The sequence below is a fragment of the Schistocerca cancellata genome, chromosome 2 (genome assembly GCF_023864275.1).
Source record: "Schistocerca cancellata isolate TAMUIC-IGC-003103 chromosome 2, iqSchCanc2.1, whole genome shotgun sequence".
NCBI lineage: Eukaryota > Metazoa > Arthropoda > Insecta > Orthoptera > Acrididae > Schistocerca > Schistocerca cancellata.
In genome coordinates this window covers 12,877,206-13,021,384 of record NC_064627.1, presented here as the reverse complement: position 1 = coordinate 13,021,384, position 144,179 = coordinate 12,877,206, and the positions used below count along the sequence as shown (strand labels likewise).

General features: G+C 42.8%; 1 protein-coding gene across 1 annotated transcript; it reads left to right on the top strand.

Annotated features, from left to right (window-relative positions):
* The first annotated feature begins 27,813 nt into the window (after positions 1-27,813).
* Positions 27,814-117,279, top strand: LOC126163200 (trypsin-7-like). Its single transcript, XM_049920154.1, has 3 exons — positions 27,814-27,942; positions 107,119-107,412; positions 115,428-117,279. Exons 1-3 carry the CDS (start codon positions 27,814-27,816, stop codon positions 115,791-115,793), a joined length of 789 nt encoding a protein of 262 aa, XP_049776111.1. The 3' UTR covers positions 115,794-117,279.
* Positions 117,280-144,179: the final 26,900 nt, after the last annotated feature.

The window sequence follows — 144,179 nt, the reverse complement described above, 5'->3', positions numbered from 1 at the left end:
TTAGTTAGATGTGAATGTGTTGAGGTGAACTTCTTTAGCCAGAAATTTGCTATTTTATCTTTTCCAGGGGCTTTCCAATTGTACGAAGAAATAATTGCTCGGGTGACTTCACGTTGCAAAAATTATCACTTCAGGCATTTGTGGTATCACCTTGTACGTGTCGGTTTCTGCTTGTATCCACCGTGCATGTCTGTTATGTTGTACTGGGTTTCACCATATGTTCCTCCAGAAGTGTTCCATGTCTGTTATGTTTCGTGGATTGTCTATTTTAATGTGTGTGTTGCTATATAGCTAGAGAAGGCCGATATGCACGCGTCAACTCACGCAGGCTGGATTTAGGTCTGAAACAGGATACGTAATGAATGCTATAAAGAAAAGTACATAGCTCCTGGAATGCTTAACTTTAATCCATCATTTGTATACAGCATTCTTGATGATACAAGTGAGACTCTCTCTTGAAATGGTTAATGGCGCCTTGCTAGGTCGTAGCCATGGACTTAGCTGAAGGCTATTCTAACTATCTCTTGGCTAATGAGAGAAAGGCTTCGTCAGTGTAGTCGCTAGCAAAGTCGTCATACAACTGGGGGGGGGGAGTCCTAGTCCGTCTCTCTAGACCTGCCGTGTGGTGGCGCTCGGTCTGCGATCACTGACAGTGGCGACACGCGGGTCCGACATGTACTAATGGACCGCGGCCGATTTAAAGCTACCACCTAGCAAGTGTGGTGTCTGGCGGCGACACCACAGTATTACCTATTGTCTGGTAAAATTTCCTTTGGTTTGTGTTGAATGTCTGGTTTTGTTTCCTTCTATTTTCACTTTTTTTGTATCTTCTAAGTCGTTTGGCCAATGCTTGTAATTTCTGCTTCTTTTCATCTAATTGGTCTATCGCTTCTTGTTGTGAGATTTTACCTAACCTTTTTCGTTTTTTGTCTGATAGTTCATTTCTTATAAATTGTGTTAGCTGTCCGATGTCTTTTCTCAGTTTTTCTATTCTGATCTATAGCCTGTGTTGCCATGCTGGTTTTGTGGGTTTCTTCTGTGTGTTGGTTTGTTCTGATCTCTGCCTAGTGTGTATATTTAGCGTAGTGAGTGCTCCTACATAAACCAGTAGTTGTAACTCTTCCATAGTTGTATTTTCATTTATTTTGTTGTGTATGATTGTGTTGATAGTTGTTATTGTTGTTTCGACTTGTGGGTTATTTGGTGGTCTATGCAAGAATGGTCTAATGTCTGTATTTGTGTCTTTGTATTCTATATATGTCAGCTGAAATTTTTCTTCTATATCTAACATGTGTGTCACTTTGTGTTCTATTTGTGCTTGTTCTGGTGGTTGTCTTAAGATTTCGTTTTCCTCTGATTGTTTAATTGATGCGTGTTGTTCTTTGTTTGTTTGCTCTGGGATGTTTGAATCCATTACTGTATTTTCTTCTTCTTCTTCTTCTGATTGCACATTATTTTGTTCCAGTATTTGTTGTACATATTGTTTGATGTTTTCTAATTCTGACTGGGGTATCCTGTTATTTTTGATTATTACACCGATCTGATCAGCTAGTCGTTGTTCTGTTAAAAATTTTAATTCTGGGTATCTGGTAATAATTGTTGTGTATACTTGTGCCCTGTATCCAGTTGTTTTGGTTCCTAAGTTTGTTGCTTGGTAATAACAGAATATGAGATGTCAGTTACCTTCATCTGACCATCTCATCCTCTGTCTTTGTTTTCCTTCTAGAGTGGTTGCAGGAAGCATATCCTGCCAAACACCTCTATTTGGACTTAAATCATTTTCCGTGTGGTTAGCAGTGTCGTTACCATTGTGGACAGGCATAGGGTTCAAGTGTCGTCCCCGACCGTGACAGCGCTTGTCCGAGGCTTCATTAGTTCTGTCCAGAACCAAGTAATCACACTAAAAGGGGGGTTAGCCCTATTAGTGGTTTGTTCTTTTCGTCGCCTTTTACGACTGGCAGAACATACCTGGGCCTCCACGGGGTTTATTATTATTATTATTATTATTATTATTATTATTCTCGTGTCAGAAACATACATAAAACAAATTTTATACAATTATTGACAGATCAACACATTTTATAATATCTTTGACCAAAATCTGGCCACTTCCAGTGCATTTTCCATTGCCTTCTTCTGTGCATGTGACTGGACACAGTCAACACAAAATCATTAGTTGAACAGTCTGTTCTTCCCTGCTGTCACACTGGGTTTTGTTTTCTTCAATGTATCCCCATTTGGCAGGTTAGCTCGTGATCTGCCCACTCCTGACCGCAGCCTATTCCAGGACTTGCACAGTGGCCAGTCCTCATCATGACTACGGGGTAAAGATTCTGAAGCTCTTTTCGAATCAGAAGGGTGCAATCTCTCAACCCTTGATAGTTGCAGCCTGGCTCCTTCATCAGTAGTTGTTAGAGTCTCTGATAATCTGACGAAACTTTTCTTTGACCTTAGTCACTGTGCGTTTTTTGTTGCTCCAGTTTCGTTCTTTCCTGTTTGCTGCTACTTCTCTCTGAACAGAAGGTGGTGGAATTCCTGCAAGGTAGTACAGCCATTCAACTGCAGTTAACTTCAAGCAGCCTGTTATAATTCCGCATGTGTCGTTTAGGACAATACCCACCTGTTTGGCATGTGTTGACTTATACCAAACAGGTCAGGGATACTCTGCAGCCGAGTAGCGTAAGGTTACTGCAGAAGTTGGGGTGGTTTGAACTTGGCTGCACCAATGTGATCCGGCCAGTACGTTGTTCCTGGTGGAGACCTTTGATTTGAAATTCGTGCAGTGTTTTTTGATGTTATAGATCTGTTGAGCGTTACTCCTACGTATTTTGGAGTGTCAAAGTGTCCTAGTTTAACCCCTGACTATTCTATCTTTAACTTACGAGTGGTTTCCTTATTTCTCAAATGCAAAGTACACGCTTGTGTTTTTGATGTCTCTCTAGACATGAGAAACACATACGATTATAAGTATTAAAGCCTTAGTTGACTCTGAAAAGTACAAGAATGATCTGGAATCTGGTACGTCATTGACATCGGTATTCGTTAAAAAATACGAGTGTAATACAGTTTCTTATGATTTCGAGGTTTTGCATGAAGATCATCACAGACGAGATAAGTTTCTAGGTACTCAGTGGTTTGCAGTGCATCCCACATAATGACGTCGTTAAAGTTTTGGGTTTCTAGCGATACAATTTCCACTCTTTACCTTCGGAGTTATACTTTGGAAGCTATCGGTAGCATACTGCTATATGGCTGATATCGAGAACAGTTGCATAAATGGTATGATATTTTTGCAAACCATGTGAAAATACATGAAATTCTGGAAGTTTTCATACGACATTCGATCATTTTAATATAAAAGGGTCATAAATACATCGATAAATTAATTTGTGATTGACGAAGCATTTCTGATCGACACCGCTCAGAAAGTAAATATTCTTGTAATCCCAGTGTTATTATTTTTATTTACACGTCAAGCTCCGTAGGACCAATTTGAGGAGCAAATCTCCAAGGTCAGGGAATGTGTCATTACATGATATTACAACATAAAAGTAATGACAAATGGTTCAAATGGCTCTGAGAACTATGGGACTTAGCATCTGAGGTCATCAGTCCCCTAGAACTGAGAGCTACTTAAACCTAACTAACCTAAGGACATCACACACATCCATGCCCGAGGCAGGATTCGAACCTGCGACCGTAGCAGTCGCGCGGTTCCGGACTGAAGCGCCTAGAACCGCTCGGCCAAAGCAGCCGGCAAGTAACAACAGATAAAAATAACACTATTATGAACCCGAAAAATGTCAAGGCATACGTTTAAGTAAACGTAATCAACAATACAACAAGAATCAGCTTAATTTTTCAATGAACATCTCGATAGAATAGAAGGAGTGACCCATGAGGAAACTCTTCAATTTCGATTTGAAAGTACGTAGATTACTGCTAAGATTTTTGAATTCTTGTGGTTGTTGTTGTTGTTGTGGTCTTCAGTCCTGAGACTGGTTTCATGCAGCTCTCCATGCTACTCCATCCTGTGCAAGCTTCTTCATCTCCCAGTACCTACTGCAACCTACATCCTTCTGAATCTGCTTAGTGTATTCATCCCTTGGTCTCCCCCTACGATTTTTACCCTCCACGCTGCCCTCCAATACTAAGTTGGTGATCCCTTGATGCCTCAGAACATGTCCTACCAGCCGATCCCTTCTTCTGGTCAAGTTGTGCCACAAACTTCTCTTATCCCCAATCCTATTCAATACTTCCTCATTAGTTATGTGATCTACCCATCTAATCTTCAGCATTCTTCTGTAGCACCACATTTCGAAAGCTTCTATTCTCTTCTTGTCCAAACTATTTACCGTCCATGTTTCACTTCCTTATATGGCTACACTCCATACAAATACTTTCAGAAACGACTTCCTGACTCTTAAATCAATACTCGATGTTAACAAATTTCTCTTCTTCAGAAACGCTTTCCTTGCCATTGCCAGTCTACATTTTATTTCCTCTCTACTTCGACCATCATAAGTTATTTTGCTCCCTAAATAGCAAAACTCCTTTACTACTCTAAGTGTCTCATTTCCTAATCTAATACCCTCAACATCACCCGACTTAATTCGACTACATTCCATTACCCTCGTTTTGCTTTTGTTGATGTTCATCTTATATCCTCCCTTCGAGACACCATCCATTCCGTTCAACTGCTCTTCCAAGTCCTTTGCTGTCTCTGACGGAATTACAATGTCATCGGCGAACCTCAACGTTTTTATTTCTTCTCCATGGATTTTAATACCTATTCCGAATATTTCTTTTGTTTCCTTTATTGCTTCCTCAATATACAGATTGAATAACATCGGGGAGAGGCTACAACCCTGTCTTACTCCCTTCCCAACCACTGCTTCCCTTTCATCTCCCTCGACCCTTACAACTGCCTTCTGGTTTCTGTACAAATTGTAAATAGCCTTTCGCTCCCTGTATTTTACCCCTGCCACCTTTAGAATTTGAAAGAGAGTATTCCAGTCAACATTGTCAAAAGCTTTCTCTAAGTCTACAAATGCTAGAAACGTAGGTTTGCCTTTCCTTAATCTTTCTTCTAAGATAAGTCGTAAGGTCAGTATTGCCTCACGTGTTCCAACCTTTCTACGGAATCCAAACTGATCTTCCCAGAGGTCGGCTTCTACTAGTTTTTCCATTCGTCTGTAAAGAATACGTGTTAGTATTTTGCAGCTGTGGTTTATTAAACTGATTGTTCGGTAATTTTCACATCTGTCAACACCTGCTTTGTTTGGGATTGGAATTATTATATTCTTCTTGAAGTCTGAGGGTATTTCGCCTGTTCATACATTTTGCTCACCAGATGGTAGAGTTTTGTCATGACTGGCTCTCCCGAGGCCATCAGTAGTTCAAATGGAATGTTGTCTACTCCCGGGGCCTTTTTTCGACTCAGGTCTTTCAGTGCTCTGTCAAACTCTTCACGCAGTATCGTATCTCCCATTTCATCTTCATCTACATCCTCTTCCAAAATGGTTCAAATGGCTCTGAGCACTATGGGACTCAACATCTTAGGTCATAAGTCCCCTAGAACTTAGAACTACTTAAACCTAACTAACCTAAGGACATCACACACACCCATGCCCGAGGCAGGATTCGAACCTGCGACCGTAGCAGTCCCGCGGTACATCCTCTTCCATTTCCATAATATTTTCCTCAAGTACATCGCCCTTGTATAGGCCCTCTATATACTCCTTCCACTTTTCTGCTTTCCCTTCTTTGCTTAGAACTGGGTTTCCATCTGAGCTCTTGATGTTCATACAAGTGGTTCTCTCATCTCCAAAGATCTCTTTAATTTTCCTGTAGGCAGTATCTATCTTACCCCTAGTGAGATAAGCCTCTACATCCGTACATTTGTCCTCTAACCATCCCTGCTTAGCCATTTTGCACTTCCTGTCGATATCATTTTTGAGACGTTTGTATTCCTTTTTGCCTGCTTCATTTACTGCATTTTTGTATTTTCTCCTTTCATCAATTAAATTCAATATTTCTTCTCTTACCCAAGGATTTCTACTAGCCCTCGTCTTTTTACCTACTTGATCCTCTGCTGCCTTCACTACTTCATCCCTCAAAGCTACACATTCTTGTGGTAGCTTATTGAAAATGGATGCGGCAGTATACTGCACACCTTTCTGCCCAAGAGTTAAGGAAGTCCGATCCAAATGCAGGTTTGATTTCTGCCGAGTAATAACTGAGTGAAGGCCGCTTATTCTTGGGAATAAGCTAATATCGTTAAAAAAGAGACGACAGTAAGGAATGTATACACTGAGAGACCAATGTCAAAATACCCAGACTCGTGAACAGGGGTCGACAAGAGGTTTGTGAACTTACAGCACTTATTGCCTGAACCGCCTGTTTCTGAGCCAAACATATCCTTTTAGAATGGGAATAGGTATCCCAGAATATAATAACATACGACATAAGCGAATGAAAATAAGCAATGTAGACTAATTTTCATGTCAAATGATCACTCACTTCAGATACCGTTCGAACAGTAAAAATGGCAGCATTAAGTCTTTGAACAAGATCCTGAATGTGGGCTTTCCATGACAGTTTACTATCAATATGATCACCTAGAAATATCAACTGTTCAGTTTCACTAATCATATGCCAATTCTGTGAAATTAAAATGTCAGGTTTTGTTGAATTGTGTGTTAGAAACCGTAAAAACTGAGTCCTACTGTGATTTAGCGTTAGTTCATTTTCTACAAGTCATGAAATTAGGTCATGAACTGCATTATTTGAAATCGAGCCAATGTTGCACATAACATCCTTTACTACCAAGCTAGTGTCATCAGCAAACAGAACTATTTTAGAGTTACCCATAATACTAGAAGGCATATCATTTATATAAATAAGGGACAGGAGTGGCCCCAACACTGATCCCTGGGGCACCCCCCACTTGACCATACCCCACTGAGACCCCACATCACAGCCATTCTCAACACTGTGAATAATGACCTTTTGCTGCCTGTTGTTAAAGTAAGAGGTAAACCAATTGTGTGCTACTCCCCATATTCTGTAATGGTCCAACTTCTGGACCAATATTCTGTGATCAACGCAATCTTACACCTTAGTTAAATCAAAAAATATGCCTAGCGTTCGAAACCTTTTATTTAACCCATCCAGTACCTCACAGAGAAAAGAGAAAATAGAATTTTCAGTTGTTAAACGACTTGTAAAGCCGAATTCTACATTTGATAGCAAATCGTGTGATATAAAATGATTAATTATCCTTATATACGCAGCCTTTTTAATAACTTTAGCAAACACTGATGGTATAGAAATAAGTCTGTCTACATTATCCCTTTCTCCCTTTTTAGAAAGTGGCTTTACTACTGAGTATTTTCATCATTCTGGAAACTGACCGTTCCTAAGGGAAAAATTACAAAAATGGCTAAATACAGGGCTAACATGTGCAGCACAGTACTTTAATATTCTGCTAGGCACCCCATTGTATTCATGAGGGTCCTTAGTCTTCAGTGATTTAATTGTTGACTCAATCTCCCCCTTGTCTGTATCACAGAGGAGTATTTCAGACATCAGTGTCAGAAAGGCATTTGCCAAGAAAGTTATATGATTTCCTGTAGAAACTAAATTTTTGTTTAATTCACCAGCAGTGCTCAGAAAATTATTGTTGAATGCTGTACATATATCTGATTTATTAGTAACAGAAATATTTTTACTATGAACTGACTTTATATAATCAACCTTGTGCTGCTGACCAGACACTTCCTTCACAACTGACCATATGGTTTTAATTTTATCTTGTGAATTAGCTGTTCTATTTGCGTACCACATACTCTTTGCCTTCCTACTAAAATTTTAAGCAACTTACAGTACTGTTTGTAATGGGCTACTGTAGCTTGATTAGGCTTTACATTTTTAAATTACATTATCGTTTTCCGTGGATCCCTTGGAGAGGAGTCTCTGGGATGGGAAAAGAGTCAAAGTTTTCTTAGATACTTTTTTACTCAGATACAGGGATATTGTACAATTCTAATGCAGACAGAGTTATGAGCTACAATCTTTGTGAAGATATTCATCGAAGGAGTGGAAGAAGTTGGCCAACAGGAAGTTCTTTAATTCACTCTGAAACCGATCTTTATCACTTACAAGATCTGTTTTATGTTCTGGTAAGTTATTGAATACGTGAGTATCCATGTCCTTGACTCATTTATGTACTAATATTAAGCTTTTAGAGTCCTTATACTGATTGTTTTTTGTTTCTGGTATTATAATCATGTTTTGCACTATTTTGTGTAAAAAAGAGACATGTTTGAAATGACAAAGGACATCAATGAGTATATGTACTGAGAAGTAGTAGTTAGAATACCAAGTTTCTTAAAGAGGTCTCTGCATGATGATATAGGACTGACACCAGATATTATTCTAATGACTCTTTCTGAATTTTGAAAATGTTCTCTTTGGGATAGGAGTTTCCCCAAAAGATGATTCCATAACTCATTAGTGAATGGAAGTAGGCCGAATAAACTAACTTCTTCACATTTAAATCACCTATTTCTGGTATCATGTGTACTGCAAATGTTGGTGAACTAAGGCATTTCATTAAGTCTAGAGAGTGAGTTTTCCAATTTAGGTTGTGGGCAATTTGTAGCCCTAAAAATTTGACACTGTCTACAGCTTTAATTTCATTGTTTGAATACATTATACTTATAGGGTCAGGTATTACTTGTGAGTTACTAAACTGTATGTACTGGATCTTGTCATAATTAAGTGACAATCGATTTGCTATGAACCACCCACTGATACTTACAAATATTTCATTAGTTGATTGCTCAGTGAGATCACGGTTACTGTTTTTTTATACCAATACTTGTATCATCTGCAAGTAAGACAAAATTTGCTTTTTGTGACACTGCATATGGAAGGTCATTAATATGTAATAGGAACAACAAGGGACGTAAAGTAGAGCCCTGAGGCACCCCTTGTCTGACGGTTTCCCATTTTGAATGACTATTATTATGTGGTAATTCTGATACAGATACACACGGTTTTCTATTAAAAAGATAGGATGAGAACCATGAGCCTGCTACTCCTGTTATCACAAAATATTTTAACGTTTGTATAAGGATATCATGCTTAACACAATGAAAAGTTTTAGCCAGATCACAGAATATTCCAAGTGGTAATAACTTTTGATTTATTGATTCTAATATAACATCTGTAAAAGTGAATATAGCTTGATCAGTTGACAATCCTTTCTGAAATCCACACTGATTGTGAATGAGTATATTTTTCTGCTCTAAGTGTTTATAAAGTCTATTGTTCAGAACCCTTTCAAACACTTTTGAAAATATTGCCAATAATGAAATGAGATGTAAGTTTTCCACTGATGATTTGTCTCCTTCTTTGTGGTAATGGTCTGACAATAGCATATTTAAGCCTATCTGGAAAAGTACCACTGTGGAGGGGTTCATTACGTAAGTAACTCAGTATGTCACAAAGTTCTGAGGAGCAACATTTAATTATGGTAGTGTTGATTTCACCATAACTATTGGAACATTTGTTTGTAAGAGAGCTAGTAATATTAGAAATCACTTTTGGTGGGGTTTGATATGGTTGAATTTTGTCAAACTACTGTAGAAATGCATTTTTTAAATGTGTAAAGCTGTCTTCTGAGGAACTCTGCAAACCTAAGTTGTCTGCTACTGAATGGAAAAGTTGTTGAACGTTTCTGCAATTTTGGAGGTATCTCTAGTCAACTCATTATTTACATTTAACATAATTTCCTCATTTGCCTGACTGGTTTTTCCTATTTCACGTTTTTACTATGTCCCATATAGTTTTTACCTTGTTATTAGAGGCATTTATTTTTTCTTGAAAATAAATACATTTTGAGGTTCTGATTACTTTGTTTAGAATTTTACAATGTAACTTGTAATGTGATTTTTCTCTGTAATCATCATTTTCCCTTGACATTAAGTACAGTCTTCTTTTTGTTTTGCAAGACACTTTTACTCCACTTGCAATCCAAGGTTTTGAAACATTAAATCTATTTGCTTTCATTACTTTCTTACAGCAGCAGTTTAGCAGTTTTCAATGTGTTCCACAACCGTATTAGAGAAACAGTAATATTTTTCATTTATCCCAGGTGAATTGTATACATATTTCGAGTCTGTATTCCTCAAATAGTTTTTTGTGCCTTCAATTCCTGTTTCATTTATTACACTCCTGGAAATGGAAAAAAGAACACATTGACACCGGTGTGTCAGACCCACCATACTTGCTCCGGACACTGCGAGAGGGCTGTACAAGCAATGATCACACGCACGGCACAGCGGACACACCAGGAACCGCGGTGTTGGCCGTCGAATGGCGCTAGCTGCGCAGCATTTGTGCACCGCCGCCGTCAGTGTCAGCCAGTTTGCCGTGGCATACGGAGCTCCATCGCAGTCTTTAACACTGGTAGCATGCCGCGACAGCGTGGACGTGAACCGAATGTGCAGTTGACGGACTTTGAGCGAGGGCGTATAGTGGGCATGCGGGAGGCCGGGTGGATGTACCGCCGAATTGCTCAACACGTGGGGCGTGAGGTCTCCACAGTACATCGATGTTGTCGCCAGTGGTCGGCGGAAGGTGCACGTGCCCGTCGACCTGGGACCGGACCGCAGCGACGCACGGATGCACGCCAAGACCGTAGGATCCTACGCAGTGCCGTAGGGGACCGCACCGCCACTTCCCAGCAAATTAGGGACACTGTTGCTCCTGGGGTATCGGCGAGGACCATTCGCAACCGTCTCCATGAAGCTGGGCTACGGTCCCGCACACCGTTAGGCCGTCTTCCGCTCACGCCCCAACATCGTGCAGCCCGCCTCCAGTGGTGTCGCGACAGGCGTGAATGGAGGGACGAATGGAGACGTGTCGTCTTCAGCGATGAGAGTCGCTTCTACCTTGGTGCCAATGATGGTCGTATGCGTGTTTGGCGCCGTGCAGGTGAGCGCCACAATCAGGACTGCATACGACCGAGGCACACAGGGCCAACACCCGGCATCATTGTGTGGGGAGCGATCTCCTACACTGGCCGTACACCACTGGTGATCGTCGAGGGGACACTGAATAGTGCACGGTACATCCAAACCGTCATCGAACCCATCGTTCTACCATTCCTAGACCGGCAAGGGAACTTGCTGTTCCAACAGGACAATGCACGTCCGCATGTATCCCGTGCCACCCAACGTGCTCTAGAAGGTGTAAGTCAACTACCCTGGCCAGCAAGATCTCCGGATCTGTCCCCCATTGAGCATGTTTGGGACTGGATGAAGCGTCGTCTCACGCGGTCTGCACGTCCAGCACGAACGCTGGTCCAACTGAGGCGCCAGGTGGAAATGGCATGGCAAGCCGTTCCACAGGACTACATCCAGCATCTCTACGATCGTCTCCATGGGAGAATAGCAGCCTGCATTGCTGCGAAAGGTGGATATACACTGTACTAGTGCCGACATTGTGCATGCTCTGTTGCCTGTGTCTATGTGCCTGTGGTTCTGTCAGTGTGATCATGTGATGTATCTGACCCCAGGAATGTGTCAATAAAGTTTCCCCTTCCTGGGACAATGAATTCACGGTGTTCTGATTTCAATTTCCAGGCGTGTATTTGTATAGTTTCCCACTTCCTCTTATTAGTTGAATAGACCCCACTATGTTGTATGTAAGCAACAGAGCATCATCATCTGAAAGGCCATTAAAAATTGGATTTGTACTATGATTTGCTAGTGTGGTAGTATCTATGAAAACGTTATCAATAGCAGTGCTGCTGGTACCCATAACCCTGGTTGGAAACTGTACCAAGGGAATGAGGTTGCAGGTAGTGGTAAGAGACTTAAGTACGGATCTTGAGTGACTATCCTCCAGAAAATTTAAATAAAAATCTTCACTTAGTATGATTTCATTATATTTAGAAGTTGAGAAATTTAATACTGCATCAAGCTGTTTAGTGAATAGCTGGAAATTACCAGTTGGAGCCCTGTATATTATGACTATAATTATTTTTCTTTTGTATGTTTCTACTTCTGTGGTACATGCTTCAAAATGCTGATGACTACAGTTTTTAAGAATGTCGATGTTTTTATGATTGTGGTCCTTTCTAATGTAAGTGGCAACTCTTCCTTTCTCCATCTCTTTTCTACAATATTTTGAAGCTAAGGTGTACCCGTCCATATTAAGCATTTCAATTTCACTACCTAAATGATGTTCAGAAATACAAATAATATCAACAGGATTTGTAGACCATAGATCATCTAAACAGATCTGAAATACATTAATTTTGTTTTTTAAACCTCTGATATTTTGATGTTGTAAATTTACTGTTACTTTTTTTGTCTTCACAAGTATTATGCTTAATATTTCCATATACATCTTGTTTCAATATTGAGATGTAGATAATAAGCTTTACTAAGAAAGAACTACTTCCAAGAGTTGCAGTGTCCCCCTTAAAGAATTTGCTATCAACCTAACCAGTATATCCTTCCCTATTCTATTAAGATGAAGACCATGAGAAGTAAAGCCCCACCTACCAATATTGTCAACAGGAACCAAAACAATCCCTGAGCCAGCACCAGCCCGAAGCAGTGTTCCAACTCCATACTGACCCTCTTCACAGAGCTGTTCATCTGGGGTCAGTCATATTGCTTGAAAACAGGCACAAACTCAACATTAGTATGGTTCGTTGCTGATGCTATTTTTACCAGGTCACTCTCAATAAGGTATCCCTGGTCCCTATCGATACTGTTCCCTGCTCCACCCACTATTACAACATGATCCTCCTTGGTGAAACCTTTACACAAATATCCTATGCCCTCTATCACTTGACAGAGATGCACTAGGCTTGAAAAAGTTTGTGACCTGGTAGCTGTCACCAAATTTTCCCTGAAGAAGTTGGCCCACACCTCTTCCATGACTGCTACCTAGCAGCAGAATTTTCTTCCTACTCCCTACTTTTTCTGAAGCAACAACCTTCATAACTTAATTTTGCTGTGCATGAGTTACATCTGCATCTACATGAGGCTCTTTATTATTAACTGTGGCAGCAGGGCAAATCTATTTTTTGTGTCAACAACGAAACTGTCAGATACTGTCCTCTTTCTGTGGCCCCTGTTCCCTGCTACCACTGCCCACTTCTCTTCACCCTTACCCTAATTAGTTCCTCCCTGGCTTTATCTAATTCAGCCTGAAGGGCTCTAATCTGCCCCTCCTGTTCTGCTATTTTCATATCCCGTGAACACACTCTACAGCACCTAGGAAGAGTCTCATTTTGTTTCCCAGTTTCCATGCCACTACACTCCCCCCTGTGAAACGATCTGTCACAACAGCTGCATAGCACCCCAGAACTAACTTTCCTACGGCAGCTAAAACACTTTACACTCATGATTGTTTACAATATAGGCCTACTTTTTAAGCTTTCGCTAAATGAAGATAATTTCCTGTTTACTATGTTCTATAGTGCCCTAATATAAATATAATATTAATGAACTTACTTAATTGCACTTCGATTCACTTAACCTCCCCACACAAAATTTAGGCATAAAAACGTCTCTTAAGCGCTAACGGCTTTACGCTATTTTCTTTAAAAATGCGACACAGAACATAAAATCTTCACTTCCCCGAACAGATATTACTCTAATGAACGCAATTGAACCTAATAAAATCTAAAGGGTGCACTTAATACTTAATAAAACTTTATAAGAAAGCACACATGGATTAGGCCTAAAAACGGTTGATTATTCTAACATTTTGATATAATTCCCACTTTGTTCTACATGCTATTCTTATCCCACTAGTCAGCCACCGAGGCTGCCTTTCATTGCTAGTACCCCGTTTAGAATGTTCTAATGGAAAGCAAATCTCGAGGAGCATAGGAAATGTGTGAAGGAAAGCATTATATTTGTCATTTATGTTATTGGAACTATAAACATCCTGCCAATCTTGTTCCTTGACAAGATTTTAAAAAAAACTCTGTATTGCTGTTGGATTAACTTTCCTACATAGTTTGTAATTATATGTGACAGTTGTTAGAGTACAAAAGCCTTTTAGTGTTAAAATTTCTGTATCATGGTCTGAAAGGCCATTCACCCTTTTACTAACAGAATGCCCATCTAGTAATGAAGAATGAATAAATATATTGTCTATGGCTGTGCTACTGTTCCCCTGTACCCCAGTTGGGAAAAACACACTCTGCATCAGATCATATGAGGTTAGGAGAGCTACCAACATCCTTTTTCTTGCACCATCATATACAAAATTTATATTGAAGTCACCACATACAACTAATTTCTGGTGCTTCCTACAAAGTGAATCAAGAACCCTCTGTAGCTCGAGCAAAAATGCTCTGAAGTCAGAGTTAGGGGACCTATAAACAACAACAATTAGAAGTTTAGTTTCACTAAATTCAACTGCCCCTGCACAACATTCAAATATCTGATCAATGCAGTGCTGTGATACGTCTATGGACTCAAATTGAATACTGTTTTTTACGTACATGGCCACTCCCACCTTGCAACACCTTGAAAAACAGCCAGCTAATCTGCATCCTGGTAAAGGAGGCCTCTGAATTGTCAAATTATTAAAGTGGTTCTCTGATATACCAATAATTTCAGAGTCAACATCTATAAGCAATTCACTAACTTTATCTCTAATGCCTCTTACATTCTGATGAAATAGCTAACTCCTTCTCTACTTGGAAACATGACGTTCTCTGAAGGTGAGCCCTTAGTTAGAGGGCCTTCCTTTAAGCAGGTATACTTATCGGCTGACTTCAATCTAAAAAAGGTGCAGCTCTAACCCTAACTCCTACAGGAAAATTTCCTTGAGTGATCCCACCAACACCCACTACACTGTCATCTATAAGCTTTGCCAACCTCCCCTTCCCATACCCATTGAGGTGTGAACCCTGGAGAAGGCTTCATAGTGCTGGTAACCTGTTAGTCACTCTCTCCTGTAACTGATGGCCTACACCTCTACCGAACGAACTATCTAGCAGCAGAACCTTCTTCCTTCTGTTAGACTCTGCAACTGACGTAGGCCTCCTAACTGCTGAGGACTGCTGCATGTTCCCTACACCTACACCTACAGCTACTAGAGGCTCCTCTCTGCTCAATTCTGACAGTTGGTCAACTCTATTGCACATATGCAAATTATAACTGTCTGAATACCTCCTCCTCCTAGCTGCCTTCTTGCTAACTGCCAGTTCCCACTCCCCAGCACCGTTCGCCCTCCTCAACCTATCTAGTTCCTCCTTTGCGTGTTGTAACTGCACCTGAAGGGCACAGATCTTACGCTCCTTCTCCTCTATGAACTTATTTCTACTACAGGTTCTGCATTCCCAGGAGAGAATCTCCCTAGAATGACCACTGGCTTCCCCACTGCTTCCCGCCAATGAAAATACTTTGAACAAGTCCCACACCGTAACCCACTACTCACAAACCTTCGACAGAGCCCACACTTCTCACTCACGGTCGTCTGGAGACGATCGCAACTCGCTACAGGCACCACGGCAGCGAGCAGACCAGGCCGTAGACCGTGCCGTCGACGGACGCCTTTGTGCTGGGGGAACCAGACCGGCCTTTGTACACCACTTTGGAGAGTGACCACTGATCGTGCATCAGGCCATAGTGGGGGAGGGGAGGGGGGCAGTTAGCTCGCGACTATTCACTGTGGTGGATGACTGACTGACCTTGCAGGAAACATCTAGCGCTGCAACTATGTATGGAGATACATTTTTTGGGATCTGTTTGTCTTCACTGTATTTGTATGGGTGTCTGGTGGTCGATAGCTACGTGCAGGATGTAGAAGTGATGATTTTGTTTGGTGAAGGATACGAATTGCGTTTACTACAGCCATTTGGTATGGTGGTACAATCCTTTGTCATGATATAGCCTGGTTGGAGATCGGTTTCAAACTGAGAAATACAAGATTTTCTCGACATTAGCAGAGCAGCGTAATTGAGGAAGTGTCTTGGGCGATACTTTCCGTATTTCATGATCTGTAGACCACTTTTTTGGGTTTAACTGTTATTACCACTGCTGCATGTTTTTAGATCGCTACAAAATAGTTTGCCGCTGAAATTCTCATAATTTGCCAATCTGCAGAAAGTGGCGGACAGTGCTCCCACACTGGCAGCAGTGATTTGGCGGGTGAATTCAGTGAGAATCAATCAGAATGCTCGATTCACAGGAAATTCCGTGGCGTCTGAGAGTCGTAAGACATTCTTCGTGTGGGGCATAGGAGGCTCTACATGCTGACTCGAAAAAGACTGGAGCAATATATCAACGGAAAGTTCCGTGACGTCTGAGGATTACGTGAAGCCTTCTTGGTTCGAGTGTTCGGTGACAAGCCCCTCTAGTTTGAACGGATGGGATGCTGTTCCATGTCCGCCACTGTGGCTTTAGAGCGTCTGCAGACAAGTAGTTGCAGACATCTAAAATTCACCGAAAACTCCAGCCGTTTTGCTCGTCTGTAGGCCAGTGCTTAAAATTCTAGGAGAATCTCTTAGACATTCAATCTGCCGTGTGTTTCGAAATATATCGTGACCTTTGCTATATTCAAGTGTTCTGACTTTTCCATCTATGCTTAGACACCAGTGCTCTTCGAAAACAGAAGGAAATAAAAAATAAGAGCCTTAACATCCCTGACTCCAGCAGACAACATAAACTAAACCCACTAAGTGTTTCCCTGCGTGATCGGAATAAGAAAGCTCTGCACTGTTTAAATATTCTGTACTGCCTCATCACCCACAAATTGTTCAAATAAACAGTACTATGTACAGTGCAGTCATTTTCCCTACAAATTCTTTAACTAACTAAGTAAACTATATTCCATACACTGCCTTGGATCCAATGAATTGTTTAAATGAACAACATCCACACACTGTCTTGTCTACCAGAAATTGTTTAACATGGCACAGGTTAGGTTCGGGATAGGATCAGGATAGAGCTCATAGGTGGATCTACCGCAGTGTAATTACGTAATTAGAACATGTAGTTGCTGGATGTGAGCTTTTCCCACCAAATAAAAGAGAGATCCAACCAATAAAATTTGAATTTTATAAATAAACAGTATATCCTCTGCTATGTGGTTGACATTGATTTGAATTTCACATAATGGGATCCTTCCTCTCCAGCACAGACTGAGTCCACCAGATGAAGGCGGGGGGGGGGGGGGGGGGAAGGGCAGAGGGATTTCCCAGGAAGGATAATTGATAATTAATTGATCAATTTAATTAATTAATTAATCTGATATGAAAAGTGTGCTTGCATCAGCGATGGGAGGGTTAGGGATTTCCCAGATGGGTGGGGGTAGGAGGAGGGGGAGGGGAGACGTGTCAAGTTCTTAGAAGAAGGACAGATTATTCACTTAGCAGAACAATGGATTAAGGACCTGATAATCAAAAGAGTACAATAGGTTACATGGCATTATAAATTTGGCAAATATGCAGAGCGGTGTAGAACATATATTGCCTTGCTACTCATATCTGGGTGATGCAACATATTTGCATTGAGTGGAGCTTGTTTTATTTTTTCAAAATCAGTTTGGCATTGATTGGTCCAAATCGATAGGCTTTTTTTCCTAACAAGTTTAACAGGGCATCGCTGTTCAGCAACTGATCAGGAATAAATTTTCTAAAGAAAGACATTAAGCCCATTTAAACTCTGCTTTGGTTTTTGTTCTGAGGTGGAGGAAAATGTCTGATTGCGTCAATTTCCCCGGATGTGGCAAAATATGTTGTGGTGATATAATATTTCCTAGGAATCTAACCTTTTCCTTCAGATATTCAGACTTCTTTAAATTTGCTGTAACATTGTATTCTGAGAATCAGTATAGTACTTGTTCCAAAAGTTGCAAATGTTTCTCCCAGGTTTGCGTTGCTGTTAGCAAGTCATCTACGAAGACAGTGACTATACTCAGTTGTTATGGATGTACAACTTTGTCTACTACTGCAGAATAAAGACCCCTGCACTCACATTTAAGTAGGAAGGCCAGACAAAAATGATATCTTCTACCACCACATACAAAGCCTGTGTACTTCCTACTGTCTTCATGGAGAGTAGGCAGGCAGGCGATACAGTCCGCTACTGCCCTTGAATTGGCTGGCTGCATGCGGGTATACTCCGTGTATGCCGGTGCAACTGAACTAACTGACATTGGCAGCGCCTGTTGAAATTTACATCTCCCCTTCCTCTCCGCCTGAAGGACTAGTGGTAAACGGCAATAATACCTTGCATCTCCTTTACACTTTTATTGGTTTCTGATTGAGTTCCCTGCATTTTAAACTGTGTGTCGCTCACATTTTTCAGCTAACTTGCCATTTCCTCCTGTGCCTTGTCAACATCCAATACCTTTTTACTTAGTTTATCTGTTTTCTGAGACAGTCCTGTCAATAACTCCAACTTTAATTCCTTTCCCACTTCAGATAACTTACATGTCAAATCGTTTGAAAGGTCAGTGCACAATGTTTTGTTAAGATCATCAAATTTTGCATTTCTTCATTTGAAAGTTCCTCATATCTTTGGGTCACATGATTACTACAATCATTAAATGTTTGTGTTCGTTGTTTTGAAGAACCTTTGACTTTTTGTGTTAAATTATTAAACTTTTGTGTTACATCATTAAATTTTTGGGTTTGTTATTTAAATTTTTGTGTTTGTTCAGTTCTAAAATCATTAAGAGTTTGCATCAACCATTGCATAAGTTGTATCAATGTAGGGGTACCATTTTGAACACCTACTGAGTCATATCTGATAACATTCCCGATGCGGGAATTTTGTATCTACTAGAATTTGGGCTACCGTGCCTTTCACTAGCCTCATGTGAAAAAATGCTTCCCAGTGATATTCATGAATTATTTCGTCTATTATACGTAAAGCCTTGTTAATAATCACAATATTACTATCCTCAATCATAGCTGAGCTTAAATAATTCTCATGAGTGTCGTCTGACTTGCCGACATGTTCACACACACTATCATGGGATGAGGAATTCCGCCTTATGCATGACACCTTTGGAGTTTTGTTTTACTCAGACATGTTTCAGCACTTTTTGTGCTACCTTCAGTGGGTTACTCTATTTCCTTTCTGTAAAATTGTTATTACATATTAACGTTTTGAGAAAACCTTTGGTACAAAATATTTACATGGTTTGCTGATAGTTCACAGTTGAGATATGTATTCCTGGGCTGATGCATTGTATGTTTTGGCTGTGCGGAGTAGCCACACAGTTAGAAGCACCATGTCACAGATTGCGCGGCGCCTCCCAATGGAGGCTTAATTCCTCCCTCGGGCATGGGTGTGTGTGTGTTGTTCTTAACATAAGCTAGTTTAGGCAGCTTGGTCCTTTAGGAGTTCACACACACATTGTATGTTTTTTATTGCAATATGTCTAAAGTTCTGGTTTCGTAGCTTATCTGGAAAATGGCGGATGTATGCATTAATTTACATACCTTACAGGAAGCTATTGAATGTTAATGTTGGTAGCAGTAAGTCCACTACACGATCTTCAACTTGCCCTCTGCAAACAGCAAAGTGTAATTTCTGTTTTTGTTTATTATGCATTTCCCAAAAAACTGAGTATGTATCGTGTTATTTTGCATGTTACTTGTGGCTTTGATGTTATGGTGTTAGTCGTCTTTGTTTGTGGTGTGGTAACACGTTGATTTCTACCACTATTGTCGTTTCACAGGCATTTTCTGCGATTTTTCGAACTTACACAGTGCTTTCGCCGCCATTGCGTGTTGTTGTGACTGTGTACTATTCATTTATTCGTGTGATGTTTGTTCGAGTACAAGCCATTAAGAATCTCAACGCCGACAAGAGTATATTGGTACTGCCTGCCGATAAGAGGAATGCGACCGTCGTAATGAAGACCGAAGATTATGAGCAAAAGATCCGAGACCTATTACATCCGACGACGCACCGAAAACTAAGCGCAGATCCGACGTAGCGTATCACTCGGAATACGAATCGATTAATCAAGGCGTCTTCTCTGCCGGCGGACATACAGAGAAACCTGCGCAACACAGAAGCCCTACCACCTCGGCTGTATGGATTACCCAAGATCCATAAGAACAACGTTCCACTGAGACCGATCGTTAGCGCTCCTGGCTCACCAACGTATAAACTGGCGAAACACTTGGCCTCTCTGCTCCAGCCACACGTGGGGAAGACCGACACATACATTAAGGACTCAGGACATTTCACTGAGAAGCTGAAGAAACTGAAACTTGCGCCAAACGACATCCTGGTCAGTTTTGATGTTGTTTCGTTAATTACGAAAGTGCCACTCAGTGACGCTCTGGAGCACATCGATTCCATGTTCCCGCAAGACATCAAAAAGCTCTTCCATGCATGTCTCGCCACGAGCTATTTCACGTGGAATGGTGATTTCTACGAACAGCTGGAAGGCGTCGCCATGGGTAGTCCTCTCAGTCCAGTGGTGGCCAACTTCTTCATGGAACAATTCGAAGCACAGGCAGTGAACTCGGCGACTTGCAAACCTACTGTGTGGTACAGGTACGTCGATGATACTTTCGTGGTGTGGAGCCATGGTGAAGAACAGCTCGGTGAATTCCTGAGACACTTGAACAGCCTCCATGCCAACATAACATTTACCATGGAAGTAGAAAAGGACAAGAAACTGCCATTTCTAGATGTGCTGGTCACAAGGGACGGCGAAAACCTGGGACATAGCGTGTATCGAAAGCCGACACACACGGACCGATACCTGCACAAACTGTCAAACCACCACCCGAGCCAGAAATGAGGCATGATTAGTACGCTCGTAACGAGAGCAGGACGAATATGTGAGCCTCAACACCTCAAACGAGAAATGCAACACCTGGAAACTGTTCTGAGGAGCAATGGGTACTCCACAAATTACATTAGAAGTATAACAGAGCCAAACACTCGGCGAAGTAAGGAACCAGAAAAAGAAATGTCGGGTACGGCCTTTCTGCCATACATTCCCAGAGTGACGGACAGAATCGGCCGTATATTGCGCAAACACAGCGTAAAGACGATTTTCAAACCGACAAGGAAGATCAAAGAGTCTCTTCGATCGGCGAAGGAGAAAAGAGACCCACTTGCAATGTCGGGAATATACCGTATACCATGCACATGCGGAAAAGTTTATGTCGGAATGACTGGACGATCAATTAACACCAGGATCAAAGAGCATAAGCGACATTGGAGGTTGGGGCAGGTGGAGAAATCGGCCGTGGCAGAGCACGCACTGAATGAGACCGACCACGTAATAAAATTCGCCGACACGGAAGTTCTGGCTGTAGAGAAGCACTATCACACGCGCTTGTTCAGAGAAGCTGTAGAAATCCAAAAACACGCGAACAGTTTCAACAAGAAAGAGGAAAGCCTTAAGGTAAACGGATCCTGGCTTCCCGTACTGCAGCGAACGACCGTCGCAGCTAGCAAGAGGAGAACCGCACCGGAAATGACCGCGGAGAAGCCCTCGGACGTTGGCGCGCCAGGTACATATAGTCTGCGGCCGCGAGCTCGCCTCCAGTTCACCACCGGCAATGGAGGGTGAAGCTTTGACAATGCCAGCCACTCGTGCTGGCGAAACGTCAGAAAAATCATTAGATGAACGTCGGCCGAAGAACCCGAGACAGAAGCCAATAGGCAGTTTGTCAACAATAGTTTTGACTGCTGTATCCGTTTCTGTCCTTATGATTTATTAATTGCAAAATTTTAATATGAATATCCCTTTCTTAATTACTCTGAGCAAAGTTTCTAAATTATCCTGTGACGTTTTGAGAACATATACTGCAACTCATTGTTGTTTTCGCACTTACATTTACTCAAAATTATGAGCCAAAAAAAATTTTCAATAAATACACTATTTTACTACAAATTCAAATTTTTAGGATGGGAGTGAGAGGTACTATTACTATTAGGTACGTGTGAGGTGTTACCAAGTACATCCGTGTAAGTTGTAAATTAGAATTTTCCTACCTTCTTAGTGGGTTTCACAATTATTTTTCTGGTAATTTGCATATAAATTTTATTGTCCATTTATGCATATCCTTCTTTCGATATCGTTCCTCTCTCTCTCTCTTGGCAATATTAATCGTTTCATGTAACAAGGAAAACAAAAGATAATTAATACAACGGAAAATTTTGACATGTTTTATATACTTTAATTACTTCTCTTTTCTGTACCAGGCACCATCCTTTTTCCGGTTGACAGTTATACTGGTATTTAAGTGTTGGCGCCCTTAGGAGGTGCGAATAATGTATATTATTTCGAGGTGTGTGGCTCGAGGATACTTTCACCAGCAGCAATTCACACGTCTAAGTTCGCACTTCCACAGTCTGTCGCAACGTTTACCACAGAAACACTCTAAATTGACTGATAAATTAACTCTTCTTTGAACAGAGTGACTGAAGAAAAGGCTGGGCCGTCCATCGCCGTGACAAGGAATGCAGTATAATACAATCATAAATAATGTCGTCTTTATATTGGAGATTGCAGGCCACGGTGTATGCAGGAATCATTTTCGGGATGACTAATTTAGAAATGGAAGAAACTGCCCTTCTTTCCAGAAGATGTACTGTAAAAAACTTGTACTGTCCAACATGCATGCACAGCGTCCATCCAGAATCACGGACGGGAAGAGACAGATAGCTGAAGGATGAAAAATTTGAAATCGGCTTAAGGAAACATTAGAATATGTTCATCTTTCCTTTTGTAGATGTCTCTTTTTCGTGTAGGCATGTTTATACTGCAGCTTTGCTCTGCAAAGAATTCTGATGCTTATTAAATGACACACACTTTATGGCTAAACCAAAATAAGATCTACGAGGTGCATTCAAGTTCTAAGGCTTCCGATATTTTTTCTCTGGACTGGAAAGAGATAGAAACAAGCGCATTGTTTTAAAATGAGGCCGCGTTCATTGTTAATACGTCCCAGAGATGGCAGCACCGTACGGCAGATGGAATTTTACCGCCAGCGGCGAGAATGAGAACTGTTTTAAATACTTAAAATGGCGACGTTTTCCTTACTTGAACAGCGTGCAATCATTCGTTTTCTGAATTTGCGTGATGCGAAACCAATTGAAATTCATCGACAGTTGAAGGAGACATGTGGTGATGGAGTTATGGATGTGTCAAAAGTGCATTCGTGGGTGCGACAGTTTAATGAAGGCAGAACATCGTGTGATAACAAACCGAAACAACCTCGGGCTCGCACAAGCCGGTCTGACGACATGATCGAGAAAGTGGAGAGAATTGTTTTGGGGGATCGCCGAATGACTGTTGAACAGATCGCCTCCAGTGTTGGCATTTCTGTGGGTTCTGTGCACACAATCCTGCATGACGACTTGAAAATGCGAAAAGTGTCATCCAGGTGGGTGCCACGAATGCTGACGGACGACCACACAGCTGCCCGTGTGACATGTTGCCAAGCAATGTTGACGCACAACGACAGCATGAATGGGACTTTCTTTTCGTCGGTTGTGACAATGGATGAGACGTGAATGCCATTTTTCAATCCAGAAACAGAGCGCCAGTCAGCTCAATGGAAGCACACAGATTCACCGCCACCAAAAAAATTTCGGGTAACCGCCAGTGCTGAAAAAATGATGGTGTCCATGTTCTGGGACAGCGAGGGCGTAATCCTTACCCATAGCGTTCCAAAGGGCACTACGGTAACAGGTGCATCCTACGAAAATGGTTTGAAGAACAAATTCCTTCCTGCACTGCAACAAAAACGTCCGGGAAGGGCTGCGCGTGTGCTGTTTCACCAAGACAACGCACCCGCACATCGAGCTAACGTTACGCAACAGTTTCTTCGTGATAACAACTTTGAAGTGATTCCTCATGCTCCCTACTCACCTGGCCTGGCTCCTAGTGACTTTTGGCTTTTTCCAACAATGAAAGACACTCCGTGGCCGCACATTCACCAGCCGTGCTGCTATTGCCTCAGCGATTTTCCAGTGGTCAAAACAGACTCCTAAAGAAGCCTTCGCCGCTGCCATGGAATCATGGCGTCAGCTTTGTGAAAAATGTGTACGTCTGTAGGGCGATTACGTCGAGAAGTAACGCCAGTTTCATCGATTTCGGGTGAGTAGTTAATTAGAAAAAAAAAATCTGAGACCTTAGAACTTGAATGCACCTCGTATTATACAATCATCATCCAGTCTGCAGTTTCAGATAGAGCCATCCGATCAAACACTTGATATTTATTAAAAGAAATAGGCCATTTCTCTGGGTAACCAAATGCTCTCCACGCTTTTTATGTTTTTTTTTCTCAAACAGAGCCAAATCTGACTGTAAAAACATGAAGTAAATTTCATTGATCAGACTACTGAAAAAATTTGATATTATTTTGGACTGCCTGTTTTCGGCTTCAAAAAATTGTGTCAATGGAGTCCAAAGCTTAAGAATTCTCTCAAATGGCATTAACGACAGCAATCTTGTTTTAGAGTTGTGATATTCGCTATTTTTGACTTCATTAAAACAGCAAATACGAGTATTTAATACTTTCAGCCAGAAGGCAAATACTTGTTTATAAATAATGATTAATGTATAATGAGACGTTGCATGGCGACGGTGGAATTTTCTAAATAATGTAATTCGTCGTCTTTGGGCGGCAATATAAACAGAAAAATACGGATAGATATGCGATCCTTCACTATTTTGTTCGCTAGAGAACAAATGAAGCCTTGAGCGCTAAAGACTTGTACTGTTTTTCTCGAGTAAGACGGACGCAGATTTGTGGTAGTCTGGTCTAATTTTTACTAAATGTATATAAACGTGTTACGTCTAAGTTTGAGTGAAGTGTAAGGAACTGTTATAACTTACCGTGACGACGCACGAGCGACTCAAAGAAGACAATGGCTATATAAAAGAGCGCTCAATGGACATGATACGGACATAAAAATCTACCGTCATTGTAGTATTAAGCTTAAGGTACGATATATGTTTTAGTTATAATAAATATTTGTTCTGGGAATACTGAATCATTTAGCAGTGCTCATTTCTATTATCTCCTCAGTATTATTTTCATTTTAATTATGCATTTTGCTAATATTACAGACTCCAAGATCAGCAGTCCAATGTGCGTGTTACATTGATAAAAAGGAAACTGTTTTATCGTCTTCTTGCATCAGCTTTAATATTGAATTTCCCTTTTGTGTGATGTTACAGTTGTTTTTGCACCCTTAAGAACTTTCTGGTCCCTTAGGAAATTGTTTTGTCATAACAATAACTTCACAACCGGGTATGATCGTATCTACGATCATGAAGTAATTAGAAAGACGATAACGCAATTTCTTAATCAATAGCACGCTAGTTGTGACTGCCTCAAGCCACGCGAAACTGCAAGTAAAAACTATTCACATCTCATAATGCAATATTTTATGACAATGGTCAATCCATGATTCTTACGCCAATTGTGATTGATAAAACAGTTAGTTAAATCTCAATTTCCAACTTTCCATTGAATAACAACATCACTTTTATTTTGTAACATCACAGAGTGAGCTAGAAGAGTCTGGTGATTGTCATCAGCGTATGAGCAGAGCTCTCTCAGCTTCTCTGTCCTTACCGCGTTTATTGAAAATAATTATTAATTATGTTGGTGACGTTTATTTAAAAGACTCCAACAGTGCTTGATATGAGATCATGGAGAATACGGGCAGGGCATCGAATTCCTTCTACATCGTTTCCTGGCTGTTCTTTAATATGGTGAAACACATTCAGCTGGCCGCGTCGACTGAGCCCGCTGAAATTGGTATTGATATTGTCTCCACAAAAAAAGATTAATTCATGCAGTGAAATTTACAGTTGTCTTAAAGTGTCTCGAGAAAACTTTGCGATTGTCCCCGATGTTCCGTTTTTCAGCGAATCAAACTTGAATAGCTTCTGTTGGATTCCGTCAGTTTCAGTAAAGTATTGAAAAACTAAGGGAAACATCTTTTGAACCTTGTGATTCGATGCGTCGGTGCCTTTGCCGTAAAATAAAACTTTTTGTAATTTTTTTAGGCATTCGGACACGGAGTGTGGTGCGAGAATAGTTTTAACAATGGCTGTTGCTTTGGTTCTCACTGTAGACTGCTTTGCGGCGACTTTGGAGCCACGATACAATGCGGCAATCAGTTTTACGGCACAGTCAAGAGAATCGAATGATCGATGACGCTTGACACCTTCGTAGGCTGTTGTCCGTTCTGCAAGAGCAACGAACAATTCTTCCTGGTTATATTCTTTAACCACGAATGTAGAGAAAGACTTTGATGTCGAAGCTACTACGAATCTATTTGTACGATTCTTCGTAGAAATGCGATGTCTCTCATCTGCCTTACCTCCGTGAATCTCACACAACGATTCTTGATCTGTACGCCCTCTCTTGACAAGAGACCACTCTTTTGTTTAAACATCCGAAAAGTGACACTTAGTCTTTACATCCGTACGGATTTTCGTAAGTTATGATAAGTTCATTAGACGGTAAACGGTCGACAATAACAGTTTAGTCATCGAAGTACACGTCGTTATATACTTCTCGCTCTGTATACTCGTAGTAAACACTTCAAACTTGCACTCGTTGTTCGTATTACGTTTTAGAAGGAATTGTCTTATCAGATCGCTATTCAATTGGGAACTGCCCGATTCTTCAGCGTGGCGCTGCTTAAATAGTTCCAGCCCTGTATTATTAGAGAAGTCTGGTGTTTTCAGGAACTATGGCGCTGGATCCAGAAGGTGCTTGCATCGTCGATATGAGATACGCAACATGCAACGCCATCTGTGAGGCGACCTTGTCAACAAAAATTATTGACATAAATGAAACTGAGGTTGCATTTATATGTTGCGCTAACAGATGGCGTTATTTCAGTACCTGAGCCAAGTTCGTCAACAGTATATTACAAAATCGGGACAAAACTGGGTCGTATCGGCGTAACAATGTCCACAACGGTGACGGTCCCGATGTGTCGGCACGGAAGCGAACGTCACGCATCGCCACAGCACACTGCGGGCTGCCGCCCACTGTGCAAACACTCCGTCCGTGTCACCCCGACCTTACTGTCTTTAATCGCCGATGTTTAGGTGGTTAACTGTGTGTAGTGGTTAATAAAAAAGGAAAAGAGAAGAAAAGATTGAAAATGTGGAAAGAAATGCTGAATAAAAAGGGGGTTTTAAAATCGTTAATGACCGTGAAAAAAGGGAAAGATTGAAATGCAAATCGGGCCTCGAATTACAGAAAAGCTAACGGACTTCGTGATTCGGAAAAGCTATTGTTGGGGTGGTCCTTGTGGCGTTTCTGAGCAAAAGTCAAACGAATTTCCACTACAAAAATTATTGAAAGAGAACAGAGAATAACAAAATGTGATTAACAGGGGGAAATGGCGTAGATGAGAGTTCATCCTTTACCATGTTAACAAGTCTTCTCGCGTGCGGCGTCCAGGTCTTGTTCTCCAAAAATCTCCTGCTTCATTTCTGCGTGAAAAGTAGTAGCTGCTCCGAAATTAATTTCCAGAATACGTCTGCAGATCAGTGAGTTTTTTCGTCTTAATCCGACCAAGACTAGCTAATAAGTAAGTTAAGCTTCCGCTCTCAAGAGACAAAAGACGGATAGAAAACAAAAAGAGTTACAATTTTAGTACCTTCCTTTTCTTACATGTTTTCTCTGCCGTCGAGCGCTCGTACCGCTGCGACGGTATAATTTATATCTGAGGGAACGAGTGTAGCGCGGCGAAATTCGAAGTCGCGCTGCATGTGTGTTTTGTCAGTGAGTATTGAGTGGCCGAGATGGCGCACGCGGAAGTACGGCGCGACGCGCGCCCGCCCACAGCTCGGGCAGCACAACACACTAGCCTCACACAGATGTTCAGCAAGAGCAGGGGCAAGACTGTACGAGGCTGTGTGCAGTGTGGCAAGGTATGCTGGCTGTTACAATCCTGGGATCCCGCTTTCCCAGAAGAATCGAGTAACACTAATTTGGGTGAGTGGTAGTCTCTCTAGAGCGCTGTACAAAGATATCCGGAGTTTACAACAACAAAGCGGTACAAGTGTCAGACCAGGAACAACCGACTAACGGTTCAGCTACATTGCAATTCGACCAAGTCTTTCTAGGGCGAGTACCTCAGTCGCTAAGAACGGAAGCCCTGTAGCGCCACTCTATGGCCTGACTGTTGAAAGAGCAGACATTTCTGTCACATACTAACCTCGACGTTGTGTAAAACGTTGAAGCTTCGATATCGATGCAGTGAAAAAATAGGGCATTTCTGTCACGTATTTTGATATTGGCAAACTCACTCACCGTACATATAAGGTACTGGCCTACAGTCATGATCTGTGACGAGAGGCAAGGTTTCACACTACAACTAAGGGAAAATTCCAAACACTATTAATTTGTAATTATACTGCAAGAAATAACATTTTTTTCTCATTTGTTGCCCGACTCTGTTGACTTGGATTTTTCAAATTTGGTAAGAAGTAAGATTTCACAGTACAAGAAAGGAAAAGTCAGGAAATCGTTAATTTGTAGTTATATCACAGGAAAAAGATATTTGTTTTATCATTCGTTATTCGGCTTCAAAAAGAAAATTAACACATTCTCGAAAGCCTTCGAATTCGCGGGACAGATATACTGTCAGTAGCGATGTCGATACCAGGAAAAAATCGCCGAGATTCTCGATTCGCAGGATGGAAGAACTGTCTGCGCGCGGAACTGAGTCCTACTCGCGTCTGGCCACTTTAAAATTACATTAATCAATACCCAGCAATTGAGTTCGTTAGAGAGTCGGAATAGTAATTTTAATTCGAAAGAAGGGTGCTAGATACTTGACTGCTTTTTGATATGTAAAATACACTTCCATTCTCCTCCGTGTGTGCGTGTCACATTATCATCAAGTTCCAGATATTATTTATCATGTATTAAAGCAAAAATTTGCGTCATAAATCGATCTGCATTCTTAGTGCATACTGACTGTAACGTGACTGCAAATTTATGATTGAGTTTATGATAGCATTCGGCTGCGCAGCAATGAAATTACTTTGTCACTCTTACTGCACTTGGTTGAGTTATGTAATTTTAATTGTTTAATTGGCTGAAGTAGCCTCTGTTACTCTAAACTAATTTGTAAACTCACATTGCGCTGAATTAACGACGAAACATAGAGGTCGAACGATATTGTGTTATCAAGGGAAGACTAAGCGTCCAGATAAGCGGCCACGGTTCTTCTGCATTACTTTATCTGTGCTGCTCGCCGTAGAACGCACCTGCATAGAATACACTTGGCAAGTAATTAGTTTCGGTCTTGAGCAACATCAGATTATGGTCAAAGTAAGTGTAAAAAGATACACTCGATGTAATCTTATTTGATGGGAAGTTCCCCGGTATCATCTGGAGTACACACAGGTGTCATAACCAGGTGCCACGTTTAAATTGCCGCGCACTTACTTGGGTGTACGAACAGTGTTTACGTCCTGTACGTACTCCGACATTCCCTTGTATAACATTATACTGTACAGTGCGTTTATTCGAAAGCGCTACGAATCCGTCTTCTCTTCAAGTTGTTGTCGTTTTTGTTGTGGTCTTAAATCCGAAGACTGGTTTGATGAACATCTCCACGCTACTCTGACCTCTGCAAGCCTCTTCATCTCCGAGTAAATACAGCAACCAGCTGAAGAGCTGCAGGAGAGGTCGATGGCCGAGAGTGAGCCGGAAGCAGCCCAGGAACGACTGGGGCTGCCTGTGTGGAGGAGGCGCGGCCCGCGGGGCGTCGCGGGGCCTCCCAGGGGGCAGGCCGGGCCCGGTGGGCTGCGAGGCCAACGAGAGCCTCACAGCCAGTCACACCTCGCAGGGTAACACTGATCTCGCGACATCATCAACTTCAGCTGCAACCACTTGACTTGCCGGTGAGCAGCACAGCAGTGGTGCCTGCTATTGACAAACACAGGGACCCCTGCAGTGGCCCTCTCTCCAGTCAGGTCATCATTGCTACAGAAAGCACAGCCCGTGGTGGAGCTGTATAAGACAGTTTAAAATTAATCTCCTGCAAACACGAGCACAGGCGGTGTTCCTATGCTACGAGTTTCAGTTGCTCCACACGTGTCCAGAACTTATTAACAATCCGCTGGAGGATTGGAACCATTCCGCAAAGGGGTTGTACTTTGACCCTGTTTTCCTACCTGGGAGGGGAGCCAACCACGTACCGAGGTTCGGCCTTGGGGCGGTACGACATTGAAGTCCGTAGATTCTGAAGTAGAACTGAAGCAGGCGTCAGACACGATGACTTCCACCTCGTCAGACAGTTGGCTTCCCAGCTCTGTCACTGGTTGACACTAAGTTTTGGACTTTTTGCCCCGGGCAGACTTGGGCTGTGGTAGTCGCAGCACAGGACAGTGCATCAGGCTGGCGCCGGTGGCGACACCTACAACGTGCTGACACCAGGAACGTTGCCAACCGATTTCTCATACACAAACAGCAGTTGACCGGCGTTGCCTGGTGAAACGTTGTTGTGATGCCTCGTGTAAGGAGGAGAAATGCGTACCATCACGTTTCCGACTTTGATAAAGGCCGGATTGTAGCCTATCGCGGTTGCGGGTTATCGTATCGCGACATTGCTACTCGCGTTGGTCGAGATCCAATGACTGTTAGCAGAATATGGAATCGGTGGGTTCAGGAGGGTAATACGGAACGCCGTGCTGGATCCCAATGGCCTCGTATCACTGGCAGTCGAGATACAGGCATCTTATCGGCACGGCTGTAACGGATCGTGCAGCCACGTCTCGATTCCCGAGTCAACAGATGGGGACGTTTGCAAGACAACAACCATCTCCACGAACAGTTCGACGTCGTTTGCAGCAGCACGGACTATCAGCTCGGAGACCGTGCCTGCGGTTACCCTTGACGCTGCATCACAGACAGGAGCGCCTGCGATGGTGTACTCGACGACGAACCTGTGTGCACGAATGGCAAAACGTCATTTTTTCGGATGAATCCAGGTTCTGTTTACAGCATCATGATGGTTACATCCGTGTTTGGCGACATCGCGGTGAACGTACATTGGAAGCGTGTATTCGTCATCGCCACACTGGCGTATCACCCGGCGTGATCGTATGGGGTGCCATTGGTTACACGTCTCGGTCACCTCTTGTTCGCATTGACGGCACTTTGAACAGTGGACGTTACATTTCAGATGTGTTACGACGGTGGCTCTACCCGTCATTCGATCCCTGCGAAACCCTACATTTCAGCAGGATAATGCACGACCGCATGTTGCAGGTCCTGTACGGGCCTTTCTGGATACAGAAAATGTTCGACTGCTGCCGCGGCCAGCACATTCTCCAGATCTCTCACCAACTGAGAACGTCTGGTCAATGGTGACCGAGCAACTGGGTCGTCACAATACGCCAGTCACTACTCTTGATGAACTGTGGTATCGTGTTGAAGCTGCATGGGCAGCTGTACCTGTACACGCCATCCAAGCTCTGTTTGACCCAATGCCCAGGCGTATCAAGGCCGTTATTGCGGTCAGAGGTGGTTGTTCTGGGTACTGATTTCTCAGGATCTATGCACCCAAATCGCTTGAAAATATGAAACTTACTGGCAGATTAAAACTGTGTGCCGGACCGAGACTCGAACTCGGGACCTTTCCCTTGAAAATATAATCACATGTCAGTTCTAGTATAATATATTTGTCCAATGAATACCCTTTATCATCTGCATTTCTTCTCGGTGTAGCAATTTTAATAGCCAGTAGTGTATAAAGAAGTCCGATTTTACTGCATTCATTGTTTTCCGCATCCACAATGCCTTCTTGGGTCCACTCAGTTTTCAGTTCGTCTTGGTGAATGTCAACCAGGTTACTGCAAATCACAGCACCTTAGCTGTAGTTCAAATGGCTCTGAGCACTATGGGACTCAACTTCTGAGGTCATCAGTCCCCTGGAACTTAGAACTACTTAAACCTAACTAACCTAAGGACATCACACACATCCATGACGGAGGCAGGATTCGAACCTGCGACCGTAGCGGACGCGCGGTTCCAGACTGTAGCGCCTAGAACCGCTCGGCCACACTGGCCGGCAGCTGTAGTTCAAGGTGTTGTCCAGTTCAGTCTCTATCGCATACTCCCTGTGGCATCTACATTTTTGGAGGTCAGATGTTTGCTGGGATTACGTACTTCCACTAACAGTGTCCCACTGTGCATGCACATGACTGATTTTAAAGACCTACAATTCCCTCCAAAGCCTTTCGGATGAATAAGGGTAAAACCTTCTCAAAAAAATTCGTTTTCCGTTTGACTATGAAAACACATTCTGGCCAGTGGCGTGTATCCCGTTATTCTAAATGGCAGCAGTCTGAATATGTCCTGAATCAGGAGGAGTGGCGACATGAGCCCTCCTGCTGGACTGACTGTTGCTACACTCCAGCTGCCCACGTCTTTCGTCCGGAGGAGAATGAGAAAATTTCGAAGGGTCTACCCCGGTCCCACGAGCAGTTAGGGAAATAAACATCCACGTAGACAGAGCCCCCGCATGCCTGAGTAAGCCTTATACAACTGGCTCCCCCGAGGACTGTTCAACCACAACAACCACACACCCCATCAGTACACAGTACTCCTTAAGTATGAGGGATTTTTATAGAGGTTTTTAGCATCTTCGCGATCTGGGCAGTCAGGCAAAAATCCCCGTTGCCTGTGACACACAACATGCCACCGTGGTGCCATACAGTGGTCGCTGAAGCGTGTCCAAAGCTGCTGGTTACGAGGGACTGGCAGCACAGGAACTCGGGGGAGCACGCAGTGCAAGCTCTTTTATGGGAAGAGCAAGAAATTGGTATATTTTTTGAAATAATATTTTTGTGTACTTTATGTAGGTGTTTCTGTGTGTGTGTGTGTGTGTGTGTGTGTGTGTGTGTGTCTGTGTGTGTATGTACGTGTTCATATTTTTTTCCCACGATCTGGAATGAGTTTTTGGATGAATAAATAAATAAGTAAATGATACCTTGATGTTTCGTGGTGTGTCCTATCAACCGATACCGTCTGCAGTGAATAATGCCACACATTTCTTTTCTCCCCAATTCTATACAGTAGTTTCTTGTAAGTTATGCGATCTGTCTACCTGATCTTAAGCATTCTCCTTTAAGACCACATTTCACTTTATTTATTTATTAATTCCGAGTTCCATAGATCCGTCTGTGAACAGCTGACAGGATACAGAATGAGTCATGTTTTACAAACTGTTGGTTCAAATGGCTCTGAGCACTATGGGGCTTAATATCTGAGGTCATCAGTCCCCTAGAACTTAGAACTACTTAAACCTAACTAACCTAAGGACGTGACACACAGCCATGCCCGAGGCAGGATTCGAACCTGCGGTCGCGCGGTTCCAGACTGAAGCGCCTAGAACCTCCGGCCACACCGGCCGGCTTACAAAGTATTGTTTAGTACCAAGTACATCGAATTTATGATAGGATTGATGTAAAGAATATATGGACAACAGGAACTCACGAGTAACTTAATGTATTAACTTAATGTATTAATGTAATGTATTAATGTATTAACTTAATGTATTAGCTACCATACATTCTTCACTAGGAAAATAAAGATATACATAAATGCAGTGCATAAACTAAGACAGATACTATACTAATAAATTCATTTACATTATAATAACGTCCATCCAGAAGTAACTCCCTTAGTTTATCTTTAAACTGGGGTATCTTCCCAATCAGATCTGTGTTGGGAGAGCATTAAAAATACTGTTGCCACTGTACAAGGCTCCTTTCTGCACTATACTGTTTTTTTACATGTTAGTAGATATCAAGTTTCCTGTGTGTGTGTGTGTGTGTGTGTGTGTGTGTGTGTTTGTGTTCTGACTTTGTGAGTGCTCAGGGTCGAAGTTATCAGCGTCATGACCCATTTTAGAAGGAACGAATGTGAATAAGATCGCTAAAATTGTTACACACAGTGAGGATTTAACCTAAAAAGGACACTCGTGCGCTCACTCCCAGCTCACTTGCATTCACCCCCGCACAGTCACTCTGCCTCGCACGCATTAAGACTACCGAGGGAGCGTGCAGCTGCTGTGCCCGCTGGCAAAACACGAGTGAAGCGACAGAGGAGCCAAAACAACGGCGAAGGCAAACGTCACTGGCTGACCATTTACAAAAAACACGGGTAAGAAAGATCACCGTGGAAACACATTAAGACCATCTCTCTAAAATCTTGGGAGAAATGTTGGAGAATTCTCAAAACTTTAAAACTCTAACCACATTCGTCGGAAAGTCACTAAAAATAGAAGCCAGGTCTGTCGGCAGATCTGCCGCTACCCTCAGGTCTGAAAATAAAACGCAGTCTGGTAAAATGCGGCGCACAGTGGTCCGTACGCCCCAAGGAGCACACACCGGAGGGTTCTCTAGCCGGAGCAAGAAACCGTGCGTACCGGGGCTGTGACGTACGCGAAGACGAGTGGCTGAGTGAGAAGCTGGGCCCGGCTGGGCTGCTGGAGGGAGGCAGGTGAGGCCGTGCTGGCCGGGGCTGGCGCCGCCTCACCGCCCGCCGCTCGGCTCCCCACCTCCGTCTCTGAACAGCGAGGCGATAGCGTGCAGGAGGCGGCGCACTCCACTAGCTGAGCCGCTTCCCCAGCCGCTGCACTACCAGGAGTGTGTCCTGCATATTGTGCACTACTTTAGCTGCTGGGTGAGGAAGTTGTAAAGAGTGATTGCGATTCAGAGAATCGGATAGACGAGCAATTTAGCACCCGAATCGCGCCTCATCTGCTCCAGTGACCACAAGATGGCGTTTAAGGACATCGAGGTATTTAGACGGAGCACAAGCTCGGTTCGTGTCAAGGATGGGGAAGGAAACCGGCCGCCCCGTTTCCCCTAGGAAACGACCTGTTGCCTGGAGCGATTTAGGGAAATCGTGGAATATCTCGACCTGGACGGCCGGAAGCGGGTTTGAAACGTCGTCCTCTCGAATGCGAGTGCAATGGGCTAACGATTGCGCCACGTCGCTCGGTAAGATGGCGTATCACTCTGTGTCGAAGGCAGTAAAATCGCGAGGCAGTCGGACCTCGAGGACACGATAAGGGAAAACAACAGAAAAACACACAAAGAGTTGTGCTGCTCACATGAAATGTTCTTAAATATTGTCTTAAGAAAATATGCAGGACTTCAGCCTCTCAGGTACTGCACTATATCTAAAATTACTCTGGGCTTCTGCAATAGCTAGAGTGCAGATGGTTAAATCCCTGGATTTGGGTTCGAACTGGCTCCACACGAATAGTAGAGCAACCTTCGTTTTGGCCAATTTTGTTAGTGCTGGTCGACTACATCGGGGGCAGGTACGATCTCGGGGGCAAACCTACTGTTCTCCTTTGATTGACAGGTACTCGACCTATTGTTCTGTAAAGTGCTTCTCCGTGTCCCCCATTTCCTTTTCATTGACAGGCACTTAACCTATTGGGTCTGTTTTCGTGTACACAGTTAGAATTCTCAGAGTGTTATAATGACGTCACAGAACACCGAGGCCCGCTCACGCTGGTCCCATACGCTGTGGTACGGTCCACTGCTGAGAGAGATGTTCCAATGCTTCCCAGAATAGCACGTGGTGCGTTGTTCCTAGTGATCCTTTCGCCATTGTTATCTGCAGACGAGACTTTCAGCGGTAAAATTATTTTGCACATAGGGTCAAACTGCACTGACAGTTAAACTCCGCAAAAGTTATCTACAGATCATCAAATACATACAGGACTCACAAGAATACCATTACCACTCTAACTACAATTAAATATTACGATTGCTGGCACAGACTGGTGTACAGGTAATGTCTCCTCTTGACGGCTGTGGTTCTGGAACGAATCTCAGTATCTATAGCAAACTCTTGGAAATTGCATAGTGTCCCAAAAATACGTAATGTGCGCATTTGCAGGAATCTTCGTGATGTTTCGGCTTGTATGCACGAAAATATTTCCCCTAACAGGACGTGTTTACGAAAATAGCGCAGAATAACGTCGAAAGCATTCTTCCTCGCGCTCCCAACGTGGCAGCCTGTCCATCACGTGTTACCCTTCCTGCTTTCAACATACGCAATTGTTCTCACCTCTAGAAGCCTGTACACGCTCACGAAAACACCGTTAATCATAAAAGCATTCTTGTTGTTTGGAAAGAGAGCACTCTCTACGCACAGACGGGGGGAAATCAGAACAGTTATGCAAACAGAATTCGAAGCACTGTCTTACAGAAGAGAAAAAAAAATGGCCGGAATTTTTGGTATCCTACAGCTACGGGTCTGGAGATGTCCTAATGCCACAGTGCCGGATGAGTCACGGCATCCCCACTAGAGATGGATGGTTTGCTTCAGCTTGTATTTGACCACTTGCTTTCTCAGAATGTTCCGTACATAGCTTGACTCCATCTTGTTCGAATCAGTTTGTAGACGCTCCTACGTCCTGGCACAATGGATATCTTGTGAATGAATAGAGCTTAATGATTGTGTTTTGTACAGATCACCATACTGTATCGACAATTAAACTCTGCAAAATGCCCTACATATCGTAAAATACAGAAAGACTCTTACGCAATTACACTGCTCTCCCACTGCGGAGAGGAGCTCGAATATTAGAGCGCGAAACAGATCTTCAACCCAGCAATATATCACCGCATACCGAGTCGATGTAGTAAACATTCATTTCCTATCCTGCGCCATACAAAATCATCCCTTTTACATCATTTGTACATATATTGCGAAGACAGACAGCACAGTATATACTCCTCGCAGCACTGGATATTTCCATGAGAGGTCGGCGGTCATCCAACCCCGACGGGTGACCACAGCACTCTCAGTGGACCGAAGTCACTCTCAGAACTGTTCTACAAATTCGAACTCGTTTCCCCTCGCCACAAAGGCGTTACTGTTTCTGGTCCGGACCTGCTTGCTTGCTTGGTTTTCTGCACCCATCTCCAAACTCAGGGTTACAAGAACACATGCACTTTCATTTGGTTTGCCATAATATTATAAAATTTTCACGGTACTTCTCGATATCAAGCACACAGCAGTATCCTACCGATCACTCGTGCAACATAATTCTGAAGATATAGGCTGGAAATTATTTCTCTACAAACCTGAAACTTTAGCTAGGTGGGGCGTGCTGTAAACCACTTACTAACTACAAACTTGTCATGTCTGCGAAGACATTTACGCGATAAACTCGAGAAAAATAGAGAAAACTGATATTTCCACTCTCAAATACCGATGCTGGTGATGTAGCAGATTCCAAATCATCGCTATAATTTACAAGGTCAACTAGGGTGTTTCTCATGTCTAGAGATCTGGAAAACGTGTCTTCCACATGCTAGATGCACACACCAAAATCGATTTTCCCTCAACTAAATAAAGGCGCAAAACATTTACAATAAAAAATGCCTATCTATAAATACAAAAATTAAACATTATAAGTCGGTAATTAAACCAATAATGCTATATGCCAGCGAAACCTTGACACTTAAAAGAAAAACAGATATGGAAAACCTGAAGAAAGAGGAAAGGAAAATCATTAGGAAAATTCTGGGACCAAGATGGACCAAAGAGGGGTATAGATTACAGAAAAATTCTAAAATTGAAAAATATTCTAACATAGAGATAGACATGAGGAAGAGGCGTCTAAAATTCTATGGCCACATAATGAGACTTCCCGATCACAGACTTACAAAAAGAATAGTAAGATACGTAGCATCCCTTGTTAATGGAGGAGAATGGATCAAAAATGTAAAGAAAGATCTGGAATTAGCCAACATTACTGCTGAAGACATGAACAAAAGAAACAATTCAAACTTAAAGTTGACAAATGGGAGGTCAAACCAGAGACAAAAGCGCCGAGAACTGGAACAAAATGGAGCGAAGAAAGAAAAGCTGAATTCTCGCAAAGAATGAAGACCTGGTGGGCAAACAAGAAGAATAAGAAGCCCCAGAAGTGAACCATCTTTACTTAGCGTCTTCCATGTTGGGAGCTTTACGACTAATAATAATAATAATAATAAAGGCGCAAAATGTGCAGAAGCAGTCAACCGAGCAATTTACATGGGAGGGAATGATGGTCCAACGCAAACACATGTCCATATTGAATCTTCTCAAATTTCCACGTGATCACAAATGCTATCAAACACATACTAAGCATTAGTTCGTTATTCAACTGTCTAGAGGACAACAGTTATGTCAGCCACATTCCTACACGCCAACAGGCTTCTCCATTCGGACGGCTCCTACAGTTAACAGGAAACATGAGTCGTTCCTGCCACAAGTCACCAGCGCTGCACGCCAAGCAAGCATAGACAGAATCGTCCTAGGAAAAAAAGCGGCCTCATATGTATTTGATCACTATACTTACAATTAAACGTTCGGTAACGGTTTCAGTTGAACGACATTCGACAATGACCGAAGTATCGGAAATACATCCTGCTGATGGCTGTGACTCTGAAAATAGAAATATCTGTACCATTCTTATGACTTGACATACTCCTCCCTTTGCATACTTTGGAACACAAACACATATTTTATAAGCCTGATGCTCAAGGTGAACCTGTCACGCAACCCCTACTACTACTAAGTATAATGCTTCATCAATAACTGATTGCCTACGATACAAAATAGTACTGAGAGAAAATCAGCGATGGCTGGACATGTCTCATAAATTTTTCTTGTGAGTGCTACTACTGCACGTTAGAAAGAGAGACGTAATCGGCCAGATGTTAAAAACCCGACCGTAACAACTACCACATGTTACTGTCACAAGTGGTCATGGTTCTACGTGTGCACACAAGTATCCATGTTAAAAGCTATACTGGCTTTATAAAACAAGGTACGACATTACCTCTGAATGAGAAGGTTTTTCTATCTGGACAAATACCGAGACAGCGATCGCTAGAATGTATATCATCAGACCAGCACTCCAGTTACACACAGCCCACGATGCAACCTCATGATAAAATCGCTGAATTTTGACAGTGATTCGGCTAAGGCACGTATGTAAGCGGTATTTGCGGCTTTCTCACACCACCCCAGCTAGATATTTCTATAGTACTTGTAACGTATTCTGACTGCACTGAGTTATAGGCGATGACAAACACTAGTGGAAGACGATGTGCTGATTAAGGTCGTAAGAAAATGTGCACTAGCTTTACAGATGTCTAGTGTTACACTATCTGCTAGAAATGATGTCCATTATTTGGAATCAAGTCTCGAAACGAGACACCTTTCTCGAACATGTCTGCTACAGTAAAATTCCAATGTGGTTTTAGTCAGCCCCTACACATGTTGCAACTGATCCCATTTCTATAGCTTAGCGCATGTGATCCTTCCAATTTAAGTCGGAACTGAGCAGAAGTTGGAAAAAGACATCCACCACCTTCTGCAACACATGTAGAAACAGAACGACCTGAGTTAGTGCAACAGGACCGTGTTTTGACCATTCGGTGGAAATGTGGGCAATGTGGTGTGTCTCCAAAGTAGATACAGATACTGCTGTCCAAAGCAGATCTGCGTCCATTCACATCTATCAGCCCAACATGCAATCAGCGTCATTCTGTACCATCCAACAGAGAAAAATTACGAACTATAAAAGCTACACTAACTTCATCCGATATAGAACTCATCTAGGCGCCGTTTACCTGTCAAACAGCTGCTGCTGCCCATGCGGGACAATCCTATTAAATATACAGCTTTTGATGCTTTGCAGAGGACAGTTTAAGGTTTCACCACCAATACTGTAGGATGATGACCATATCCCACAGACTACACTGTAACTCGCAAGAGACGCTCCCTGTGACCCAGTGTCATTGTTTGTTTCTAACACGCTTTGTACACTGCCATTCATTTTGTTTTTCTGCTACGACTTCGAGGTCTGTACCAGGCCCTAAACTGACATTAAGACGCTCTGATCCACGGCCTTTCACAGAAAACAAGACATCACACAGTGTAAATCATTTTGTTACTGCGGCTACCATAACATGCAACACACAGTGGATGATTGTAAATAAAAGAAGGAAACTGGAAGAGTTTTACAGCGTTGGCGTAGGCCTCCAAACTAATTTTAACTCATCTGTCATAGTCATGGAATAGCTGATGACTCTACATTCCGTTTCGACTGATTCATCATATTTCAGTCATGTACGCGATCACTGTTTTGGTGCTATCCACCCCAGGAGGTGCTGTCCATCCACCAAAACGCTTTCTCCAACTTAAAAAGGGATATCAGTCAATCATTATGTGGTAACCAACAGCGTGCCAGTGCACAGTTGGGATGGAAAAGGCACCATCAATATACTCTAATAACAAACATCACAACTGATAGTGTGAGCAATTTTAGCAATTTTACAGTAATACCAACACCGACCAATCATGTGACAACATGTTTCCCAGTTTCAGTGTCATAGCTAAACCACCCCTTCTCGACTATGCAAGTATCATTGTGAACGTGGATAAATCACTGCGCAGTACGCCCATTCATTGGTAATTCTCGAACAGATACACAATCAAAGTATATCAGAGCTCTATTCTAACACTTCGAGCATAGTGCTTAATTTACGATCTACCTCTCTGCTTATGGGAGTCACAGAGCATTCTTCCTGTCTTAGGGTAAAAGACCATCCTCACACAACCATTGACCACCCTGACCCGCAGCACCGCTAGAGAGTTAGTCTCCAACCGATCAGAAGAAGACCGCTACACTCGACATCACATCACGTGAGTGAACACAGCCTTCCCAGTCCCAAGCCACCCAAGTACACGAGATTTCTCGAGGTGCACTCATGTCGAGGAGGTTAGTACACCTGATCGATGTATATTAGTAACGGATTTCAAAGTGTTGTTTTGTAATAGCAGACAGTTAAGAAGAACAAGAATCGAATGATTTTAATGCGCAATGGAGCTCCAGATGGATGGAGTGCGACGCCTTTTTACGTAAATCAACCAAGCTATCAACTCTAAAGTATTGTTCTAGGATAAGTAGCTGGAAGGTATTGGTAAGAGAGAACATAAACACACGCACTCCTAAGGCTACAATGCTCTGCACTAAAAACTGGCTGTAATGCTAGATTGCTCGCGTTTCCGACAAATCAGTAGTATGGAATGTAGCACTGTTAATATACCAATGTATGAAATATATTTCAAGCTGATCACATACATCGTTCTTTCCGGTTTCTCTGCGATAAACTAAGTTATCGAACCATAAAACGAAAAAATTACTTCCTTAAAATATGGGCTCTGTGTGATACGAGTACAATATCGCTTTTCAGAGATGTATAGCGCCCACTGTTCACATCCGATCACGGTTCGGAATTTATACTATGCCTGCGCCAGCCCTATGTAAAATGATCGTTAGTAGCGGGGTATACCTCTTACAAGGAAACAGATAAATGCATAGCAGTAGTGACCGACATGTGAAAATTACAAGTCTTCCGTCACTAACTCTGTAAAAGCACATCTGTCATGGAAATGTATACGTGGGGATTGCAGCGCCTCACAAGCACCTATCGCTATCTTAGTTATCAAGTGAAGTCTTGATTTTAAACCCAAGATGCGACATGGGGATGGAGTACATCGCATAAATAATAGTTCGTTTAGAGGAATGTGCCACATTTCATCACATACGTGATGGAAGTCTTCTGATGACCGACAGGTTTACCATTAACGATCGCAAGTAGGCAGTGCTTTGAACCACATATAGAACATATGGCTGTATACGAGTCGGATGCAAGCTATGTCATGTGCCTGCCACAACAGTGGAAAAATTGACCTACAGCAACTTCCCCCTCCCTAGTATGCATCATCAGTCTACCATTAAATCATACTTCGTTACAGCTCCATGTCAATCGTTCACCCTGTCCACTCTCTGTTATCCTTTAACACAGATGCATGTAAGTTTAGAGGTGGATGGTTCTGTCTTCCTGAAAAGCATCAAATACAGTAGTCAACTGGCGTGTATCACTGATACATCAATACACATACAGTATAACGCTGCCTCGACGGAGAAAAAAAATCGACTGCTTCCCTGATTCCCTTCGCTTCCATGTAGACGTATTCTCAGGTTCCTCTTGATACCACATACTCGCCCCCATGTACAAACTGTTCTGCGCGAACCAGAAGATACGCAAGTACTTCCTCAATTTCCCCGCATTTCGGTGTACATTCGGTCAATTTATACCTACTCCCCTGTCATTTTTCGCAATTCTATCGATTTTTCTATGTCAGTTCTATCCATGCGATCATGACATAAGCTCTCGTATACACCAAAATGCGGGGAAATTGATCACGCTATAGAAATCTGTTCCAGAACAGCACAGGCTACTTTCTCCCTAGTGATCCTAACGGAACATACAAGCTGCATCCAGTAGTGCTTACCTGCCCCAGCGTGGCAGAGGGATCCCCGTGAAATGTCTTCGTGGCGACTCACCATCTAAAACGTTCTCAGTGTTATTACTGACGTCACATGGCTATGTAACATAAGAGCCAAGTATACTGTCCCAGAACTAGTTAACGGTCGCTTTTGTAGGAGCTTTTATGAGGTATCATCTTGTCCGCATGGAAATTCTTGTCCTACTGGAACCTGTTTACCAAAATAGCGCGGAATGACGCCGAGTGCATTCCCCCTGATGGTATTAACCTGGCACCCCGTCCATCACGTCTTACCCTTCCTGCTTGATCACGCTATACCAAAATAGCGCGGAATGACGCCGAGTGCATTCCCCCTGATGGTATTAACCTGGCACCCCGTCCATCACGTCTTACCCTTCCTGCTTTCAACATACACTAACTTTCTCACCACCTCGTAGAGGCTCTTATATCCCAGCACAGAGGATGTCTTTTGATTGAATGGGGGATTATGATTGGCTCTTATCGAATTTAACCGCTGAATTATTGATGCTGCTGGTGTGGCAGCACTGTCTGCCTTTTTTTTCCTTTCTGCACACGAGACTTTCAGCCAAAAAGGACTATTTCATACAGATAGCCATATTGCACCCATAATTAAACCTTGCAAAATGCCCTACATATCGTCAAATACGGAGAGACTCTTACTCAATTACACTGCTATCTGACCGAGGACAGGAGATTGAATATAAGAGCGTGAAACCAATCTCCAGCCCAGCAATATATCACCACGTATCCTTGATGTGTTCTTTATTAGTAATCTTTTGTTTAAACTATAATCCTTCGATTTCACCAACCAATGGAATGCTGCGAATTAAGAAAAACTACCTCATAAATGTGCAGAATACAGATTTAATTAATTTGCATAATTTTTTGATTTCAGTGTGGTGTTAGCAGCACAGTAGTTAATGGGAGGGAGTGCGTGAGTGGGTGACATGGAGCAGAACAACACATTATGTGCAGATCACTACATTAATTTGCATAATTTTTATGTAATACGCAGTATGATACTTTAAGGGGGTGGGTGACAAAGAAGAATGCGCCAGAAATGGCGTTCAAAGCATGTGAAATTCGAAAAGTGTACCAGAAAATGGTAGGAGGACATAACTGATTACTTAATTTGGTATCAAAGGCGGTACAATAGTTTAAAGAAATGGTGTGACATGGAAAACCAGTTACCAGTAGAATAGGTTAAGTGCCGACAAATGGCCAAAGATTAGGTTAAGACACCCAGAGTACAGCGCCGAACATTAGGTTATGCAACATGTCTGCTCCATATAATTACTTCTTACAAGACTTACATGTTACCAAACAGCACAGAAAGATGACCAAGAGAAATCCAACCACCACAAGCTGACTTTTTCATAAATAAGCAATATACTCTTGAGTTTCCTGTTATGAGAACCTTCCTCTCCACCACCAGACCGCCATCTTGGGTTACATCATGGAAGAGATGACTGCACCCTCTGGTGGCAGTACAGTGTACTAGGTCAGTTGGACTCTGGACATTGAGGTGAACAAACTGGATGGCTGTAATGCATCAAATTGTTCAAATAAATAGTGCACACTCACTGGACTCATGTCCAGCAAAGGTCGAGTCCTCTCCCAGCCAATTCCTAGGAAGAAGTGGCGGTCAGCTGACTTAGGTTAGTGGAGGTAGCCCAAGTGACTTATCTTTACGCCATTTTCTTAGGTTCTTAGATTAGTAGAGAGAGCCCAATTGACCTATCTTCCCACCAGGGGGTGTGGCACTTTCCTACCATCTTGGATAACGGTATTTTTGTAATCAGCTGACGTCAAGGCCGCCATCGTGGATGACATCAACTGACGTCACAGCCGCCATCTTGGATGGCGTCATCAGCTGATGTCAGTTGATGACGTCATCGCCGCCATCTTGGATAATGGTACTTTGCACTCCTCTCCGCCTTGTCCCAATACTCAGGAAGTCCTACGGAATAGCCTCATCGAGGCGGATTGGGTTGTCAGCAGTGGAGTGAAATGTCCAGAATCAACACTGAGTGCGGCTAAGGACTCGCATGGTCTCCGACAGCCAGACCAGATGGATGTTAAGCATTCACTCTGGGATCTTTCCGACACAGCTCGCAGTGGCGACAATTTGGTAGCCACTGGGATGAGTGTGATGCTTTCCTAGTTTGAGGAGAGGGATCAGAATTGCCTCTCTCCAAGAGATGGGAAAGTGACCTGTCTGCCGTCTCAGATTTAATTGTGTGAGGAGGATTTCCTTTGATACTGTAGGCAAATCTCGAAGCATGCTGTTTTGGATACATTTGTGACCAGGTGCAGTATCACAAGTCTCAGTCAGTACCAATTCCAGCTCCCGCATGGAGAAAGGGTTGTTGTAAGACTCAGAGTTGTTGGAGCTGAAGCGTAACTTGCCAGATCGTGGCCGACATTGGCAGCAGTCTCTACAAAATGCTCTGTCGTCGTCTGAGCAGTGTCTGTTGGTAAAGTTTGGAGACATACCTGTTTCAGCACTGCAGCTATTGGTAGCTGGAAATCCTCCTGATGGCTTCCCACACTTTTGTTAAAGAAATGGAACGTTTGATGGAGTCCAGGAACGCTTGCCACGACCTCCTCTTGCACTCCCTAGAAAGGCGTCATGCTTCAGTTCACACAACCCAAAAGGTTGTCTACTGTTTGGCAGTACTTAATCTGTCATAGAACCACACGCCTGTCCTGAATTGCTGTGTGGCACTCCCCAGTCCAGCAAGGTAAAGGTTGCCCCCTAAGCTGACCTGAGACCTTTGAGATGGATAAGTCAATGGTGTAATGGATCACTAATGTAATGTGGCTCACCTATTCCTGTACATTTTCACAATGTTTAAACAACAGTGTCCAATTAGCTCTGCTGTTCATCCATTTTGGTGGCTTCCGTTCAGATGATGCTCCATCTAGCAGGTGGAACCACAGTGGAAAAATATCGCTGGAATGGAGGTCATCAGTTGCTTCTCACTGAACAGCGTCTGCAAGGACAGGAATGCGAAAAGAGAGGTCGATGGTTGAGGACGATCCAGCAGCACCGAAGAAATGAATGGGACTTCCTGTACTGAGGATGTACATCTCCTGAGACACCTCTACATTCTCCAGCATTTGATGCCTGGAGCATCTATAGTTTCTGTCCCCATAACACATTGTTGTTGTTCTGGTCTTCAGTCCTGAGACAGGTTTGATGCAGCTCTCCATGCTACTCTGTCCTGTGCAAGCTTCTTCATCTCCCAGTACCTGCTGCAGCCTACATCCTTCTGAATCTGCTTAGTGTACTCATCTCTTGGTTTCTCTCTACGATTTTTACCCTACACACTGCCCTCCAGTACTAGATTGGTGATCCCTTGATGCCTCAGAACATGTCCTACCAACCGATGCCTTCTTCTAGTCAAGTTGTGCCACAAACTCCTCTTCTCCCCGATTCTATTTAATACCTCCTCATTAGTTATGTGATCTACCCATCTAATCTTCAGCATTCTTCTGTAGCACCACATTTCGAAAGCTTCTATTCTCTTCTTGTCTAAACTATTTATCGTCCACGTTTCACTTCCATACATGGCTACACTGCATGCAAATACTTTCAGAAACGACTCCCTGAAATTTAAATCTGTACTAGATGTTAACAAATTTTTCTTCTTCAGAAACGCTTTCCTTGTCATTGCCACTACATTTTATATCCTCTCTACTTCGACCATCATCAGTTATTTTGCTACCCAAATAGCAAAACTCCTTTACTACTTTAAGTGTCTCATTTCCTAAACTAATTCCCTCAGCATCACCCGAATTAATTCGACTACATTCCATTATTCTTGTCTTGCTTTTGATGATGTTCATCTTATACTCTCCTTTCAAGACAGTGTCCATTCCGTTCAACTGCTCTTCCAAGTCCTTTGCTGTTTCTGACAGAAATACAATGTCATCGGCGAACCTCAAAGTTTTTATTTCTTCTCCATAGATTTTAATACCTACTCCGAACTTTTCTTTTATTTCCTTTACTGCTTGCTCAATATACAGATTGAATAGCATCGGGGAGAGGCTGCAACACTGTCTCACTCCCTTCCCAACCACAGCTTCCCTCGACTCTTATATCTGCCATCTGGTTTCTGTACAAATTGTAAATAACCTTTCGCTCTCTGTATTTTATCCCTGCCACCTTCAGAATTTAAAAGAGAGTATTCCAGTCAACATTGTCAAAAGCTTTCTCTAAGTCTACAAATGCTAGAAACGTAGGTTTGCCTTTCCTTAATCTTTCTTCTAAGATAAGTCGTAGGGTCAATATTGCCTCACGTGTTCCAACATTTCTACGGAATCCAAACTGATCTTTCCCGAGGTCAGCTTCTACCAGTTTTTCGATTCGTCTGTAAAGAATTCGCGTTAGTATTTTGCAGCTGTGACTTATTAAACTGATAGTTCGGTAATTTTCACATCTGTCAACACCTGCTTTCTTTGGGATTGGAATTATTATATTCTTCTTGAAGTCTGAGGGTACATCGTCTGTCTCATACATCTTCTCACCGGATGGTAGAGTTTTGTCAGGACTGGCTCTCCCAAGGCTGTCAGTAGTTCTAATGGAATGTTGTCTACTCCCGGGGCCTTGTTTCGACTCAGGTCTTTCAATGCTCTGTCAAACTCTTCACGCAGTATCATATCTCCCATTTCATCTTCATCTACATCCTCTTCCATTTCTAGCGTTCTCGCTTCCCACGCCCGGGTTCCCGGGTTCGATTCCTGGCGGGGTCAGGGATTTTCTCTGCCTCATGATGGCTGGGTGTTGTGTGCTGTCCTTAGGTTAGTTAGGTTTAAGTAGTTCTAAGTTCTAGGGGACTGATGACCATAGATGTTAAGTCCCATAGTGTTCAGAGCCATTTTTCGCTTCCATTTCCATGATATTGTCTTCAAGTACATCGCCCTTGTACAGACCCTCTGTATACTCATTCCACCTTTCTGCTTTCCCTTCTTTGCTTAGAACTGGGTTTGCATATGAGCTCTTGATATTCATGAAAGTGGCTCTCTTTTCTCCAAAGGTCTCTTTAATTTTCCTGTAGGCACTATCTATATTACCCCTCTACATCCTTACATTTGTCCTCTAGCCATCCCTGCTTAGCCATTTTGCACGTCCTGTCGATCTCATTTTAGAGACGTTTGTATTCCTTTTTGCCTGCTTCACTTACTGCATTTTTATATTTTCTCCTTTCATCAATTAAATTCAATATTTCTTCTGTTACCTAAAGATTTCTACTAGCCCTCGTCTTTTTACCTACTTGATCCTCTGCTGCCTTCACTATTTCATTCCTCAAAGCTACCCATTTTTCTTCTAATGTATTTCTTTCCCCCATTCCTGTCAATTATTCCCTTATGCTCTCCCTGAAACTCTGTACAGCCTCTGGTTTAGTCAGTTTATCCAGGTCCCATCTCCTTAAATTCTCACCTTGTTGCAGTTTCTTCAGTTTTAATCTACAGTTCATAACCAATAGATTGTGGTCAGAGTCCACATCTGCCCCTGTAAATGTCTTACAGTTTAAAACCTGGTTCCTAAATCTCTGTGTTACCATTATATAATCTATCTGAAACTTTTTAGTATCTCCAGGGTTCTTCCATGTATACAACCTTCTTTCATGATTCTTGAACCAAGTGTTAGCTATGATTAAGTTATTCTCTGTGCAAAATTCTACCAGGCGGCTTCCTCTTTCATTTCTTAGCCCCAATCCATATTCACCTACTACGTTTCCTTCTATTCCTTTTCCTACTGTCGAATTCCAGTCGCCCATGACTATTAAACACATTATGAGCATTGAAATCACCAAGTAGGAGGAACAGGCGTGGGAATTGTTCAATACGGCTTGAGAGAGACTCATAATCTATCACACTTTGTGTAGGAAAGTACAGGGAGCAGATAGGGATCTTCTGACCCACATGAACTGCAACAGCTACTGTAACACTACGCTCGGGCGTACGATACTTTTTAAAGCCTGTACTATGGTAAGTTGACGGGCTTCACCTTAAGAGAAGGATTTTTGTATAGATATTGACCGCGTGTACCTAAATGGAGGCAAAATCAGACTTACACCCACTCAGTAACAACGATGATACGTCAAGCAAGTCTGAAGTGCAACTACACGTTAGGACGGACAAGAAACAACACAGCAGATGCTACCAATTGTTAATAATACGGTCGCCAGCCTAATTAGGCATTAACTGAGTTTCTTCCCCGTACAAGTGGATGTACGTTCGAGCATAACAACACGTAGTAACACTGCATTATATGGTAAATTTTAGAACCGGAAAATCTACTGAACTAATAATTTCACTTTCTGTACTAATATGGACAAGCCATAAATACACAACATCACACTATAATGTTTACTACAAACTTCGTACTGTCTATTGATCTGAATAAATTCAGGCATAGGTTACCCTAGAAATAGCACTTTCGAAACACACATACAATGTCAATTTTGAAACAGGTAAAACACTGATAAATTTTGTTATTATATTGACTTTAACTTAGCTGGTCAAATCAGTTCAGTACACTTCAGAATTCAAATGAATAGAAAATAAAAAGGGGGGGGGGACCCTGAAACTGTTATGATCACAGTATTGAAAATTTTGATTATTGGAAGCATTAAACTTTCAATATTTCCAATATATGAGTTACTACTCTTTTTGTCTTATTTCCTGCTCATTTAACTACCATTATTTTTGTCTCAAATTAATTAAACTTCATTACTAAACCAATTTCAACATTATCTTCCAACTTTGTCAGACCTATATTATTTACCTATATATTCATTAACAACAAAGTCCTTTAAACATCATTCTATCATAGATAGGTCTGCAGGTAATTATTATTAACATAAACTTTAAATCATCATTTCGGGACACTCGGATTGCACAACATGTGGAAAGGACCCTATCTAGGTTAATTGTGAGGATAATTAAATGATAGGACAGTTCTGGTAAAATTTAAGTTGTTATTGAACAGTATGGGACAAAAGTAACACTGGTCCACACGGATACAGTACTAAAAGTTTCAACCTGTTCGTTTCGATGAGGCGGTCGGCAGGCGGCGAGATGGCGAGGCACAGAGCACACATACAATCACAGCAATGGCTCTTGATGTATCGGCACTTTATTTCTTCATAGCGTCGCAATACTTTCCATTTAGTGCCTAGGGAATATTGCCATACTGTATAGGCGTCGGAAACGGTGCATCCGAGGCTCAACGAAATCATGTTTTCCAGGAGAGCTTCCTCGATCCAGAACGTGTTTCTCAGAACGATGCCCAACTCCGACTACTACTGCTGAGCCCATTATGCCGTACAGCGCCTGTGTGCATTTTCCCACGCTCGCCTGCCTCCACCTTTTCCTGCTCCCCTACAGACAGGGTATTCGCCAAAGGTTTTACATTCCACATATCCTGATACATTGCCTACGTGTGGATCAGGCACACAATTACAATTTTAGCATCTTACAATAGTTCCAACATTAGTTACACTTCACTTTGATCACAACATTGTTTGAAATTGGACATAAACATTAATATTCACATTGAAAATTGTTTACAGTTGCTTTAACATAATTGCATGAAACAAAAAGGAAATGAAATCAGAACATCGATTATACTAATTTATCGAAATTCAGAAGAAAAAATTTATTATATGTACCATAGCATAGCGTTGTTGTTGTTACACATGCCCCTGTTTCCATTAAATTTCACTAAGTGCAAATTTGATGGGAACACTGAACTTTATATCTATACAGTGGTTCTGAATCTTTGTGTGATTGTCCCTACAAAAAAAATTTTTATACCGCAAACTTCCTTTCACTCACATTATATCTAGGTCTATACTTTTTAACATATCAAGAATATTTACCTATCGTTTACTGAAGTGTCTTTGGCACAGTCCAACCTCCTATCACATTATTTAAGTAGCAAATTACTCATCATTGTTAAATTTCTCAGACAAATAAAACCAAAATTTGGAACACTAACACTTATCTACAAAAGCAAATGCAAATATCTATATACACTATAAAACAATTTGTTGCTGCTTGCATTGAATGGCAGTTCATTTTCTTACTTACTAAAAAAAAACACACAATAATATTTAGAAAATTACTACACATATTTGCTGCCTATTATTCAGATTTGGGCAGTCCTTTTCACATCATATTATCACATCTCCTGTACCACACTTACAATTCTCCTTTGACTATTTATCTGCCCTCTTTGATTTCTGGCAGTCCTTTATATTATGACTCATTTACTGCCCATTTTCATTTTTGACAGTCCCATCTTTTATCTGGCTGACAGTATTTATCCTTTCTTTTCAGCCCTTTTCTCCATACCTCTTTACATTTATAGTACATTTGGTAATCTGAAACTCACATAATTACATTAGCATACTGATATTGGTCTACATATATTTACAAGGATTTGTTACATTTGTCATAAATTAGTTTCAGCATAATATACAGCACAATTACTGTTAATTGTTTTCTGATTGTACTTAGGTCACTCACTTCTAGGAACATACAGCTTCAGGTCCACAACGTTTCTTACCCCTAAAGGTCTTTTGGATTTTGGGTAGATCAGGTAGTAAGCATTATCCTGTGGAATGTTCTGTATCACATACGGTCCATTATAAATATATTTAAATTTGGAAATTTCATGGTTCAGTTCACTAGATTTTTCGTGGGTTTTTAAAAGAACATAATCCCCAATTTTAAATTTTGAAACTTTCAGATTTTTATCATGTCTTTTAGATCTAGATTCAGCTTTTTGCTTTGCCCTTTTTCTGACTAATTCTTTCTTTTGACTCAACCCCAAGCTTGTACAAGGTGGAAACTCTAGCTTTTCCTCAATTAAACTTTTACTTCTGCTGCCTAACAAAATTTCTTCCGATGGGAACCCAGTAGATTCATGATGTAAGGTGTTCATGACATTCTCAAAGTCCAATATAAACTTGCCCCAGACTCTAAATCATGCCCCTTCCTTTCTTTTCCACCACGCACCTTGGTCGACTGTGACATCGTCCCAAGATACGTTCCTGACCTGTGAACCATTTATATCTGGTGGCTTTCTAGGTTTCTGGAGTTCAAAGTCTTTATTTACTTGAACTCTTTGCAAAATAAACACTGAGTCGTCAGGTGGCTCTTTCTTTCTTTGTTCAGTCTCAACATCTGGGTTTTGTTTTGAAACTTCGTCATCAGTAGGTACAATATCGCAATTAGCTGTATCCCCATTATTTTCAGTAGTACCGAAATACTCATCATCTGAATTATCGTCCGAATCCGACCATTCTGGATCGCTTTCGGGTTCTAACATAAAAGCTTTTCTGAGACAGGTACTAAGTTCTTCCTCTGCATTTTCGTCAGGCTTTAATTTTAACTCAATATCTTCTTTTGACAAAACGTCCTCATTATCAGCTTTACTCACATCTACTGTTACTACATATTTAGTGTAATCCTTGTGGACTTCAATTACTTTTAGGTAATTACCTGCCTCTTCCTCACGGTGCCTTTCGGTAGCAGCTTGTACTGTTGGCGGATCGTTAACAGAAGTTACTTCCTCGTCAATGCTTAGGATTTCATCCTCCACTTCCTTCCTATCTTTAATCATTGTCCTATCGGCAGCAAGCGTACTTTGCGCGGCGCTATGTACTCTCTCCTCTTCAAATTTGGGCCACGTCACCTTATCGATGTCCCTATTATCTCCTTTTTCACTAATTAACTTCCTTGCCTCATACTCCTTCTTAAAATCCTCCCACTCACATTGCTTTAGGCCCTTGTACAGATCATCGATCTGCACACGCCAATCAGTTACTTCTGATAGTTCATTCTCGCCATTTACTTTATTGCTAACACTGCTAACCGCACCTCTCTGTGTATCCACTGTTTCATCTACTATTTCCTTCGCCACGGAATTACCACTCGTAATGTATTCACCAGTTCGTACGGCAATGTTCGTACTTAATGCTGCCGTGTTGCTAGCGGCTTTTCTCTGAACATCTGTTCTGCTAGGTTGGGCCGTTGCCCTCTGATGCTCCACTCGCCCATTAACATGTATTGCTCTGCGCGACAAAGATGACTCATCCGCGCTTGCACCTGACGCTTGTTTCGTAACAACACGTTGTGTCGTTCCACGCCTGTCTCTAACCTGTCTCATAACATTACTGTCAGTTCGGTAACTTTTCTTAAATCGGGGCCGGTATGTACTGTCCGCTTCCGTTTGGCCCACAACGTTCGCGGAAATCAGTTTCCCGCATCGTTATTATTCTGTGCGGTGTACCCTCTACTGCGACCTATATAACTTCTTCTTCCTCTTCCTCTGCCTCTACCTCTCTGTATCATATTGGCGCGAAACCCATCGCTGTCATTTCTTTCGTCATTAGTACGATTAATTCTGTTACCAAAATTCTGATAATTGGCACGACTTTCGCGCCAGTGGTCTTCGTCTTCGACCCTTTCGAGAAATGCTTGGAAACTGCGATGATTGCTTCTCACGTATCTCTTTGAATCTTCTGGAAGCTTTTTATATCGCTCCCATATGATTTCAGAATCGGACCTTCTTCCTCTTAAATGCGTCACTTCCGGTACCAATAGTCGCAGAAATCTTTCAAAGAATTCCTGCCCCTGTTATCATGAAGTTTGGCCATGATAAACTCGCGCCACAAACGATCCTGTCTTTGTTCGGACCAATAACCTTCCGTAAACTTTTGCTTAAATTCTTCGAACGTCATTCGTTCGGTATTCAAATTAATTCCCCAGCGCTTAGCGTCACCTGCTAAGGCGCTAATTACTACGTTTATCTTTTCCTGATCAGACAAGTGTTCAGGAAATATTCTCTCGCAATTTTTGATGAAATCTAACGGATGCCAGCCGTTATGTTTCTTGGCGGGATCGAAGCGTTCCTCACCTTCCAATAGCTTTGTAAGTGGTGTGCCATTATAGACAACACCAGGCCTATCTTTAATTTTACTCTCAAGATCGAAAATTTTGCTTTGAATTTTCGAAGTATTTTGTTCACACTTTTGTACACATCCGGTCACTTTTCCGCCTAATTTTCTTTCAGTGTCTGAAACTGCCTTTTTCAACTGTGAGATTCCGTGTTGACATTCGTTTACGATCTCAGTTTTAAGACCGAAAACTTTTTCGTCTACTTTTATTTCAACTAGAGGTTCTACTTTGTCTTGGATGTTGAGAATTTCAACATCAAACCTACTGTTAATGTTGTCAATTTCCCCCTGCATAGTATCCATATTTTTGTTAATTGTGTCAATTTCAAATTTCATAGTATTTACTACAGAGCTCAAACTACCCACTTTTTGTTCTATCTGTTCTATTTGTTTACTAATTTTAATTCCTTGTTCTTCAACCTGTGCTTTAAGCTGACCAACTTGATTACTAACTTGTTTTTGAAGCTGATCATTCTGTGTTTTGAGCTGCTCACTCTGTCCTACAATTTGTTTGGTTAATTGTTCAAATAAATCGTTCAAGCTTAAAATTTTCACACTGTTTTGTTCTACGGAATCGGTGTGTTCCGATCCTACTTCAAAAGTTTCTTTCGGTTCTTTCTTTATCTGTGGAGAATCAAACATGTCGGTGGATTCGTTCACGTACCCACTATCGTCTACAAAGTCATCCCCTACTTCTTGTTTTATCCCTTGCTGTGTTCGAGGCAATCTCGACATTTCAATCTGTTCATTAACATGTTCGTGATATTGTATGTACGCCAACTGTCTTCCGCTAACGCCATCTGTTTCTGGCCGCTTAAACTCCTGCTATTGTCCTGCACATCTTCCATTACGCTCGGCATATCTACCCTGTCTACTTTCCTGTCCATACTGAATGCAAGTTACACCACACTACCGTACTTGACGTTCACTGCTATTTATTTTACTGAATATTATTACAATTCGTGCCACTGAACATCCACTGTTCGGTATTCACGTTAATTTGTGACCGATATCAACTGGATGTCCTGTCACCGGGAAGCCACTTGTAACACTACGCTCGGGCGTACGATACTTTTTAAAGCCTGTACTATGGTAAGTTGACGGGCTTCACCTTAAGAGAAGGATTTTTGTATAGATATTGACCGCGTGTACCTAAATGGAGGCAAAATCAGACTTACACCCACTCAGTAACAACGATGATACGTCAAGCAAGTCTGAAGTGCAACTACATGTTAGGACGGACAAGAAACAACACAGCAGATGCTACCAATTGTTAATAATACGGTCGCCAGCCTAATTAGGCATTAACTGAGTTTCTTCCCCGTACAAGTGGATGTACGTTCGAGCATAACAACACGTAGTAACACTGCATTATATGGTAAATTTTAGAACCGGAAAATCTACTGAACTAATAATTTCACTTTCTGTACTAATATGGACAAGCCATAAATACACAACATCACACTATAATGTTTACTACAAACTTCGTACTGTCTATTGATCTGAATAAATTCAGGCATAGGTTACCCTAGAAATAGCACTTTCGAAACACACATACAATGTCAATTTTGAAACAGGTAAAACACTGATAAATTTTGTTATTATATTGACTTTAACTTTGCTGGTCAAATCAGTTCAGTACACTTCAGAATTCAAATGAATAGAAAATAAAAAGGGGGGGGGGGACCCTGAAACTGTTATGATCACTGTATTGAAAATTTTGATTATTGGAAGCATTAAACTTTCAATATTTCCAATATATGAGTTACTACTCTTTTTGTCTTATTTCCTGCTCATTTAACTACCATTATTTTTGTCTCAAATTAATTAAACTTCATTACTAAACCAATTTCAACATTATCTTCCAACTTTGTCAGACCTATATTATTTACCTATATATTCATTAACAACAAAGTCCTTTAAACATCATTCTATCATAGATAGGTCTGCAGGTAATTATTATTAACATAAACTTTAAATCATCATTTCGGGACACTCGGATTGCACAACATGTGGAAAGGACCCTATCTAGGTTAATTGTGAGGATAATTAAATGATAGGACAGTTCTGGTAAAATTTAAGTTGTTATTGAACAGTATGGGACAAAAGTAACACTGGTCCACACGGATACAGTACTAAAAGTTTCAACCTGTTCGTTTCGATGAGGCGGTCGGCAGGCGGCGAGATGGCGAGGCACAGAGCACACATACAATCACAGCAATGGCTCTTGATGTATCGGCACTTTATTTCTTCATAGCGTCGCAATACTTTCCATTTAGTGCCTATGGAATATTGCCATGCTGTATAGGTGTCGGAAACGGTGCATCCGAGGCTCAACGAAATCACGTTTTCCAGGAGAGCCTCCTCCATCCAGGACGTGTTTCTCAGACCGATGCCCAACTCCGACTACTACTGCTGAGCCCGTTATGCCGTACAGCGCCCGTGTGCATTTTCCCACGCTCGCCTGCCTCCACCTTTTCCTGCTCCCCTACAGACAGGGTATTCACCAAAGGTTTTACATTCCACATATCCTAATAAATTGCCTACGTATGGACCAGGTGCACAATTACAATTTTAGCATCTTACGATAGTTCCAACATTAGTTACACTTCACTTTGATCACAACATTGTTTGAAATTGGACATAAACATTAATATTCACATTGAAAATTGTTTACAGTTGCTTTAACATAATTGCATGAAACAAAAAGGAAATGAAATCAGAACATCGATTATACTAATTTATCGAAATTCAGAAGGAAAATTTGTTTTATATGTACAATAGTATAGCGTTGTTGTTGTTACACTACTGCTTGTAGGTCAGTAACTAAGGAGATAGCAGAGGTATGTGTTATTGACAAACACAGCAACCCCTCCCTAGGATCTTTTCCCAGCCAAATCACCCTTTTGCTGTAGGGTATAGCCCCATAGGACAGGGGTGTCAGTTGGTTTAAAATGTGTATCTTGTAAATAAAAACACAGAGGGCTTCCATGTGTCAGGAATTTAAACCATTCCACAGGTTTGTCGAACCCATTAATGTTACACTGTAATACGAGAGCCGTCTTATCACGGCGGAGCCACCCGTAATGGGTGGGGGCTCGGCCTCGGGGTGAGACGGCTGCCCCAGTCCGACGCTCTACAGGAAAATCTCGAGACACGTCAGAGAGAATGACGTCGACATCGTCGGGCCACTTACTTGCCGGCTCTGCCAGTGGCGGACACGGGCCACTGCGACAGTACTGCACGGCAGGTCAGTCTGAATCTGCAACGTCGGCAACCGTGCCTTTCCTCGAGTTCTCAGTGGGGGTAAAGGCGACGAAAGAACTGCTGCGGCAAACGCAGCTGCTGGTGGTGACGCTGGCAGCCTCCTCGGCTTTCTACACTAGCTGTTCGAGAACCGAAGCAAAGGAGGTGGCAAACGTTGGGGGCAGCATAGCTTTATACACCTTTTTGGCCTCACCTTGTGGGGATGTGCTTCGTAGCTTTAACCCCTTGTATCTCCCATTCTTCAAGATAAACGCTGCAGTCTCAACCCCAGACCGGGCGAGTCCCAGAGTAGTTCACAAACTTCACAAGAGACATGTGACTCGTTTCTGGACGACGTTTCCACTTTTCCTATAAGTGGCTTATGCCTTACACCCGAGAGTAGTATGTCCATAGCACTGGAAGTTGAAACAGCGCACTGGGTTGGGGACATGAGGCCGTATACTTAGGTGAAGGAAACCTGCTTTGGCGTGCTCAGCAAGTTTCGCGCTACTCGACATCGGGACGAAGGAGTCAGATTTTACAAGATAATCATCCACCCTATCATTATGTTTTGCATGCGGAATATAACTTTGGGAGCCCATTCATCTTTCAATTCCTCCTTTGGAACGTCCATCAGATCCCTGCACGTCACAACACTTTCGCTGTAATTCCAGGTGATGTGTAGCTCAGCTTCGCTGGCATATTCCCTTGGCACTGAGCTTTCTGGAGCTTGTTCATTTGTTGGTAACAACAAGTTTCCACCAACAGTGTCCCGTTACGCATTTTAAAGTGCCAGAAATGCTTTCTGAACCTTTTTGGATATAGAAGGACGAAATTTTCTCAAAGCTGCCCTCTTTCCTTTTCGCTACTAAAAACACATTCTTCTTACCAGCATGCACTGTGTTACTAGAACCAAAACTTTTGGAATTAACTGAATTTACTCCTGAGTCAAGAGGACTGGCTATAGGAGCCCTCGTATTTGACTGGGTGTTTGTACCAGTGGCCCATATTTTTCCCTGGGATGAGGAAGAGAGACGTTTAAAGGGTCCATCTCGGTCCCATGAGCAGCTAGAGAAATAAAAGTCTAGCCAGTCAAAGCCCCACGTGCTGGATAAGTTGCTTGGTGAAGACTGTTTCAACTCGACACCTTGGGATTGTGGAGTTTTTTTTTTATAGAGGTTTTTACCACCATCGTGATCCGGGCAGTGAACCCGAGGTGCGCGTGCCTGTGACACAGAATGCGCCTCACAGTGGCCGCTGAAGCGTGCCCGGGACTTACGGTGACAGGACGCTGGTGGCCGCCAACCCTGTACCCAGCAAACAACTGCTGAGCCCCCGAGGACTCAAGTTTCCTCCAACTTTTGTAGTTATGATAACGAACTATTAGTTTTGTGTAAGTTACTGTTTCTGGTAGCAAAGCTCATGAGGGAAAAAATAAATTGTGCATTTGCTGTAAAGATCTAAAGATTTCTAAACAGATTTCTGTATGAGCGCCTAGGATGAACTCCACACATAATTCTTATAGCTGGCTTATGTGCATAGAACGCTTCTTTTCTAAGAATACTATACGATAGGCCATAAGAGAATGAAAATAGCCAAAGTATGTTGTTTATATTGTACGTATCTCCCTGCTGCCGGATATAATTCTTAAGGCAAACATTGCCGTGCTTAATCCCTTGCATAGTCTTGAATATGCTAGTCACACTTCAGTTTCCTGTCAGTGGGCAGGCCCAAAAATCTGGAGGACTCAACATTTAAGACCTTGTGTTCACCCATTTTTAGATTTATTTCGTCTGCAACATTAGTGTTAATGGAGAAATGAACATAAATTTTCTTTTTAGACCGACTGAAAGTCCATTTATTTCGAAACAGTTTACTACATCATTTAATATACTTCCTGAATGGTTATTAATCGATATAGTGGTGCTGTCAGCAAACATAGCCACCTTTCCATGTTCTGTGTGTAGTGTCAAATGATTTATTTTAGGTACTTCGACGGCAGCGGAGCTCCAGTCTAAAGACACACACCCACTGTCCGTTCCTTCCACGATTTCTTTCTCTTTTCTACCACGCAGGTAAGCTTCAAGCTACTTTCCTAATATTCCAGTCATTCCTAAGGCTTTGGGTTTATTCAGGAGAATATAGCGAATAACACTGTAGAACCCTATTCAGAGGTCACAAAATATTCCAGCTGTCATCGTGTTTCATTCATAGATTCCAAAATGATGTCAACAAATACATGTAGTGCATATTTTTTTTATATTCCTTACTGAAAACGTAATTGACTGAGAATGCTCTGTTTACTAAGATGCTCAGCCACTGTGCTGTGCATCAGTCATTCCAGTCCCTTAGAAAAAATGCATGTAATGAAATTAGCTGACAGTTTACAGCATCTGTCTTTTCTTCCTGTTTGTAAAGTGACCACATAAGTCCAGGTTTCAATCTATCAGGAACAACTCCTTTCACATGTGAAATACTGAAAATATGGCATACGACTATGTTTACTTCTCTACAGCAATATTTCAATAATCTGCAGGAAATGTTATAAACTCCAGAGGAATTTTTACTTTTTAAAGACCAAATTATGTTTTCTATTGTCTCCACTGTGGTTTTCTGAACGTGAATCTTATCTACAGTATTGTGTTAATTAGTGTTCTGTAAGAATTTTGTAGTTTTATTTACTGAATCCAAGTGTGCTGCTGGATTTTTAATTTTTAAGAAGTGATTGTTGAAAATATTAGCCAAGATTTCAGAATAATCTACTTTATGGCACCAATTTTTTGAGCTAATCATTTCTATAGCAGCTGAAACATACCCCATTTCAATTGTCATATATTTCCATATGGTCTTCATTTTGTTATTAGATTTACCAACTCCTCTTTTAATTACATGCTTCTGGGTTTTTGTATTACCTGCCTTAATATCTTAGAGTACACTTTATATTGCTTCATCATTTCAGAATTATTAATCATTCTAGCTGATGCATAGATTCCTTTTTTGTTTTATGTGAGATTTTTATCCCCTGACTAATGCATGGCTTAAATGCAGTGTTACACTGGTTTTCTATACTTTTTCTATGGAAATACTTCTTCAAAAAGACTTAATCTCCCTGTTCTCCAGATGGCTTTTGGTTTATCTTATAACTGAACCAAGGGATAGTAAGAATTGCAGCCTTAATGCTCTGACAGCCAGTTTAAGACTTGACTGACAGTCAAGCTGCTGTATATAAACTTATTACCACAAAACTGTTATCATTTAAGGTACTAGTGGGAAAATCTACTATGTGCACTAAATTGTAAGAGTTCATCAGTTGCTCCAATTCCACCCTGTTACTACTTTCAGCCAAAAAATTACATTAAAGTCACCTAGTAATTTGACTGAAATGTTTATTTTGTACAATTTCGACAAGACTGCTTCACTCTATTTGAGAAAGTTTCCCAGAGTCCCTACTGGTGCCCTGTAAGTTGTTCATATGGCAGCTGATATACTGTTTACTAAAGACTTCAACGTGTTGCTCAGAACGAAAATTACTTAAGTCTAGGGTGCTAAATACGTCATTATTTCTAGTGTGATTCGCTATTCTACCTTTCTCCCTGGTTGATATCCGATAATGAGTTGCTAAAATTTACCTGCCGAGGTACAGCATCTGAATTCCTCTAGTGAAGTGGAGCTCGGTCAAACATAGTATGTCATTTTGTTTTCCACGTTCACTATCATTTAGATTCATTACTAATGCCTCAATTTTATTTTTTTTATTTCCTCTTGTGATCTGGTAGAAACTTTCTAGAGATTTACACTTGTTTAAATTTGCAGCTTTTTTTTTTTTTAGAAGTATTAGATATCAGAGTAATCTCACTGAGTACACGAATTAGTGATTTATATTTGATGTTAACTGTTTTCTCTTCTTCTGTTTTGGCCATTCTTGTCTACATTTTATGTACTATCTTCTTCAGCGATCATTTATTTTAGTGCCCTAATTGAAAAACCCATCTACTTCTCTCAGTGACTCATTCGTAATCTAACTCCCTCAACATCGCCCGATTTAATTCGACTACATTCCGTTTCCCTTGTTTAGCTTTTGTTGATGTTCATCTTATATCCTCCTTTCAAAATACTGTCCATTCCGTTCAGCTGCTCTTGCAAATCCTTTGCTGTCTCTGACAGTATTACACTGTCACTGATACTTCTCCCTGAACTTTAATTCTTTCTAATTCCTTCCGTTAATTGCTTAATATATTGTCCTGTATATTAAGCAATTAATGGCCAGACAAATTTTTATTGTTTATTTAAAAATAAATAAAAATAAGCAGCTATCTTAATGTGTTTGTTCATTAACAGGCCAAACAGTTTTTTTTTAATATATATGAATGAACAGTGGTGTGTGCTCAACGAGGAAGCCAAATTTACTAACAATGCAAATAGTTTGGGAAATACAAGTTAACTGTCGAATTGGCGGGTAATGCATTCGATAAGCCACATTTGCCTCCTGAGTCGCAATAAATAGCGGCTAGCATCTCCTGGAGGTCGGATTTATTGGCAGGGTACGAGTTTGGCGAACCGGGTGTTGAGGCCTGGTGACCGCCGCCAACATCTCACGGTGAGCTCTGGCTGTACTTAAGGGAACGTGAATCTCGAGTAAACCGGCAGGATCGCGAGAGTGGTGGATACCTCTATTCAAAGAAAAAAAAGTTCTCAGCCACAGTGTGAGCCACGTGCCAATGTGCTGGATGGCTGCTGAGGTGAAACAGTCGCTAGCGGACAACGTCTGGGGAGCCTGCCGCATCTCAGCTGTGTACGGTTTACCTGGGAAGTGGGGTTTGTCCGGATGGACTGCTAGTGGGAACGCCATGACGAATTCATCACGAAAGAACGTCCTCAGCGGGAAGGGTGTACTGTCTGGAAGTGACAACACCCACTCAGCAAAAAGGATTAGAGGCAGCCCAGCGAGAGCTACAGCTCAAAAGAGAATGACTGTTAGTAACAGGACACTCATCGAATCTCAAGATGTGTTTCTGATTACCTTAAGGCAAGAGGGAAGCTTTGTAAAGCTGTCGCAAATAAAGGGTTGGAGCGTGTAGCAGACATCCTAAAGTCTATGAAGTCCTAAAGTCTACGGGACGCCTACTGACAATTTGTGAATCACTTTAAATAAGTAACCTACAGGATAACGAAATCTAGAACGCCCGTGCTAGTTCTCTGTGTTCAATTAATGTAGATGTACGTGTCAGTGATGGTATCAGACATCAAAACATAAACATACAGACTTGCATGTTCTAAAATAGAGCTCATAATGAACTTCTACATCTACATCTGCATCCGCACTCCGCAAGCCACCTGATGGTGTGTGGCGGAGGGTACCTTGAGTACCTCTATCGGTTCTCCCTCCTATTCCAGTCTCGTATTGTTCGTGGAAAGAAAGATTGTCGGTACGCCTCTGTGTGGGCTCTAATCTCTCTGATTTTATCCTCATGGTCTCTTCGCGAGATATACGAAGGAGGGAGCAATATACTGCCTGACTCTTCGGTGAAGGTATGTTCTCGAAACTTCAACAAAAGCCCGTACCGAGCTACTGAGCGTCTCTCCTGCAGAGTCTTCCACTGGAGTTTATCTATCATCTCCATAACGCTTTCGCGATTACTAAATGATCCTGTAACGAAGCGCGCTGCTCTCCGTTGGATCTTCTCTATCTCTTCTATCAACCCTATCTGGTACGGATCCCACACTGCTGAGCAGTATTCAAGCAGTGGGCGAACAAGCGTACTGTAACCTACTTCCTTTGTTTTCGGATTGCATTTCCTTAGGATTCTTCCAATGAATCTCAGTCTGGCATCTGCTTTACCGACGATTAATTTTATATGGTCATTCCATTTTAAATCATTCCTAATGCATACCTTAATGGCATACTCCCAGATAATTTATGGAATTAACTGCTTACAGTTGCTGACCTGCTATATTGTAGCTAAATGATAAAGGATCTTTCTTTCTATGTATTCGCAGCACATTACACTTGTCTTCATTTAGATTCAGTTGTCATTCTCTGCACCATGCGTCAATTCGTTGCAGATGCTCCTGCATTTCAGTACAATTTTCCATTGTTACAACCTCTCGATATACTACAGCATCATCCGCAAAAAGCCTCAGTGAACTTCCGATGTTATCCACAAGGACATTTATATATATTGTGAATAGCAACGGTCCTACGACACTCCCCTGCGGCACACCTGAAATCACTCTTACTTCGGAAGACTTCTCTCCATTGAGAATGACATGCTGCGTCCTGTTATCTAGGAACTCCTCAATCCAATCACACAATTGGTCTGACAGTCCATATGCTCTTACTTTGTTCATTAAACAACTGTTGGGAACTGTATCAAACGCCTTGCTGAAGTCAAGAAACATAGCATCTTCGTGGGAACCCGTGTCTATGGCCCTCTGAGTCTCGTGGAGTTGGATTTCACACGAGCTGGATTTCACACGATCGTCTTTTTCGAAACCCATGCTGATTCCTACAGAGTAGATTTCTAGTCTCCAGAAAAGTCATTATACTCGACATAATACGTGTTCCAAAATTCTGCAACTGATCGACGTTAGAGATATAGGTCTATAGTTCTGCACATCTGTTCGACGTCCCTTCTTGAAAACGGGGATGACCTGTGCACTTTTCCAATCCTTTGGAACGCTACGCTCCTCTAGAGACCTATGGTACACCGCTGCAACAAGGGGGGCAAGTTCCTTCGCGTACTCTGTGTAAAATCGAACTGGTATCCCATCAGGTCCAGCGGCCTTTCCTCTTTTGAGCGATTTTAATTGTTTTTCTATCCCTCTGACATCTATTTCGATATCTACCATTTTGTCATCTGTGCGACAATCTAGAGAAGGAACTACAGTGCAGTCTTCCTCTGTGAAACAGCTTTGGAAAAAGACATTTGGTATTTCGGCCTTTAGTCTGTCATCCTCTGTTTCAGTACCATTTTGGTCACAGAGTGTTTCGGCATTTTGTTTTGATCCACCTACCGCTTTGACATAAGACTAAAATTTCTTAAGATTTTCTGCCAAGTCAGTACATAGAACTTTACTTTCGAATTCATTGAACACCTCTTGCACAGCCCTCCTCACACTACATTTAGCTTCGTGTGATTTTTGTTTGTCTGCAAGGCCTTGGCTATGTTTATGTTTGCTGTGAAGTTCCCTTTGCTACCGTAGCAGTTTTCTAACTCCCTGTTCTGCGTTAACTGTTTCAAATAGTTCGTGTCTGTTTGTCACCAGAAGGTCTAATATGTTATCGCCACGAGTCGGTTGTCTGTTTAACTGCTCAAGGTAGTTTTCAGATAAAGCACCCAAAAAAATTTCACTGGATTCTTTGTCCCTGCCACCCGTTATGAACGTTTGAGTCTCCCAGGCTGTATCTGGTAATTTAAAATCTCCACCCAGAACTATAACATGGTCGGGAAATCTACTCTAAATGTTTTCCAAATTTTCCTACAGGTGCTCTGCCACAACAGCTGCTGAGCCAGGGGGTCTATAGAGACATCCAATTACCATGTTTGAGCCTGATTCAACTGTGACCTTCACCCAAATTATTTCACATTTCGTATCTCAGTCAGCTTTCCGTCCCTAGTACTATGTGGGCATTGTGACCGTTTATTAATGATAGCAATTGTGGGACCTTGCTATAGACGTTTCTGCAGTTTACTATTACAACATTAATATAGTTATTCCCTGTTGCGTTTTGCCTACTGCTACCTTGTTGCGTCTCAGGAGGCGTCTTGTCGGGCCTAGGGAGGGAATTCTCTAACCTAACAAACCCCCATGTGCACTCCACACGTACTCCGCTACCCTTGTAGCCGCTTCCGGCGTGTAGTGCACGCCTGACCTATTCAGGGGGACCCTACATTTCTCCACCCGATAGCGGAGGTCGAGAAATCTGCACCCCAGATCTCCGCAGAATCGTCTGAGCCTCTGGTTTAAATCTTCCACTCGGCTCCAAACCAGAGGACCGCGATCGGTTCTGGGTACGATACTACAAATAGTTAGCTCAGATTCCACCCCGCGAGCGAGGCTTTCCGCCTTCACCAACTCCGCCAACCGCCTGTACGAACTGAGGATGACCTCTGAACCCAGACGGCAGGAGTCATTGGTGCCAACATGAGCAACAATTTGTAGTCCGGTGCACCCAGTGCTCTCTATCGCCGCCGGCAGGGCCTCCTCCACATCTCGGATGAGACCCCGCGGCAGGCAGACAGAGTGAACACTGGCCTTCTTCCCCGACCTTTCCGCTATTTCCCTAAGGGGCTCCACCACCAACGTAACGTTGGAGCTCCCAATAACTAATAAACCCCTCCCCCCGTGTGCCTGCTCGGACCTTGCTGAAGGAGCGGCCACATGTCCTCTCACAGGCAGAGCGGGCGATGCCACACGGCCAGCTTCCACATTGACCTCCGCCTCGTGTGCCGCGAATGCCGCTGAACCCGCCACTCCCCTTGGGGAGAGGGTGGCCCAACCGCACCCGGTACCCGCAAAGATGTCTCGACAGCGGGGACCGTGGGTGAAGCATGTAACACCTGGGGTGTACCATGCGACGCACCAGACTCCCCACTGCCGCTACACTCCGAGGCAGCAGCCTGAAGACGGCTGACCGCGGCCATCAGCACGTTCAGCTGTTCGCGAACAGTGGCCAGCTCCTCCTGCGTCCGTACACAGCAGTCACACATCCTATCCATCCTAAGAAACCAACAATTTACTGTAGACAGTTAAGTAATAAACTTTTAACTAGACTGCTAATTCACTAAAGGCGGCTGATAGCTGACTAAACTGTGGTTACTAGGCACTTGTTGTTGGAAACAACGAAAATAAGCACTAACTGTCTCTGCACTGTATTCAAAACAAACACGAAATTTATGGAACACTATTACTAGTGCTCGAAAATTAAAACTTCCTAAATGCAAAAACACGCGGAAAAAGAAGTAAGAAAAACACAGTTAAAACTTAAATTTACGTAGCTTGCTGCACAGCAGATGTGAAGCAGACGGCAGTTACGACGACACTTGAAGGTATTACGTTACTGAAAGAACGAAAATCATAAAAAGCTGAACCATTAAATTAATCACAGGTAATACGGGACGTGCAGATAATAGTGTATGACAGGCACTCTAATTTACTTTCACGGCTGGTTTACTTAAAAACTGAAACGTTCGATTTAGAGACAAAGCGATTAAATTCACTAGGGAACGTGATAAAGACATGTTATTGTTTTCCTGCACAAGTAACTCTTCAACTTGGTTACATAAGCTGTTTACTGGACAGTGTGGGAGAGCATAATGATATCCTTTGTTTGATAAATAATAGATTAAATGAGAACGGTGTTTAAACATTGTAACATCCACGAGATAAATTTTTGGCTACAGTGCGACGAGAGGAAATTATGCCTCTAACAGTTATAAACATTATGTATTCGACGTATGAAAAAACAGTGAAAACTTATAAATATTAATTATTTATATAATATTCTATGATGTAATTAGACATATCGATGTGTATCATACAAAGACAATGATAATTGTAAATTCCCTTTATGATCTGCGTTTGTCTTCTTTTGTTTTTACCTTTTGTTGGTTGGCTTTTGTAAGTTGCGGACGCTTATCAAACTGAGGTCTGTTAAGAAATTGTAATTATTTGTTAATTATTACTCGAAAATAGAGTTCATTATTATTATAAACATGAGTGAATAATTATTTGTAACTTTAATTCCTCTCTCAGTAAGCATTATCTGTGTTAAGTATTTCTTTCCGCTGCCACGAGCGCAGCCATTGATGATAACGATTTGTATCGCGTTTCTGTCTGTGTTTTCCTTAGAAAGAAATCAAATGTTTGCATGATGAAGTCTAAATAGTGCACAATACGAAAGTAGATTTTATAGAGTTTAATAAGCATTTTAAATATTTACTTATTTGCTCTAACAATAGAAAGTGTCTATCAATTGTCTGCCGCCATCTTAACAATTATCTCAGCGGCAAATTCAAATTACGCAACTCTGCAGACATAAATGCCGAACGTAATACAAATGTGTAAAAATAAATGTGCACCGGTGGCTCCGAACTCATTTTAATGAAAATAATTCGAATCAGATTGGTTCTTTAAAAGCAGTGCTCATAGCACGATCCTTATAAGAAACTTTTCTAGCTGATTTATGGAGCCGAAATTAATTAAGCACGAGTTGCGAAGAATATTGTTTCAGGTAACATACGTCAGTGTTGTGCGCGGCTGATATTCGGTGGTTTTAATGATCATTTTGCTGAAGATAACTGCTTCCATCTTAATCAATAGTTGTATTGAATCTGTTGTATGAACTGTGATTTAGTGACACTTACACAACTTACAGACAACACTTTAACACGACGTTAACTTAGAGGTCTTTAGCAACTTGGCCAAATCTTTAGCCGGGAGAAAATTTATTTAGTAACTGCTCAATGTAATAGAATAAGATTATCATTTCCATTTACAAATTAGTTAAATACCAAACCACTGAATAACCCAGCGAACGCCACAACATGTAGCCTTAAGAGCCCTAAATGGGTTAAGGAATTTAAGAACAGTTGCGCTTCCATAGCAAGATTTTCAAAGCAAAACGAGAAAAATATTTTAATTGGGTATCAAATGTGCAAAATGCATCTAGATGAATCGCTTGCAACAGCATTGATGTTCGTCAGACATACTATAACCACGAAATCAGCACGTTGTAGGACCTCCTTTCCTTATTACAATAGCGCTTTTGTCCAAATTCTGGTACACTTAATGTCGTATTGTTTCTATTATGCATGAAGTGCGGCGAATATATCTGGCGCATCGCAAGAAACCTCTGGCATTTCGAAGATGTTCGACGCGATTCACGTCGGTGCTGTGGGCAGATCCAAGTAATTCTTTACTTTTAGCTACAAGGCAGTGGTGCCCACGCCGTGGACTGGAGAATCGCTAGGCTAATGTGGGAAAGTATGGTTCAAATGGCTCTGAGCACTATGGGAGTTAACATCTGAGGTCATCAGTCCCCTAGACTTAGAGCTACTTAAACCTAATTAACGTAAGGACATCACACACATCCGTGGCCGAGGCAGGATTCGAACCTGCGAGCGTAGCAGCAGCGCGGTTCCCGACTAAAGCGCCAAGAACCGCTTGATCACAGCGGCCGGCTGGAAATTATGAAGCTGAACTAGTCCCACAGGACGGGAAGAATGTTATTCTTTTTGTAAAGACAAGCAACTAATTTTTCATCGAACAAACCTAATTTTCTGAGTCTAAGCAGAAAAAAAGAACAGGTCCCAGACCGTTGCAGCACCCCGCCAATATAACCCCACTTATTCCAGTATTGTTTGCGCCACTTAACCGGACACTGTATATTCTTTCTTGCCGGCAGCACAACAGTGAAAGTCGTCGATTATCTAATATTTTACTTATTTATATTTTCGCGTTATGGGAGGCGATCTGATCCAAAGTACTCGATCATGAATTGAGTTAGCGCGTTCATAATTCTCAGAATGCTGGTTACAGAAAAAAAATAGCAAACAAGACATTTTTTTCAGCGTGAACAAGCAGCAGAAGACCCACCCGTACAGCCGCGAGTGTTAGCGTGCGCACAGTTCCTGAAGACATTCTACTACACATATTTTACGAAAATTACTGTGAGTACTGCTTGGATAACAGTGTTAGTAAGTGACTACGAAATCAGAGAGAGTTCCACAGTCGATTTTCAAATAAAATCCTTCCCGACTTACAAAGACTGAACAATGTCAAAGAAAGCATAAGGATGGCTACAGGAGAAGTATCTAGCTAGTAAGAAAGCAGAATATTGGAGCGGAATTGCTGAGAAAAGAAATAGCTTTATCCTTTGTGAAATTAGTCAGCGCATCAGTGTGTGTCCAGTTGTTCACTGATGCTGCCGGCACCTAAACGGGAGAACACAAAATATAATATTTAAAGGGTGTATCAGTAAGTTCTGTGTTCCCAAATTACTTAACAGAAGAATATTACGTCACGGTTCCTGAATTCGGTTATCACTCGCATGTGAAAGATCACTGATTGATGGGAAAAAAAAGAAAGAGCGCGTAGTTAGCAAGATGACTGGGACTGATTTGAGCCTGGCTGGCGCATCTCACAGCACAGCTGCCATTGGCGATGTGGCACGACTTCCCAGTCCGGGCAGATGTAACAAATTACACATTCACCTTACAGATGTCAGTTCGTTGTAAAGCTACGAGGTGCATTCAAGTTCTAAAGCCTCCGATTTTTTTTCTCCGGACTGGAAAGAGATAAAAACATGCGCATTGTTTTAAAATGAGGCCGCGTTCATTGTCAATACGTTCCAGAGATGGCAGCACCGTACGGCAGATGGAATTTTACCGCCAGCGGCGAGAATGAGAACTGTTTTAAATACTTAAAATGGCGACGTTTTCCTTACTTGAACAGCGTGCAATCATTCGTTTTCTCAATTTGCGTGGTGTGAAACCAACTGAAATTCATCGACAGTTGAAGGAGACATGTGGTGATGGAGCTATGGATGTGTCGAAAGTGCGTTCGTGTGTGCGACAGTTTAATGAAGGCAGAACATCGTGTGACAACAAACCGAAACAACCTCGGGCTCGCACAAGCCGGTCTGACGACACGATCGAGAAAGTGGAGAGAATTGTTTTGGGGGATCGCCGAATGACTGTTGAAAAGATCGCCTCCAGTGTTGGCATTTCTGTGGGTTCTGTGCACACAGTCCTGCATGACGACCTGAAAATGCGAAAGTGTCATACAGGTGGGTGCCACAAATGCTGACGGACGACCACATGGCTGCCCGTGTGGCATGTTGCCAAGCAATGTTGACATGCAATGAGAGCACGAATGGGACTTTCTTTTCGTCGGTTGTGACAATGGATGAGACGTGAATGTCATTTTTCAATCCAGAAACAAAGCGCCAGTCAGCTCAATGGAAGCACACAGATTCACCGCCACCAAAAAAATTTCGGGTAACCGCCAGTGCTGAAAAAATGATGGTGTCAATGTTCTGGGACAGCGAGGGCGTAATCCTTACCCATTGCGTTCCAAAGGGCACTACGGTAACAGGTGCATCCTACGAAAATGGTTTGAAGAACAAATTCCTTCCTGTACTGCAACAAAAACGTCCGGGAAGGGCTGCGCGTGTGCCGTTTCACCAAGACAATGCACCCGCACATCGAGCTAACGTTACGCAACAGTTTCTTCGTGATAACAACTTTGAAGTGATTCCTCATGCTCCATACTCACCTGACCTGGCTCCTAGTGAGTTTTGGCTTTTTCCAACAATGAAAGACACTCTCCGTGGCCGCACATTCACCAGCCGTGCTGCTATTGCCTCAGCGATTTTCCAGTGGTCAAAACAGCCTCCTAAAGAAGCCTTCGCCGCTGCTATGGAATCATGGCGTCAGCGTTGTGAAAAATGTGTACGTCTGCAGGGCGATTACGTCGAGAAGTAACGCCAGTTTCATCGATTTCGGGTGAGTAGTTCATTAGAAAAAAAATCAGAGGCCTTAGAACTTGAATGCACCTCGTACAACACCTATTTTCTGCTCAAAATTGAAGGCTTCTTAAAGAGAAAAGAAACCACATGCTCACATTCTGCAAGCAACTATCCTATCACGAGATCCAGGTTGCCTAGGTAGAAGTCACATTTCACGTCTTCGTGATTTTAGTTTCGTAAGTAACATTTGTTGATATGCAGGTAATGCAAAACATTCTCGAGCAGTTGAAATGTCGAGCGCTGTAAGACATCGCTTTCAGCTCGCGAAGGAACAGACGGTGCGGCTGCATACTGGGAGATCACGTCCTGGGAAAATTGTTAAGAAACGCACCCGAGACATAGCAGGCAAATTCGCATGCTGTTTTCATTCATTGTCGAATCGATTCTGCAGTCAGAGGTTCACAAGGGTTCAGATTTCATTCGGAAATGTTTTTGTTAAAGGACATCGGATCACAGTGAGTGTTCATACTGAGCTCTATGTAGCTTTATTTCCTTTCATTCGACACGGTGCTGGATTCACTCGCTTTTCTGTACGATATTTGGAGGGGGATTGGGGGGGGGGGGAGGGGGTGAAGGCCCCGCGCACTGGATTTGGCAAAGGGAAGAAAGAAGAAAGAGCGTCCCTCAGCCATCATTGCAGCGCCTCGCATGTTGTCTTCACGGGAGTCGCGACGCCAGGGGGCGAGGGTGAGGCGGGTTATTGCGCAGTTTTACAGCCCAGCCTCGATCAGTGGCCGAACTGCGGCCGGGCTGTGATGCAATGCTTTCTCACGTTTTGTCGAAAGCTTTGTCAAGATAAGCAACGGAGACACGGCTTGCAGGAAACGGCGACCCAGCCAGCCTCGCGAGCGCTTCTGGAATTTTCGTATGAGGCTCCTCGCTGAGCACGAGGAGGGGCCACGGGGACGCAGCTGGAGCGGCCATTTTGTTATTTGATTGGTGTTTTATCACGACACGTTGTGTCGGTGGGAGGGACCTCGCTACTGGGCTGCCGTGTTCCACATTTTCCAGCACTGGCTGGTAGCTGCTGCTCTGTCGGAAAATATAGTGGGCATAAGAGTCAGCTGAAATTATAGGAGGCCGTGGTTAGGAAGGAAGGCGAGACACGGCAGAGAGCAGGACATCTCAAGAGAAGACCGGGGACAGCAGAAACACTTCCTCGTCCACAATCTGAGCGGCAGCGGTCACCGTGGCAGTCGGCGAATAGTTTATGGTGAGCATAAATAACAGCACCAGTAGAATTCTGTACAGTCACCTGCCTCAGGTACAGCACTGCTGTGTGTGTGTGTGTGTGTGTGTGTGTGTGTGTGTGAAACATAAACCAAAGAGCCAAAGAAACTGGTACACCTGTCTAATATCGTGTAGGTCCCGCAGAAGTGCCGCAACATGTGACGTGCACTCGACTAACGTCTCAAGCAGTGCCGGAGGGAACTGATACCCTGAATCCTGCGCGGCTGTCCATAAACCCGTAAGACTACGAGGGGGTGGAGATCTCTTCTGAACAGCACGTTGCAAGGTATCCCGATATGCTCAACAATGTTCACGTATGGGGATTTTGGTGGCCAGTAGAACTGTTTAAACTCTTCCTGCAGCCACTCTGTAGCAATTCTAGATGTGTGCGGTGTCGCATTATCCCACTGGAATTCCCCAAGTCCGTTGGAATGTACAATGGACATGACTGGACGCAGGTGATCAGACAGCATGCTTACGTGCATGTCACCTGTCAGAGTCGTACCTAGACGTATCTGGGGGCCCGTATCACTCCAACTGCACACACCCCACACCATTACAGAGCCTCCACCAGCTTGAACAGTCCTCTGCTGACATGCAAGATCCGTGGATTCGTGAGATTGTCTCCATACCCATACACGTCTACCAACTCGATACAATTTGAAACGAGGGAACATGTTTCCAGTCATCAACAGTACTACGTCGGTGTTGACGGGTCCAGGCGAGGCGTAAAGAATTGTGCAGTGCAGTCGTCAAGGGTACACGAGTGGGCTTCGGCTGCAAAAGCCCGTATCGATAACGTTTCGTCGCACGGTTCACATGCTGACGCCTGTTGATGGCCCAGTATCGAAATCTGCGGCAATTTGCGTAAGGGTTGCACTTCTGTTACGTCGAACGATTCTCTTCAGTCGTCGTTTGTCTCGCTCTTGCAGGATCCCTTTCCGGCCGCAGCGATGTCTGAGATTTAATGTTTCACCCGATTCCTGATATTCACTGTGCACTCGTAACATGGTCGTTCGGCAAAATCACCACTTTATCGCTACCTCGGAGATGCTGTGTCCAGTCACTCGTGCGCCGACCGTAACACCACGTTCAAACTCACTTAAATCTTGTTAACCTGCCATTGTAGCAGCAGTAACCGATCTAACAACTGCGCCAGATACTTGTCGTCTTATATAGGCGTTGCCGACCGCAGCGCCGTATCCTGCCTGTTTACAGTTCTCTGTATTTGAATAGGCATGCCTATACCAGTTTCTTTGGCATTTCATTGTATATAGCGTGTTTGAAAATTAATATGTGGGTCACGAGTCTTTCTGCCATTTATTACATTCTACTCGCAGCTATAAATTATATATCAAATGAAAGAGGAATTCAAACAGCTTTTCGTAGAAGTGTTCAGTGTGAGCACGATCCACCACACAACGAATCGATAGGCGAGGCCTTCCCAAACAAAGATTACCGTGCCTGGAATAATTACTTCAACAGTGCTGCTCCTAAAATGAGGTAGATCGGCTGGTAGCGGAAGCACACACGCGCAGATAAAAACTGCCCGGCGCCAGATCGTGTGTGGACGCAGAGGTGATGCGAGACGAGCTGCGCGACCGCCCGGCCTCTCGCTCCAGCAGTCGCGTGCAGCGTCGTTGGCGCAAATGTGTACCCAGCTGTGCCGGTCATTCCGTGCACCATCTTGCCACCAAATAAAATTCTGTGGTTCAGCTTCTTCCAATACACGTTTGAAATCGCTGGTTGGCATAAAACGTCGTTCGAAATAGTTCTGAATACGTTCTCAGAAATTATTTTGAAGAATTATTTAGGGTTGTTCAAATGGCTCTGAGCACTATGGCACTTAACTGCTGTGGTCATCAGTCCCCTAGAACTCAGAACTTCTTAAACCTAACTAACCTAAGGACATCACACACATCCATGGCCGAGGCAGGATTCGAACCTGCGACCGTAGCGGTCGCGCGGTTCCAGACTGTAGCGCCTAGAACCGCTCGGCCATTATTTAGGGGCCCATTCGAATTGCGAATAGCTCTGGAAATATATTTGACCTCTTTGCAACAAATAATCCTGAGCTTATAGGGGCAACATGCCGTACATGGGGAACAGTCACCACAAGGTTGCTGCAGCGAGAGTAAGTACATACGTACATCAAAGCCCACGAAAAATAAAAGCAAGCGGATAATAGTTCGCTTGACGCCTCCCTAAGAGACTGTCTCGACTGCTTCCTACCTGACTGTTTACTTGTTAAACTGCTGACCCCCTCGAGAGCGAGGTCGCACAAGGCCAGTGGTGTTCGACGTCCCACATATTGTCTACACGCACCCACAATTTTGGCTGCTAATGGCAACGGGGGGCTGGACTGGAGGTGACGCACAAAGCGAGCACAGTGTGGGCCGAACCGCCTGGTCGGCGAGTAGCTCACAGCAGTGCCGCAGTGCTAGTGGTGTTGAGCAATGGAAACGATAAACAACGTAAACATTGCATTATATCTGCAACAGTTGCCAAAGCTGACACTTGGCAGACTTAGAAACAAATGCCAGATGAAATATTAGCGTTTCTGCAAGATGAGTGAGCGGTATATTTTATGCTGTATACGCTCGACTGTGGAAGCAATGTATAGTTTTAGACATAAAAGCTGACCGCCGGCCGGCCGGCCGAGTCGTTCACTTAAGGTGGCCAACAAAACTGACCGCTCCTGACAACTCCAAGTCCGGCCATCTGCATATCTGGCAACACTGTAACATGCGGGAGTGTTACGAGGAAGTGTTGTCTACTTCCTAGACGTTCTCGGATTGTGTGAGCCCGTGGTCTAGTGGTACGTCTGCTTTAGGCTGTGGCGCGGCACGGACCTGCTGTCCCGGCCGCGGGCGCGCGTGGACTAGGAAAAGTTTACACCGCCGGTACTCGCGCGTGTTGTTGTCTGACTCGATCGCCATGGCATACAATTTTCGAAAGACTACGCTCCGATTTACGTTCGACAACGAATTTGCCAGACCCAAAGCTTTCGAAATAGAGCGTTTTTTGAGGGAAGAAGTTCGTTTACCTGCTGCAGACATAATTGGAATACACCTGTCCATTGTAAGCAGTACAATGTACGTAAAGATGACCGATGAAGCTGCGTGTGAAAGAACTCTCTCCGCTGCTCAAAGAGGATTTAAATTTCGACACTCTGATGGCCATATCAGTGATGTAACAGGAGCTCCTTCAGGCTTGGGTGTTAGCTTCATTCGGATCTTTGAATTGCCGTTTGAGGTGACAGAATCGATGGTGACTGAATCGCTGCGACCATATGGAACGGTACTCAGCCATACGCCTGAACGCTGGGCAAGTTTTAGCACCTATCCTGTGCTAAACGGCGTGCGACAGGTGCGGATCGTCCTTACTAAACATATCCCGTCTTACTTATACATTGGCGGATGTCGAGCTATTGTGATCTACGATGGCCAGCCACGCACATGTTCTGGCTGTGGTGGAGAAGGACATATCCGCTCAGAGTACATACAACGCCGCGTCGTGCAACTGCCACATGCAGAAGCGTCACAGCGAGAAGTTCCCACGCAACTGCCGATCACGTACGTGTCGGTTGCCCGCCGGGAGGTGTTGCCAAGTTCGGAGCGTGACAAGGACGTGTTCATGCAAGAGCAGACCGAGTTACGGGAGCATGGAGGTGACTCGGAGAATGTCCCTACACCCACGTCACGTCAGTTGAGGGAGGAACCTTCCGAAAACTCACATGTAGCACGCGGCGTGGAAGTAGAGGTCGAGACAGTGGCGCCCGCAACGGACCGACGAACGATCGACGAACACAGTGAGGCAGCAGAGGGCAGGGCACGCAAACAGCGATCGCCGAAGCGTCGCAAAAAGCGTCGCCATAGTTCAGGTGACACGTCCTCCCCTAGCCTAGGGGACACGGAAGGTATCCTAGTCGAAGAACTGTCTGCCACAGAACACGTGCCTTTACAGGACGCTGACAGGATTCTGTCAGATGGTGACCGGATGTCCTGCCTTTCAGATGGTCCCTCTTCATTGACACCGACTGACCCAGCGCTGCCGACGAAGGAGTCAGGGACACCAATGTCCCGGTAGCCACGTCGAAATACATCAGAGGACGTTTCTCGGATGGATGACCACTGCGACTGGGCGGAACCAGTCGAAGACATACAGGAATTGCCACCCCCAAATGATGACCACTCACCTACAGGATGCACACCACGGAACAACAAAGGAGGGCAGCCCATTATCGGACACCCCTCTGAGCACGAATAGTGGACTAACGCCCTTGGAGTTCTCAATGACATGACACGAGCATGACAACGACAACGAACCAAGCATGTAAGGTGGGCACAGTGAACATTAACACCGCACGTTCGCTTGCAAAGATGCAACTTCTCCGGGACATGAGTTACGCCACAGACGTTGATATTCTGCTGATGCAGGAAACCTGCAATACTGCTTTTCCCGACGTGCAAGGATACAACACTTACCTAGCGCCGACTCCAGATTGAGGACGTGGCACAGCGATACTAGTCCGGGAAGGGATTCCGATGTGTGACCTCGATTACCTTCTTTCGGCTCGGGGTTTGGCTATGACCGTGAACGGCATTCGTATCGTCAACATGTATGCACCCTCCGGATCTGACAATCGACAGGCGCGTGCACGATTCTGGTCGGAGGAGATTGCCCCCTATTCCATGGGAGTTATGACCACATCTTGGTAGGGGGGGGGGATTTTAACTGTGTACTCACACCGAAGGATCAAACTCCTAATTTCAGCTCCTGCGATGCATTGAACACGATCTGCCAGGACATGGCCCTTATGGACACGTGGGAAAAGATCCATGGGCAGCGAAAGGGCTACACGTATTTTACAAGCCACTCGGCGAGCAGGCTGGATCGGATTAGTTCATGGAAACTTAATTCATCCTTATTGGTGGATCTCAAATGTCGCCAGCGGATCGAAGAAACATGGCAGACTTGCACTCGCCGTCTGCCGCTGCGCCGTACGGTTCTTTCGTGGTGGCTGCAATGTGCAAAACCGGCGATACGAAGAGCTCTCATAACGTATGGCACGGAAAAAGCGAAATGGCTCCGAGATACACTTGATTATTACTACATGGTGCTCCGCGACCTGTCCTCCAGGGCCCCATCGCCCGAGCGTCAAGCGGAAGTCCATCGCATTCAGGAGTGCATTTTATCGATCACGAGACGTCGACTGGAGGGACTTTCGATCCGTGCTCGGTGCTTGGACAACGTCGATGGAGAACGTATTGGCATGTATCATGTGTCCAAAGGACATGCGCGTAATCACCGATCCCTAATCACAGTCCTCCATGATGACGATGGTCGGCCCTTGACGTCACAACAGGACATTGCTGCTGAGTTTCTGGAGCATTACCGCCTCCTTTTCACTGGGACGCCGACGGACAATCGGACAGGAGCAGAAATTTTGCGACAGATGCAAACGGAGGTGGATGGTCCGGATGCAGAGGCGCTATTGGAACCCCTAACGGAAGATGACATCCGGGGCGCACTCGCGAAGGGTGCGGTGCATAAATCCCGTGGGCCAGATGGGTTGACACTCGAAATTTACCGCGCATTTGCGGATTTAATTATGTCCCAGTTGGTATTGATGTATAATGAGTTATTGAGCCCTGACACGGACGTTCCGTCGCAGTTCAGTCCATGGCGGGACTGCTTATACCAACACCGAAATCGACAGCGAGTGTCAGCGCCCATCAATTTAGACCGCTCACGATGCTCAATACTGACTATAAGATCTTTGCGCGGATGTCGGCGGCAAGCTCAAGACTGTAATATCCAAGACGTTCCCAACAGACCAGGCCTGTCTAGAGGTTCGGAGCAACATCCATTCTATCCTCGGCGAATACCGTGACGTAATTTCCCTAACGGAAGCTTGTCGCATGCGAGCGGCATTCGTATCGATGGATTTTGATCGTGCCTTTGACAGGATCAACCATGATTTCCTCGACCATGCGACGCATGGCGATACCTCAGGATTTTATTACCGTCCTCATGCGCCTCCTTTGCGGCGCTTCTTCGACAGTGAGAGTCAATGGCAGGGAGGTGGGAACGATTCCTGTTTGCAGCTCAGTTAGGCAAGGATGTCGTCGATGATGCTGTTTGCAATAACGCTCTAACCATTGATGCAGACTCTTAGACGGACTCTAACAGGCGTCCGACTCCGTGCGAGCTCCTTCGTGTGCCATGCATATGCCGACGACTTGATGATTCTCGTCCGGTCGGAGAACGAAGTACGGGGTAGCTGCGGTAAGCACGGTCAACATGAATAAAACCAAGATTATGCACATCGGACGTGGGCTGGACGCTCTGCACAGTCCGTTTACGACGGTGGACATCTTGCGATGCTTAGGTGTATTGTTCAGCCGATTGCTACGGCAATCTGCGGCGGCGAGCTATCGACGTCTCCTCAAGCGCGTCCGGCTGCACATACGCAACTGTTCACCCCGAACGCACGACCTGCTCCAAAGGGTGGACTACACTTATGTTCACCTGGCCTCGCGACTGCCGCACCTGGCACAGGTACTGCCAATGCCACATGGTATTGCTGACCGATTAATGGCGGCCTTTGGATACTATGTCAGTCAAGGAATGTTGTTTAAGATCAAATACGAGACTTTAACTCTCCCACACCATTCTGGAGGACTTAACCTCACGGATGTGCGGAACAAGGCTCTAGCTCTATACCTGCGAGCGACGCTACGAACTTGGAACCAACGGCAACACGCCATCACGTCGGCCATCCTGGATGTGCTTCTTCCCACGTCCTTTGAACCACCGGTGGCGGTAGGCACAATCTCGCCCTCGCGCGATTTTTTGTTGATTTTAGTTATGTTCAGTTACAGATACCTTCTACAAGAATCCCCACTACCCGTGAGATATATCGCTACTTACAGCGTCATCATGGCAGCAATGTTGTCGAATTTAAATACCCAACACGAAACTGGCGACAGATATGGCGAGCTGTCCATACACCTCTCCTCACCACAGCAGCGCGATCGTCATGGTATACACTAATCAACCGCAAGACAGTCAACCGCCAACGATTGTACGACATTCGCATGGTAGATTCCCCGCTCTGCCTTATATGTGGCATGCAGGACGCCGACGAACATTCTCTGCAGTGCGGTGAGGCAAAGGGTGTTTGGCGGCTGACGCAACGCATCATGGCCCTCCTCCGACGCACCGACGAATCAACGATCATGACGGACGCTTTATTTTTCCCCTCACAAAAAATTTCGGCAATCCGCTGGATTGGAGGACACGCATCGCACTACGTGCTCTCGCGGACCTTGATATCGGGCATGGACTATTGGCATTATCAACTAGAACAAAACGAAATCATCCGACGCCACTCTAAATATAAAACGTATTTTGCGAACTTTCTAGGCAGCATGTTTCATAACCCCCCGAAGCGGTGGGGAGTCCCAGGTTTACGTTGTTTCGAGGGATAGGATGTACTCCCAGTGAAGTGACGAGGATGTCACTTCAGCCCTATATTTCTTCCCCTTCTTTTTTATATATGACTTTTCTTTTGGGACATTAAAATTAAATCAATAAATAAAATATTATTGTTACTAACAAAAAAATTACAATGTACAATGTTTCCTTCCTGTTGCCTCTCCCATATATATCCTGTCAGGAGACGGGGACACGGTGGCCAGGCCTCCAAGAACGACCCCTGCCCACTCTGCCCCCTGACTGTAATTACCTTAAAAAAGACAGTTGGTAGAGCACTTGCCCGCGGAAGGTTAAGCAAAAAAAATGTGGTAATCGTAGTGCATTCTAAACTTATACTCGCCTGTTCGCGTCCAACTGTACTATTTTTTTTAACCACATTTCGGCCCTCGTCTAAAGTTACGAGTGTGATTGAACATCGAAGATGATTCGCTTCACATTCTACCCACCAGCAGTATCAAGTACTTCCAGAAACAATTCCGCAGGACAGCTCGTGGCTGCGTCGCGTTTCGTCGCGCTGCAGCGGCTACCGGCCACCGGCCAGACGCCACCCGCCGCCTGAAATCCGGCGCCGCCCATGTGAACGCGGCGCCACGCTGTCAGTGTATGTATCAACTGTCATTCTCGAATAGAAGTTCTAGTTATCATCTTGCAGTTAAGCATTGGATTTTGTATACTTGAAAATCATGAACTACGCTTAAGCATTGTAAAATTGAGTTGCAAGTGGAAAAAGGTGTAACATCTGCAACACAATATTTACTTTTGGTGTAACAGAGCGGTGAATGCAGAGGAGGCAGCTACAAACATTTGAACTGTGTGTGGAGCGACGGCTTTTGGGGAAAAATGCGCCAGAAAAAGATATTCTTGTTTCAACAAAGATCGTTCTGACATGAATGATTTTCCACGTTAAGGAAGTCTCGGCTACTGATATATGTGATGGATTACCATTTAACCATCATGCGACATTTGCATTCAACAGGCAAAGTTCAGAAGTATGGTGTAGGAGTACTGCACGCTCTAATTCGTAACAACAAAAGTCAACCGAGTGACTATTATTGAACGTCATCAGGTCGCTCATTGAGCATTCCTATGCAGAACTGTTACTGGTGACGTGTTATGATGCCTTTATCGTTAACTTCTTAAGAAGAAATGAAAGGCTGAGCCCCACCAAAAGACGTAAACTCGAGCAAAGAGTAGTGTGAACATAATATTTTATATCTGATAGCTCCAAAAGTGTGTTTTGGGCTACGAATTCTGCCGCAAGGGGTGTGTGCATAACAGCTGGAATTTGTTGCCAACAACAAACACCTTTCGGTCGCAGTGTAAGAAAATCGAGCAACAAAACTACATCACCTGTTCTACTGCATGATAACGCTCTCTGTTGATTTGAGAAACAAAACTATCCACGAGATTGATAGGAAAGTCGTCTCTCAGGGACTTGTATTGATAGGGAAATCCTCTATCAAGCACTTGTCCCTCTCGTCATATACTCGTAAAATTTTACCTTTCCCGCTCTTGATCGATCAATCGTCAAGGCAATTCATTTCTAGACGAAAATACTCTCCAAACTACACTGGTTTAGTGACACCGTTTGAACCAGTAGGTTTCTACGGGAGTAGAATTTGTAAACAACTTTATCATCGTCAATTGTTTTAGAAATCGTGAAAGAAAATTCTGCTGCTGATTAATTTCTCTTTGATGATTACCGTTGCGCTCAGTAAACTAATGAAAATCGCAATTAAAATATTCACTGTACTTATACAAATTAAATTCAGCTTACTGCAAAAACATCACGACGGCAGTCTATCTTAATAAAGCTTTAAGTATCTGTAAGACGACTGAGCCTATTTTAACACGAATTAGTAGGATATTAGTGACATTTGACTTCGAAAAGATCTATATTTACTTCATTTCCTGTATCATTCCCAAGTATTATGAAAATGTGGCAGTTCATAGATAAAACTATGTACTCACAACAACAAAAAATATGTCGGCATAAAACAAAAGTGGCATCATGAATTTGGCAGTACCGTAAGGTTGTCGCTTTAACACTAAGGGTTACTAAAAGTAGGAAGACGAATTTTTCTCGAGCGTTGTCTTACGATTCCCTTATTGAATTTGTATCTGCCTGCTTGTAGCTCTGCTACAAAGAAATTAAAAATCTGGCTTTCAGTGAGTCTCGAAAGGCGAATGAAAGCAGCTTGCACCTTGTAGCTAAGGTTATTACCTGGGAACTGGTTTTTTCCTAAAGTGGGTAGACATCCTTTTGAGGTTGAAGTGTTGGCAAATGTCAGTCAGACGTATGCCGTTGGTGTAAGTGTTTCTGTGTGTTGAATTTGTACCAGTGATTTTTTTTAGGTTTTTTCTGTCCCAAATAGCGAGTTGAAGTCTCCTATTAGTATTTTCACGTCATCTTGGTGAATTTTGCTCATAGTTTTTTCGAGTGTGTTCCAGAATGTTTCGACATTTTCGGTATTTTTCTTATTTTCGATGTTGGTGGGGGCATGTGCATTTGTGAATGTATATTTTTTACCGAGGCCCTGAATGAGAATAGTCATAAGTCGATTGTTGATGGGTGGGATTTCTTTGATAGAATTAATGATAGGTCTGTGTTCGAGAAATACCATGCCGAAGATTGGTGCGCTTTTCGCTACTTTTTGTTATATTTTGCTCTTGAAGATGCAATGGTTTCCGTAATGCAAGGTTTGATTGTCAGTTAGTCGTGGTTCTTGAAGAGCAGGAATGACAATTGTCGGTCGATTTCTTATGTGAGATTATTTAGTTTTCGTGTTTGGATCAATGTATCGATGTTTAGTTTTCAAACGCATGTTTTCTGCTTGTAGGGAAATTTACCACAGATCTTCGATATTCTCTCCCGTGCTAGCCTGGACTCCCCAGAATCCGAAAATCCAGCTGCCGCCTGTCGACGGGCGGGTTGTGTACCACCTGGGGTAAAGTTGACTTTGCTTGCACAGTGCATGTTTGCTTGTGTTTCATTGGTTTGGCTTGGGTCTTGAAGCCTTTGGAAGCAAATATTTTCAGCCGAGCTCATTGAGCTAACAGACGGTGACCAGAGTAGCGGTGATTTTCACTCAGACGTGTCTGGAGTTTGGGTTCAACGGATTGAGTAGCCGTTCAGGATTGTGTTAGTATTTGGTTCACCCCAAGTATTTGATTTCCTCGGCACCACCCACATGGGGGAGGCTTTCCCCTATCCACCACACGGGATTATTATTATTATTATTATTATTACGTCATCAGCAATTCCGATATGGTATATCTTCCCACCACTGAAATAGACGTCTATTGCTCGATTCAATATTTCCATCACATAAATATGGGTTATAATTACGTTACATTGCTGCTAGTAGACATATTTCTCACTTTTTCTTAGACGGTTGCTACCCGTTACTCCATCAAAGGAATTTATGTGCGCAGCATTGTTGCAATACAGACGTTCAAATTATCCGATATCTGTAATTTCATTTGGATACCTGATCGTTCTAATCGGATTCAGCCGGTCACTCGTAATGTGTATATCCGACTATGACTCTCATTATATGATAGACTGGGTAAACCACATTCTTAATCGGACTGTTGAATCTGGATCACTTATCTATGATAGGGCCTGAATTCCTAAACACTATGGAAAATACTAATACAATGTGCTTATTACAAATACGCTATTTAAATATAAATATATGAAGTAACGAGATAACAGTTTATTTACACTAGCAGAGCAGTGCATGACTGGTTTCAGGGCCAAGAGAGGATAAAGCTGTCGCCGTTTGTTTCACGATCACTAAACATCAACCAGATAGAGAACATGTGAGCAGAGGTAACAAGGTCATTGCCATGTGGACTCACAAATGCAAGCGACCTTTGGACGAATATAGAAAAAGGATGGTGGGAAGTAAACCATCACACTACACTATCGACTACTTAATGAAATCAATGCCCCTACGCTTTCGAAAAATCTTACGTAATGATGGAAGGTGAGTTGGTTCCTAAAAGTATACTCGTCCACAAAATCCATGTAGACAATTATCTGGTAAACGTTCAAGCTTTGCTTTGTAGCAGCTCTTCAACATACAAGTCCATTTACTTTCAGTCTCCTCCTTACAATTCTTGCAATGCAAGGTTATTGAAAAATCTCATCCACTCGACGCCAACTGAGGAATTGACTGGTGCATGCGTTGTTCAACACACGGTACTTGTCACCCTCCATGGAATCAATGACTTTGTGTGTGTGTGTGTGTGTGTGTGTGTGTGTCTGTGTGTGTGTGTGTGTGTGTGTGTGTGTTTTCGTGTTCACGCACAATCTGAATCAATATTATTAATATTAGAGAGACAACCAACAATAAATATTGCATCAAATATGACTGTAAAGTATTTTAATGGAATGGGAAGTACAAACTGAATTTTTACCCAACCCACGTCCTGCATATCACGTTAAGCAAGTAAGATGTATTAATTCCGTAGTCTCGTTAGCAGAGACAGTGCGCTCTTGTTGTCGAGGCTCGCGACAAGTGCAGCGATTAGCAGTGCCCAATGCCGCCGCGATTTGTTTATGTTGGCTGAGCGTGGACACTGCAGCAGACGCTTCGCCATAAACAGAAAGAAATCACCTTGACTCTGACCGCAGTGAGCGGATATCACTGCCTGCGTGTTCTTATAGTAACCAACGTGAGACTCTACTCACAGGAGCCATGGAGCAATTGCAACGGGTATCATGTCATTAGTCATCAGAATATTAAACAGTGATGAAATGTCCACTCTATTTGAATCCCAAGAAAACAGGAACCTTCTCACAAAGGAATGTGAAGTGATATTAAAATTTATCCAACATACAAAAATTAACTGCACGGCTTTCATGTACGCAGTAGTAGCACACAAGGAAATATTATGTCTTGGAAACGTGTATTTCATTTCCTCTTCTCATATTAACGCCCTTGTTTTAATATGAAGTGGGAAATTAAACACGCAAAACTAAAGTTCCTGAGAAGCATATTAGTCATTTCCTCTTCTCATATCATAGCTTTTGTTTTAGTATGAAGTAAAAAAAATAAACATTTAAGAGTTCTGAAGCATAATATGACACCAGATTCTTATCGTAGGCGATATCGGAAAAGCAAAAAGGAGAGAGCTGTCCATTCTTTTGTCCAACATTACTCCCGCTAGGAGATTCTTATTTAAGGACTTGTGGGCATCAAGTTCTTCAGCAGAATAAGCCTTATGTTATTGTACTAATTACGGTATGGAAAAAATGCAACAAAGACGAGTTCCCCTAGAGAAATGAGGATATTTGCACATGTTTGATTTCAGCAATGACTGCCAGCTGCCACAACACTTCACAGAATCCATGCGGCAGGCAACACAACTGTGCGTGCACTTCAGACTGAAAGACGTCAGGAGATGGACGGAAACGTCAAATTAACGTCGCTTTCCGAGTCGTATTCAATCCAGACTGAGGTGTTATTAAGGTAGTTGAGCGTTCTAGCAATTACAATTAGATAATTCCCATATGAGTATTCCGATAGAAAAAGAATCCGTTAGTGTGAAACCATCGGGAACTGCATTAACACCAAACTGCATGAACTTGAGACAATACGCGGACTCTTCTCTTCGCTGGGTGACCTATTACTGATATTTAGGATTCTCTCCGTCCTAGGCGTAATGGAAATGGAACTTCAGAGGCGCTTTCCGCTATTCTTGATAAACATCAGCAACTTGTAATCACTGCGAGTTACAGCTGTGTGATGATAATGGTACAGGCTGTCAGTAGCTGTGATAGTGTTGTTGTCAAACTGCTTACAGTAACGTTAACGGTGGCGCACATAATTTAGCGCTGACTACCTACTTCAGTAAAGATAGTGTTGTGGTGTCGTCGCTTCTCTTTATTTGGCATCAGCTTGAGTAAACCGATTTAACGAACAGAGTACTTCATTCGCGAGCTGCTAATGATACAGTATGACTACAGAGATCATCGCGCGGGTATTACATTAATTCTGCAGTGAAATGCTTAACAAATATTACCCTCAGCTATGCAGCTGGAATGACTCATTACAAAGGTACTCTATGTTGCACTTGGTTAAGTGACCAGTTACCTGCAGTCCTGCTTCTACTGCTCATAAATACTTGTGTACTGACCATTCGTTATTTGACTAAATATACACTACACTCTGATCAATCTGGTCCGCAAGTATATTACGTGGGTTTTAAATATCGAAGGACCGACGTCAACACTGTCACAGCGCCTTGAAATACAGCAACGACGGCAGATGAAAATTTGGGACCGACTGGGCTTCGAACCTGAACCTCCTGCTTATTAGACAGACGTGCTGAACACTGCACTATTTTTTTTATTTTTTAAGTTTGAGAAGACTTTCAGCACCAGGTAGGCGGAGGCAAAGAGGGCAGGGGTCGAAGATCCGAGGCCTGGCCACAATGCCTCCCCCACACCTGTCACTGAGCAGCTGCATTATTCCCACGTATTCCGTGTTTGTTACCATATATGCCTTAAATTGCAGAACAAAATTGAAGTAGTAATTAAGGTAAAATAAATTACAGATTGCCGCCTCCAATGGCGTGCGTTCCTTGTAGAACATAACTTATAACAGTCAAAAGGGTGACGGAAATATACCTAACAAACATTCATTCGGAAACATATTCACAATTTAAGTTATTATGCACTGGACGCATATGAGGTCTGTAAGGAAGCCATGTATTTTTCAACAAATGAGAGAAATTTCGGAGCCGGAGGGGTTTTGCCAAATTAGAACAGTTCTGATCTTAGAACTAACATAAAAGAAGATTCCAGGAATAAAAAAAAAGTGAAAGAATAGTTTCCTGCTTCTAATCAATAAAACTGTCCACCTCTTCGTAGCACACATAAAGCAAATTATGAAACCATTCCTTATATTTGTTATTCTTCTTCAGTTTAAAATGTTCTTGTGCAATATAAAACATATACTCTTCTAAGTTCGAAGTTTTGTTTGTAAAGACGTAAAGCACAAACTGTCCCAGAAGCCACGAATAACTGTTATTCTTTGGGACGGGTAACATTTCGAGTCGGAGTTACCGATATATGACTTTCTGCGGTTCTGTTGATAGTGCTAATTTCTTCCTAGTCCAGTTCCAAATTCTGATTCTGTTTTCACATAAGAAGATGTGCGCTACAGTTTCCACAAGCCGACATTTGTCGAAGGATGGAGATGGTCTCAATTGGATTTTCCATAATTTGTTCCGCTATGGCTATAGTTTCGTTTACAACGTCGTACCATACGGCACTGACTCTAGTTGGTAGAATTTTATTGTTGATATTTTTCCAGACGTTCATCCAGTTTTTAGTTGGTTAATTTACCGGAATTGTGTTGTTAAAACGATGTCTGATAATATAATCATAGACGGTTCTAGTGTTGGTTTGTGCTGGTGGAGGTCTTATACAGCTCCAATCGACACAGTACTTTCGGACGTAATCTAGGCTGGCATCTATGTGTGCTACATTAACAGGAGCGTTCCTATCCCCAGGATCTAATGAGAGGACCAGAAATTTCGTGATGCCTGTGGCACGTATTAGTTTAAAAGCACGTCTTTAATTCCAAGTCCTCCGTTTTGCCTCTGCAAAGCCGCCGTTTGCAAGGATACTTTGAAGATATTCCACATATACCAAGACGCTACAGCTAGTATTTTATGTGCGGTGACCTGCGGTATCGGTAAGACTGCTGCGACATCATATATTTTGCTAAGTATGTATGTAATTATAAGCTGAACTTTCTGCAGTCGGTCTACCGATCGCATGTCATGGTCCTTCAAGGTTCCGATGACATTAAGTTTCCGCTCCCAATTGTTCGTAGCCATGCGCTTGGGATTCGCCCTTAACCGAGTTGGAGTCTCTCTTTAGTTACAACTAACCAGTGCGCACCTATTGCACTATTTTAGGAACCGAGATGCAGTATTTTGGATTTAAAATTTAGTAAATGTGTGGTAAGATCTTATGGGACCAAGCTGCTTAGCTCATCGATCCCTAAGCTTACACACTACTTAAACTAACTTAAACTAACTTACGCTATGGCCAACACACACACCCGTGCCGGAGGGAGGACTCGAACCTCCGATAGTGGGCGCTGTCGGGACACAGCAACCAGCCTCTCTGCAGCACCTATCTACACACGCTCCTCTTCAGACGCGAATTCCCATCTTTGCCGCATAACACATGGGGGGGGTTACGTACCCCCCCCCCCCCCCCCCCCGTCCAATATTCCACTCGCTCGCGGCCAAACTGTATTCCTGTATTCCCGCGAGGGTTCTGACGATGGCAGGATGTTTCAGGAGGAATAGTAAATTCTGTACTAGGCGGTAGTATAGACAAATTGCAGAAAAAATGCCAAATAACATGTGTCCAATTTTTATTGAGAACATTTTATTTCGTTTCGTATGTTAGTCCTCAATGGGCTCAGTTGTCTACACTTCCTTGAAAATGAGCTTCCAGCGTTATTGGAAGAGGTTCATTTGGCTACAAGAACGCGTATGTTCCCCCAGCATGACGGGGCTCCTGCACATTCTAGTCGTCTGGTAACACATTATCCAAACCTAACATTTCCCGAAAGATGGATCAGTAAATAGGGGCACTTTTCTTGGCCTTCAAGATCCCCCGACCTTATCTCTTTGGATTTTCGCCTACGGGTATGGTTAAAGGCGAAGTCTACAAAGAAAAAGTAAACCCATCAGCCGATTTGATCGTTCGGATTATGAATAGTGCAGCCCTCATAAAAGAACGCAGAGACGACCTCAGAACAGCTGCACAGGCCATTGGCACATCTGGCAGATGTGCCAATGGCAGTGATCTCAATAACAATATTGTACAGAAAGATACATTGCCAACTCAACCACTGGAGAAGCTCCAAAATTGTGAATCGCGTCTGGTGAGAAGTCAAATGTGCATTGAAGTTGGTGGGAGAATTTTTGAAAATCAACTTTTAACGTCTTCATTTGCTTTTGCTTTCAGTTTGTTAGGGTTACGTACTAAAAGCTGTATCTCTGTACTGAATAAAAAGTGGAGGCATTTATATGGAATTTTTTCATGCAATTGGTCTGTACTACCAGCTGCTAAAATATCTAATATTCCTCCTGAAATACCCTGAATATGGATATATGTGTGGTGTCTGTTCTTTCGGACATGTCCGAAAGAAAAAACACTACGAATCCGGGTTCGAACCTGGTCAGGCACAAATTTTGATCAGACGCCGTTGTTCTGTTTTAACGCCCATGACAGCCTGGACATCTGCCCTTCGATATTTAATTGTTTAACAAGGCTGTCTATAGCGATTCGAAGTGTCTGTTCTTTCGGAAAGGTGCGAAAGAACACACACACACACACACACACACACACACACACACACACACACACACATTTTTATCGTAAGTGCTATTCGGAAAATGTTTGGCAGCTCAGTGATAGCGCCGGACTGGAGCTGCATCAACCTACTCAATTTACTAGGTATAGTTGTAATTTTCTGAACAATTTCTGTTTAATAAGTGTCAGCGACAGTGTCTCTCATCGTTTACTTTGTCGGAAACCTGCTTCTTTCTGCCCTAGCGTATACTATAGCAATGAGTGACTGCTCACATTCTTGGTACCTCACTGCACGTGCTACTGCAACTGTAGCCAAAGATTCAAATCTCACTGGAAAAGTATGTTTAAAGTCAAATGGTTTTGCTCCTCTCCTACTGTCATTGAAAACAATCACAACGAAATTAAGTATAGGAATCCTATGAAACCCTTGAGTTCATACTGCGGTGCTGTGCAGATGAAAAAGTAGTTCTTCACAATTATCAGACGACAGATGAAATTTTTCAGATTCCACTAATTATGAGTGCATTATTAATTGTTGGTTCACAGGCACTTTTCTGACGCTTATTGTAACTGTTTTTTGAATGTTAGAGCTGTTAAAATAGAAACATCAAATTTTGACCATATGGAATGTTAGAATTCACCTTAAGTCTTCACGTTTCGTGCAAAGGCAGAATATCCGTCAGAAAAGCTGACAACAATAAGCCAGGCCATGCCTGTCTTCTGGCAGATGTGTCAATGACAGTGATCTCAATAACAATATTGTACAGAAAGATACATTGCCAACTCAACCATTGGAGAAGCTCCAAAATTGTGAATCGCGTCTGGTGAATACGATTTCAACGTTTCGGTCCGATTAAGACCGTAAAACACAAATAATTGTCGCAGTTATTAATTTATGACATTTAGTTTGCATTCAGTGCGTCGATGCATTACAAGTAATTACACTCTAGCCCCTAAACCTAGTTACAGAAATGCGAATAAGACTCATTGAAATATAATGAGGAACTTGCGGCAATTGCCACCCGCAACTTTGAGACGAAGCAATAGTCAATTCCGAGGTCACTCACAGAACACATCAGCTGGTATCCTTCCTGGCAGTATAACTGAAACTTGGCAACAGGGTAAATTATGTTTGGCAACTTTGTGACCGACGAGTTACTTCCTTGATGGCGCAGAACTATCCTGCTAAATTCGCTTGATATTATCGTGTCATTTCAATTGAATACTGTGAGTAATTTTCCCTTGAGATGTGACATAAGGATATCAGTTACTGGTTTTGAGTCAACGAAAGTCGTTCCACGGGGGAAATACAACTGCTCTCGTCTCTCACATTGCGAATTATCTGCCATAGCGGCTACTGAGCCAGTAAGTACGTCAGAGACACCGCGGCTGTTCGCTAGCTCCTAGGTTACGTGCTTGAGTGTCAGGTGTTCGCCTTTCGAGACTCGCTGAAAGTCAGATTTTTAATTTCTTTGTAGCAGAGCTGTAAGCAGGCAGATACAAATTCAATGAGGGAATCGTAAGATAACGCTCGAGAAAAATTCGTCTTCCTACTTTTAGTAACCCTTAGTGTCAAAGCGACAGCCTTACGGTACTGCCAAATTCATAATGCCGCTTTTGTTTTCTGCCGACATATTTCTTGTTGTTGTGAGTACATAGTTTTATCTATGAACTGCCACATTTTCATAATACTTGGGAATGATACAGGAAATGAAGTAAGTATAGATGTTTTCGAAGTCAAAGGTCACTAATATCATACTAATTCGTGTTAAAATAGGCTCAGTCGTCTTACAGATACTTAAAGCTTTATTAAGATAGACTGCCGTCGTGATGTTCTTGTAGTAAGATGAATTTAATTTTTATTAGTACAGTGAATATTTTAATTGCGCTTTTCATTAGTTTACTGAGCGCAACAGTAATCATCAAAGAGAAATTAATCATAAGCGGAATTTTCTTTCACGAGTTCTAAAACAATCTGACAATGCTAAAGTAGTGTACAAATTCTACTCCCGTAGAAACCTACTGGTTCTAACGATGTCATTAAACCAGTGTAGTTTGAAGAGTATTTTCGTCTAGAAATGAATTGCCTTGACGATTGGTCGATCAAGAGTGGGAGCTATCAGATGCAAAATATTATGCTCACACTACTCTTTGCTCGAGTTTATGTCTTTTGGTGGGGCTCAGCCTTTCATTTCTTCTTAGGAAGTTAACGATAAAGGCATCTTAACACGTCACCAGGAACAGTACTGCATAGGAATGATCAATGAGCGACCTGATGACGTTCAATAATTGTTACTCGATTGATTTTTGTTGTTTCGAATTAGAGCATGCAGTACTCCTACACCAGACTTCTGAACTTTGCCTGTTGAATGCAAATGTCGGATGATGGTTTAATGGAAACAAGAATATCTTTTTCTGGCGTATTTTTCCCAAAAGCCGTCGCTCCACACACAGTTCAAATGTTTGTAGCTGCCTCCTCTGCATTCACCGCTCTGTTACACCAAAAGTAAATATTGTGTTGCAGATGTTACACCTTTTTCCACTTGCAACTCAATTTTACAATGCTTAAGCGTAGTTCATGATTTTCAAGTATACAAAATCCAATGCTTAACTGCAAGATGATAACTAGAACTTCTGTTCGAAAATGACAGTTGATACATACACTGACAGCGTGGCGCCGCGTTCACATGGGCGGCGCCGGATTTCAGGCGGCGGGTGGCGTCTGGCCGGTGGCCGGTAGCCGCTGCAGCGCGACGAAACGCGACGCAGCCACGAGCTGTCCTGCGGAATTGTTTCTGGAAGTACTTGATACTGCTGGTGGGTAGAATGTGAAGCGAATCATCTTCGATGTTCAATCACACACGTAACTTTAGACGAGGGCCGAAATGTGGTAAAAAAAAAAAAAGGAAAAAGAAAAAGAAAAAGAAAAGAAAGAAAGAAAGAAAAGGAAAAGAAATATCGTTGGATGCGAACAGGCGAGTATAAGTTTTAGAATGCACGACGGTTACCACTAGACTACGGGCTCACACAATCCCAGAACATCTGGGAAGCACACAACACTTCCTACTAACACTTCCGCATGTTACATTGTTGCCTGATTGTGCAGATGGCCGGACTTGGAGGTGTCAGCGGCGGTCAGTTTTGTTGGCCACCTAAGTAAACTACTCGGACTTAGTCTCTGTGGCGGCCGGTCGGCGGTCAGTTTTTATGTGTAAGACTGTAGGTGGGAAGTACAAGGAAGACTATAAATGCTTACCAAGTGAAAGTGATACTGAAACAGGCGTCTGTCCATATCGTTCATCATCCGTGTCGGACAGGAAGCCACAAACGTGGCTGTGAAACGTATCCACCGTGGGGGTACTGAACGTAATTACGTACAATGGATATTATCCGCAACGTAACAGAAAACAATTAAGAACAGATTTCGAATAAAGTCGCAGCAATATGACCGTGTAGCGCATAAAAAACTTACGAATATTTAAAGGAGGACAAGGCGCACTCGTTCCAAAAACTTCTGTTTCCGCATTTCGAGAATGATCGATAGAAATCACAGATTGCGCACGGTTGTGACCCCCTACGGTATGCACATCAAATTCCGCGCCACATAGATTACAGTGATTTCAAGGGAAGCAGTGGATGGCTGTATAACTTCAAACAATGCTACAGACTTGGAAGACGTAGAATAATGAAATTTGAAACAGAGCGACCACCTGACGATGCACGGCAAACTGTGGTGTCGGCGCGAAAAGGGTCCTTTGAGAGCGTCCTGTCGTGCCCTTTTATTATAATTTTATGTGCTTTCCAGTGATACAAAACTCTCTGGCAGGCGTGAGTGAATGAATGTGGTGTGTTTCATGTTGCTATACGGTGGTAAAGTCTGCTGCAGAGAATCAGCGGTAGTCGTACAGAATGGCCGACCCCTGTAGTTTTCGAGTAGGCTCTCCTTGCGTGAAAGTTACCGGCGTTATGTTGGTGGCGGAAGCCTCACCTGTGGGTTTTCCCGGCCACGTAATCGCGTGGGAGACGTTGGCGTGTGTGAGACCGTCCAGTGAGCAGAGGGTCTGCAGCCGAGCTCTCTTCCAAGGACGGTGAGTCGGTTTAACCGCGTGGTGCGTTGTCTCGCAGCGGGAGCGGAGCTTTTAGCTTCTGGTCTCGCGTCTCGTCTTATAAAGATCGTCGCAGCAAGGAATGCAAGGCTTTTGCAGATTTTTAATTTGATTCGTAATGCAGACTTTGACCCGTAAGAAGAACGCAACAAAAAGGTGCTGCATATGTAAGAAGTGCCTGAATGTTTGTCCGCCTGCAGCTGCGTCTGTATACGTTCTAATCTTTCCTGAACCTTAATAATCTTGCCTCTTCGTGAATTTTGTCTTATTTACCTTATGTCCGTTGGAAGCCATCCACGTGGTTTAATATTAGAGTTTTTGCCCCACTGCCATCACAGTTGTCTACTAAAATGTGCTTTCTGAAAAATGTTAATTGTTCGCGGCTGCGTGGTTTAATGTGGTTTAACTTGGCCACGGTATGTAGAAATTGTGTCTCTGCAAACCACGTGGGCATACAAGCGTGTTGTGAGTCGTGCACTGTTTCACAAGAAATTGTACTTAGTTACCAGGCAAGAGCAGTTGTGTAGATGCATCATATCAGTATTTTAAGGAATAAATAATTTTGGCACAATCTTATCCTGTGTACCGATGTTACGTCTCCATTACCTACGCTATTTACCTCGTAGTTTCCTTGTTAGCCCAGCCATAGCGTTTCCACGCGCACAGGTCCAATAATTAGTGTTCCCTTTTTATTTAAAACGAATTATTTAGAACAGATGTTGTTTTCAGGAGTGCTGCTGCAGGCTGCTCTTATGCACAGTGTTCACGCATTATTTACTTTATTTTAATATTTGATTCGCGTGAACATTGCCTGGACCAAACTAGTAATTACATCCCATTCTTTTCTCACGATTAAATTAATTAATTTTCCGATTCAGCCGAACCCTTCATTTATCGTGTGGCTAGAGTTGGTGGCGACCCAATCTTTTACGTTGATTTGAATGCCAGATAGTATTTTCTTATTCAAAGTGAGCTTCACGCAACTTACACATAACGTCAATTTTTTTCCGCAACCTACACATAGCGACCATGACACCAGCTAATTTACAACTTGTTCATCGTTCAGTAAGGAATTTGCGTTCAAGTACGACCAATCGGGATTTGAAGAGAAAAAACATATGAAAGAAACCTCGGAAATTGGAGGTACCGAGAGTGTTGTATCAAGATCAACTAATGTGAATGACTTAATGCATTCGCGTACAACTGTGCCGACTGTTGACCTTGATGGTAAGCTGGCTGTAAATTCATCTGTTGTGCTGAGAGACTTTGGAGGTGCTGTACCCCCAACCATTCTTTCTACTGTACGTGTTCTTTCAAGGACACTAAGGAATATTTACATCACAGCAAGCAAGAGTTCGAAAATTTAAGAGAACTACAATTCTGCTATGAGCACTATTTTTCGCCAATAGCTGGTCAAAATACCTTGCTTTTTCTCGATTCCTGCTTTGCGTGTAAAAGTCTTACTCCTTTAGAGCAAACTATCCCTCCTGGAATGTGTGTGACATTGCATTTGATACCAGATGGAACAACTGGACAAATTCAGCCTCTGGATTTTTTTTTCTGTGCCTATAAAACACATTACCGCACTAACTGCAGCTACGCCTTAATGGATAACCACTTTGACGATAAGCTCCACGACAGACTGACACGCATTCGGTTGCGTGCCACCACACTCCATCAGTTCTCATCAGCCCGTTACACCAACATGCATCTATAAGCGTTCTTTAAGAAAGGAGACACAGCTGAACGTCTAGCAGGGTTCCTAACTGCCGAGCCTTCGATCTTGATGGTGCGAACCTTTGCCATCTGTGTGGCGCACAATCTCTCATTCGGTGTTACCGGGGCAAGTCAGTAGTTTGTTTCGAACACTTCTCGAATGTCGAAGATGTCCACTCTATGGAGTGTGATACGTGCACTCACATCTCCCGCGGGAGGCTCGTCTCCGCACTTGTGGCGCACTGCTCAGCCACTGCCACCTACCATTTGTCTGGCACAATTGTTAACACAACACTTTCAAATAAGTCTCGCTAAAGATTGAACTTACGACCTCGCACTCGACCAGTTCTTTGATATTTGAAATGTCGATTCATCGCTGAAGACGGTACCACCCAGAAAATCTTCATCGGTATCGAGCAATATTTCGTTTGTAAAGCTGGCACGTAGACTGTAGTCTGTACGTAGTGTCTGGGAAGCCTGCCTACTCGGTTGGCTAGACAGACAACCGAACAAGCCGTATTAGTGAGTTTTATTACGAAAAGAAAATTACAGTAGTTAAGAGTGGCAATTAGGCAGATGTGTCGCAACCAAGGGGCGACGTACGAAATATTCAGTGCTCTTCAGTATGGACAGTCCCAAGTGTGTGCTACATGGGCAGTACGACGCTGCTACCCGAGTCACTAATGTTGAAGCTGCTATTCAAGTGCGGCCGTCACTTTCCACACAGGGGAGGGAGGCCTGGCTGACTTCTTCTCACAGCCTTCTCTTCTCTTCTCTTTACTGTCGTTCCCGACCGGCGTGCCGGTGCTTGACTTTACGCCTCAACACTAACGGCTTTAGATATTGTAACGACTGCAAGCGATAAGTGTCTGTTCCTAAGACATCAGTGGACGTGCTAATTCACGACTAGCCAGCCGTCGGAACTGATTCCTCGGGGCTACACGTGAAACAGTCACTCGTTCAGCGCTTTCTTCACTCACTTTCGGTCGTTCCACACTATTCCCTTTGCGCACAGGTATACAGAGAAAAATATTTGAGTTGCTATTTGATTTGATGTATTATTTATGATTGTAAGTTAAATGTCATAAATAGTACAAAGCCTTAAATCCTGTATATTCATATTGAAACTTAACTGTTCCAGTCTTTCATGAGGTTTTGATATTAAAGCATTTATTTTGTGCAAAACCCCATTTTAGGATCTACAGCTAGCGCCTTAAAAAATAGCGTTAGCCATTAAAGTTGTGCATGTTGAATTTATAACTTTGAGTTTAAAGACGAGGCCGGCTCACAATTAGTTTTCTGGGTGACGGTAACTTTTCGCATGCAGAATATTTCGGAGATTTGGCGAACACGTGCTGAGGATACGATCTATTTGGATCTTCTGATGTGCAGTGAAAATCATTAATCACACTTTGCTGTTCATTCATTTTAGATTCTCGGTGTGACTGGACGAGAGGCAAAACACCGTACTGCAGTTATTTCTGGTAATTGTTGGCGAATTAATAACACGTGCAATTTCCTTTCTCTAACTTGACGTTCACGGTTTTTGTGAATTCTGCTTTACATCTGATCGTGTAACCTGCGTTGTATGACAGAGCTGTGGAATTTTTGGAAGGGCTGCACTATTTATTTCACACAGGAAACCGTCGTGAGTCATTTTCGATGTTTTGCTGTTTGAGGAGTATCAGACTTTCTAGAACGTTACTAAAATGTAGACTTTCACAGCCGGAAATATCATGACCTAATTATCCGGGCTGTTATGCCGCGGTCGGTTGAGGAATTTTGTCTCAATTCCCAACGTTTCATCTCCGACTGCGGGAGACATCTTCAAGGGGGTCCGTAGGTCGATGCAAGGTCCAACACACACACTGGCTCGCTACCACGACGACGGCGTAACAGCCCGGATAATTATAATGGACATTTCGAGAACGTGTTAGAAAAAAGGTCTCGTCGTATCCCACATTTCGCAGACAGATTGGTTTGTGAGGCCATACAACCGGGTTTGAATCATTTCAATGGAGACTCGTGGGAAACAGGAAACTTCCGAATCTCCCGTCCGTCGGCCGTCGTAATTTAATATATTATTATTGTTATTATTATTTTTTGATTGTTACCGACTTACGTGGTGGGCCTTAATAAAAATGATATTCCATTTAATTTTGATTTTACAGTTAAATGCTTTCCTGAAGTTCTCCTTTTTAACAATATTAACTCAAATTATTTGTTACGTTAATGAATGTTAGACTTGCTGCATCTTAAAACATGAGCATACAAGCTAAACAATGTAATAAACTTTTCATATTAATTTCCTCGGCTAGTTAGTTCACTTTAAAGCAAAAGATCTTTAGTTATTAATTATAATTGCGGCCCACACACGCGCGAGAGTATTTTTCTTACCTCCGTTAACCATTGTATTGTAGTCGGAGTCCTGGCTCTGGGTCTCGGCTATGGTACTGAAAATAAGAATCTTAAAGCTAAGTATTTTCTGCAACGTCGGGCGGCTGTGGAGAAAAATTAATATTATGTTAATAGCGGGTAAGTTTTCCGCTTCCGCTAATTTTTCATAAGTTAATATCGCCACGTAATGGCGTCGTTAGCTGCATCGGCCGCTGCGATTGTTGAGCTGTAAATTACTTGAATGCAGGTTAATTCAAGGAGGGCGGACATGAAATCGGGATCACCTCTTACAAATTAAAAGTGCACAATAATACTAAATTAATATATTATGTGCTTAACTCATACAAATTGCTTACATTTGTCAGCACTCGAAAGATGTCCGTCTATATACACTGAAGACAAAAGAGGAAGTGAAGACGACTAAAAAATTAACAAAAGAGCGTATCTTGTCGTCTCTTTAGATCACTTTGTTATATTTCTTTGCATTGCATTTCTTTGCATTTTTCGACAGAGAAATTATTGATTTACGGCTACATGAAAAAATATATATATATATTATTCAATTTATGAATGTCTCTTATTTATAAATATTGTTTTTAAGTCTTTTCGTAATATGGCACTGGGGACGCTATAGAGGCCATACAACCGGGTTTGAATCATTTCAATGGAGACTCGTGGGAAACAGGAAACTTGCGTCCTGCGGAATGTAACCAGCGCAGCCCGAGTGCCCACAGGGCGCCGTGTAAGCACGCCACGCCACACCACAGCACACCACACGGCAGCGCCCAGAAGCGCCCGCGTGTCTGCAGATTACGGACCCCCTCACGGTGGGTAGCGTCAGTAATCTTCAGGTAAGGAGACCCCGCTGATACGTACACTGTGCACCCGTGGCCTAGCCACGAACGCACGAGAGCGCCATACAACTGGAGCAGATGCGCCCTGTCTGCTCCCCACCTGTGGCTGAGGCACAGCGAGATATTCACTGCCTTCTGGATATGGCTTTCAGGTCTCTCTCACGAGTGGTAGCCGTCACAGTTTGGAGTCAAAAATGACAGTCAGAAACCTCACGAATCTTTGAAATGTAGAATGCTCACCGTCATATGGAAGCCAAGTAAATTAAAAATACGACGAAAACGATTAAAGTGAACACATACAGACACTTATCTGTAGAAAATCGAAAATCCGTGTTTGAAGTCGACTCCCCTAAATTGCACGCTGTAAGCTGCAGCTGGTGGGTCGCCGCTGCAGCAGCGGAGGAGGAGCAGCAAGCAGGCTGCCCGCAGCCCTGGCCGGCGCCGCGCGGCCCCGCTCACACCGAGGAATGGCGGCTGGCCTCGAGTTGCTCAAGAACACTGTCTCTCCCAAGTCGTGGTCGCACACTTTACCGATGTCAAAGAATATTTCGAGTCAGCGACGTTCACGGAGGAAAGCCTGCCTCTAGTAGGCTAAGGATGTCGACAGTAGACCGAAATCTCCGGAATCCACAACGAGAGCGGCTAAGGAGTTGCCTCATCTCTAACAACGGGGCCCGACGGCGGTCTGAGGGTCGACAGTTCGCTCGAGGCTCCCACCTACACGGCTCGTTAAGGCAGCGCTCCGGCAACCACTCGGACTTGCGTGGTCCTTTCTCGGCTCGAGGAGTGGTTTCGTAACATCCTCTCGCCACTAGTTGGGAAACTTGCCTGTCTGCCTCATATAAAAGGTTTCCTTTGACGCTGCTGGCAAATGTCGAAGCATGTACTAGGCCTACCGGATTTGGTCGTGACCGGGTACAGTATCACGAGTTTCAGATATTACTGATTCCAGGTCCCACATCGAGAAACGGGAGTTGTAAGACTCAGAATTGTTGTAGCCACAACAGATACTCTATCCGTGTGGTTTACTTTGTATCTGTTTTACTTTTTGTTTTCCTCTGCTTACAATACTGGGTCGACACAACTCGTTCCGTAGGGTTCCACCGCGTATCTCAGTGAAAGCTCTGCCGGCAACATTTTTAAATTAAAAGTCGAGGGCGATGTGAGGCAGTGCTCCGCATATTCTTCTTCCGTGGCACGTGCGCCAGAAGTAGCGGCTCCGGACACGAAGCCTGACCAAGGCCGAGAGAGCGGCGCGCTGACCGCGCGTCCCCCGTACCCGCGTCCAGTCACACCCATCGTATGAGGATTACGTGGCGGTCGGTCGGTACCGATGGCGCTTCCGAGCCCCGTTGGATGTTACGTAGAACATATCGACATCTTCACAAGTAAGATACAGTTCAAAAGTCAGGGAGTAAGGTAATTTTCCAAAGAGGAGACGTTTTTGACGACGGAATTCAATTGCGGCAAGCGAAAATTTGTGCCCGACGCGACTCGCAGCCGGCTTTCCCGCTTTCCGCCGGCTACCCGAGCGCCTGCGTGGCGCGCCGGTCTGGGCTGGAGCACACAACGTTTGCTAACCGAGTAGAATTTACGCTATTATCCATTGAGTGCTCAGTAGTAACTCGTTAAGTTTGCAGAAGGAGATCTGGGGATGACTCGCGGGTGTGAGTTTATTTGGTAGAGACGAGTGGCAGCCGCTGAGGCGTTCCAGTGGCGGTGCCAAAAAAACTTAAGTCTGGTAGCATCGAACGTATTACGGCATTTCCTCAATAATTCATATATTTCATATTGTACCAAACAAAACGTATAGGGAAACAAACTCTTATTACAACAGCACCCTTGTGTACAGTGAAAGTTTGATATATTCCTGAAGAACACGATAGCAAGCGTTTGTATATGAGAGGGAGAGAGTGAGGTTGCTTTAGCTATCTTTTTCCCATGTCTGCATGAGATATAAAACGTAACACTAACTCCAAAAATCTTTCTTCCACACACATATGCACGCGCGCGCACACATATCGACAGCACAATTCTTCACTGCTCACAGGGTATGTGCTGTCACTTTTACGTGGCAGACGTAAGTAGGGGGTGTTATGATGTACGGTTCCTTAAGTTACCGGTGGAGATCGCGCCTGAACTACCACGTTAAAGACACTGCCAACCTCAGCTGACAATTGCGCTCTACCCGTTACCGAATAATTTATGTGCTCCGCATTGCTTTGAGTTGTGCTTGCTGGTTGTTTCCTTTTCTTATTTTGAAATGAGTGCAGAGAGCAATCTTGCTCTGTCACAGGGTTCGAATACGACTCTCACAACGCCAGATGGAATCAGCGATCCATATGTCCACTATTACGTCGGTTCTGCCTTCCCAGGAACACAGAACATGCGCGTAGGCTGGCAGCCTTATGAGAGGGAGGCGTGGCTTGTCCCCCCACTCCGCTCCTCTCCCCTCTACTGCCAGAAAAGTGTCCGCTACAACATAAGCGCCAGTAGCGGAAATAATAGAGCATGTACAAATTATCCGAACTTGTAATCTGGATTTTGCGAAGCAAATTTAATTAAATTACTGACATATAAAACTGAAGGCACTGTACTCAATCAGCAACTCCATGACTTTGGGAACACAGTTTCAAAATTACGGTACGTTGGTAATTTTTACTTATGGACCGTCTGACAGCGCAAATGGCTGTTCAAATGGCTCTGAGCACTATGCGACTTAACTTCTAAGGTCATCAGCCGCCCAGAACGTAGAACTAATTAAACCTAACTAACGTAAGGACATCACACACATCCATGCCCGAGGCAGGATTCGAACCTGCGACCGTAGCGGTCACGCGGTTCCAGACTGAAGCGCCTAGAACCGCACGCCCACAGCGGCCGGCCGTCTGACAGCAACTGAATAAAACACAATTTTAGTGCCATACGCGTTTCGCCTTTATTTTCTGCAAGGCATCATCAGTGGCCTGGAATATGTACATATGTTAGCTATTTTATTTACATTTTTGTCATTGTGCCTATACGTTATAAACGGTTCTGGTGGTTGGTATATCCTATTAAGTAGTAATGTTTTCAACTGTACTTACAGGTTGCGTGGACAATTTCTTACATATTACGCTCCTGTTGCGTTTTTGGTGTTGTTCTTCTTCTTATGAACGCCAATTTGCGGTTTTTTTCCACATTCCACAGCACTATGCACTGAACGCTTGTTTTAAAGCAATGTTTTGCTTTCTGTTGCCGACTGTCAAATGTTTTTGCCAAAGATCGAATGTTATTGCCAAACTTACGAGTGTGACTATTGAAGTATCTGTGGTCTGTTCGTGTATGCATTTGTGTGTGTGTGTGTGTGTGTGTGTGTGTGTGTGTTGCAAACATCCTAAAGAGACAGGGCTTCAAAATAGCATATAAGCCTGGGCAAACCCTTCAATCACACCTAAGCCAGCCAGCTACCAAGAGGGACAAATTCCAACTATCAGGAATATATAAACTTGAATGTCAAAGTTGTGATGCAGTATACATAGACATGACATGCAGGAATTTTGAAACAAGATACAAAGAACATATCAGATGTTGGAAGTATGAAACAAACCATTCCACATTTGCAGAGCATTTAAAACACTACAACCATCATCCTACAAACATGGAACAAGAAATGAAAATAATGAGAATAAGTAACCATGACAAACATCTTATACAAATGCAAGAAAACTTCCACATCCAGAAAGCCATAGCAGAAAACAAACATGTGATAAATGAACAAACACACATCAGCACAGGCTCCCTACTACACTTAATAAAGGAAATGATAACATAAAAAAAACTCTTCCCCACACCATCTGGAGACACACCCACACACATACACGGCCACAAAAAAAAAAAAAATATAACACCAAAATACACACACTCACACACACACACACACACACACACACACACACACACACACACACACACACACACACACAGAACAAAAAAATATATATCACACCAAAAAACACCACACACACACACACACACACACACACACACACACACACACACACACAAATGCATACACGAACAGACCACAGATACTTCAATAGTTACACTCATAAGTTTGGCAATAACATTCGATCTTTGGCAAAAACATTTGACAGTCGGCAACAGAAAGCAAAACATTGCTTTAAAACAAGCGTTCAGTGCATAGTGCTGTGGAATGTGGAAAAAACCGCAAATTGGCGTTCATAAGGAGAAGAACAACACCAAAATCGCAACAGGAGCGTAATATGTAAGAAATTGTCCACGCAACCTGTAAGTACAGTTCAAAACATTACTACTTAATAGGATATACCAACCACCAGAACTGTTTATAACCTATAGGCACAGTGACAAAAATGTAAATAAAATAGCTAACATATGTACATATTCCAGGCCACTGATGATGCCTTGCAGAAAATAAAGGCGAAACGCGTATGGCACTAAAATTATGTTTTATTCAGTTGCTGTCAGACGGTCCATAAGCAAAAATTCTCAATATACCATAATATTACACGCAACTGAGGAAGACAGGACTATAAAAGTTGAAGATGTCAGTTTCAAAATATTTAGTAGGAACGGTATTGGAAATCCATTCCTTGTTGGCAAGGATAGCATCCCTCACAGGATATTATGCCTAAGGCGTTCAGTCGTTCTTCTTTCATGATGTTTCGCAGGAACGTTTTAATTCTCGTGAGCATCGAAAAGCATCGCTCAGCTTCTAACGGTCTCATGGTCTCATGGCTCTAAGCACTATAGGACTTAACTTCTGAGGTCATCAGTCCCATAGACTTAGAACTACTTAAACCTAACTAACCTAAGGACCTCACACACATCCATGCCCGAGGCAGGATTCGAACCTGCGACCGTAGCAGCCGCGTGGTTCCGGACTCAAGCGCCTAGAACCGCTCGGCCACAGCGGCCGGCTTCTAATGTCGAGATAGGCGTCGTCATTAGCAGATTCAAAACTTTTAACAGTCTCGTCGAATGTCCCACAAGGTTCATCCTCTAAAATCAGCGAAAGGAACGGAACTGTGCCAGAAACTGCTCCCAACTCAAGCTAACGTAGAAGACTAATTTCTTTTTTCCTCAAATGTGTATGTGTCTATAATTTCAAGGTATTTGTGTGGAAAATTTGTGGTGTATTTGTCAAACTGATTTACATCAAATAAGTTGGCTGAATGAGGTGTCCAGTAATTTTATTTCAGAAAGGATGGCATCCTACATTTCCAATGTAGCTCTTTTTATATACCCATCAAAAATCCGTGGCTTCTTGCCAGGGATTGTTTCGTCATTTTCGAAACTAATGTAGTTAAGAATCGAGTCAATGTCATCTCTGATGTTTCGCATTAACACTTCAAAGTTCTGGATGTCTTGTTTTGCTTTCGTCGGTCCCGTTATTTTCTTCTGAAGGTGATTAAAAAGTACGTCTGCATGAGGAATTATCTTTTAGAATAATGATAGCCAGAAAATGAATTCTTGCAGTATTTGTTTGTATGAAGCAGCTTTTTCAATAGTAGAACATAGTTTTATGCTTTCTCTTGTTTCAGTGACTTCCATAACAGCAATAGAATCTTCCCCACTTTCAAAAACATCTTTTACCACTTCAGAATGGTAATTCCGTCTCGCGAATAACGCTATGCAACACTATGGATCTTTGTGGCGAGTAAAGAAAGAACGAAGAAATACCTGAAAATCTTTGTGGCGAGTAAAGAAAGAACGAAGAAATACCTGAAAGATGTGCAAAAAATATGTGAGTTTTACGATTAACAAAGGCTGCAGTAGATATAATAAGGTTGAACTGATGCACATAACAATGGATGCAGCTTTCATTTGGGTATTTGTCTTTAATTAGTTTCTGATTCCCATTCGACTTGCCACTCGTAACGTTTGCACCGTCGTAACTCTGAGCTATTAGTTTTGCTCGGTCATCGCCAATTAATGGTTCATTTTCTTTCAGAATACTCTCAGCTATAGTATGAACATTCTAACTTCCTGGATTAACAAAGTTCCAAAATCTTTCAACACCTTTCCCTCAACAATATAACGCAAAACAATAACCATCTGAAATCGGCAAGTCGCATCTGTGGTTTCATCCGCGATGTTTGCAACATAATCGGCACGTTTTATCTCTTTACGAACTTCATCATGGTACACTTCCAACACGCATTGCAGTAGTTCTTTCTGAACAGTCTTAGAAATGCCTTTGAACATTGATGCTTGGCTGAGATGAACATGAATATCTTTATCCTGTTTCGCACTGAAGTGAATTAGCTCACGGAAAACCCCCTTCTTTTAAGAGGCATCAGATTCATCGTGGCCCCTGAGAGCCAGTTCCAAAGCACCACAGAACTAAATACAGTTTTCAATTAAATTCAATTTGTATCTATTTTTTCTACACGTTTGTTGATAAAAGCAAAGCTATTGTTGTAATGTATGAAAGTGAATATGTAAACAAAACAATTGAATTTTTCAGTAACAATAATACAGTAGAAATTCAGTCTTATCCCGCTCTTAAGATACAGAATAAACTTAAAAATATGATGAAAACAGTGATTTCCTCTTAAATGCAAAAGATATACATGAATGCACTGTTATGAACCCTTATACACCACGTCTACGAGCACAACCTAAGACCCATAAAGTCAACTGTCCCATACGTCTAATTGTTAATTCTCGGAGCAGCCCAACTTATAAAATCAACAAGAAACTGAATGAGATCCTTAGAAACACATTCAAATTTGAAGAGACATACTCAGTAAAGAACAGTTATGAACTTATTAATTGCCTAAAGGACATTCAGATTCCTGATACTGCTAGGTTTGCATCACTTGACATCACAAACCTCTACACAAGCATACCGGTCAAAGAAAGAATAGAAATAATTAAAAACAATTTACTTAAACATAAAAATTTGGCATTACCAGAAATATATGAATTCATTGATATAGTAACACTCGTACTATCACACAACTATTTTTCTTTTAATAACAAAATGTACCAGCAGAAAGAGGGCCTGGCTATGGGTTCTGACATTTTCATCAATAACTTAGAATGTAAATTTTTTAAAGAAAACCCCCAGATAGTAAACAAAATAATTTATTACAAAAGGTATGTTGATGATATAATAATCTTATTTGATGGCACAGCAGAAGAAATTGATAACGTTACAAAAGAAATGAATAAAATGCATCAGAACATCATCTTCACTGTAGAACACCAAACAGAAGTAGGTTTAAATTTTCTGGCTCCAACAACAAACACAAATTTCAAATGTACAGGAAACCAACATACACAGATGACACAATTAATAAATCATCCTGCCACCCAGATAAACATAAGATGGCTACATACAGAGAAATGCTAAACAGAATGCACAAAATACCACTAGAACGAGCTGACCAAATAGAAGAACTAAACACCATCAAAGCAATTGCTTACAATAATGGTTACAATCCAAAATTAAGAGATGAAATAAACTCTAAGATAAATCCCCACATAACCAAATACAATAACAAAACAGCATTAAAGAATACCACAACAAAGCCAAAAGAAAAATATATAAGCTTGCCATTTGTAGGAAAACTGTCATATAAAATAGCAAACCTGTTCTGAGGAACAGATATCAGAATCAGCTATTATACAAATAACAAAATAAAGGACAAAGCTATCCATAACATTAAAAATAATATCAAATCGTACAATCAATCAGGAATATACAAACTTAACTGCAACTCAAGTCCAAAAACATACATAGGCCAAACAGGGAGAAACTTCAACATACAGTTTCGAGAACACATGGATACTCTTCGTTTAAAAAATTTAAATAGATCCACATTTGTCCAACATGTAGCAGAAGAAGAACATCAAGTAACAGACATATCCCATAATCTACAAGTTCTCCACCTAGCCAACAAGGGAAAAAGAATGAACCTCGTAGAAGAAATCGAAATTTATTCACACAAACATGCACCCCCTTCTGACATACTTAACGACCAAACAGAGTTACCAAACCGAATATTTCTGAAAAACTTCTACACTCTACTTATGAAACAACTTACTAAGCACAATCAAGAAATAACATAATTTAATATAAACCCAACAAATGCATGTAATAATATACAACATAAAAATCTTAATTCTATCTTTGTTATATTGTAAAAGTATGAATTACTGCTTTGTATAAATGTGTTATGTTAGTTTATTATCTTCAATACTGCCTAAGTAACTTCCGTAAAATATAACTCTGTCCATAGATAAACTGCTTGTATGTGAACAAAAACTGTCAGTCGACAAGATGGCGGATAACGCAGTGGGCCTGTGTAAAATACGTGACGAAAAGTGTTTGTGTTGTTACAAAAAAGAAGAAAAAACAAGAAGAGGAGAATGAAGGTAAAATGAACAACTGATAGTGTGTAACTTTAAACTCGCGAAAATGAAGTAAACGATTGGAATAGTTGCTTTTGCACAGGCCAGCTGCAGCATCCAAACTGCTGCCGAGGTTGTACCACTGTAGAAACTGAAGATACATGTAATTTGCCAGCTGAAGATGGGTGCAAACCCGAAATGCATATTGGCATAAATAAAACGCATTAAAAAAGTGGCTGGTCGCTGTATTTTTATAGTAAAATGGTACAGCGTTGTTTGAAAAATAGATGCTCAACGGGTGGTGAATACGTTAGTTTTCTTGTGTTCCTATAGCTCTGCTGTTGTGAAATATACCAATTTTGAAATAATGCCTCTTAGTTTGAAATCTAAGGGCATAATTATATTCAAATTGTGTATAACTATTTATAGCGATAATTAGATTTGTCATTTCTTTTTCGATTTAATTAAGCATTAATTTGAGTTTTGGAATGCTTTAGCATTAACTTGCAGAAAGATAAGAGAACTGGGTTACAAGAAGTTTGCACCCCGATGTATTCTAACACGATCGGTAGATGGCAGGTCGTGCTTCTATAGTTCTGCAATTCGTACAGATTTCTCTGTCTTTCTGGTGCCACGACACGGCGGCACTACCTCAGAAGCCGCCCTCGGTAGAGATATCGTTGGCAAATCGTTTCAGCGGTTTAGTCGCGAAGCGTAACAGAGTTACTTTCGCATCTGCAGTACTAATAGGGATTTAGGGCTAACCCTCATTCACACGAGGGAAACACTGACGGCGAATTGATTGCGCGGAAAAGTGTCGCAGATCTCTGCTCCTTAGTGTAGAGATACGGGTGAGCTGTTCTTTAATTTACAGCACGCAATACGTTTATCCAGAACTTTAGTACTTCGATGCACTGTAATAATACGCCAAATAAGCGAAAGGCAACCACTCGAGCGTAGCGGATCGATTCGTGGAGCCCAGATACGCGTAAACAGAGAGCAGCACTCGCACTAGCTTTCAGCACTGGCCCCTTCTCTAGCAAAAGTAGAGACATTCCCACACAGACGCAGGAACAGAGAACCACACCGACTGTGGACGCCTTTGCCTCATTCGAGATATTGCTCCTAGCGGGAATGTGCTTTATTGTTTGCGATAATAGCTAGAGTGGCTAATTTAATTGCCGTTTTGAAGTGGGGTTTTCCCAGCTCGTGGAAATTGATAAGTGTGGAGAGGCGGAGGCGCCGATAAGTGTGGAGAGGCGGAGGCGGCGGCGGCGGCGGAGCGCGGCAGAGATGCGGGGTCCGTGGTGCGTGCTGCTGTGCTGCTGCTGGCTGTGGCTGCCGGCCGCGGGCGGGGGCGGGGGCGGGGGCGGCGGGGGCCGCGTGCTGGCCGGCGAGCCGGTCGACATCTCCGAGTTCCCGTGGCAGGTGTCTGTGGAGTACGTGGGCGCGCACCGCTGCGGCGGCTCCGTCGTCAGCGCCGGCTGGGTCATGACGAACGCGTGGTGCGTCGTGGGCGGCGAGCCCATGTACTACCTGCTGCGCGTCGGCACGTCGACCCGAGGCAGCGGCGGAGACACCTACAACGCCAGCCGGCTGCTGTGGCACGAGGACTTCGACAACGCCATCTCCGACAAAGACATCGGCTTCTTCGAGGTCTCGGTTGCCATCTCGTTCGATGACAACGTTCAGGTACTACGTTCACAAATACTCAAAGTGAACTCGTCTTATAAAAGCAGACAGCGCTTCCGGACTCGGTTTCCTCTCCGCAGCGGAGATTAAAACTGTATACTGCACTGGGTCTCGAACTGGCAGGAACCTTTGCCTTTGGAGGGGCAAATGCTGTACCGACTTTCTTTCTTTCTTTCTTTTTTCTTTGTCCGTAACGGTTGCTCCCTTCCCTCGATCCCGTCATCGGTTCTTCGTAACAGCTTTCACCGGCGTGGCTCTGGTGGCTTCCGTATAATTTCGTGTCCTAGGTGAAATACTTTGCTACTTTCGAGAGTGAAATTGAAATTCCCATTTCTCTCCGACGACGTTCTATCCGTTTTCTTCCCTGGGAAACTAAACGTTTCTTCTAACTGAGAATAGTCGAATTGAACAAAACATATATTTTAGAAGAAATACAGTGCCATTCATTTGACATTTTTATCGGCTGATTCTTCCGAATTTCTTTCTAAATGGACTATAACATCATTTTCCTGAAGTTTTACAATTATAGCATTCGTTACATTACGATAAAAAAATAGGTAGACTATGCGCGTGTACTTAAAAGACGTCTCTGAGGAGTCACTTTATTAGATGAAACTTATTGCCTTGTAGAAACTGTAGTTCGCTTTCTTTGAAAATAAAACCTTCCTTTTTTACTTTTTCTAACGCATTAAAACATTACTTTCCAAAATTCTTAAAAGAAAACATTACTTGCAGTGTGAAAAAACCGAAATAAAAGAAAATACACACCAACGCGTAAAACTAATCTGATTGTTAAACTTCCCTCTCTATTCCAGCCTTGTAATTAGATAATTGGCATATTTCTCTTTGTACTTTTTTTATTGGAATTTCTGTCTCTCTCTCTCTCTCTCTCTCTCTCTCTCTCTGTGTGTGTGTGTGTGTGTGTGTGTGTGTGTGTGTGTGTGTGTGTGTGTGTGTGTGTGTGCGTGTGCGCGCGTGCGTGTTGACTTACAAGCCGAGGCTATGAGCGCGTTGCTTACACATTTTAAAAGAAACGAATATGGCTAAAATGACCAAACTATGAGAAGGAAACCTATAAAACTCCACTCAGTCACTCACTGCGACCTCACTCGCATTGCCCAACACGATCTCTTTATCTCACAGATCTCAATACGACGCGGAAGGGTGAAGGTGCTATAGATGGCATGCAGACAGGAGTGCAACCACAGAAGACATAGAAGAAAGGCACAGGGAAATGTGACTGGCTGACCACTTACAAAGAACGTGCCTGAGTCAGTCACCCTGTTAACACATTAAGACCGTAGCCCTAAAATTCTTGAAAACAAGTTGGACATGTCACGAATCCTTAAAACTCTAAACACATTCTTTAGAAAGTCAGGTGTGTCGGCAATTCTGCCACTGCCCTCTGGTCCGAAAATAAAACACAGACTAGTTAGACGTGTCGCACAGCCAGGCAGCTTGTCGCCCGCCACTCGCCTCTCTCTCTCTACCTGAGCAGCGTGGCTCGGCATCGCTACGCGGCCCTCAGGCTGCTGCATCTGCCCTGCTAGCTAGCAAAGAGCCTCCTCTTTCGCCAGCCGGTGTAGTTGGAGGACTGTGTCCTGGATATTGTGGACTACTCTGTCTGCTGGGTGCGAGAGTTGCAGGCAGTGACGGGCACGCACAGAATCGGAATACACGAGTACTTCAGCACCTGACTCGCGTCCAATCTGCTCCACATACCATTGTGCATCGAAGACCGTGAAATCTTGGGCAGTTGGACCTCGAGGACACGATCGGGGAAAATAACAGAGCAACCGACGGAGTCCCACCTGTTTCGACACATCCGTAAAGACGGCTACAGAGTTGTGGTCATAAACTAATGTATTAAAAACATATACAGGAGTGTAATCCCTCCTGTACTACACCACATCTAAATTTACTCTGAAGCTGAGCAATAACCGTGGTGGTAGGCCTTAAAATCCTGGATTTGGGAAGGTATGTGTTCCACACCAAGTGACTCTAGCGCATGTTGCATGCGGGTCCCAGATGGCGTTATTGCTTGCGCACGATTGGAGAAAAGTTGTGCCGAAGGTGGACGAGCAACAATACGGTATGTAGCTGAATTCAGAGCTGTGAGGAGGTTACATGTGTGATGCACCACGTGGAGCTGCCACCAGATGGTGAGTAGCACCACCAGATGGTTAGTACAAGTTCCCCAGCCTCAGCACAGAGACTGGGTGCGAGGCTGGTCCAGTAAAGCGCACACGGCCAGCCTAGTCCACTAACGGTAGGTAAGGAGACGCCGCTGATACGCACACTGTGCACCCGTGGCCTAGCCACGAACGCACGAGAGCGCTATAAAACTGGAGCACATGGGCCCTGTCTGCTCCCCACCTGTGGCTGAGGCACATCGAGATATTCACTGCCTTTCACGTATATCAGGTGTGGTAAGCATGACAGTTTCGAGTCAAACATGAGACCCAGAAACCTCACTTAGTCTTTAAAATGTAGAATCGTATCCCTCATATGCAAGTCTGGTGAAAATACGACGAGAACTATTAAAATGCACACACAGACGCTTACCTGTACAGAACTGAAAATTCATCTTTGCAGCCCACTCCTCTAGCCCGTCCATTGTAAGTTGTAAGTGATGGCTCACTGTTGCAACACTGGAGGAGCAACAGAAATCAAAAATCGTCCACAAATAAGGAGCAGTGTATGGGAATCCTTACGGTAGACGAGATATTATTTATGGTTATGACAAAGTGAGTAATACCTAAAACTCTGCCCTAAGGGACACCATTCTCTGTCCTCCTCTAATCGATCTGACAGCCCGTCACCAACTTGGGACCTAAAAAACCGGTTAGACATGAAGACTGCACGAAGATGGGGAGGTAGCCACGAAAGCCCCACTGGTCCAGTTGCATGAAAAAGCTGTGTCTCCAAGTAGTGTCGTACACCTCACTGACACCAGAGAATATGCTGATACAGTAACGTTTACGAAGGAAAGCCTAGGAATAAGTGTCTTCAGCTAGGTCGGGTGGACTGAAATCTCCGGAATCTACAGTGAGTACGGCTATGGAGTTGCCAGGTCTCTAACAACCAGACCAAACGACAGTTAACCATTCACTCCAAGGTCTCTTGCAGACAGCTCGCTAAGGCGACGCTCCAGTAACTACTGGGACATATGCAGTCCTTTGCTGGTGTGAGGAGAGGTATCAAAATTACCTCTCTCCACAAGTTGGGGAAGAGACTTATCTGCCATGTCAAATTGAAACAAAAAATGGTTCAAATGGCTCTGAGCACTATGGAACTTAATTTCTGAGGTCATCAGTCCCCTAGAACTTAGAACTACTTAAACCTAACTAACGTAAGGACATCACAGACGTCCATGCCCGAGGCAGGATTCAAACCTGCGACCGTAGCCGTCGCGCGGTTGCAGACTGTAGCGCCTAGAACCGCTCGGCCACCCTGGCCGGCAAAATTGAAACATTCGAGGAGGATTTCCTTTGGCACTGCTGGCAAATGTCGAAACGTGTAGTACCAGATTTGGTCGTGACTGAGTGCAGTATCATGACTCTCAGATGGCGACGATTCCAGGTCCCACATGGAGAAAGGATAGTTATCAGACTCAGATTTTTTCTATCTAAAGTCTTGCACCTGTATACAGTCGCACGGTATTGTCGAAACGCCGGATCCTGCGTGGCGTTAGAAGTACTCTTTGCAAAAAGCTCTGTCGTCGTCTGAAAGATGTTTCCAGGTATTGTTCGGAGACGGCCCTGTTTCAGCCTGCTGCTATTGATAAACGACTGTGTATCAGAAATCTTCGTGACGGCTTCCCATACTTTTGTAGAACATGTGTAATGGTGGGTGCAGTCTGGGATTACTGCGCATGGCCTTTGCTAGCTGTCCCGAATTATATGTCATGCCTCGGCTCTTGCAAGACGAGAAGCTGTGAGGTTTTCTGCTACTGGACGGTAGTTAACCGAGATAGAACCGCACCCCTGACCAGCATTGCCGAGTGGCGCTCACCAGTCCGACAACACACGGGTTGCCTCCTCAGATGAGCCGAGGACTTTTTGACGGACGCGTCAGCGACGCGACGGATCACTCGTGAGATGTGGCCCACCTACTCCTGGCTGAACAGCGTCCACTGAGCCCTGCCTTTCCGTAACTTCTCCGTACAGTAGGTGGATGCGGAGTAATGAAGGTCATCAATGACTTGCTACTGAGCAGAGTCTACGAGGGCTGGAGAGCAGAAGGAGAGGTCGGCGGCTGACAATGACCTCGTAGCAGCACAAAAACTGGTGGCAGTAACTGTGCTGAGACGTCGTGAGGTTCTCCAAAACTGGAGCGGGAAGGCGAGTAGAGGGCGAGCCCCACAAAACATGACGGGCACTGACGCTTCCCGGTACGAGAAATGATCGACGGAATCGCCGTAAAAGAGCCTCAGAGTCTGTTTATTGCATCTCGTGCAGGTACATACAGGGAGCAAACACTGGTCGTCTGGCAGACACGAATTCCGGTGGCAACTGCTCGCAGGTCAGTAGCCGAGGGGAAACCGGGTCAGTGGTGCGCATCACTGACAAACAAAGCGACCCCTTCGCTCGCCCCAGCCAGGTCATCCTTGTGATAGAGCACTTAGCCCCATAGTACAGCTGCCTGAGACACTTTTGGTATCCTGCAAACAGAAGCACAGAGGGTATTGCTTATTAGGAGTTTCAGTTCGTCAACATGTTCCACTATAGGATGGGAGCCATCTATCAGGTGGGCAGCACTTTCTGCTGGGCAGTGGGTGGAGGCTTAGTCCGACATCGATGTCCGTCACCTGTCCAGAAGATTCGAGAGAAACATCAGATTTGACGATGCGGACACTGCTGGACCGTGTACTTACCGCGTCCGTCAACGAGCGTTTTTTCTCCTGGCTCAGCCGCTGCAGTGGTGGCGGCAGTGCCGGGTGGTGATCTTTAGAGGGGCAGCAAGTTGTGCGGCGTCAGCAGCCGGCTCCACCTGACAGGACGGATGCGCTTCGCCGTTTTTATCTGCCGGATCTTCCGTTCTTCGGTGGCCGATGTGGCCGACAGCGCAGCAGACACAGACACGGTCTGGAGTGGCGGACCGACCCACTCCGTCACGGCCAGGCGCAGCCACGCCTGCTCTCTTCTTCTTCTTCCTCCGTTAGAATGCAGTACGAGCCGGTTACCGCTCGTCCCACTGTGTTGAGGCGCGCTGCTTCACCCGGGGTAAGTAGTGTAGTCGGTGTAGTACACCACTTGCAAGTTTCCGTTTGCAGAGAGACCACGTGTGAACTCGCTGCTGCGTTCCGATGAAAGGACACGGCAATACCGACAGCAGCGTCGATGGGAACTGCCCGCTCTGCGAGTTCCGCCTGCCAGCTGCGTTCAGCCTTCGCCGCTAAACTACTGCAGGCTGCGACTCGCATCACTTTCTATTTAGTCAACCGGGGGTTGCCGAAGCAAATTTTTGTCGGAGGCAACAGAGGAATTCGACAGGCCAGAAATCCGACAACTCAAATAAAACTTCCGTATATTGGTAAGAAAAAATAGAATATGAGGCAGCGTCCTAGAAGTTAATTACGACTTACCCACACATAGTTGATCAGGCTAGTCTGAAACATCTTATTGCAGGGCAAGACAAAAGAAATAAGTAACTGAAACACAAACGAGCGTTTTGATAACTCGTTCAGCCTCTCATCAATGTGAGATCCGTAAAACTAATAGTCACGAGAATTGAACAGACTGAAGTCGAGGCACGGACATTACCGAGTGCTATTACTTAAGAATTGAGATGCAAAGCGTCGTATTCCTACGAATTTAACCGAGCGAGGTAGCGCAGTGGTTATCACACTGGACTCGCATTCGGGAGGACGAAGGTTCAAACCCGCGTCCGGCCGTCCAGATTAAGGTTTCGTGTGATTTCCCAAAATCGCTTCGGGCAAATGCCGGGATGGTTCCTTTGAAAGGACACGTCCGACTTCCTTCCCCATCCTTCCCTAAACCGGTGGGACAGATGACCTCGCTGTTAGCCCCCGCCCCCGCTCCCCACAAATTAGCCCACCGACCAATCTACGACTTTCGCGACCGAAATATTCGTGGATACTTTGCAGTGAGCTCCACGGATGCACTGACAAAAGTGACCATACCCACAGACTTGCGGACTCCGGCAACAGCTGCGCTACTGAAGATCGCGGACCGAACCCACCCGACATCTGCAGCCGCCTCAGGACGAGAGGGCCCTTGCCGTCAGTTCCGCTGCCGGGGGAAGTGCGCCTCACCGTGCCCACGGCCGACCTGAACAGCGTCAGCTGCGGCCACTGAGGCCCGGTCTCACGGTTCGGAGCGGCCGGGGGGGGGGGGGGGAAAGGACCGGGCAGACGTGGCAAGTAGAGGTGGGGGATCCGCTCTTCAACTAATTCATAGAGTTGAATCTTTCAAAGGAGTGAACAATCAGTGATTCAGAAAAAAAGAACAGTAGCTCCAAACGTTTCCCACGGCAGAGAGAGAGAGACAGAGAGAGAGAGATAGAGAGACGGAGCATATCAGCAGCGCCTCTGCTGGTCACAGCACAGTGCACGCCACACAACACAGCCAGCGCCGGCCTCTGCCCTGCTTCTACCTTGGCTGCCTGCATTGTGCAGTGCCCCATTGGATTTTGTGTTTCACATATGCCGTGCCGTTTCTGTGCGTCGTCTGCCGCATGCAGTGTCTGGCGCAGCTTAACTTCGCATCGCACTCTGTCGGCGATCGTTTCAGTCGCCCGTCCTGCCCTCTGGGCAGTTGATGCGAGCAACAGGACAGAGAGCCACCTAGCGGATAACATAGGAACTACTTGCAACAACCTGCTCGCAAGGGAACGGACGATTTGTCTCGGAGCGGGTGAGTTCACCGCTCCCCCCACCCTCGGAACTCGCCCGCTCAACGCTCACCCCACTGTTCTCGACTCTAGCCAGAGCGTTGAGCAAAGCAACGCAGGTGTCACTCTGGTCTCTGCGGTCTCAGCTCACGCAGTAATACAGCTCGCGGCTCGACCTGCTCGACTCAGTGCTTCTGCATCGGAGTTCGTCCCTACTGGATATTGTTCTTCGTAGTAATACTGCTATGTATATTACATTATTATGTTATGTATACATCATTTGTTTTTATTTTATTTTTATTTGTTTAAACTGATCAGATTAGGTTCGTGACGACTCCTCTTACTATAGGATTTTTATTAGGGACACTCGAATTTACACTTTAATTACGAGCGAACCGATAAACGTATCGCAAAATGTGATACACCAATATTTTCCTTGTTTTATTCTGCGTAAGGCTATATGCAGCACTTTCGTTTTACAGTCAAATTTATATATTTTTTTCTTATTCTGGTACGGATTTTGCGATTTTAGGCGTCTTCGGAAGGAAACGTTCACTTTAAAAATATATGGCTTGTGATGTATTTGTATGAGGTTAATGAAATTTTAATACATTATAGCCAAATATATTGTTAATGTAAATCTCAAGTTACAACATTTTCTGATCACCCAAAAAACCGCGATAGTGCAAAATAAATCAATAATCAAAAACTTTGTCATATCGTGGAAATTCTTACTCATTATCTGTGTTACTTTAAAATAGGATCAAATAAGATCAAAATACAGGTATAGTACTGGAATAAACCAAGTTTAAAGGGCAATGTGCCTTCCATTTATTTTCTATTGTAAATGAGTGGTGAGTCATGAGAAAGAGCTAATTCATTTCAGGGAGTGAACAGTTCTGATCCGATCTCTGAAAAGAACAGTTTTGCCCATCTCTAGTGGCAAGACGTTGCGAGTATCAGCTCGGCGAGCCAGTAACCGAACGGGTCCTGCAGTCCGCTGTAAACTCAGCACAAACTTCACTTAACACACTGCGGATTTCCGTCGGGTTTTTGCCGCGCAAAGTTTCAATCTTCACGGTCCATTTCCACGTCTCGCCAGTGTTATGTTAGAGTACAGGTGCTCGACTACACCTCGCTGTCGCTGCGTGTGCCGGCAGCCCGTGGCGCTGGCGGAGGAGGAGCCGGCGGCGGGCAGCCAGGTGACGGTGTCGGGCTGGGGCAGCGTGGACGCGGGCCAGGGCTACCCGGTGCAGCTGCACGCCGCCAACACGACCGTGCTGGACCGCGACGCGTGCAACGCCACGTTCGAGGGCCAGCTCATCACCGACGACAAGATCTGCACGGCCGGGCCCGACGGCGGGCTCGACTACTGCAACGGCGACTACGGCGGGCCGCTGGTCGCCAACGGCACGCAGTACGGCGTCGTATCCTGGGGCTACGGCTGCTACTTCCCGCAGTACCCGGGCGTCTACACCAACGTCGCCTCGCTGCGCTCCTGGATCAACGAGACCGTCGGCGTCTAGCCCCTTCTCCTCTTCTCGCCCTTCCGCGTTCACAAATTTACCTCGCGTTTCCAGGCGCGTGCACGTGCGCGGATGACGGCGAGTACAGTTTACGACGTATTCGTTCGACTGTATCTAAATGTTTCACTCTACTTTTTTAATAAAATTCTTCCGCCGGTGAACACTCGTAGCGAAATAAAAGAAGCGCAGCATTTTGCCTCAGACTGCAGAACTGACCTATATGCGATATATATTTATCGAGAGGGCGCAGCCACTGTGGAGTCTGCGAGTGGCACAGTTAGAGTAGCTTCTCTGAGAAACGAAAAGAAGATGTATATCGCGTGTGACCACATTAGCAATAAACTACTGTAATATGTGTCTCATTTTAAATCCGTCTGTATAATTTTCGTTACTTAATTAATGGGTAAATTGTAGCAAATTCTGCAGTCTGGAAGTTATTTTAATATCTACAATTCACGCTAGTGAAGTAAATCATTTAGTGTTACGTTCTTACTCGACACCAGAGATGAGGGACTTACCAAAACAGTAACTCACTAAATTTCGTCGAGTACCTCTCCTAATCGAGAAGGGCTTTTATCGTACTATAGTTTTTCTGGACCAATATTTTTAAACGCGGAGAATTCGGCAAACAAACGCACTTGTCGGTTGTTGTTTACAGGAAGGTTTGCGTCATATTCAGTGTTACATAAAAACGAGTAAGTGGATCCTCGGAAATTCGAAATAAAAAATTTTGTAATCAGAGGATACTGATATATCCACAAATTAATGCTTACAACGCCTACCACGTTTAAATAGATACGTTAACGTCATTTAATTCTTATTTCTGTAAAATGCAACACTCGCCAAAATGCTGCTTATAATGCAGAATTGTCTACCATACACTAAAGTATAACTGTTTCGAATTATGAAACGAGTTTTGCCTTTATAATATATGTAATGAACTGTAATTTAAAGAGTAAATAATTTCACGTTTCTGTAAACTTTCATCACTTCCGAGAACCAAGAACATATAGCAGCAAGTAATATCCACAGATTCAACAGTGTCACACACAAGTGTCATCTAGTACGCGAGAAGAAAATGTTAATAAAGCCTTAAAAACAAAGACACTAAGACCACGGCAGTAACAATGTGAAACGAGCAGAGAATGCCGCATTTAAATTCCACAGCTGGATACTCACACAGTGACTCTACGTGGGTAACTTCGTCATGTCGATGTAGACGTTTTTCGACACGGGCTCAGCTGGAAGTAAACTGCGTTGTGCTCGTGCACTAGTGAGTTCTACTGACTTTTTACTTTGGTTGACGTTTTTTCGAGTTCACACAAGCAATATCACGGTAAGTAGAAGAGAGGCAGCGATATAAGTAGTGCTAGGCATTTACGTGTGAATGATAAATCCCTTCCCTCGAATATTTCCCTCCTTCATACCTCCTCTGGGTTAGCGCAGATGACGTGCCACTCATCTCATTTGTACTAAAACTACAGTACACCCGAGGTGCAGTATGTCCACCACACTGCAGTCTCCTATAGTAGTTGTCCCCTGCACAGATAACAGCACATAGGCTGTCGATACGTTACGTTAAGGCTCTTCAACTCTTAGCGAGGACTAATATTGCACAAATAATTGAACTTCCAATTAGTTTGTTTATATGGGATGCCACTCGCTTTTTATATTGCATAATTATATTCCGCATTGATCTGTCCTCCGAGACTGCCAAACCTCCTTTAATATTACAGCCGAGCCGGCCGCGGTGGTCTAGCGGTTCTAGGCGCTCAGTCCGGAACCGCGCGACCGCTACGGTCGCAGGTTCGAATCCTGCCTCGGCCATGGATGTGTGTGATGTCCTTAGGTTAGTTAGGTTTAAGTAGTTTTAAGTTCTAGGGGACTGATGACCACAGATGTTAAGTCCCATAGTGCTCAGAGCCATTTGAACCATTACAGCCGAACCACTTCGCACGCCATCCAAGTTAGGTGCGATACGAAGATCCCCGAAATGCTTCGTCTACCTTTTCGTTTAGCAACTGTTTACTATTCTGCTGGTAATCAACACTTTTGAAATAATGGAATGATGGTCTGCTATTGAGACATGCAGGTAAATTCACTGTTTAGTTTTTCTAATATTAATAACAGAAGCTTATGGCTTTGCTGCTCTACTTCCGAATGCAGCAGCCAATCACGGAGAAGCCCCACAATTTGGACGGTCTTCCTCGTGACAGCCGTACCGCACAAACCACCTGCCGCCCGCTCAGCTGCCCTAAGCAGCGCGTCCAGCGGCTGAACGTGACGGCGGTACAGCCACAAGCATTGCTGCGTATCCCCCTCCTTCTGAGATTCCAAAAAACTGGGATTTTCTCGCAGACAAAAATCGATTTTGCAAATAAGTAAATTTTGTGTAAATTTTTCAGTTATCATTTCTCAAGAGCCACACCATTCCACTATAATTTTGATTCGTTGTTGTTTTCCAGAAGTTGAATCCACTTTACGTTTTTCAACTCTCAATTTATTAATTAATTTATACAATCGTAGACTTAATTATTTTGTGATTAGGAAAAAGTAATTGTTACCCTCAATAAACTCATGTATCACCTTATATCTCAAAGTCATTTATCTTTAATTACACATTCTGTACTAATTACATTATTATTTAAATAGTAAAAATTTTCAAAATCCTTATTCTGCCCCTTACGCTGGTAGTCTTTTGTTACAATCTATCATTTTTGCCAGAATGCTCTATAGCGATCCACTATCTCCCAGGCAAGTTTCAGTTAAATAATTTTATACTGCTATTAAGTTACTATCGGCGCATTGCCGTCCATTAAATTCCAGAAAATATTTCTCGTGAAGAATTTACAGTTATTCACTTTGGCACATTGCCGCTTTAAGTTGACAATTATTTGCCATAAGAAGTTACACTGTTATACAACTATTCGATGAACGCTTTTTTCTCACTACTATATCGCCACCATGCCGTTCTACACTTGTTTATATTTGATGCTTCATAAAGCAAACATGGAAACAAGGAAAACAAACACAAGTACTATACATTTCACAAACATGTGGAGACGGAAAAACGTTACACTCACACATTTTACCAGAACATACGCAAGAAGTCCAGTAACAGCAACCCATATTGATAATTCTGTTGTCCGTGATGTGGTCTTGTGCTGTGAAACTACAAACTTTCACTACTGGTGTTGAGTTCAACAACAGACAGCAGTCTGCCATCTCCATCCTCAATGCAAAAATCCAGTACTGTTCCATGTAACAATGCAAAGTGACTTAAATTAATTTCCTAAAAAGTTTATACAGATTTTAAATAACATATTTTCATGCATTATTACAATATAAATACACAATACGTAATCTTTTGTTTTGATTTTGACAGCTTGTAAACAATGCTACTGTTTATATCCTACCACGACAGTCGTTATCATTGTCTTTGTTTCGATCAAAGCTGTCAGAATTGTTTACATACAACTGGAGCATAGCATTCTTAAGAGCTCAGTGCTTGCACGCACCATCTGTTACTACTGACCAGCTTGTGTAATGACTCCCGCTGCTATCCTGTGTCAGCTGCTACGGTCTTTAAATCTTACATAAGGACATTTACAATTGCGATTTACAGATACATTCTTGCTTCAAGCATAATGCACAAACACTCATTTACCAAATCGTTGCTTCATTCTACTATTCCTTCTATATTTGAGTGTCACTGTTGCGACAGACCGTACTACGAAAAAAACCGTTCATCACAAGAATAAGCCTGTTGTGAACAAACACAAATGCGATTGAATACTAGTATTCAATGAACTGTGGGTGAGGCCCGATCAACAGGGACTTACATGCTTTGAGCAAAAATAATAGTGCATTGAGAAAGGGTAGTTTCTAGCCGAAATCTAGATCTGCGTAATAAAATTTAAAACGGACGACTGATTGCTGCAATCTGTAATTTACAAGTCAATATAATAGTCGCTGAGTGCAACCGCTTTCCGAATGGAAGGCAACCTGATGAAATAACTGAATAATAAACATTGTTGAGAGAAAATCCGCGCTCGATGGGCATGCGTCATTTGTTTTTCTTGTGAGTGGTACCAGTGTGTCTTAGGAAGAGAAACGTAATCATCTTATAAGCGATCGGATATTAAAAATACGATCGCCACGACCATGATACTGTCACCCTGCATAAAAGGCGGTCTTTGTTCCACAAGCAGCCACAAGTATTGCTAGCGAGATCTCTGTTAAAAACTACACATGCTTCTTGAGTCGCGGTATGGCATTATGGCACTGCTTCCGATTGAAGTCGTCTTCCACACAGATACTCCGTCACACAAATACCGTGACACTGAATGTAGACAATGATCGTGGGGCATGTATTAACAGACCGGAAGGCTGGGTACGTATCGCCAGTGGTGCAAGCCCATAACAAAATAGCATTTCTCACCGAATTTAGAAAGTGATACGGCTAAGGAACGTGGTTTTAAGTTGAAATTTGCAACTCTCTCATGCCACTGCTGGACATTTCCCACACTAACAAACAGCATTTGTAACACATTCTATCACGATTCCATGAAGAAAGTGTAACAGAGGTTCTCTGATATATCCACTGGGCTATAGATGAGCGAGGATGATGACTGACTGAGCATGAGCACATACAGTAGATGTTGCTCTATGTGAGGAATCACGCTAGATTGAAGACGTAATTCTATCTCTGATTTGGAAACAAGTTTCTCCATTCAACCACCTATTTGCATAGGTTCCTATGGAGATGTCTTTTAATGACTACAGGCACTGGTGAATCATATTCATGACACTCTCATATGTCGAAACGAGTCACCTTTTCAAACCTGTCTGCTAAGGGCTCCAGACAGCAAAACTTCAGCGTGGTTTTAGACTGTCCCTCTGCATCTTGTAACTGGTCCTCAATCTCCACCCTGCCACCCCCCCCCCTCCCTCCTCCCCATGCAGGATTTCCAAGTGACTGTTTCAATTAAGGTCAGAACTAAGCTATATTTACCAACATCTGCAGCCTGTGGAGACAATGGGTGAGCTGAGTTAATGCAACAGGATCGTGTTTTGACCACTCAGTGGAAATGGGGACACGTTGAGATAGCTCCACCAAGTGTATACAGTGTGTAAGGCCAGTGGCAAATGATACTTTCTCCTGCAACGTGAGGTAGCAGAAACGATAGTATGAGCAGTTACAGTGGTGTTTTTTTAATCAGGAAATTAATGAAGACTCCGCATCATACAGGAACTGGAAGAATGATGAGGATTTTGAAATTGCATTGTAGTACTTTTCCAAACTGCAAATAGGTGTATGAAACGTCCCCTTAGAACAATTTATACACGACTGTGCTTAACCTGACACACAATATTATTTAGCGCAACGCAATCTGACTTTCAAAAATCCCTACAAAAGAATGGCCCTGACTAATATTAACCTATACCTTTCACAAATCACTTACCTCACAAAAATCTTCGTTACTGGAACTACTGCAATACAGCGAGCGCCACTACTGCCAGCTAAATAAAAGATTCAAACTACTGAAGGCACTAACTACTGATAGGGATAGTTAGCAAATGAAAGATTTTAATAGAGAACAAACACTGTATTTACCTTAATATCATCAAAAGTCATAATATATGTAATTTCAAAACTCCGCCATTTCCTTCCACTGCTGGCGGCTCACCTCTAACTGTGCAACGCTACGCGCTGTTCACATCCAGCTGCCGCTGCCTAACACTACAATGGCAGACAACAATGCAAACTAGCCACAGGCTGCACACAGCACAGCCAGTGATTTTCATACAGAGCGCTACGTAACGTTGCCAATAAGAAAATATAAACAGCCTACTTACAGGTGTTGCAGTCTAAAGGAGACTGGCACACCTCAGGGTGCATTCACGTCTGTATCCCAAACATTCTCTCTATCCTCGTTGTTCGGTACCATCCAATGGAGAAGAGCTACAAACTATAAATACTTGGCTAACGTCACCCAGCAGAGAACTCGATAAGGTATTACTGCGTTCCTCTCTTCAGATAAAAGCGTCTGCTTGCCGACATTGAGTGTATGTGGCGATCCTATCAAATACACAGGTATTGGTCATTTGGAGCAGATGGGCAGTGACCATAGATCAGTGTAAAGTTTCATAGCCCGTGCTGTAGGAGAACCACAGCCCACAGTCTATCATTCTCAAGAGAGGATCCCTGTGTTGTTTGTTCATATGCAGTTTGAAACATTGGTTTTCTATTGTAACACGTCCAAAGAGTATATGACTACTGCTTTGTACCTCTCCATACATTTTCTCTTTCCACCACGACTTTGAAGTCTGTGTCAGGTGCTAAACCGACATTAACACATTTCGATCCATTGGCTCTCACAGGAAGTTCGGTATCACATGGTGTAAACTATACTACGCCTACAACACACAGGATGCTTGATAGAAAAGACAGACATGGCGTTTCTTATTGACAAAAATGTGGAGGACATCACAACATATGGAAACTGGAAGAGTTTGTGGCATTGGGGAGCACTTCCAAACAACTGCCCGAAGGTGATGAGCTCTACATTTAATCTCATCTTTCGCAATGACAGGGTAGCAGATGGTTAGGTGTTCCATTTCTAAGAGACCACGAGCACTGATTACTCATACCTCAGCATTGTACACAATCACTGTTTAGGTACTCTGGAAAGTGTTGCTCCCAACACTCTCTCCCTCTCAAACAAGTGGTGTCAGTCAATCATTATATGGTAATCAATACCCTACCAGTAGGCGGATGGGATGGACAAGACACTGTCAATATGGGACAATGTACTGTAATAAGCATCACAGTTGACAATGCGATCACTTTTAGCAATTTTACTAATTTTTCCACGATTTCAACGCCAACCAATGATACGGCAGCAAGCTTCCCAATTTCTGTATCGTCCCTAAACCAATCCTCCACCACTTTGCATGTACCATATACTAGTTTCCAAATGAAGATATGATGACTGTAGATGACTGTGCCCGCATCTCGTGGTCGTGCGGTAGCGTTCTCGCTTCCCACGCCCGGGTTCCCGGGTTCGATTCCCGGCGGGGTCAGGGATTTTCTCTGCCTCGTGATGGCTGGGTGTTGTGTGCTGTCCTTAGGTTAGTTAGGTTTAAGTAGTTCTAAGTTCTAGGGGACTTATGACCACAGCAGTTGAGTCCCATAGTGCTCAGAGCCATTTGAACCATAGATGACTGTGCAGTACATCCAGTCATGGTTAGTTCAGGAACATATAAACCAAAGTATACCAAACAGCGTCCTGTACCGATGCAGTTAGACTATTTTAATATTTCTAGCACTTTGAGCATAGTACGTAACTTACGATTATGACTGCCTATCTTCCCCTATGTGGGTGGGAGTCGCAGAGCATTTTCATAAGATGAAGTTGGAGACTGAAAGATCTCCTCACATTGTCTTTGAACAAGCTTCTCTGCAACACTGTTATCAATTTAATTTGCAGCTGGCCGGAAGTGAGAGGGTACTGTACCCACTACATTCCACATCTTGTGAAGTAACAGAGCGAGGTGAGTCCATAACTCTATTCAGCAAAGACTGTTCCATACCTATCTTACTCATGTCACACATCAAAACACACAAGACCTCTCTAGATGTGTGCAAGTCGAGAAGGTTAGCACTTCTTATCTGTGCATAGTAGATAAGAGATTGTTGTGATGATGTAACAGACAGTTAAGAAGACACGTGTGGTTTATTCATGAATGAGCTCCAGAGGGTCGGAGTTTGAAGCACTTTGCCGGCCGGAGTGGCCGAGCGGTTAAGGGCGCTACAGTCTGGAACCGCACGACCGCTACGGTCGCAGGTTCGAATCCTGCCTCGGGCATGGATGTGTGTGATGTCCTTAGGTTAGTTAGGTTTAAGTAGTTCTAAGTTCTAGGGGACTTATGACCACAGCAGTTGAGTCCCATAATGCTCAGAGCCATTTGAACCATTTTTTTGAAGCACTTTACGTAAATCAACTGTGTTATCAGTTCTAAAGTAGTGTTCTTGTGTCTGGGATCAGTACCAAGAAGGTATCACAAGAGAGAAATGATCGTAGAACTCAAACACACGCAAGTCTAAGGCTACAAGGATCTGCACTTAAACACATTGTAATGTTAAAGCCACGTGGTTTCCAAAATATTAGTCATGCAAAGTCCAATGCTCTTAATACTCTAATGCAGCACATATATCTTAAACATCTGACATACACTCACCCCTCAAGTTTCTTCATCCCACTCACTATGGTGACAAACTTAAGATGATGAAAGTATTTCCTTCTACACCAAAGAAAGACATAGATTCATTGTGGTACATGCACAATATAGCTTTCCGAGATGAATAGCGCCTACTGTTCACACGCAGTTGTGGTTCAGAAATTATGCTATGCTCGCATCAGTCCTGTAACATGATCGTCGGCAGCGGTAAGTGCCACAGACAGGCGCACAGCGGCGGTGACATTGCAAGCCGTGCTCCACTAACAGGACAACTGATAAGTAAATGTATACACAGGGTTTGAAGTAACTCAGACACCTGTCGCTAACTTAGAATCACTGAAGTTATGGAACTGAAGACTCGATCTTCATGCAAGAAATGGAGTACTTTGCATACATCTTCGTTCTTCTGGAGGAGGGTGTTGAAATAAGTTTTCCATCGATTGACATGATTCATCTCGCATGCATGGGAAGTCCTCTGCTGACTGCGGTACACAAACAATTGCTGTTAAGGACTGCAGGTAGATGGCGCTCTAAGTAACACACAGAATATGCAGTTTTATACGACTTGATCGCAAGTTATGCCGCCCAACTGATGCACCCGAAGAGAACTACGCAAACAATGATTATATGCATGATAAATGACCTGCAGCAACATCTCCCTCTCTCTAGAACGTATCGTCACTCTACCATTGATTCACACCTCGTTACAATCCCTCTCAACTGATCACTCCACGTACTTTCTATCATCCTTTAACGCAGATCCATGTCAATTGAGAGGCGTGTGGTTCTCTTTTCCAGTAAAGCATCAAAGACAGCAGTCACCTTGCATGTATCACTATTACCTCAACAGACATACAGTAGAATGTTGTTAAAAAACAGTGCAGCAACTGTTCTGTAAGGTATTTGTTAGCTCACATCACATGGTTGTGATTGGTGGAGAGCACAGACAACCACATTGTAACTACTATTTATTAGGGTTCAAAGCCTAAACGTCTTCCACAGGATCAAATACACGATCGTTGTCTATTGCGGTCCCACAGCTAGTAATACAATACTCTTTAGCCGAGGACACTTTTAAAAACCTAGAAGGTAGTTGCCGATAATTTTGGGGTACCACCTGGGCTTGTTATCCAATATATATAAATTTTGATAGTCTACATTTGACAGTCATCCATGTTAAACATTCTATTCCAGCCATCTTATCGCTGTCGACGAAAAATGACTATTTCCCTGGTTCCTAGTGCTTCCATGTCAACTTTTCCCGTATTTCTCTTGCTGTCACATACTCATCCTCATGTACAAGAATTTTCCTGCATCAAGCAGGCGACTTTTAGGTACTCCCTCATTCCCCCCCTCCCCCCCCCCCAATTTCTCTACATTTTGACCAATTTTCCCTCATTTTATACAAATTTTCCGTCAATTTTCGATATTTTATCGATTTCAGGTCACTTCTGCCCATGCGATCATGACATCACTTCTCACCACATATTCTAAAATTGTTTGTAAATGTCGTACAAATGTCCACATCTAGCGCAAATGCACTATTTTTCTGGTCCGACCTTAATGCATCTATTTTTATTTATTTATTTATTGTACTGTGGGACCACATTAAGGAGAAGTCTCCATGATCATGGAACGAGTCAATACATGAAATTATAACACGATTGTAGAAACAGATAAAATGAAATACAAGAAACATATAACATATAAGAAACATATAAAACAATAGTTAGTTTAAATAAAGAAAATCAACAATGTAACACTGGAATTTGCTTAACTTTTTAGCTCTTCCAGGAGCTCGTCGACCGAATAGAAGGAGTGAGCCATGAGGAAACACTTCAGTTTAGACTTAAAAGTGTTTGGGCTACTGCTAAGATTTCTGAGTTCTTGTGGCAGCTTATTGAAAATGGATGCAGCAGAATACTGCACGCCTTTCTGCACAAGAGTCAAGACAGTGCACTCCACATGCAAATTGATTTGTGCCTAGTATTAACTGAGTGAAAGCTGCTAACTCTTCGGAATAAGCTAATATTGGTAACAACAAACGACATTAAAGAAAATATATACTGTGAGGGCAATGTCAAAATTCCCAGACTATTGAATAGGGGCCGACAAGAGGTTTTCGAACTTACACCACACATAGCTCAAACAGCCAGTTTTTGAGCCAAAAATACCCTTTTTGAATCAGAAGAATTACCCCAAAAAATAATACCATATCACATAAGCGTATGAAAATATGCGAAGTAACTAATTTTCGTGTTGAAATGTCACTTATTTCAGATACTGTTATAATGGTAAATAAAGCAGCATTTAGTTTCTGAACAAGATCCTGAACATGGGCTTTCCACAACAGCTTACTATCTATCCGAACGCCTAGGAACTTGAACTGTTCTGTCTCGCTTATAACGTGCCCATTCTGTCTGATCAAAATATCAGTTCTTGTTTAATTGTGGGTGAGAAACTGTAAAAACTGAGTCTTACTGTGATTTAGCATCAAATTATTCTCCACAACCCACAAACTTATTTCATGAACTACATTATTTGATAATGTTTCAATATTACACACAAGATCCTTCACTACCAAGCTGGTGTCATCAGCAAACAGAAATATTTTTGAATCACCTGTAATACTAGAAGGCATATCATTTATATAAATAAGAAACAGCAGTGGCCCCAGCACCGACCCTTGGGGAACGCCCCATTTAACATTGCCCCATTGGGACTGAACATCGTTACCACTCTCAATATTGCGGAGAATTACCTTCTGCTTTCTGTTCTTAAAGTAAAAGGCGAACCAGTTGTAAGCTACTCCCCTTACTCCATAATGTTCCAACTTCTGCAGTAATATTTTGTGGTCAACACAGTCAAAAGCCTTCGTTAAATCAAAGAAAACACCTAACGTTCGCTACCTTTTATTTAATTCGTCCAAAACCTCACAGAGAAAAGACACTATAGCATTTTCAGTTGATAAGCTATTTCTAAAACCAAAACGTACATTTGACAGCAAATTATGTGAATTTAAATGCTCCAGTAACCTTGTATATACAACCCTCTCGATAACTTTAGCAAACACCGATGGCATAGAAATAGGTCAACATTATCCCTGTCTCCCTTTTTATAAAGTGGCTTCACTACCGAGTACTTTCATTGGTCAGGAAACCGACCACTCCTAAGGAAAAGTTACAGATATGGCTAAGTACTGGGCTAACATACATAGAACAATGCTTCAGTATTCTGCTAGATACCCCATTGTATCCATGAGAGTTCTTGGCCTTTAGTGATTTAATTATTAATGCAATCTCCCTCTTGTCAGTATCATGGAGGAGCATTTCATGTAACTGTCTGGGAACAATTTTTTCTACGAGTGCTGTATGATTCCCTGTTGGGACTAGGATTCTATTTAGTTCACCTGCTATATTCAGAAAGTGATTATTAAATACTGTACATATATGTGACTTATCAGTAACACGTACATTCCCACTACGAACTGATTCTATATCCTCGACCTGTCTCTGCAGACCAGCCACTTCCTTTACGTGACCATATGGTTTTAATTTTATCCTGAGACTTAGCTATTCTATCTGCATGCCACATACTTTTTGCCTTCCTAGTAACTTTTTAAGCACCTTACAATACTGTTTGTAATGGGCTGCTGCATTTAGATTGTGACTGTTTCTAACGTTTTGATATAATTGCCACTTTGTTCTACAAGATATTCTTATTCCTTTAGTCAGCCACCCAGGCTGCCTGCTTGTGCTAGTACCCCGTTTTGAACGTTCTAACGGAAAGCAACTTTCAAAGAGCACGAGAAAAGTCTTGAGGAAAGTATTATATTTATCGTCTACTGTATCAGCACTATAAACATCTTGCCACTCTTGTTCCTTTATAAGGTTTACAAAGGTCCGCACAGCAACTAGATCAGCTTTTTTAAAAAGATGGTAACTATATTTACCATGTGTTGCAGCACAAAAATCTCTTAGAGTTAAAATTTGTGCATCATGATCTGAAAGGCCATTCACCTTTTTGCTAACAGAATGCCGTTGTAGTAATGAGGAATGAACAAAAATGTTGTCTATGGTTGTTCTACTGTCCCCTTGCAGTCTCGTTGGAAAGAATACGGTTTGCATAAGATTATATGAATTAAGGAGGTCTACCAGCGTCATTTTCCTAGTACAGTCACTTATACAATTAATATTGAAGTCACCGCATATAACTAACTTTTTGTATTTCCTATAAAGTGAACTAAGAACCTTCTCTAGCTTTAGCAAAAATGTTGTGCAATCGAAGTCTGGGGATCTATAAATAACAACAGTTAGAAGTTAAGCTCCACTAAATTTAACCACACTTGCACAACATTCAAACACCTTTTCAGTGCAGTACTTTGAAAAATCATTTGACTCAAATTTTCACATACATGGCTACTCCCCCACACCGCAAAGAGCTCCTAGAAAAGCTGCCAGCCAACCTGTATCCTGGTAAAGGAAGCCTCTGAATTATCTCCTTATTTAAGAAGTGTTCAGATATACTAATAGTTTCAGTGTCAACATCTATAAGTAGTTCACTAACTTTATCTCTAATACCTTGTATATTTTTATAAAATATACTAATTCCCTCATTACTCGGATACCTAAGCTTTGTCGAAAGTGGTTTCTTTGTTAGAGAGACTTGCCTTAAGCAGGAATACCTATCAGCTGACTTCAATCTAAAAAAGGTACAGCTCTAACACCCACAACTACCGGAATTTTGCCATGAGTGATCCCACCACCCCCACTTATGCTGTCACCTATAAGCTTTGCCAATCTCCCATTTCCATACCTGTCACTTCCAACCACATATTCTACAGTTGCAGTGCATTTGCTCTGTTTACTGTATGTCTAGGTCTCTACATGTGTTGCGGGTGGCTCCCATGACCTAGAGTTGATTCGAGTTAGTGTTCAAGTGTGGATCTAGAGCAATGTTTGGATGCAGATCCACAATACACCATGCCAAGGATAGGATTTTATGGTGAACTGGACACATGTTATATCCAGAAGGGTGTTCAGAGGTGGAGCCACAACACGCAAGGTCTGGAATAGGGTTCAAAGGTGGATCCACATTCAGACATAGAACACATCTCCAGATGTAATGCATGGTGGATACATAGCTTCAAACTCTATGCCAAATGTAGCATATTGGGGATCCATCTCTGAACATCACTCTGGATATAACATGTGGCGAATCCACCTTGAAACGATATCTCAGACGTAGCATATTGTGGATCCGCATCTGAACATCGCTCCGGATGTAATGTGTTGCAGATCCACTGTTGAACACTAACTCGGATGTGCTCTGGGTCCTGGGAACCATCCATGACACACGCACTGATGCAGAAGTACAGAAAGCAGAGCAAGTGTACTGCAACTGTAGAATATGTGGTTAGCAGTGACTGGATACATAGATGTGAACAACTGTAGTACATTTACAAACAATTTTTGTAAACGTGGCGAGAAATGATGTCATGGCCGCATGGGCCGAAGTTACATCAGGTTTATTCTTATGACAGCTCGACTGATCATTTCAAACAATGCTGAAAATATGACAGCAGCTTCATTGTAGTCGACCACGTCTGGCGTTAACATCGACATCGAGCGAAATTCAAACTGGATTAGCAGCATGTCGTTTGTTCGAAAAAGATAAATCTAATTGTTTGTTACTAGGAATATAATTTTTTCCTAACATAACGCGCCCCCTTGCACGCCATTCGCCTCCCCCCCCCCCCCTTGGGGTCGCGCACCACAGTTTGAGAACCACATCACAAGGTGTAGATATGAAAGAACAACTGTGTCAGGAATATGTAAACAATTTACACAAGGCTAACAAACAGTCAGTGCAAGCTGTAATCTAGATGTACCTTTGACACTTGATGGGGGTGGATTGACAAAAGTAATAGCACAACGTCTCTTTAACGTGCTGCAAAAACCAACTTTTCCAGTGCAGATTTGTTCTTCTCTGACCACAGTGGGGAGCAAGTCAAAAGGAGTTAAACTTCATGCATTAATACCCATCACCATGATCAACTCTTCTCTGAAGTATATTTTTCTGATGTGGAAAAACTTGCAGTAAACTCTCTTGTTGGAACGGATACCTTTAGACAATACAAAGTACAGATTGGCACAGGGCAAGGAAAATGTTTTTTTACAATCAAAGAACAGAGGTTTCACTAAATTTACTTAAAACCAAAAATACTGTCATATACAAATGTACTGTCTCTTTATACACAAAAGGGTGAGCAGCTGTCTGAAGAAGTCGAGTTCAGAGACTGTCCTAACTAAGGAAAGTGAATCTGCTTATTTGTCATAGGATCAGAAGGAGGAGTTACTGGAAGTAATACTTCGTCATATGCAATTATTTAGAAGGGTTCCCAAGGGTAATAAAGGGTTATGAATCTAGAATCGTTTACACATACGGGACAGTCTACTTTTCTTCATATGCAATTCCTTGGGCATGTGGGGAAACTGTGAGGAAAGAACTGAAAGGATGATAAATTGGAAGATCATACAACCCTCCTATTCAAGCCCTATTTTAGATATTGCCGAGCCTCACAGTAGTGTCAGGCTTGTGATTGATGTCCGAAGTACAAATAAAACCATTGTTCCTGTCAGGACATGCCCTGACAACCCTGAAGAACAGTTACTGAAATTTCACAATGTTAAGTACCTCACTATAATCGATTTAAAAGAATCGTATTGGCAAATAGCATTACATGAAGATGGTAGAAAGTACACAGCCTTTGTGTGTGGGGGCAGGAGCTATGGATTTTGTGTTTTGCATTTCGACTTTAACGTGAGCGTGGGTTTTTTCAGTTCCGCGTTGGACAAAGTTTTGGGACCAGAACTCCTCAGTAGAGCCTCTACGTTGATGACCAGTTAATAGCTTCTCCCACACGCGAAGAACATGTGAGGCTTTTTGCACAGATATTACACCGACCTCCAGAATATGGTGTCATAGCTAATTTTACGTAGTCAGAGTTTGGAAAAGAAAAGGTAAATGCCTGGTTCATATTATCTCATCGCAGGGTATATTACCTGTTTCAGGAAACTTGATGCAGTCCAACATTTGCCACCACCAAAGAATAAAAAACAACTCAAGGCACATTTGAATTTGGTTTTGCGTAATTCATTCCAGATTAGTTATTGTATAGTGACGAACTGCATAATCTTTTGAGGAAATACAATCCATGGATATGGACCGATTAATGTCAAGCAGACTTCAACAAAAGAAAGCAACTGTTTACACCACCGTGACCTGTCACAGGGCTTCTGCTTGAGTACAGATGCACCTCCACAGGGACCAGTTAGCAGATCACTCAAGGTGGTGGGGAACTGACACTTAGGATGATCAGTTTTGCTAGTCGAACACCTTCTGAATCTGAGTGGTCATATTCCGTGACACAGTTCAAGGCACTCAGGATTGTGAGAATTGTGGGCTTTGCCATAGGTTCGTGAGTAGTGGATTGCGGTGTGAGACTTGTTCGAAGCATTTTCACTGGGGGGAATGCAGTGGGGAAGCCAGTGGGCATTCTCGTGAGATACTCTCCTGGAACTGCAGGTTATGTAGCAAGAGTAAGTTGATAGAGGAGCAGGAGCGTAAGATCTGTGCCCTTCAGGTGCAGTTGAAAATCGCACAGGAGGAGCTAGATAGGATGAGGAGAGAGAAGGGGGTTGGGGAATGGGAGCTGGCTGTTGGCAAGAGATCTGCTAGGAGAAGAAGATTTTCAGATAGTTTTACTATTGGTGCTTACAATAGATATGACCAACTGTCAGAGTCTAGTGGAGAGGAATCTCTAGTAGCTGTAGATGTAGGAAGCAGGCAGCAGACCTCAGTAGTTACTGTGCCTAGAACAGTTGCAAAGTCGAAGAGGAAGGAAGGTTCTGCTGTTAGGTAGTTCTCAAGGCAGAGGTGTAGGCCAGCAGTTGCAGGAAGTGCTGGGGCGTGAGTACCACGTCACCAGCATTGTGAAGCCTAATGCAGGGTTGGCTCAGGTGACTGTTAACATAGGGGGGATATGTAGGGATTTTACTAAAGAGGATCAGGTAGTGATTGTGGGTGGGGCTGGTAATAGTATTGATAGGGATGGGGAGTATAACATAGATGGTGACCTGGAAAAGATAGCCACTCAGACTGGCAACACGAATGTGCATTTCGTGGAACCGTTTCAGCGTCACGATCAGCCTCATCTTAATACAGCCGTCAGGCGTAATAACATCAGACTTGGGGGTGCGCTGATGACAGAAAGCATCGGTCACATTTCAGTGGTGTCGGTGGAGTCTATCTGCAGGACGGGTTTCACTAGACACGGCCTGCACCTCAACGGGTATGGGAAGGGGAGGTTGGCAAAGCTTTTAGGTGACAGCATAGGTGGGGGTGGTGGGATCACTCACGGGAAAATTCCTGTAGTAATGGGTGTTCCAGCTGCACCTTTTTTAGATTGAAGTCAGCTGATGGTATTCCTGCTTAAGGAAAGTCTCTCTAACAAAGGAACCACTTTCGACAAAGCTTAGGTATCCGAGTAATGAGGGAATTAGTATATTTTATAAAAATATACAAGGTATTAGAGATAAAGTTAGTGAACTACTTATAGATGTTGACACTGAAACTATTAGTATATCTGAACACTTCTTAAATAAGGAGATAATTCAGAGGCTTCCTTAACCTGGATACAGATTGGCTGGCAGCTTTTCTTGGAGCTCTTTGCGGTGTGGGGGAGTAGCCATGTATGTGAAAAACGGTGTCCCATTTGAGTCAGTTGATGTTTCAAAGTACTGCACTGAAAAGGTGTTTGAATGTTGTGCAGGTGTGGTTAAATTTAGTGGAGCTCAACTCCTAACTGTTGTTATTTATAGATCCTCAGACTTCGATTTCACAACATTTTTGCTAAAGCTAGAGGAGGTTCTTAGTTCACTTTATAGGAAATACAAAAAGTTAGTTATATGTGGTGGCTTCAATATTAATTGTATAAGTGATTGTGCAAGGAAAAGGATGCTGGTAGACCTCCTTAATTCATATAATCTTATGCAAACAGTATTCTTTCCAACGAGACTGCAAGGGGACAGTAGAACAACCATAGACAACATTTTTGTTCATTCCTCATTACTACAACGGCATTCTGTTAGCAAAAGGGTGAATGGCCTTTCAGATCATGACGCACAAATTTTAACTCTAAAAGATTTTTGTGCTGCAACACATGTTAAATATAGTTATCAACTTTTTATGAAAGCTGATCTAGTTGCTGTTGGGACCTTTGTAAACCTTATCAAGGAACAAGAGTGGCAAGATGTTTATAGTGCTGATACAGTAGATGATAAATATAATACTTTCCTCAAGACTTTTCTCGTGCTCTTTGAAAGTTACTTTCCATTACAACGTTCAAAACAGGGTACTAGCACAAACAGGCACCTGGGTGGCTGACTATAGGGATAAGAATATCTTGTAGAACAAAGTGGCAATTATATCAAAACATTAGAAACTCAAAATCTAAATGCAGCAGCCCATTACAAACAGTATTGTAAGGTGCTTAAAAATGTTATTAGGAAGGCAAAAAGTATGTGGCATGCAGATAGAATAGCTAAGTCTCAGGATAAAATTAAAACCATAGCGTCAGTCGTAAAGGAAGTGGCTGGTCCGCACAGACAGGTCGAGGATATAGAATCAGTGCGTAGTGGGAATGTACGTGTTACTGATAAGTCGCATATATGTACAATATTTAATAATCACTTTCTGAATATAGCGGGTGAACTAAATAGAAACCTAGTCCCAACAGGGAATCATATAGCGCTCTTAGAAAAAAGTGTTCCGAGACTGTTACCTGAAATGCTCCTCCATGATATTGACAAGAGGGAGATTGGGTTAATAGTTACATCACTAAAGACCAAGAACTCTCATGGATATGATGTGGTATCTAGCAGAATACTGAAGTATTGTTCTATGTGCGTTAGCCCAGTACTTAGCCATATCTGTAACTTTTCCTTTAGGAGTGGTCGGTTTCCTGATGCATTAAAGTACTCAGTAGTGAAGCCACTTATAAAAAGAAAACTTTAGACACATTTCTATGCCATCGGTGTTTGCTAAAGTTATCGAGAAGGTTGTATATACAAGGTTACTGGAGCATTTAAATTCACATAATTTGCTGTCAAATGTACGTTTTGGTTTTAGAAATGGTTTAACAACTGAAAATGTTATATCCTCTTTTCTCTGTGAAGTTTTGGACGGATTAAATAAAAGGTAGCGAACGCTAGGTGTTTTCTTTGATTTAACGAAGGCTTTTGACTGTGTTGACAACAAAATATTACAGCAGAAGTTGGTCCATTATGGAGTAAGGGGAGTAGCTTACAAATGGTTCGCCTCTTACTTTAAGAACAGAAAGCAGAAGGTAATTCTCCGCAATATTGAGTGTGGTAATGATGTTCAGTCCCAATGGGGCATTGTGAAATGGGGCATTCCCCAACGGTCAGTGCTGGGGCCACTGCTGTTTCTTATTTATATACATGATATGCCTTCTAGTATTACAGGTGGTTCGAAAATATTTCTGTTTGCTGATGATACCAGCTTGGTAGTGAAGGATCTTGTGTGTAATATTAAACATTATCAAATAATGTAGTTCATGAAATAAGTTTGTGGGTTGTGGAGAATAATTTGATGCTAAATCACAGTAAGACTCAGTTTTTACAGTTTCTCACCCACAATTAAACAAGAACTGATATTTTGATCTGACAGAATGGGCATATTATAAGCGAGACGGAGCAGTTCAAGTTCCTAGGCGTTCGGATAGATAGTAAGCTGTTGCGGAAAGCCCATGTTCAGGATCTTGTTCAGAAACTAAATGCCGCTTTATTTACCATTAGAACAGTATCTGAAATAAGTGACAGTTCAACATGAAAAGTAGTCTACTTCGCATTTTTCATACGCTTATGTCATATGGTATTATTTTTTGGAGTAATTCTTCTGATTCAAAAGAGTATTATTGGATCAAAAACTGGCTGTTCGAGCTATGTGTGGTGTAAGTTCGAGAACCTCATGTCGACCCCTATTCAGTAGTCCAGGAATTCTCACATTACCCTCACAGTATATATTTTCTTCAATGTCGTTTGTTGTTAGCAATATTAGCTTATTCCCAAGAGTTAGCAGCTTTCACTCAGTTAATACTAGGCAAAAATCAAATCTGCATGTGGAATGCACTTCCTTGACTTTTGTGCAGAAAGGAGTGCAGTATTCTGCTGCATCCATTTTCAATAAGCTACCACAAGAACTGTGGTTCATGGTGTGGGTTCCTGTAGTCATGTCCTACTTCATGAACCATGGGCAACGTATGAGTGGCCAAGTAAGTGGTCCCGACAGTCGGGATACCAGTTACTTTGAAATAAGGCTGGGCATCTCAGACATATTCTGAGTCGTGGTCACCTTTGTGCTCATACGGCAAAGACTACCAAATCCACCGGTTAGTCCCTCAGCCGTTAGGGGTAAAACCTAATGGGACTCGGGGCAAGTAAGGCTAGCAACCTGCTTCCCTGGTACTTTAAATATGATGCTGGCAACAATCAGAGCAAAATGCCTCGGACCTTTGGAGGTGACGGAGTCCCACCTCTAACTGACAAACCAGGGACTCCTAAGATACGACTTGGAAAACAAATGGTAATGAGATGGGGAGCTATTAATATCAATGGGGGCTACTCTGGGAAGAAGGTAGAGCTGGCAGAGGCTGCAAGTAAGATGGGACTGAACGTTTTAGCTGTTAGTGACATTCGGGTAAGGGGTGAGAAAGAAGAGGAAGTGGGAGAATACAAGGTCTACCTGTCAGGAGTCAAAGCAGGAATAGCACAATGGGGTGTAGGGCTTTACATCAGGAAAGAAATGGAACCCAGCGTAGTTGCAATAAGGTATGTAAACGAACGACTGATGTGGATAGATTTGACAGTGTCTAGCAAGAAAATTAGGATTGTGTCAGTATATTCGCATTGTGAAGGGACAGATCAAGATAAGATGGGTAGTTTTTATGAGGCACTCAGTGATGTAGTTGTTAGAGTAAAGGACAAGGACAGTGTTCTGCTAATGGGTGATTTTAACGCCACGATTGTAAATCGAACAGAAGGGTATGAAAAGGTTATGGGTAAATTTGGAGAGGATATGGAGGCCAACAGGAACGGGAAACAACTCTTGTATTTCTGTGCCAGTATGGGCTTAGTAATCACAAACTCCTTTTTTAAACATAAGAACATTCACCGGTATACTTGGAAAGGCAGGGGAACCAGATCTGTCATTGACTATATAATGACAGATCAGGAATTCAGGAAGGCTGTGAGGGACACACGTGTATTCAGGGGATTCTTTGATGACACTGATCATTATTTAATCTGCAGCGAAATTGGGATTGTGAGGCCGAAAGTGCAGGAGGTCAGGTCCATATGTAGGAGGATAAGAGTGGAGAAACTTCAGGATAAGGAAATCAGGCACAAGTACATAACAGCGATCTCGGAAAGGTACCAGTTAGTTGAATGTAGTCAATTACAGTAATTGGAAAAGGAATGGACAAGGTACAGGGACACAGTACTAGAAGTGGCTAAAGAATGTCTTGGAACAGTAGTGTGTAAAAGTAGGATGAAGCAAACAGCTTGGTGGAATGATACAGTCAAGGCAGCCTGTAAAAGGAAAAAGAAGGCGTATCAAAAATGGCTACATACCAGAACCCAGGTAGACAGAGAAAGTTATGTTGAAGAAAGAAACAAAGCCAAACAGATAATTGCAGCATCCAAGAAGAAATCGTGGGAAGACTTTGGAAACAGGTTGGAGACTATGGGTCAAGCTGCTGGAAAACCATTCTGGAGTGTAATTAGCAGTCTTCGAAAGGGAGGTAAGAAGGAAATGACAAGTATTTTGGACAGGTCAGGAAAACTGCTGGTGAATCATGTTGATGCCTTGGGCAGATGGAGGGAATATTTTGAAGAGTTGCTCAATGTAGGTGAAAATGCGATCAGTAATGTTTCAGATTTCGAGGTAGAATGGAATAGGAATGATGATGGAAATAGGATCACATTTCAGGAAGTGGAAAAAATGGTCAATAGATTGCAGTGCAATAAAGCAGCTGGGGTGGATGAAATTAAGTCGGAACTCATCAAATACAGTGGAATGTCAGGTCTTAAATGGCTACACAGGATAATTGAAATGGCTTGGGAGTTGGGACAGGTTCCATCAGACTGGACAAAAGCAGTAATCACACCAATCTTTAAACATGGAAACAGAAAAGATTGTAACAACTACAGAGGTATCTCTTTAATCAGCGTTGTGGGTAAAATCTTCTCAGGTATTGTTGAAAGGAAAGTGCGAGTATTAGTTGAGGACCAATTGGATGAAAATCAGTGTGGGTTCAGGCCTCTTAGAGGTTGTCAGGACCAGATCTTTAGCTTACGGCAAATAATGGAGAAGTGTTATGAGTGGAACAGGGAATTGTATCTATGCTTTATAGATCTAGAAAAGGCATATGACCGGGTTCCTAGGAGGAAGTTATTGTCTGTTCTACAAGATTATGGAATAGGAGGAAAACATTTGCAAGCAATTAAAGGTCTTTACATGGATAGTCAGGCAGCAGTTGGGGTAAGACAAGGATGCAACCTGTCTCCACTGTTGTTCATATTATTTATGGGTCATATGTTGAAAACAATAGACTGGCTGGGTGAGATTAAGATACGTGAACACAAAATAAGCAGTCTTGCATATGCGGATGACTTAGTTGTGATGGCAGATTCGATTGAAAGTTTGCAAAGTAATATTTCAGAGCTAGATCAGAAGTGTAAGGACTATGGTATGAAGATTAGCATCTCCAAAACGAAAGTAATGTCAGTGGGAAAGAAATATAAACGGATTGAGTGCCAAATAGGAGGAACAAAGTTAGAACAGGTGGACGGTTTCAAGTACTTAGGATGCATATTCTTACAGGATGGCAACATAGTGAAAGAACTGGAAGCGAGGTGTAGCAAAGCTAATGCAGTGAGCGCTCAGCTACGATCTACTCTCTTCTGCAAGAAGGAAGTCAGTACCAAGACTAAGTTATCTGTGCACCGGTCGATCTTTCTACCAACTTTGTTGTATGGGAGCGAAAGCTGGGTGGATTCAGGTTACCTTATCAACAAGGTTGAGGTTACGGATATGAAAGTAGCTAGGATGATTGCAGGTACTAGTAGATGGGAACAATGGCAGGAGGGTGTCCACAATGAGGAAATCAAAGAAAAACTGGGAATGAACTCTATAGATGTAGCAGTCAGGGCGAACAGGCTTAGATGGTGGGGTCACGTTACACGCATGGGAGAAGCAAGGTTACCCAAGAGACTGATGGATTCAGCAGTAGAGGGTAGGAGGAGTCGGGGCAGACCGAGGAGAAGGTACCTGGATTTGGTTAAGAATGATTTTGAAGTCATAGGTACAACATCAGAAGAGGCACCAATGTTAGCACTGAATAGGGGATCATGGAGGAACTGTATAAGGGGGGTTATGCTCCAGACTGAACGCTGAAAGGCATAATCAGTCTTAAATGATGATGATGATGATGACCACAAGAACTCAAAAATCTTAGCAGTAGCCCAAACACTTAAGTCTAAACTGAAGAGTTTCCTCATGGCTCACTCTTTCTATTCTGTCGAGGAGCTCCTGGAAGAGCTGTAAAATTAAGCAAATTCCAGTGTTACATTGTTGATTTTGTTTATTTAAACTTGCGACTTGTCGCCTGAATATGTTTCTTATATTTCATTTTATCTGTTTCCACTATTGTGTTATAATTTCATGTACTGACTCGTTCCATGACCATGGAGACTCCTCCTTAATTTGGTCCCACGGAACAATAAATAAATAAAAAAATTGTATAGGCATTTAAGAAATTTGAGCACTACTTACGGAGCAAGCACATCAAAGTGTAGTGTGACCATCAGACACTTTCTGTTCTGTTGACACACAAATTATTACATTGACTGTTAGCAGGTGGTGCATGTACTTGCAGGAGTTTAGTTTTGAAATCATCTATATCATGGGTAAACAAAATATAGTCACAGTCACATTGTCAAGGTTATTTCAAGGGTTCAACGAATTCTTAGAATTCGCATAACAGAATTACGTATTTAGGGTCCTGCTTATGCAAAGCAATACACAACGACCATATTATGTAAAGATGTGCGAGTTTGGAGTTATTGCAAAGCAGAGACCTGGGATGGAGAAGGGTAAGGGCGAAACTGCCTGAAAATAACAACGAGAATTTGAGGAAATTATGTACTATATATGAGGGAGTGTACGTCGAATCAAGAACAGTAGTTTGTGTGTTTAACAGGTTACATACATGATTTCATTTTATACACTCACAATGTATGGGGTCAGTATTGAGTTTCAAAATGAATCTACAAGATAAATACATACTGATATTCCCAACTTACAGAGAATACACTCCTGGAAATTGAAATAAGAACACCGTGAATTCATTGTCCCAGGAAGGGGAAACTTTATTGACACATTCCTGGGGTCAGATACATCACATGATCACACTGACAGAACCACAGGCACATAGACACAGGCAACAGAGCATGCACAATGTTGGCACTAGTACAGTGTATATCCACCTTTCGCAGCAATGCAGGCTGCTATTCTCCCATGGAGACGATCGTAGAGATGCTGGATGTAGTCCTGTGGAACGGCTTGCCATGCCATTTCCACCTGGCGCCTCAGTTGGACCAGCGTTCGTGCTGGACGTGCAGACCGCGTGAGACGACGCTTCATCCAGTCCCAAACATGCTCAATGGGGGACAGATCCGGAGATTTTGCTGGCCAGGGTAGTTGACTTACACCTTCTAGAGCACGTTGGGTGGCACGGGATACATGCAGACGTGCATTGTCCTGTTGGAACAGCAAGTTCCCTTCCCGGTCTAGGAATGGTAGAACGATGGGTTCGATGACGGTTTGGATGTACCGTGCACTATTCAGTGTCCCCTCGACGATCACCAGTGGTGTACGGCCAGTGTAGGAGATCGCTCCCCACACCATGATGCCGGGTGTTGGCCCTGTGTGCCTCGGTCGTATGCAGTCCTGATTGTGGCGCTCACCTGCACGGCGCCAAACACGCATACGACCATCATTGGCACCAAGGCAGAAGCGACTCTCATCGCTGAAGACGACACGTCTCCATTCGTCGCTCCATTCACGCCTGTCGCGACACCACTGGAGGCGGGCTGCACGATGTTGGGGCGTGAGCGGAAGACGGCCTAACGGTGTGCGGGACCGTAGCCCAGCTTCATGGAGACGGTTGCGAATGGTCCTCGCTGATACCCCAGGAGCAACAGTGTCCCTAATTTGCTGGGAAGTGGCGGTGCGGTCCCCTACGGCACTGCGTAGGATCCGACGGTCTTGGCGTGCATCCGTGCGTCGCTGCGGTCCGGTCCCAGGTCGACGGGCACGTGCACCTTCCGCCGACCACTGGCGACAACATCGATGTACTGTGGAGACCTCACGCCCCACGTGTTGAGCAATTCGGCAGTACGTCCACCCGGCCTCCCGCATGCCCACTATACGCCCTCGCTCAAAGTCCGTCAACTGCACATACGGTTCACGTCCACGCTGTCGCGGCATGCTGCCAGTGTTAAAGACTGCGATGGAGCTCCGTATGCCACGGCAAACTGGCTGACACTGACGGCGGCGGTGCACAAATGCTGCGCAGCTAGCGCCATTCGACGGCCAACACCGCGGTTCCTGGTGTGTCCGCTGTGCCGTGCGTGTGATCATTGCTTGTACAGCCCTCTCGCAGTGTCCGGAGCAAGTATGGTGGGTCTGACACACCGGTGTCAATGTGTTCTTTTTTCCATTTCCAGGAGTGTAGTTTTCCAAGTAATTCGGAAGCACATTACTTCCCAAACAAGTCCAAGTTTATTGAACTACATCCTATAGTGTCCACAAAACCTTTAGAATTAGTGTCCTCGGATGCTGCCACACCCTATCCACAAGGGAAGGGAGGTATGAAATATGTTATTGTCTTGTATGATGTTTCCACAAAATATGGTAAGTTTTATGCAGTGTGGTCTGTGACTGCAGGTTCTATTAAAAAATTAGGAGGATTACAGCAGATTATTTTCCAAGAGCTGATAAGCTGCAGATACTGTTAACGGGCAATGCATCGTCCTTCTTAGACAATATATGAAAAGAATTTACTAACACAAACAAGATAAAACAAATATTAGTATCCAAATTTCACCCTGAGGCAAGTCCAATAGAAACGACATTCAAAGAATTTATAAGAACGGACATATAAAGATTTTAACAAGTTTATATGCATTCCAGAAGCACACTAAATGGGTGCCCATGGGAGAGATGTCACTTGAAGAAAAATTACGTCAGGATTTGATTGATATGAAGAAAAAGGCTGAAGAGAGAAAAAAAAAACCGTATGACAAAACATTAGGGACCGCAGTAGAGTTTCAAGTAGGACAAGAGGTACTGCTACGAATGCATCCTAAATCTATGAAATATAGGAAGCTCAATCGTAAATGGCAGGTTTTGCACACTGGGGCGTTTGTAGTTACCAAAATCCCACATCCAGGTTGTAATGTAATCAACCGTCAGAGATAAACTTTATCTCAAGCGAAAAGTACGATGCCCACAGTAAAGACTTAAGGGAATTTCATTATGTTGGCATAAAACGTGTTTAATTTCTTTAATTATGAATATTTTCTTTTATGATAAATAATGGACTTGTTTAAGATGTTAAATACTGTGTGTCGCTATATATATTTGGAGTTTATTAATGTCAGTAGCCCAAAGAATCTAGAATGCAGGAATGTCTGCAACTTCTGAGCCCATGCTGGCTTGCCAGCCGCTTCTTTGTCAGTATTAGAAGGAGACGGGCGTGTTTTTGTGACAAATCCCATATAATGGATTTAAGATTATCAATGTTCTTAGTGAAAATGGTGTAGTTCCTAACAAAAAGTTAGCTGAAAGTATTTCAGATCTGGTGGTGTTTATATTTCAAACAAAAAGAAAACCCAGGCCATGCTTGTTGGAATGATTATTTTGCAGACAAAACTAAGAGAACTCCTCAGACAAATGAGATCTGCAGTATGTAATCTTTTAGCAGCTACTAAAAAAATTAGTCATGCTGAAATTGTGCTGGAAGAGGTCATATTACTCTCATTCAAAAACACGTGGTGAGAGTATGGTCCTACCACAATATACCACGTAAGATTCCACAAACAATTTCTCAGTTGTCTAAGAAACGAGAAAGATAATAACCAGTACAATATGGTGACATCGTCCGGGATTATTGAAAAAGCTATCGAAATAAATTACCACCGAGATTGTAAAGACAACGACAGAATTTGTACATCCTAGATGAAAATGTTCAAGAGTCATATGCTGGTACCTTCAAGACAAAGAAAGTAGTATGCAGAGACCTTCAAGACAACAGAATGCAGTTACTGGAGCAAGAATAACAACGCAATAAGTCAAGAAAGAAGAAAAAAAAGTGTAAAGTGTTGTGCAACAGAAAAGCAATATTCATATAAGTGTAGTGTTTCAGTGTTGTGAATTCCATCGGGCACAAATCAACAAAGAAGATGATATAAGATAAGAAAATCAGTAAACTGTGAGTAAGGTAATTAGTATCCTTTAGCAAAGATAAATTTACTGTGTTTGTTTATTCCTGTGTAAAAAGATGACTATTGTAAAAGAGGAAAGTATTGAAGACGGTATCGCCAATGCTAGTACCGATGTAAATTTATTATACGAAAGTGAATGCAACAGTAATAGTCTGGATCCTGTAGAGAAAGTTGAAATTCATACAGAAAGACAGGATGAAGTTAAAGACATGTTAGATGCAAAAGTAAAAAATCTGAAAACTGAAATTAGCACAGGTAGAGAGATAATCCATGATGTGTTTAAAGTTGTGCATGCAGATATCAAATATGTAGAAGATACAGTATCTGATCGTATTTCTATTGTAGACAATAAAATTGTTCAAGTAGAACGTAAATTTCAACAAAAGATAGGAAGCATTACTGAAAAAATAGATGTAAATAACCAAATATGAAGTCAAGAGTTTAGAAAATATTATTAATGACAACACTAAGAAATTTGAAAGTGTTAGTAGCAATATGGTCACTAATAGCTTGGCGAACAATATTGGCACTACGTGGTGAAACTTTCCAGTAAAAAACTTTTCAGATGAGAGCAGTATGCATCCGGTAGATTTCCTGCAGCATTGCAAAGATAACTTTTTTCCAAATATGAACGATAATTTGAAAATTAAATTTGTGAAAAGATTTCTAGAAGGTGAAACATTGTCATGGACTAATCATTATTGTATTGAGGGAATAACTTTTGCAGAGTTTGAGGAGAGGTTCTTAAGTAAATACTGGTCCGAGACAGATCGAGCTAGAACAAAAAGCGAATTCTTGAATGGACCTGTTTATAAACATGAGTTTGGTAGCATGACGCAATTTTGCAAAAATCAGTTAAGGAAACTCATTCACCTAAGCAAATCTTTTGATAAACTCACTCAAATCGATGCACTGAAAAGAAGGCTACCATATGAACTACACTGGGAGTTAGCTTATGGTCCTGACGACACAATAGATCAGTTTTTGATGTATGAAGACAAACTAGACAGAATTATTGAGAAAACGGGTAAACCACCACACCATAGCCAATACCATTTTCAAAAGACAGGATATACAAATTGGGGAAACACACAACATGACAAAAAGGAACCACACAATTTTGGAAGTAATGATTCTCATCAGAGAAATTACCAGCACAACTTCAAGGGATCACAAGGATACAATTTCCATTACAAGGGTCAATATGGAAATAATTATCATCCATTTGGTAACAGATACTTTTAGAAATAAACCTAAGGAGTGGCATAGTCATAATGGTATGGGGAGAACTGAACAGGAAACTATACAGGAGTTAGAAAACTGAATAGGGCTCCATTGACAGTCAGCAAGGTAGGAGATACTTATACACAAATGGAAAGGGCCAACCCAAACTGTCAAAATAAACAGAAAAGTACCACTGTCACAATGAGTAATTATTTTAAACAGAAGTGTTATCCCATTAACGTAGTATCTGTTACAAATAATATATGTC

Bases quoted from the DNA above. Each gene is read 5' to 3' on its own strand.
- LOC126163200 (XM_049920154.1), top strand. From the start codon at position 27,814: ATGGCGCACGCGGAAGTACGGCGCGACGCGCGCCCGCCCACAGCTCGG. The intron at 27,943-107,118 runs GTATGCTGGCTG...CTGGCCGGCGAG, and splicing joins GCTGTGTGCAGTGTGGCAAG to CCGGTCGACATCTCCGAGTT. The intron at 107,413-115,427 runs GTACTACGTTCA...GTGTGCCGGCAG, and splicing joins CGTTCGATGACAACGTTCAG to CCCGTGGCGCTGGCGGAGGA.